Source organism: Budorcas taxicolor, chromosome 4 (genome assembly GCF_023091745.1).
Source record: "Budorcas taxicolor isolate Tak-1 chromosome 4, Takin1.1, whole genome shotgun sequence".
NCBI lineage: Eukaryota > Metazoa > Chordata > Mammalia > Artiodactyla > Bovidae > Budorcas > Budorcas taxicolor.
Window position 1 is genome coordinate 23,342,434 of NC_068913.1, and position 144,179 is coordinate 23,486,612.

Genomic DNA, 144,179 nt, shown 5'->3' on the forward strand with positions numbered 1-144,179 from the left:
AATTCACTTACAACTTCTTGTATCTTCCTGTTTGCTTGAGAGTCCTTAAGAATCTGAACAACTACTTGAGATAGTCTTACAAAAAACATACAGTAATGGTTTATATGTTATCAACTCATTAGTATTATAGTAATCAACTCTTTAACATATATTCTATTTTGACTTTCAGTTACCTACACATTTTTTCCCAGTATTGATCTTTATAAATTATTTTAAAGCTCACCTAGCATTTATTCCTTAATCCATATGTTATTTTTGTAACTCTGGCCAAGAACACATTTAGCTCACAATTTCAGAGTATTCTAGAAGATTATCCATACTGCTGGTGGGGCTGCCAGGTTTTATTTTAGCACTGGTGAAAGAATGTTCTTTTAGTCCAATAGATATTTGATTGTTTAGTCCCCATAAATAAAATGCTCTCCAAACAGTATACTTTAAGTTCACCATCACATAAAATTTGAAATATTCATTGGCATTTACATATCAATTAGACATATTATTCTATACACTAAACCTCTCTGGATCTATTATGTTCTTCATATAAAGTTTTGATATCCAGGAGGTAAGTTATGAAAACAACTTTTATAGTATATCAGTTGCAGGGAGGAGTAAGGTCTAAGGGAACTATTCAACTGAGAACTGTAATTATCACATCAGCAACCTCTTTCATAATCTTGAGAAGATTAGTTGCAGAATAAGACTTGTTTGGGCTTTTGCTTGCTGACCATATCTCTAGAATGCTTCTAAGTACTATATATAGTTAGTCACTTAGTCATGTCTGACTCTTTGAGCATTCATGGACTGTAGCCCACTATGCTCCTCTATCCATGGCATTGCCCAGGCAAGAATACTGCAGTGGGTTTGCCATTTCCTTCTTCAAGGGATCTTCCTGACCCAGAGATAGAACCTGGGTCTCCTGCATTGCAGGCACACTCTTTACGGACTGAGCCACCGGGGAAGGTACTACTTTTATTAATTCAGTCAACCCTCCAACCCTCCTATGAAGGAGTCAATATTATTCACATTAAAAGGAAATAAAACACTAAGGCATTAATTTACTTGTCAAAGTTTCAAAACTAGAGAAAGCACCATAGGAGGACTTTTGGACCCACTGGCTCACCTTTAGAGTCGTCTCAGGATCACACAGTGGCGTCGTTCTCAGAAGTTGCCTAGCAGACCAACTGCACGTCTGTGCTTGAAAGTCTTGAGCACTTTTAACCACTCTGCTCTATTGCCTCTCAAGTGGGAAAGGCTGGCCTGTATTTTTCCAGGAGAAAATCACAACATATCTTTGTATTTGTAACTATACAAGAATGTCACTTGAATTGTACCAAAAAGTCCTCAACACGAACTCTACAAAAATAGAAAGCAATCGTCTCAGTATGTACTTTTCTAACTGCAACCAGGTTAAATGTTCGGGGAACAAGAGAATTTTTGTGACCTATGGGATAGTGGGTAATCTTGCAGTGATTATGCCCTCAAAGCATGAAATGTCATACAGCAATAGATCACTGAACTAAAATAGAATCATCTTTTTAGATGCTGCTCTCTAACCATCTTAAAATAGAAAATGCACACAGAACTGTACCTTCTGGATAATGACTTCTGGGCTTTCATAGCCAGGTGCAGGGCCAGGTGCTGGTTTGGTCCTAGCTAGACAGGTCATGTTATTAGCCAATATGAATGTGCTGAGTGATGCACTCAGCCCCTCCCAGAGCAAAGCAGGTTGGTCCTGTTACTGCTTTGCAAAATTGACCTCATGGAAGACTAGAAAAAAATCCGCGTACATAGTAAATCTATTTTCAAAACATATGCCTTGATGTGATTTGAGCTGATGGTCTATAATTAGTAAGATAAATCTTAGTTTTAATGAAACATTAAAAAGTCGTACTTCTTAATGAACCTGTATTGGTTTCTACTTTGTACCTACATCAAACTGTGGAAAAGGATTATATTTTTATTCCTAGATTAATTTTGTCAAGCCAATAAAAGCAGAGATAAGCTCAATTTTATATCTTAAAAGGTCTTTAAAATTTTATCTACAAGGACATTTTTAGTTCAACATTTTAATTAAAAGTTTTACAATTTTATTATATAGACAGTTTTTCAGGTTTACTGTTGCAGAATATCCATGATTAGTATAACTCTATGGAAAAAATAATCTTTTCTTTTTGTTTTTTGCACACACTCATTTTATTGCAGGTATTGAAATAGAATACAGGAAAGGTGTTAATTACCTCAACGGCTCAAAAACATCTGTCTTTAAAGAATATTTTTTTTGTTTTAGTTGAATTTATTATTGAAAGTATAAAAAAGAATCATATGTGAATGTGCAGGTTCCTTCAATAGTATTTCTGAATATGCTAATCCTCACATTTGCATTTCTTTTTCTCTCCATTGGAATCCTTTGCAATTGCTTTTCTCCCTACTGGAAAGTTCTTTGCTCTTACAGTCTCATGTGTCACTCCACGTGTTCTCCTCTCCCAAGATTATGTTAAGGTCAACTTTTCAGGAAGGCTTTCTCTGACCTTACTCACTGAAAATTAGGGTGCCACCCTCTCCTTCATTTGTTGTTGCCTCAGCTTTATTTTTATCTGTAACACGATCATTTGACAGACTAGTCCGCACTGAATAGAATGGAATACTGTTCAGCTTCAGCTGAAGAACAATACTTATTGTACATCCTACATTCTTGATAAATATCTGTTCATTTTAAAAGTTCATAACTTTTAATTTTTTTAACTTAGTGCTGTATCTTGAGACCTTTCCAAAATTCTAGTGTTTTAGAAAATATATTTTAATATCTGAGTTCAGAATATATATATATCATAACTTTTTAACATACTCCCTCATTTTTGGACATTTAGTTTGAGTTTTCCCCTAATATAAATTCTATGGCAATGAACATTCTCACTGACTATGGTTTGGATGCCAAATTAGTATGTTGACGTCCCAGTGCCCAAAGTGATGGTATTAGGAAGTGGGGTCTTGGGAGATGCTTTGGTCACATGGGTGGAGCCATCATGAATGAGATTAGTGTCCTCATAGGAGGCCTGGGAATACCCCTCCCATTCCGTGCCACATGATGATACAATACAGGAAAATTCTTGAACCCAAAAGACCGCCTTCATCCCACCATGCTGACACCCTGGTCTTGGAGATCCACTATCTAAAACTGTGAGAAATAGATTAGTTTGTAAGTTACCCAATCTGTGATATTTTGTTGGAGCAGCCTGGACTAAGACATTATTCAATTACATGTTTCTCTCTTATAACTTTCTTAAAATAAATGTAAAGAAGTGACATTGCTACTTTAAAGCATATGGACATTTTTAATATATTGCCTATTGCAGTCAGAAATGTTTTATTAGTTTAAACAGCCTCAGGAATATAAAACATTTTATTTTCAAACACCCTCACTAATACTTCGCATTTGGATTTTTTAAATGTCTTATAATTTCATAAATAAAAATACATTTTACTGATGTTTCAACATGTACGTTAACATTAATATCCATGCCATTGGAGATTGCTGGAGAGAGTACAGAGGATCTGTGAGCTCTATTACCTCATATAGTTGTGAGGTGCATGCATGCTCAGTCTAACTCTTTGTAACCCCATGGATTGCAGCCCACCAGGCTCTTCCATCCATGGAGCTTTCCAGGCAAGAAAGACTGGAGTGGGTTGCTGTTGCCTCCTCCAGGGGAATCTTCCCAACCCTGGGACTGAACCTGCGTCTTGTATGTTGGCAGGCAGATTCTTATACCACTGAGCCACTTGGAAAGCCTAGAGATTCCCCATTTTTATTTGTGCTGCTTTTAACAGGCCTGACTATACTGAACACAAAGCCACCAGGACCAGAAAAACAGAACCAAACAGTAACTACAGCTACTGAAGAAGGTCTTGTCAGTCAGGAGTTACATTTATGACTGTTTTCTCTTTCCAAAAAGAAGCCTTTTAGATGTACTATTTTAGATGACAAAGTTGACACACAAATACTTTTTATGCCCACAAATGTTGTACATTTTCCTTTAAAAAAAGAGCACTTAAAAGTAATGTCTTGAAATGGAAGAAGTGGCATTAACATATATACACTATCAAGTGTAAAACTGGTCGCTAGTGAGAAGTTGCCATATACCACAGGGAGCCCAGCCTGGCACTCTGTGATGATCTAGAGGGATAGGATGCGAGGAGGGGTAGGAGGCTCCAAGGTGGGTAGTATATGTATAATTATGACTGATTCATGTTGTTTTGTGGCAGAAAGCAACACATTGTAAAGCAATGACCCAGCAATCCCACTGCTGGGCATACACACCGAGGAAACCAGAACTGAAAGGGATACATGTACCCCAATGTTCATCGCAGCACTGTTTATAATGGCCAGGACATGGAAACAACCTAGATGTCCATCAGCAGATGAATGGATAAGAAAGCTGTGGTACATATGCACAATGGAGTATTACTCAGCCGTTAAGAAGAATACATTTGAATCAGTTCTGATGAGATGGATGAAACTGGAGCCGATTATACAGAGTGAAGTAAGCCAGAAAGAAAAACACCAATACAGTATACTAACACATATATATGCAATTTAGAAAGATGGCAATGACGACCCTGTATGCAAAACAGCAAAAAAGACACAGATGTGTATAACGGACTTTTGGACTCAGAGGGAGAGGGAGAGGGTGGGATGATTTGGGAGAATGGAATTGTTAACATGTATACTATCATGTAAGAATCGAATCGCCAGTCTATGTCCGACGCAGGATACAGCATGCTTGGGGCTGGTGCATGGTGATGACCCAGAGAGATGTTATGGGGAGGGAGGTGGGAGGGGGGTTCATGTTTGGGAACACATGTACACCCATGGGGATTCATGTCAATGTATGGCAAAACCATACAGTATTGTAAAGTAAAATAAAGTAAAAATAAAAGACAAAAAAAAAATAAATAGATGCAAAGTAATGCCTTGAGTACCAAGATATTTTGGCCCATAATGATTGTTTTATAATTAAATATTTTGAAAAATATTTTATCTAGTAGGACTCTCATGTTTTAAAGCATGGAAAACAAGATCATATGATATTTTGTATTTTTGTGAGCAATAGGCTTCTCTGGTGGCTCAGATGTGAAAGAATATGCCTGCAATGCAGGAGAGCCAGATTCCATACCTGGGTTGGGAAATACCCTAGAGAAAGGAATGGTAACCCATTCCAATATGCTTACCTGGAGAATTCCATGCACAGAGGAGCCTGGTGGGTGATAGCCCATGGAGTCGCAAAGAGTCAGACATGACTGAGCCACTAACGGAGACAAGCAATACCATTTGGTCAAAGACCTTGCATTATATACGTGTTTCCCTTTTTGGCTGCTGCTTCCCCATGTTGGAGTAATTTCCCCTTCTGTGTGCCTTGGCAAGTAGCTGGGCTCAGCACTCATTGCAGAAGCCCAGAAGCCCAGATACTCCCTTTCCCCACAGCTTCAATGATATCAGAGTGTAGGCATGTTTTCCAAGTCCAATTTTGACCTTCTATATTAGTCAACTTGTAGGGCCATAACAACAGAAAAGACTGGGTGGCTGAAACAACAGAAATTTATTTTCTCACAGTTTTGGAGTTTAGAAGTCAAAGATAAAGGTGCCATAACATTGATTTCTGGGGAGACATTCTTCCTGATTTTTGCAGAAAATCATTTTATTAAAGGTTATCAAAATAGTCTTCTCACTGTGTCCTCACATGGCCTCTTCTCTATACTTTTGCAAAAGTGAGTGAAGGGTCTCTGGTGTCTTTTACCTCTTCTTACAGGAATACCAGGCCTATTAGATTAGGGCCACACCCTCATGACCTCAATTAACCTTAAGTGCCTCCATTCAGTTCAGTTCTGTCGCTCAGTCATGTCCAACTCTTTGCAACCCCATGAATCGCAGCACGCCAGGCCTCCCTGTCCATCACCATCTCCCGGAGTTCACTCAGACTCACATCCATCGAGTCAGTGATGCCATCCAGCCATCTCATCCTCTGTCATCCCCTTCTCCTCCTGCCCCCAATCCCTCCCAGCACCAGAGTCTTTTCCAATGAGTCAACTCTTCACATGAGGTGGCCAAAGTACTGGAGTTTCAGCTTTAGCATCATTCCTTCCAAAGAAATCCCAGGGCTGATCTCAATCAGAATGGACTGGTTGGATCTCCTTGCAGTTCAAGGGACTCTCAATAAGAAAGACACCCCTTTTCCCTAGGCAATATAATTCTCCTAAAAGAAAAGGGGGGAATGAGAGAGTCATTTCCTAGGCAGGTTGATAAGAAGTCTAGGGGTTCCCAAGGAGAGAGGGGACTGGAATTCTCAAGGAGGAGGAAAAGACAAACTTTTTTCCTTCTCAGAAGAACTGTACAAAAAAGATCTTCAGGACCCTGATAATCACGATGGTGTGATCACTCATCTAGAGCCAGACATCCTGGAATGTGAAGTCCAGTGGGCCTTAGAAAGCATCATTACGAACAAAGCTAGTGGAGGTGATGGAATTCCAGTTGAGCTATTTCAAATCCTGAAAGATGATGCTGTCAAAGTGCTGCACTCAGTATGCCAACAAATTTGGAAAACTCAGCAGTGGCCACAGGACTGGAAAAGGTCAGTTTTCATTCCATTCCTCAAGAAAGGCAACACCAAAGAATGCTCAAACTACCGCACAATTGCACTCATCTCACATGCTAGTAAAGTAATGCTCAAAATTCTCCAAGCCCAGGCTTTAGCAATATGTGAACCGTGAACTTCCATATGTTCAAGCTGGTTTTAGAAAAGGCAGAGGAACCGGAGATCAAATTGCGAACATCCAAACTCCAGTACTTTGGCTACCTCATGCGAAGAGTTGACTCACTGGAAAAGACTCTGATGCTGGGAGGGATTGGGGGCAGGAGGAGAAGGGGACGACCGAGGATGAGATGGCTGGAAGGCATCACTGATTCGATGGATGTGAGTCTGAGTGAACTCCGGGAGTTGGTGATGGACAGGGAGGCCTGGCATGCTGCGATTCATGGGATTGCAAAGAGACACGACTGAACAACTGTACTGAACTGAACATTCCTTAGGATTATATAACAACAATGTATTCTGCCTGAGGACAGTCTCTGGATTAAGCCATCTGGCTAATACTGTTATCTTAAAATGTAAATTATGGGAGTAGGTCTGGTGAGGTCTTTACAACCTCCAGACGTTCGTCGGATTCATTGGAGAGTATATAACTTCATTGCTAACACTAAGAAGCAGGTACTCTTTCTGCCCCCTTCTGATGCTTATGTCAGAAGCTTTCCCTATCTCCTTTATACTTTAATAAAATTTTATTACACGCACACACACACACACACACACACACACACACACACACAAAGAGTCTTCTCCAACACCACAGTTCAAAAGCATCAACTCTTCGGCACTCAGCCTTCTTCACAGTCCAACTCTCACATCCATACATAACCACTGGGAAAACCATAGCCTTGACTAGACGGACCTTAGTCAGCAAAGTAATGTCTCTGATTTTGAATATGCTATCTAGGTTGCGCATAATTTTTCTTCCAAGGAATAAGTTCTTTTAATTTCATGGCTGCAGTGACCATCTGCAGTGATTTTGGAGCCCCCAAAAATAAAGTCTCACACTGTTTCCCCATTTATTTCCCATGAAGTCATGGGACCAGATGCCATGATCTTCATTTTCTGAATGTTGAGCTTTAAGCCACTTTTTCACTCTCCTCTAGAAAAGGCAGAGGAACCAGAGATCAAATTGCCAACATCTGCGGGATCATTGAAAAAGCAATAGAGTTCCAGAAAAACATCTATTTCTGCATTATTGACTATGCCAAAGCCTTTGACTGTGTGGATCACAATCAACTGTGGAAAATTCTGAAAGAGATGGGAATACTAGACCACCTGACCTGCCTCTTGAGAAATCTGTATGCAGGTCAGAAAGCAACAGTTAGAACGGGACATGGAACAACAGACTGGTTCCAAATAGGAAAAGGAGTACTTCAAGGGGGTATACTGTCACCCTGCTTATTTAACTTCAATGCAGAGTACATCATGAGAAACGCTGGACTGGAAGAAGCACAAGCTGGAATCAAGATTGCGGGAGAAATATCAATAACCTCAGATATGCAGATGACACCACCCTTATGGCAGAAGGTGAAGAGGAGCTAAAAAGCCTCTTGATGAAAGTGGAAGAGGAGAGTGAAAAAGTTGGCTTAAAGCTCAACATTCAGAAAATGAAGATCATGGCATCTGGTCCCATCACTTCATGGGAAATAGATGGGGAAATAGTGGAAACAGTGTCAGACTTTATTTTGGGGGGCTCCAAAATCACTGCAGATGGTGACTGCAGCCATGAAATTAAAAGACGCTTACTCCTTGGAAGAAAAGTTATGACCAACCTAGATAGTACATTCAAAAGCAGAGACATTACTTTGCCGACTAAGGTCCGTCTAGTCAAGGCTATGGTTTTCCCAGTGGTCATGAATGGGTGTGAGAGTTGGACTGTGAAGAAGGCTGAGCGCCGAAGAATTGATGCTTTTGAACTGTGGTGCTGGAGAAGACTCTTGAGGGTCCCTTGGACTGCAAGGAGATCCAACCAGTCCATTCTGAAGGAGATCAGCCCTGGGATTTCTTTGGAAGGAATGATGCTAAAGCTGAAACTCCAGTATATGGCCACCTCGTGCAAAGAGTTGACTCACTGGAAAAGACTCTGATGCTGGGAGGGATTGGGGGCAGGAGGAGAATGGGACGACCGAGGATGAGATGGCTGGAAGGCATCACTGATTCGATGGATGTGAGTCTGAGTGAACTCTGGGAGTTGGTGATGGACAGGGAGGCCTGGCGTGCTATGATTCATGGGGTTGCAAAGAGTCGGACACGACTGAGCAACTGAACTGAACTGAACTATCACTTTCATCAAGAGACTTTTTAGTTCCTCTTCACTTTCTGCCATAAGGGTGGTGTCATCTGCATATCTGAGATTATTGGTATTTCTCCTGCAATCTTGATTCCAGCTTGTGTTTCTTCCAGTCCAGCGTTTCTCATGATGTACTCTGCATTGAAGTTAAATAAGCAGAGTGACAGTATACCCCCTTGAAGTACTCTTTTTCCTATTTGGAACCAGTCTATTGTTCCATGTCCAGTTCTAACTGTTGCTTTCTGACCTGCATACAGGTTTCTCAAGAAGCAGGTCAGGTGGTCTGGTATTCCCATCTCTTTCAGAATTTTCCACAGTTGATTATGATCCACACAGTCAAAGGCTTTGGCATAGTCAATAATGCAGAAATAGATGTTTTTCTGGAACTCTCTTGCTTTTTGCATGATCCAGCTGATGTTGGCAATTTGATCTCTGGTTCATTTGCCTTTTCTAAAACCAGCTTGAACATATGAAAGTTCACGGTTCACGTATTGCTGAAGCCTGGCTTGGAGAATTTTGAGCATTACTTTACTAGGATGTGAGATTAGTGCAACTGTGCGGAAGTTTGAGCATTCTTTGGCATTGCCTTTCTTTGTGATTGGAATGAAAACTGACTTTTCCAGTCCTGTGGCCACTGCTGAGTTTTCCAAATGTGCTGGCATACTGAGTGCAGCACTTTGACAGCATCATCTTTCAGGATTTGAAATAGCTCAACTGGAATTCCATCATCTCCACTAGCTTTGTTCATAGTGATGCTTTCTAAGGCCCACTTGACTTCACATTCCAGGATGTCTGGCTCTAGATGAGTGATCACACCATCGTGATTATCAGGGTCGTGAAGATCTTTTTGTACAGTTCTTCTGTGTATTCTTGCCACCTCTTTTGAATATCTTCTACTTCTGTTAGGTCCATACGATTTCTGTCCTTTATTGAGCCCATCTTTGCATGAAATGTTCCCTCGGTATCTCCAATTTTCTTGAAGAGACCTCTAGTCTTTCCCATTCTGTTGTTTTCCTCTATTTCTTTGCATTGATTGCTGAGGAAGGCTTTCTTATCTCTTCTTGCTATTCTTTGGAACTCTGCATTCAGATGCTTATATCTTTCCTTTTCTCCTTTACTTTTCACTTCTCTTCTTTTCACAGCTCTTTGTAAGGCCTCCCCAGACAGCCATTTTGCTTTTTTGCATTTCTTTTCCATGAGGATGGTCTTGATCCCTGTCTCCTGTACAATGTCACGAACCTCATTCCATAGTTCATCAGGCACTCTATCTATCAGATCTAGGCCCTTAAATCTATTTCTCACTTCCACTGTATAATCATAAGGGATTTGATTTAGGTCATACCTGAATGGTCTAGTGGTTTTCCCTACTTTCTTCATTTTCAGTCTGAATTTGGTAATAAGGAGTTCATGATCTGAGCCACAGTCAGTTCCTGATCTTGTTTTTGTTGACTGTATAGAGGTTCTCCATCTTTGGCATCCCAAAGAAAAAGAAATGCAAGAAGTCAAAATAGTTGTCTGAGGAGGCCTTACAAATATCTGAGAAAAGAAGAGAAGTGAAAGCCAAAGGTGAATTGGAAAAATATGCCAACTGCATGCAGAGTTCCAAAGAATAGCAAGCAGAGATAACAAAGCCTTCTTAAGTGAACAATGCAAAGAAATACAGGAAAACAATAGAATGGGAAAGAATGGAGATCTCATCAAAAAATTAGAGATACCAATGGAACATTTCATGCAAATATAGGTACAATAAAGGACAGAAATAGCAAGGACCTAACAGATGCAGAAGAGGTAAGCAGATTGAGAAGATGTAACAAGAATACACAGAGGAGCTATCCAAAAATGGTCTTAATGACCAAGATAACCATGATGGTGTGGGCACTGATCTAGAGCCAGACATCCTGGAGTGTGAAGTCAAATGGGCCTTAGGAAGTATTAGTATTAACAAAGCAAATGGAGGTGATGGAATTCCAGTTGAGCTATTTCAAATCCTAAACCATGATGCTGGGAAAGTGCTGCCAGCAAAGTTGGAAAACTCAGCAGTTGCCACAAGACTGGAAAAGGTGAGTTTTCATTCCAATCCCAAAGAAAGGCCATGCCAAAGAATGTTCAAACTACCGCACAATTGTATTCATTTCACATGTTAACAAAGTAATGCTCAAAATCCTTCAAGCTAGGCTTCAACAGTATGTGAACTGAGAACTTCCAGATGTTCAAGCTAGATTTAGAAAAGGCAGAGGAACTAGATATGAAATTGCCAACATCTACTGAATCATCGAAAAAGCAAGAGAATTCCAGAAAAGCATATACTTCTTTTGCTTCATTGACTATGTTAAAGCCTTTGACTGTGTGGATCACAACAAAGTGTGGGAAATACTTAAAGAGGTGGAAATACCAGACCACTTTACCTGCCTCCTGAGAAACCTGTATGCAGCTCAAGAAGCTACAGCTGGACCTAGATATGGAACAACCAACTGGTTCCAAATTGGGAAAGGAGTATGTCAAGGCTGTATACTGTCACCTTGCTTATTTAACTTCCATGAAATGTACATCATGAGAAATGCCAGGCTGGATAAACACAAGTTGGAATCAAGATTGCTGGGAGAAATATCAATAACCTCAGATAAAGAAATGATACCCCTTTAATGGCAGAAAGTGAAGCATAACTAAAGAGCCTCTTGATGAGAGAGAGGAGTGTGAAAAAGCTGGCTTAAAATTCAACATTCAAAAGCTAAAATCATAGCATCTGGTCTTATCATTTCATGACAAACAGAAGAGGAAACAATGGAAACAGGGACAGTCTTTATTTTCTTCGGCTCCAAAATCACTGCAGATGGTCCTGCAGATGAAGTCAAAAGACATTTACTCCTAGAAGAAAAGCTATGACAAACCTGGACAGCACAGGAAAAAGCAGAGACATCACTTTGCTACCAAATATCCATATAGTCAAAGCTATGTTTTTTCCATTAGTCCTGTATGGATGTGAGAGTTGGACCATAAAGCTGAGCACTGAAGAGCTGATGCTTTCAAACTGTGGTGCTGGAGAAGACTTGAGAGTCCCTTGGACAGCAAGGAAATCAAAGCAGTCAGTTTTAAAGGAAATCAACCCTATATTCATTGGAAGGACTGATGCTGAAGCTGAAGCTCCAATACTTTGTCCACCTAATGTGAAGAACTGACTCATTGGAAAAGACCCTGATGCTGGGAAAGATTGAGGGCAGTAGGAAAAGAGGGTGATAGAAGAGGAGATGGTTGTATGGCATCACTGACTCAGTGGACATGAGTTTGAGCAAACTCCAGGAGATAGTGAAGAACAGGGAAGCCTGGCGTGCTGCAGTCCATGGGGTCACTAAGAGTTGGACATGACTTAGCAACTGAACACACACAAGCCTACCTTAAAGCTCTGTCAAATACAGTCACAATGAGTATTAAGCCTTCAACATATGAATTGGGAGAACAGGGGGGGATTCAATCCATAATAGCTTCCACATAGAATCTGAATCTATGGTGGGCAATGACATAGTAAAAGGTTCCTCTTGGTTATAGTGATAGAGTTAGCAAGACTATCTCATTCTCAGTGGTGACATGACAACTTAACCATTCCGTTACTGAGATGTAGGTTACAGTTTAGTTCTGACTGCCTAGCTCTTCAGGTCACAGGCCAAAAAGTCAAGTCTCTTTCCCTAGATATTTCTAAGTTGTTCTAGAAGCTACCTCATAGTCTTCCAATAATTTCCCTTATGAATTTAATTACCCTGAGTCAGTTTCTATTGCAGCTGCTAATAACCCTTGATGGAAACAGAATTTTTAACCTAAAATTAAAATATCACTGCAAATATAATAAGATGATTGAGATCTGTGTCTCTGATGAGCGTTTCCATCTAATACAAGGTTAATTGCCAAAAGAGAGCTCTGATAAGTAGGGTGGTGAAAATAGGGTATCATATTAAAAAGATTAATTAAAATGATGGTTGACGGTTGTAACTAAAATGACTAAGGATTTGTAGTTTGAATAATAGAAGTAATTTTGAAACCTTGACAGGCATTTTACTCTCATTTATGTGTGTATATGTGGGAGACTGGAGGTGGAAATTTTCACATCACTTTTTCTACAAAACATGTTTTTACTTGTTCACCAAGAGTTTACAGTCTTCATTAATAATACTCTGTATTAATACAGTCACTTTCTCATACCAATAATACATTGGTATGATACAACAAAATTTGTATATTGACAATATATTTCTATTTGGCATATTACAAATTTCTATAGTGTTTAATATTTCTTATTTTATCTAAAATATGAACTTTAGTAGTGTATCTATTTTGCCTGTTTTAGATAGGTATATTTTGTTGCAGTCTTTCCAACCAAAATTTTATCTCTCCCTTCTCTTTCTCTGCTTCAGGGAAGTTATTTCAATATCATTCTTTTTGTTGAGGTGACATTGATCTTCAAATATTTCTCCTCTCTAGAGAATAAATTAGCATGGACTTACCTATGTAGACCCCTACATTGGGATTTCCAAGCCAGAGCTCTGCAAAGGGAAAGATTTTCATAGAGATTCCTTTGCATCCTGTGAGAAAGCCTGCATTACCACAGAAGTGTTACTTATAGCAGCCTAAGAGAGAAGTTTCCTTGACTTTTTTGACTGATACAATCTTCAGTTGGTCAAAGCATCCATTTGCAACTGCAGGAGAGCAATTCCTGCTGATAGATAGAAAGTTCTCATTAGAACAGATCTTATGATATCTGTTACAAATGATATTTTAATGGCTACCCACTCTAGTATTCTTGCCTGGAGAAGTCCATGGACAGAGGAGCCTGGCGGGCTACAGTCCACGGGGTAGCAAAGAGTTGGACACGACTGAATGATTAACACTGCTTTACGATTTTTTAAATAGGAAGTTTTCACCAGATTAGCTCCTACTAAATTTATTTTTTGGTTCCCTTTCTATAATATCTTAATAAAAGTTAATATTTTAAACTTGCTTATTTTCTATCAGGTGCTATTCTAAACTTCATATATATAACATTTAATTCTTTAAAAATCTATGCAATATACAATATCATGATCATTTGAAGATAAAAAAGTTGAAATTAAAGAAACTGACCAAGGTTTAAAATTTTGCCTTAAGCATTATGTTACATTGTTTTCTTTCAAGTAATCAGTGAAGTTCATCTGAAAATTTCAGTTTATGGGGAAAATCAAGATTGTATATTGGTAAAATCAGACATTGCTGTGGATATTTAACATAAGACACATTGTGAATAGGATAGCCAGCATTATGGCTGTGATTTGTCAACTACCCTACACATCACTATGAAATACATCTTACATGTCACTTTAGCCATTTTCTTCCCATGTTCAAAAGATTGCATTATCTGTTGAATGAAGTTTAGTCTCCTAAGCTGTATATCTAAAGCTATTCAAGTTTGATTCCTATCTTTTTTTAAGCACTTTTTATCCAATATATGCCCTGTATTCCAGGCCTCCCAGGTGGCACTGGTGGTAAAGAATTCTCCTGCCAGTACAGGAGACACAAGAGATGTAGTTTTGATCCCTGGGTTAGGAAAAGCCCCTGGAAGGAAATGCATTCCCACTCCAGTATTCTTGCCTGATAAATTCCATGGACAGAGGAGCCTGCGGGCTGTGGAGAGTCAGACACAACTGAGAAACACCCCTTGCCACAGACACACAAACCCTATATTCCAGCCAAAATAGATTACTTATTCTTTCTCAAAATGGTATCTGTAACTTGCGCAACAAAAAGCATACCTAAAATGTACAATGAAATCTTTAATATCTTCCCAGGTGGAACTGACTGCTTCCTCCTCAAAATGTTATTATATTCTTTTGGCCATCATTATCGTCAATACTAAACTTAGCTATTTCCACATTTTCTTCTCTCTCATAGTAAATTTTATACTAAGTTTATCATTTTATGTCTTGCATTTTCCCTGGGTTATAATGTGAATATCTTATGAGGCTATCTTCAAACTGATGACCAGTTGACCAATATTGAAAGTTAGTACTAAACAAAGGAATGCAAGTCCATGGAGGCCAAGGCAACAAGAATTACTTTTCTAGCATTCTTTATGAAAAAAAAAAATATATATATATATATATATATATATAATTATGCAATAGTAATTACATCAAATGTCAATTTTCACGATTTTTACATGTTTTTATATATCAGAAGAGGAATATGAGGTCAACAAAAATTTTATCCCAAAAAATCCCCCAAATTTTCTTTTTTCTTTCATTGCATTTCCCGACCTACACAGTCTTTCTATCCTTGGAGGACAGAAAACTCTTCTGTCCTTAGCTCATCCATGACTTTCTTCCCCCTCCCCGTCTTCCTGATTCTGTCCTGTAAAACCCAAAGGAACTATCTGGAAACAGCATAAACCTATTAAAGGATGAGAAGGGAAAAAAATTGGCAGTATCAAATCAGAATCTCCTTTAGGAGATTTAAGAGCACCTTAAAAGCTTTCTTATATTAATAAATGTGGTTCTGCCTAGTAAATATCAAGAAACTCACAGAACATTTAATTATCCCTTTAAATGAAGAAAAAAATGCTCAATGAACAAAAGGACACATATCATTGGTGATTATAGAGAAATAAAAATAATAAAATATGCTAACACTATGGAATTATAACAGCTCCACTAATGGCTTTTATGTTCTTTGAAACCAATTCTCAAGTTTTTAATATAAGATCAATGCTAACATATTTAAATTTGCAACTTGTACCTCCTTGTCACCCCCACCTCCCCATCCCACCCCTCTAGGTCATCACAGAGCACCAAGCTGAACTTTCTGTTCTATATAGCAGCTTCCCACTAGCTATTTTATTTATATATTTATTTATTTACATGGATATATTCTGTAAATTAGCTTATGTAAAATCAATTTTTCACTGTTCTTGGACTCCCCCTGGAGCAATTATATGAGGATGAAATACATCTTCATATTTTATAACTGCATGTTTCAAACTAAAAACCCAACTATGAGCCCTATGACCTTTGCTAAGTTGCTTAACATACTTGTAACTTTGTTTCTGCATCTAAGTACTAAGTAAAAATACTATTATTAGAAGAAAATGGGTAAGATACTACAATATATCTATAAAATATATTTGGCAACCAGTTTAAAAAAAAACTAAGATCATGGCATCCAGCCTCATTGCTGCATGACAAATAGAATGGGAAAGGGTGGAAGTAGTGACAGATTTCCTCTTCTTGGGCTCCAGAATCACTGTGGACGGTGACTGTAGCCATGAAATCAGGAGATGATTGCTTCTTGGCAGGAAAGCTATGACAAACCTAGACAGTGTGTTGAAAAGCAGAGACATTATTCTGCCAACAAAAGTCTGTGTAGTCAAGGCTATAGTCTTCCCAGTGAAAGTGAAAGTGAAGTCGCTCAGTCGTGTCCAACTCTTTGCGACCCCGTGGACTGTAGCCCACCAGGCTCCTCCATCCATGGATTCTCCAGGCAAGAATACTGGAGTGGGTTGCCATTTCGTTCTCCAGGGGATCTTCCTGACCCAGGGATCGAACCCAGGGATCAAACTCAGGTCCCCCACATTGCGAGCAGATGCTTTAACCTTGTGAGAGCTGGGCCATATAAAGAAGGTAGATCACCAAAGAATTGATGTCTTCAAACTGTGGTGCTGGAGAAGACTCCTGAAAGTCCTTTGGAAAGCAAGGAGATCGATCAAAACAGTCAATCTTAAGGGAGATCAGCCCTGAATATTCTCTGGAAGGACTGATGGTGCTTCATCCACAGCAATGTCAGATTTTACCAACATACAGTATTTTGGTCATCTGATGTGAACAGATGACTCATTGGAAAAGTCCATGATGCTGGAGAAGATCAAGTGCAGAAGGAGCAGAGGGCATCAGAGATAGCTCGACAGCATTACCAATGCAATGAACATGAACTTGGGCAAACTCCGGGAGACTGTAAGAGACAGGGAGGCCTGGGGTGCTGCAGTCCAGTGGGTCGCAAAGAGTTGGACATGACTGGAAGACTGAGCAAAAACAGCAACAAAAATTGTTTGAATGGAAGTCTTTAAAATCAATCTCATGTTAGAAAATGAAACCAAATAATTAATTTTAACTTGGACATATTTTCATTGATACTGATGAGACTGTTCTTGTTAAAATGCTGGTCATCTTGACTTTGAGGAAAGAGCTTCCTTAAAAACAACAACAGCAACAACAACAAAAAAAAATGAAAACCAAAAAATAAAACGACACAGTTGTTAGCACTGAAGTAAACAAAGATACCTAAATAGCTAGAATCATTCTTTTGGACACATATTTTATACATTCTTCCCTATGTTTAATTCATTGGTAAATATCACATTCACCTGTCAACAGCTGGAATCGATTTACAGAGGTGAAACCAATTCATCTTCTGTTGACAGCAAGTATTTATCTAATGCTCAGAGAGTTTAACCCAGGAAAAATCATTTACCTTCTTTTTGTTTCAGCTACCTATATGTAAAGCAGGACAAATGGTGGTCATTCTCTACCTAATTTCAGAACTGTCATTAAGATAAGTTATAAAAAAAAATCCATGACAAATGTGACACATTTTGAGGGAAAAATGGATTTACCAGTTTATATTTTGCTTTTCCACACTTCTTTCTCATTCCTCTTTCCCTGCTGTTTTTTTTTTATTATTAAAATGATTGATGGATAGACAATAAGCTTCTGTTGTATAGCACAGGGAACTATAGTCAATATCCTGTGCTAAACTATAATGGAAAAGAATATAAAAAAGGATATATATATATATATATATAAAGTATATGTATAACTGAGTCACTGCCATACAGCAGAGATTAGGACAACAATGGAAATCAATTATATGTCAATAAAATTTTTTTAAAATAACTTTAGTTTTCTTGTTCACTATTTAGCTTTGGGTTTTTTTTTTTTTTTTTTTTTTTTTGGTGTGTGTGTATTTATAATGGTTTTCCTTTGGTTTGTAAAATGCATCACTGACATAAGTATAGTCCTCCTATTAGAGATAATGATGTTACAACTTCAAGCAAAATATAGAAAACTTGCACTTTAACAAAAATTGATCTCCCATCTCTGTATTTTTGTTGTACTTGTTATACATAATGGGGCTCCCCAGGTGGCTCAGATATAAAAAGATTTGCCTGCAAAAGCTAGAGACGCCATTTTGATCCGTAGGTTTGGAAGACGCCCTGGAGAAGGAAATGGCAGCCCACTCCAAGATTCTTGCTGGAGAATCTCACGGGCAGAGGAGCCTGGTGGGCTGCAGTCCACGGGGGTCACAGAGTCAGACATGACTGAGCGGCTCACTGCACACACATACAAAATATATCCCCAAAAGTTGTAATTCTCACAATAGGATGGTTTCCTTTTAAAGTTTTATAAAATTTATAAAGAAATTTAAATTTGAAAAGACAAAAATAGTTTCTTAAATCTGTCCAGATATTTACCATTTCCAATGTTCGTCATTGTTTTCTGAGGATCTAAATTTCCATCAACTGTCATTTCCTCTGAGCCTGAACAACTTCCTTAAGTGTTCTTACATTACAGGTCTCTGGCAATAAGATCTCTTTGTTTTCTTCTATCTGAAAATGTGATTTTTGTCTTCGTTTTGAGATGATATGTTTTCTGAATAAAGAATTTTAAGTCTACAAACTCCCATCTTTCAGCAGTTTAAGATGTTTTGCTACTGTTTTATCGTACCCATGGTTTCTGGAGGTTTTGTCCTTCTAACTGCATGTTTATTTGACTACTCAATATCATCTAATATGTGCTTGAGGCTCTATTCATTAAAAAAAAATTTTTTTACAGTGTTTCCCACTTTGGATTTCTATTGATTTGTTTTCAAGTTTATTTACTCTTCTTTCTTGTCTATTTGGCTAAATCATCCAGTTAATTTTTCACTTCCCTGAGAAATTATTTTTTTAGTTCTAGAATTTCTTTCTCCTGAGGCTTTCCATGTATCTGCTGAAATTTTTCATGCATTAAAAAAATGTTTTACTTCATTGACGATTATTTAAAACACACTTAAAAATATTTTGTCTGTTAGTTTCAACATCTGTTTCCTTTCAAGGTCAGACTTGGTTGATATCTTTACTCTCAAAAAATATTTTCCATTTTCTTGGTAGCTTGTCAAATAACTTTTTGTATAGCATGTTAAACTGTAGAAATTCTGAATTTATTATTTTTCTGTGATGAGTATTGCTTTCTTTATCAGGTAGTTTTCTTTAGAGGATTGAACTAAAACATCTGTTTTTTGTGCTCTATATCTTGTTCAGAACTTTGGCCCCAAGCAAGGGTACCCTCAGAGTCTGTGCATGAGTAACTCAGCATTCAGCAAGAGATGGGGCTACACAGCATAAGAGAGCTTTCTCTGACTCCTGACATTCTCTTTAGTGTTCACGGTCTTTTGGCTTAAAAAATTTTTTTTCTTATTAGCTGGATCATATGATGAGTATGTTTACTTTTATAAGAGGCTGACAAATCAGCTTCCACAGTAACTGTATCATTTTGCATCCTCACCAGCAATGAATGAGTGTTTCTATTGTTCTACATCCTCCCAAGCATTTAGTGGTGTTAGTATTTTGGATTTTAACCATTCTGATAATTGTGTATACGTATCTTACTTTTGTTTTAATTTTCAGGTCTACCATAATATATGATATGGACTGTATTTTATATGCGTATTTCAGTTCAGTTCAGTTCAGTCACTCAGTCATGTCTGACACTCTGCAATCCCATGAATCACAGCACGCCAGGCCCCCCTGTCCATCACCAGCTCCTGGAGTTCACTCAGATTCACGTCATCAAGTAAGTGATGCCATCCAGCCATCTCATCCTCTGTCATCCCCTTCTTCTTCCGCCCCCAATCCGTCCCAGCATCAGAGTCTTTTCCAAGGATTCAACTCTTCGCATGAGGTGGCCAAAGTACTGGAGTTTCAGCTCTAACATCATTCCTTCAAAGAAATGCCAGGACTGATCTCCTTTAGAATGGACTGGTTGGATCTCCTTGCAGTCCAAGAGACTCTCAAGAGTCTTCTCCAACACCACAGTTCAAAAGCATCAATTCTTGGGTGCTCAGCTTTCTTCAAGTCCAACTCTCACATCCATACATGACCACAGGAAAAACCATAGCCTTGACTAGATGGACCTTAGTTGGCAAAGTAATGTCTCTGTTTTTCAATATGATATCTAGGTTTGTCATAAATTTTCTTCCAAGTAGTAAGTGTCTTTTAATTTCATGGCTGCAGTCACCATGTGCAGTGATTTTGGAGCCCCCCAAAATAAAGTCTCACACTGCTTCCACTGTTTCCCCATCTATTTCCCATGAAGTGATGGGACCAGATACCATGATCTTCATTTTCTGAATGTTGAACTTTAAGCCAACTTTTTGACTCTTCTCTTTCACTTTCATCAAGAGGGTTTTTAGTTCCTCTTCACTTTCTGCCATAAGGGTGGTGTCATTTGCATGTCTGAGGTTATTGATATTTCTCCAGGCAATGTTGATTCCAGCTTGTGTTTCTTCCAGCCCAGCATTTCCCATGATGTACTCTGCATATAAGTTAAATAAGCAAGGTGACAATATATAGCCTTGACATACTCCTTTTCCTATTTGGAACCAGTCTGTTGTTCCATGTACAGGTCTAACTGTTGCTTCCTGACCTGCATATAGGTTTCTCAAGAGGCAGGTCATGTTGTCTGGTATTCCCGTCTCTTTCAGAATTTCCCACAGTTTATTGTGATCCACACAGTCAAAGGCTTTGGCATAGTCAATAAAGCAGAAATAGATGTTTTTCTGGAACTCTCTTGCTTTTTCCATGATCCAGTGGATGTTTGCAATTTGATATCTGGTTCCTCTGACTTTTCTAAAACCAGCTTGAACATATGGAAGTTCACGGTTCACGTATTGCTGAAGCCTGGGCTTGGAGAATTTTGAGCATTGCTTTACTAGCGTGTGAGATGAGTGCAATTGTGCAGTAGTTTGAGCATTCTTTGGTATTGCCTTTCTTTGGGATTGGAATGAAAACGGACCTTTTCCAGTCCTGTGGCTACTGCTGAGTTTTCCAAATTTGCTGGCATATTGAGTGCAGCACTTTGACAGCATCATCTTTCAGGATTTGAAATAGCTCAACTGGAATTCCATCACCTCCACTAGCTTTGTTCATAGGGCTGCTTTCTAAGGCCCACTGGACTTCACATTCCAGGATGTCTGGCTCTAGATGAGTGATCACACCATTGTGATTATCATGGTCATGAATATCTTTTTTGTACAGTTCTGTGTATTCTTGCCACCTCTTCCTAATATTTTCTGCTTCTGTTAGGTCCATACCATTTTGTCCTTTATCGAGCCCATCTTTGCATGAAATGTTCCCTTGATACCTCTAATTTTCTTGAAGAGATCTCTAGTCTTTCCCATTCTGTTGTTTTCCTCTATTTCTTTGCATTGATTGCTGAGGAAGGCTTTCTTATCTCTTCCTGCTGTTCTTTGGAACTCTGCATTCAGATGCTTATATCTTTCCTTTTCTCCTTTGCTTTTCACTTCTCTTCTTTTCACAGCTATTTGTAAGGCCTCCCCAGACAGCCATTTTGCTTTTTTGCATTTCTTTTCCATGGGGATGGTCTTGATCCCTGTCTCCTATACAGTGTCATGAACCTCATTCCATATTTCATCAGGCACTCTATCAGATCTAGTCCCTTAAATCTATTTCTCACTTCCACTGTATAATCATAAGGGATTTGATTTAGGTCATACCTGAATGGTCTAGTGGTTTTCCCTACTTTCTTCAATTTCAGTCTGAATTTGGTAATGAGGAGTTCATGATCTGAGCCACAGTCAGCTTCTGGTCTTGTTTTTGCTGACTGTATAGAGCTTCTCCATCTTTGGCTGCAAAGAATATAATCAATCTGATTTCGGTGTTGACCATCTGGTTTTGTCCATGTGTAGAGTCTTCTCTTGTGTTGTTGGAAGAGGGTGTTTGCTATGACCAGTGTGTGCTCTTGGTAAAACTCTATTTAGCCTTTGCCCTGCTTCATTCAGTATTCCAAGGCCAAATTTGCCTGTCACTCCAAGTGTTTCTTGACCTCCTACTTTTGCGTTCCAGTGCCCTATAATGAGGAGGACATCTTTTTTGGGTGTTAGTTCTAAAAGGTCTTGTAGGTCTTCATAGAACCCTTCAACTTCAGCTTCTTCAGTGTTGCTGGTTGGGGCATAGACTTGGATTACTGTGACATTGAATGGTTTGCCTTGAAAACAAACAGAGATCATTCTGTTGTTTTAGAGATTGCATACAAGTACTGCATTTTGGACTCTTTTGTTGGTCATGATGGCTACTCCATTTCTTCTAAGGGATTCCTGCCCACAGTAGTAGGTATAATGGTCATCTGAGTTAAATACACCCATTCCAGTCCATTTTAGTTCACTGATTCCTAGAATGTCGACGTTCACTCTTGCCACCTCCTATGCTTATTTGCTTGTCTGTATGTTTTCTTTGAGCTATCTATTCAGGCATTTTGCCCATTTTAAAATCAAATTGTTCATTTTTTAAGTTGTTGAGTTTTAAGAATCCTTTGTACATTTTAAACAGTACTCCTTTATCTAATGTATCTTTTGCAAGTATTTCCTTGTAGCCTCTGGCTTGTCTACTTATTCTCCTGACTGTCATTTATAGAGCAGAAAATTTTTAATTTTAGTGAAATTTGGCTTACCAATTCTTTCATTGAATCCTGCCCTTGGTATTGTACCTGAAAGTCTGTGCCATAGCAAGATTATCTAGATTTTGTCCTACATTATCTTCTAGGAATTTTACGTTTTTCATTTAGACCTGTGAGCCACTCTGATTCATTTTGAGTTAATTTTTTGGAAAGGTATAAGTCCTGTGTCTAGATTCATCTTTTGCTGTGGATTTCTGTTTGTCCCAGTAACCATGGTGGTCCAAAATCCAAAACAGAAACGTATTAAAAGAAGTTTTGAGTTTATAAGTGTCTGTCAAATATTGAAAGCATGGTAAATGCTACTGCTGCTGCTAAGTCACTTCAGTTGTGTCCGACTCTGTGCAACCCCATACACGGCAGCCCACCAGGCTCCCCCGTCCCTGGGATTCTGCAGGCAAGAACACTGGAGTGGGTTGCCATTTCCTTCTCCAATGCATGAAAGTGAAAAGTGAAAGTGAAGTCACTCAGTCATGTCCAACTCCTAGCGACCCCATGGACTGCAGCCTACCAGGGTTCTCCGTCCAAGGGATTTTCCAGGCAAGAGTACTGGAGTGGATTGCCATTGCCTTCTCCAGGTAAATGCTACTAGGATTGTGTAAATGTTATCAAAATATGTATTCTTTTTTCTAAATTGAGCAAAAAAATAACTTTTTTTTAGATTGTACCTTTGTTCAGGCATTATGGCTGGCAATGTACTAACAGCTTAATGCAAAAGTAAGATTAGGCACTACCACACATTTGCACTCATCTCACATGCTAGCATGGAGAAGGCAATGGCACCCCACTCCAGTACTCTTGCCTGGAAAATCCCATGGATGGAGGAGCCTGGTAAGCAGCAGTCCATGGGGTCACTAAGAATCAGACATGACTGAGCAACTTCACTTTCACTTTTCACTTTCATGCATTGGAGAAGAAAATGGCAGCCCACTCCAGTGTTCTTGCCTGGAGAATCCCAGGGATGGCAGAGCCTGGTTGGCTGCCCTATGGGGTCGCACAGAATCGGACATGACTGAATTGACTTAGCAGCAGCACGCCTAGCAAAGTGATGCTCAAAATTATCCAAGTCAGGCTTCAACAGCAAGTGAACTGTGAACATCCAGATGTTCAAGCTGGATTTAGAAAAGGCAGAAGAACCAGAGATCAAATTTCCAGCATCTGTTGTATCATTGAAAAAGCAAGAGAGTTCCAGAAAAACATCTAATTCTGCTTTATTGACTATGCCAAAGACTTTCACTGTGTGGATCACAACAAACTGTGGAAAATTCTTGAAGGTATGGGAATACCAGACCACCTGACCTGCCTCTTGAGAAATATGTATGCAGGTCAAGAAGCAACAGTTAGAACTGTACATGGACCAACAGACTGGTTCCAAATACGGAAAGGACTACATCAAGGCTATATATTCTCACCCTGTTTATTTAACTTAAATGCAGTGTATGTCATGAAAAACCCTGGGCTAGATGAAACACAAGCTGGAATTGAGATTGCTGGGAAAAATATCAATAACCTCAGATATGCAGATGACACCACCCTTATGGCAGAAAGTGAAAAATTAGACAGCCTCTTGATGAAAGTGAATGAGGAGAGTGAAAAATTTGGCTTAAAACTCAACATTCAGAAAACGAAGATCATGGCATCTGATCCCATCACATCATGGGAAATAGATGGGGAAACAGTGGAAACAGTGACAGAATTTATTTTGGGGGGTTCCAAATTCACTGCAGATGGTGCCTGCAGCCATGAAATGAAAAGATGCTTCCTCTTTGGAAGAAAAGCTATGACCAATCTAGATACCATATTAAAAAGCAGAGACATTACTTTGCCAACAAATGTCCATCTAGTCGAAGCTATGGTTTTTCCAGTAATCGTGTATGGATGTGAGAGCTGGCCTATAAAAAAAGCTGAGTGACAAAGAATTGATGCTTTTGAACTGTGGTGTTGGAGAAGACTCTTGAGAGTCCCTTGGACTGCAAGGAGATGCAACCAGTCAAACCTAAAGGAAATTAGTCCGGAATATTCATTGGAAGGATTGATGCTGAAGCTGAAACTCCAATACTTTGGCCACCTGATGCAAATAACTGACTCATTTGAAAAGACCCTGATGCTGGGAAAGATTGATGGAAGAAGAAGGGGATGGCAGAGAATGAGATGGTTGGATGACATCACCAACTCATTGGACATGAGTTTGAGTATACTCCGGGAGTTGGTGTTGGAAAGGGAGGCCTGGCATGCAGTCAGTCCATGAGGTCAGGAAGAGTTGGACATGACTGAGCGACTGAACTGAACTTAACTGAACACTGGGCCACAAACTTTTAATATAGTAAATCCTATACAGATCATTTTCCTCAGAAAACACTTTTTGTCCCTTCAGAGAAAGAGAATTTAATTCATTGTTTGCCCATGAGCCCAGAAATACAACACTGAAGCATGCACCTTTACCCAGCTTTGTGTAATAAAAGAATCACCCAAGAAAAGCCCTAAATCTAGAAACTCATAAAAAGACTGGGTCAATGGGGGGGAAGGGAGCAGGGGCGATGATCAAACATGAGGCTCTGCAAAGAAGCTAAGGAGATTAGCCACAGTGGAATGGCTCCAGATTTCAGGGCAAACATGGAACTTCATGAGTAACACATCTTACTGAGCTCCTGGATTTTAATTTTGTAGCTAATAAGGAAATGTCCCACCAGAAGAAGAAGAATCAAAATAAAAAATGTTCATGTTGTTGCTCAGTCACTCAGTCATGTCCAACTCTTTGCAACCCCATGGACTGCATTAGGCCATGCTTCCCTGTTCTTTACCATCTCCTGGAGCTTGCTCAAACTCATGTCCATTGAGTCAGTGATATCATCCAACCATCTTATTCTCTCTCTTCCCTTCTCCTCCTGCCGTCAATCATTGCCAGCATCAGGGTCTTTTCCAGTGAGTCAACTCTTTGCATCAGGTGGCCAAAGTATTGGAGCTTCAGCTTCAGCATTAGTCTTTGCAATGAATATTCAGGGTCAATTTCCTTTAGGATTGACTGGTATGATTTCCTTGCTGTCCAAGGAACTCTCAGGAGTCTTTCCCATCAGCACAGTTCAAAAGCATAAGTTCTTTGGTGCTCAGCCTGCTTTATGGCCTGACTCTCACATCTGTAAACAACTACTGGAAAAACTATAGCTTTGACTATCTGGACCCTTTACATGAGAAATTATAGAAATAGAAAAATCTGAAAGACTCAGCCCTCAGAACCTTAATTTCTGTACTTTTGTCTTTTGGTGAATAAAAGAAATGGGTAATTTATTAGTATCAAAAGATTTGAGCAATAACTTTTTTTCCAGCTTCCCTTATAGATCAGGTTAAGAAAAGCAAATTGAATGAATTAAAGCTTTCATAAGAAAATAATTTTTAATGTTGCTCTATTTTAGAGGTCAACAGATTTTGTTGTAACTTCTATATACACATCCATTTGTATTTGCACAACATTTGTATGTGGTTCACTAGTTTATATGAGTTTAAATAACTACTGTAGAATTTTTATATATTTAGCTATGGAAGAATTATATATTAGATTATAGGCATAATAATTCTACAGTATTATATTTATTTTTACTCTCCAAGTTTGCATATTGTTTTGCTTTTTAAATTACCAACAGCATGGTACAAGCTATAAAGCTTTTTGCCCCATCGCTTCATAATTGCATATCCTTAAGGATCCTGGGCATATAATTTGATGCAAAAAATGAGTCTTCAATCCATATTAAGCATATTAATACATATGAAGACAATTTACACTATATACTATCAATATATCAATTCATATATTGCTACATTATAAACACTTTTTTTGGAAATATTAACTTCCTTTATGGCTACATTTTCACAAACATGAACTCAGGGCTCATATTATGTGTGTGCCCTGAATAAATGTATATTTAATGGATATGTTTATTCTTCTAAATATTTTTCCAAGTGCATTCCTTTATGGTTACCCTTTCCCAAATATTCTTACAGCCATCCCTGCGCTTGGGAGATTTTTAGGAATGATAATCGAAGACCAAAATTAATCAAAATGAGGTTAACATTTTCTGCTATAATTATATGTTAAATAGAGACATCTAAATTCTTTCCTCCTAGTTAGCCACACTTACTATTATTTTCTACATTTCTCCTAAGCTTCTCTATACTTAAAAGCCAACTCATGTCTTAGAAAAATTAATTTTAATTTTGTTTCTCAAGGAAACAGTTAAGAGACTAGACTATAATCCCTGAGTTTTCACTGGAGGCTTAGAAGTTCACTACTGAGTTCTGTCTTGAATACAAAGCTATATCCGTATCCCTTCAAGTAGGTTGCAACGCTCTTCTGTAGTTAATTTTGCTTTAGTTAAACTGTGCTTTTGAGGAAGGTTAGTAAGGTACCCTTATTTGAAGAGAATGTGAGTCCCTTTGCCTGAATTCTGAAGTAGTAAATGGAGTCCTAGAAGAAACACTTGTGTTCTCATGTGGCATTCTCCTGGTTAACCCCTTCCAAATTTGTATTTCCCTGCTTTATGAAATAACAGTAATATTGTTCATTCATTTAGTACTTTAATCTTATAATGCATTGTCTCATGTATCTCTTATTAAGGTCAATCTGAGAGAAAGGTATTTTTATTTTCATTGTTTATATGATTAAATTGAATGGTAGAGAGATCATTTGATTCGCTTGAGGCAATGAGGGTAACTAGTGAGTAGTTAAGTAAAAGTTGGATGCAGGAGCCTTCATTAGATTTTCTGTAGGACTAGTTAGCTTTGGGCATTTCCAGGTGGCTCAGCGGTAAAGAATCTGCCTGCAATGCAGAAGACGCTGGTTCAATCCCTGGGCCAGGAAGATCCCCTGGAGTAGAAACTGGCAACCCACTCCAGTATTCTTGCCTGGAAAATCCCATGGATAGAGGAGTCTGGTGGGCTCACAAAATCACGAAGGAGTTGGACATGACTTAGTGACTAAACAACAACAACAGTTAGCCTTGTGTTAATGGATTATCCTTTACGGGGACTATGTCTTTCTCATCCACATTGATTTGACATTTTCCTTTTTTGCAAAAGTCAGTTGAATGCATGCAAAGAAGGGCAGTAATCAACCCTAAATTCAAATTACACATGTATATGTTCATTAGTTTAAGAAAATATGCAGCTTATTTATAAATAAGGAGTAACAAATCTTTACAGAGAGCCATGATAGTAGAAAATGTATAATCTGTAAAAAATATTTGAAGATGGAAGAAGGCATTTCATCATAAACTCATGGCTGAAACCTTGTCATTTAACTTATTTTCTCTGTGTTAGCCTGTCAAATTGTCAAAGACCTATCAACATCTACAGCCTCAAAAAGCATAAGAAATTGTGCAATAATTTGTCAGCAGGGAAAAGAAAGAAAGCAAGTAAGCAAAATGGTAAGTAGACCTTGCCTCTTTAATGTAAAAGTCTTCAGTATTTATTATTTAAATTTAGTATTATATTCAAGTAAATATTTGTTTATCACTGAAGTGGCTCTATTCTAAAAATTCAGTATACAGGAAGGAAATATTACTTAACATACATATTAAGAATAGTTAATGTCCTCATACAATCCTCTGAAACTGTCCATCAAGAATCTTTACTTTCCTCTATAATGTGGTACCAATATCTCTTGAACCGTTTGTATTGATTTCTACGTTAAATGGTCATCTATGTACATATCGTGTGTGTGTGGCAAGTTACTTCAGTTGTGTCTGACTCTTTGCAACCCCATGGACTATAGCCTGCCGGGCTTCCCTGTCCATGGGATTCTCCAGGCAAGAATACTGGAGTGGGTTGTCATGCCCTCCCTTCAGGGGATCTTCCTGACATATTACGCACTGTGAAATCATGAAACACATTCTTGCCAAACACACTCCTTAAAAATGTATATATCAAAGTCATTTTCCCACAGGAAAAAAAAAAAAAAGAAAAGGCAAGGTTAAGGTGTTTCAGCCCCACGGAGAAGCATTCGTCTATACCACTGTGTCTTGTATTGTCTTCACAGAATGAAAGCTCTGCCTGTTTAGATGGTAGAAAGGAAAAGAGTGAAATACAGAAGGTGGAGAAGCTTGGAAGCAGGTGGCATCATCACTCTTACAAGTTTTTTGGCACTGGGTGCCATGACTAGGTAGATTTTTTAGCAGCCAGTAAATTATAAGAGGGTAACCTTACAGTTAATGTCATACAGATAAAAGCCTGCATCTCATAGGCACAATGCTGGAAGGCAGATAATCGACATCAATAAGGAGAGAGGTCCTGATGGGCTCTTACTCACTAATGACTAGTCTCACCATTGTCCCGTTGGTGATGTCTGTGTTGTGCCTCAGCCTTGGTGCTCAGCCTAAATCACATTTTCTAGGCTGGCAGTGTCTTGTGATTCCTCCTCCCTAAATTCCCTCAACTGACTAGGTCACCAATCTTGGGAATTCCTGTGGCCTTATGTACATCCGCTAGGGGGAGCCCACAGCCGGGGACATGAAATATTGCGGATGGGAAAACATTTGTGGTGTGCTTTCCATCCACAGTTCCCTATGGGAACAGGATGAAATCAGACTTGCTCAGTTGTTTCCCCTACTCCATCCAGCTTTGCTCACTTCCTTACAGGTTTGCCCTGAGAGCGCTCCCTTCATCAGCAATTCCTTGCATAAACATCCTTGATTGCTTATGCTGTTTTAGGCATTGTTCTGGCTTCTTGGTAGGTAGTCATTGAACACTCATAGCAACTTTAGGTTGATAGAATGATTACCACAGTTTTATAAATTGGAGTAATAAAATAATACGTGAAATCCAAAGTTAAAAAATTAGGCTGTTTGAGTCACATAGCTTAGTAGTGGAGCTGGAATCCAGTAACAGTCAGTGCAATTCTAGAGAAGATTCTTACGACTCAAGTGTTACACTATCCATGCAGATTCTTCGCTGGACCTTGATCTAATAGTAACACAGTCTTATCTTGTCTTATAATGGTCCTATCCAATATGTGGTCTGAAGCCACCATGCTGCTGCTCAGAGACACGGTGTCTTAGCTTGCTCAGACTGCTGTAACAGAACACCATAGATCAAGTGGTTAAAACAACTGATGTGTATTTTGCCTAGTTCTTGAGGCTGGAAGTCCAAGATTGGGGTGCTGGCAGATTCAGTGTCTGGTGAGAACCTGCTTCCTGGCTTATAGATGGCTGTGTTCTCTCTTTCCTCACGGGACAGAAAGAGAGAGGAAGCTCTCTGGGGCCTCAGTTTATAAGGACACTAATCTCATCATGCAGAGAAGGCGATGGCACCCCACTCCAGTAGTCTTGCCTGGAGAACCCCATGGATGGAGGAGCCTGATAGGCTGCAGTCCATGGGGTCGCTAAGAGTCGGACATGACTGAGCGACAACACTTTCACTTTTCACTTGCATGCATTGGAGAAGGAAATGGCAACCCACTCCAGTGTTCTTGCCTGGAGAATCCCAGTGACAGAGAAGCCTGGTGGGCTGCCGTGTATGGGGTTGCACAGTCTGACACGGCTGACGTGACTTAGCAGCAGCAGCAGCAGCAGTCTCTTCATGAGGGTTTACCCCCATGACCTAACCATATCTCCGAACACCATCACACTGTGGATTTGATTTCAGCATATGAATTTTGGTGCTAAGGGCTAACACAAATATTCAGCCTACAGCATTCAGCAAGTGCAGAGATTTCAAGTAGGCTGCGAAAAGCATCTATAGCCATTTTGTGTCGTCTTAGCATTCTTGTACATAATCAGTGACTTCATCCACTGAACAGTGCATGGACCAGTCCAAGTGTTCTTGAACTCAAGTAGCATGTCATGTATATAGGGACCTGCATAGTTTCATGCACTGCAGGATCATGGTAAAGTCTGGGGAGGATAGAAACAGAATGAAACCAAAAACAGATGGAAAAAAAAAAAGAAAAAAAAAAAAACCTTAAAAGGAAATGTTCTCAATGCATTTTCTTTCACTCGAATTTTCTCGTCACAGTTCCCATTACCTACCTCCAAATTGAAGCTCAACTAAAATCTGTTTAGAACATTATAGAGCAGACTTAGATTTGACTAAGAGTAGGGAAATCAGCATTAGTCCTTTTCACAAGGGCAAGTTTATATAAAGGCAGCTAGGACAAAATGTCACTCAGTGTAAAATAGGCCCCAGTGAATGCCTGGATCTCATGACATCCCAAAGCGAGCAGTGGAACCAGGGCGACAGTGCCCGTGCCGCATTTTCTGTGTCTCCCGAATTTCCCTCAGGAAAAGGTACCCACAGGGTGGGCATGCCTGTGTACCTGCCTATGGCAAGAAGAGATAAGGTTCTTTGCTATTGTTGATGCTCAAGGAGGTAGCTTGTGTCTGACTCTTAGTGACCCCACGGACTGTAGCACGCAAGGCTCCTCTGTCCTCCACGATCTCCTGGAGTTAGTTCAAATTCATACCCTTTGAGTCGGTGATGCTATCTTACCACCTCCTTCTCTGCCACCCTCTTCTCCTTTTGCCTTCGATCATAACCTTGTTCTTTTTTTTTTACATAAAACACATTTAGAGAATTTTGAGAAAATTGTCTAGAGAATTGTTCAGTAGTTTATATCACGTTCTTGTAATCCTGAAATATTCCTGCCCACTTCTTTTAAGGTTTATTATTATTATTATTTAAGGTTTTTTAATTATTCTTTTTAGTTACATTTATTTTATTTATTTTTGTGATAATATAATTGTCACAGCAACAGATGTTATTTAGCATGGAGGAGGAAGAGTGATTTATCAGGTCAAAATTGTACCTGCACTGTAGAGAGTTTAATGTGTCACTTAAATAGTATTTAACTAACTATTTAGTTTTTTATAAATAGGTTTATAAATAGGCTGAGGTTATTTTCTCCTAGATAAAACTGCCACCTGATACTAAACATAAATAACACACACACACACACACACACACACACACACACACACACACACACACTGGTGAGAGAAGCCAGGAAAGAGATAAGCAAGTATCTTGAGGAAAAGTTCCCCAATGTAATACAAGGGTGCCAAGAGTTTAGATTGGGGGACATGTGGAAAAAATTATTCTGAACCTATGTTTGTGAAAACATAGAACTTAGTTGTATTATGGGTGTACTTTAAGGTGCCTGTTTAGATAAATGGATATAATTTAAAAAACCAAAGTCCTCTGGAGGAATTCAGTGTTTGAAGAAAAAAAAATGTAGAAATAGACTGGCAGCGTATTGTTTGGGAGCTTTTCAAGACTTAATTTCTACCATTTTTTCACCACAAATTTGGGCAATATTACCTATTTTCTTTAGAATTGAAATAATAGATAGCGGGCCAGCGTGTGAGTTGTCTCCTTGGAAAAGGTCTTCACCTCACTTGGGAGTGGTCCATATCCTCCAACTTCTAGGGAGAAGACCCCTCCCTACCACTACCATCTCTGTTTCTTTATGCTTCTTGCCTGACTTCCAGAAATGACCTGCTACATCTTACACTCTATCCAAGTGTAGCAGGAAGTGTAGGTAAGATATAACACAACCTTCCTCTGTGTGACTCCTCTCTGCATAGTGCTTTAGCAGGAGCAGAAGGCTGACTGGGACCCCTGCTCAAGGGGAAGGGACTCTGATTGAAGTCACACTGCTGAGTCATTTGCCCCCTCCTCAAAACACCTGCCCTGCAGCTTCCCTCAGGCAAAATTCATCTTTAAGCTTCAGTCACTGAAGGAAAGAGAATATGATTTAGATTGAATTATGCATGGAGATATTCTGGCCCCTGCAGCATTTTGAAAGGCTGAGAAATGACATTCACTGAATTAGTTCCCTTCATTGCAAAGACATGCAAAAATAGCCCTGAAAGAGAGAGGACAGAGCATATTCTTATAGAGATGAGGTTCAGGGAAATTAAATAATTGCTTTGGACACTGGAGTCAGTGAATGGCGAAAGAGTCCATTTCTACAGAATCCTAGTCCTTTGCAATAGTTGTTTCATTGCAAAAAGATAGTAATTATGGGTGACAGTATGTTCTGCCCCTCTTTCTTAGGTATAATGAGATGTAACTGGTAGAGAAGGGATTATGCATTCCATGGGCTTCACAACACATCAAGACTGTGAGGTACTTCAAGTAGCCCATTCCTGAATTGGGGCTTCCCTGGTGGCTCAGAAGGTAAAGAATCTGCCTGCAATGCAGGAGACCTGAGTTCAGTCCCTGGGTTGGGAAGATCCCCTGGAGAAGGGAATGGCAACCTAATCTAGTATTCTTGCCTGGAGAATCCTATGGACAGAGGAGCCAGGTGGGCTACCAGCCATATGTCCACGGGGTCACAAAGATTTGGACATGCCTGTGCAACTAACATAACATAACATAATGTAACATAACACAGAAAAACACAGCTTTACACAACATAACATAACATATTCCTGAATTACAATTCCTATATTCCACTACATTTTCACTTCATGGTATGACCAGCATGGAAATGCTATTAGTCACTTCTCAGTTACATTCACACCTCTCATCCGGTCATTTCCCCTTGGATAGGACTGGAGTAAAGCAGCTCCCACAGTGTATAAAAGACAAAGATTCCTTGGTCACTTAGCACACCCTTATTAATGAAGATTAATGACTCAATCAATCAATCAATTTGCCATGAATCAAGGCAAATTGGAAGTGGTCAAACAGGAGATTACAAGAGTGAGCATTGATATTCTAGGAATCAGTGAACTAAGATGGACTGGAATGGGTGAATTTAACTCATATGACCATTATATCTACTACTGCAGGCAGGAATCCCTTAGAAAAAATGGAGTAGCCATAAGAGTCAACAAGAGTCCAAAATGCAGTACTTGGATGCAATCTCAGAAATGACAGAATGACCTCTGTTCATTTCCAAGGCAAACCATTCAAATTCACGGTAATCCAAGTCTATGCCCAGGCCAGTAATGCTGAAGAAGCTGAAGTTGAATAGTTCTATGAAGACCTACAAGACCTTCTACAACTAACACCCCCAAAAATGTCCTTTTCATTACAGGGGACTGGAATGCAAAAGTAGGAAGTCAAGAAACACCTGGAGTAACAGGCAAATTTGGCCTTGGAATGCGGAATGAAGCAGGGCAAAGGCTAATAGAGTTTTGCCAGGAGAACGCACTGGTCATAGCAAACACCCTCTTCCAACAACACAAGAGAAGACTCTACACATGGACATCACCAGAGGGTCAATACCGAAATCAGACTGAATATATTCTTTACAGCCAAAGATGGAGAAACTCTATACAGTCAGCAAAAACAAGACTGGGAGCTGACTGTGGCTCAGATCATGAACTCCACATTGCAAAATTTAGACTGAAATTGAAGAAAGTGGAGAAAACCACTAGACCATTCAGGTATGACCTAAATCAAATCCCTTATGACTATACAGTGGAAGTAAGAAATAGATTTAAGGGACTAGATCTGATAGACAGAGTGCCTGATAAACTATGGATGGTGGTTCATGACATTGTATAGGGGATAGGTTTCAAGACCATCCTCAAGAAAAAGAAATGCAAAAAAGCAAAATGGCTGTCTGAGGAGGCCTTACAAATAGCTGTGAAAAGAAGGGAAGTGAAAAGCAAAGGAGACAGGGAAGATATACCCACTTGATTGCATAGTTCCAAAGCAAGGAGAGATAAGAAAGACTTCCTCAGCAATCACTGCAAAGAAGTAGAGGAAAACAACACAATGGGAAAGACTAGAGATCTCTTTAAGAAAATTAGAGATATCAAGGGAACATTTCCTGCAAAGATGGGCTCGATAAAGGACAGAAATGGTATGGACCTAACAGAAGCAGAAGATATTAAGAAGAGGTGGCAAGAATACACGGAAGAACTGTACAAAACATAGCTTCATGACCCAGTTAATCATGATAATGTGATCACTCATCTAGAGCCAGACATCCTGGAATGTGAAGTCAAGTGGGCCTTAGAAAGCATCACTATGAACAAAGCTAGTGGAAGTGATGGAATTCCAGTTGAGCTGTTTCAAATTCTGAAAGATGATGCTGCAAAAGTGCTGCACTCAGTACGCCAGCAAATTTGGAAAACTCAGCAGTGGCCACAGGACTGGAAAAGTTCAGTTTTCATTCCAATCCCAAAGAAAGGCAATGCCAAAGAATGCTCAAACTACCACATAATTGCACTCATCTCACATGCTAATAAAGTAATGCTTAAAATTCTTCAAGCCAGGCTTTAGCAATATGTGAACCATGAACTTCCAGATGTTCAAGCTGGTTTTAGAAAAGGCAGAGGAACTAGAGATCAAATTGCCAACCTCCACTGGATCATGGAAAAAGCAAGAGAGTTCCAGAAAAACATCTATTTCTGCTTTATTGACTATGCCAAAGTCTTTGACTGTGTCAATCACAATAAACTGTGGAAAATTCTGAAAGAGATGGGAATATCAGACCACCTGACATGCCTCTTGAGAAACCTGTAGCAGGTCAGGAAACAACAGTTAGACCAGGACATGGAACAACAGACTGGTTCCAAATAGGAAAAGGAGTACTTCAAGGCTGTATGTGATCACCCTGCTTATTTAACTTATATGCAGAGTACATCATGAGAAATGCTGGTCTAGAAGAAGCACAAGCTGGAATCAAGATTGCTGGGAGAAATATCAATAACCTCAGATATGCAGATGACACCACGTTTATGGCAGAAAGTGAAGAGGAACTAAACAGCGTCTTGATGAAAGTGGAAGAGGAAAGCGAAAAAGTTGGCTTAAAGCTCAACATTCAGAAAACTAAGATCATGGCATCTGGTTCCATCACTTCATGGCAAATAGACGGGGAAACTGTAGAAACAGTGGCTGACTTTATTTTTCTGGGTTCCCAAATCACTGCAGATGGTAAATGCAGCCATGAAATGAAAAGACGTTTACTCCTTTAAGGAAAGTTATGACCCACATCAGTTCAGTTCAGTTCAGTCGCTCAGTCGTGTCCGACTCTTTGCAACCCCATGAATCGCAGCACGCCAAGCCTCCCTGTCCATCACCAACTCCCGGAGTTCACTCAGACTCACGTCCATCGAGTCAGTGATGCCATCCAGCCATCTCATCCTCAGTCATCTCCTTCTTCTCCTGCCCCCAATCCCTCCCAGCATCAGAGTCTTTTCCAATGAGTCAACTCTTTGCATGAGGTGGCCAAAGTACTGGAGTTTCAGCTTTAGCATCATTCCTTCCAAAGAACTCCCAGGACTGATCTTCAGAATGGACTGGTTGGATCTCCTTGCCATCCAAGGGACTCTCAAGAGTCTTCTCCAACACTACCTAGATATGCTACCTAGGTTGGTCATAGATAGCATATTCAAAAGCAGAGACATTACTTTGCCAACAAAGGTCCATCTAGTCAAGGTATGGTTTTTCCTGTGGTCATGTATGGATGTGAGAGTTGGACTGTGATGAAAGCTGAGCACTGACGAATTGATGCTTTTGAACCGTGGTGTTGGAGAAGACTCTTGAGAGTCCCTTGGACTGCAAGGAGATCCAACCAGTCTATCCTAAAGGAGATCAGTCCTGGGTGTTCATTGGAAGGACTGATGCTGAAGCTGAAACTCCAATACTTGGCCACTTGATGCAAAGAGCAGACTCATTGGAAAAGACCCTGATGTTGGGAATGATTGAGGGCAGGAGGAGAAGGGGACGACAGAAGATGAGGTGGTTGGATGGCATCACTGACTCAATGGAAATGGGCTTGAGTGAACTCCGGGAGTTGGTGATGGACAGGGAGGCCTGGTGTGCTGTGGTTCATGGGGTTGCAAAGTGTTGGTCAGGACTGAGTGAGTGATCTGAACTGAACTGAAAGCAGCTCCCACAGTGTATAAAAGACAAACATGCCTTGCTCACTTAGCACACCCTTATTAACAAAGTAGCTGATGGGTAGTAGATGAGAAGCTGATGAGAGGAGTGCTGTGGAGGAAGATAAAGATGTGTCTTTATTCAGTTATTTCTGGTTTCTAGTAACAGTTACCATAGCAGATGCTGAAGCCTCTCTCTTATAGAGCTATACTGCCTCCTGGTGGTCAAGGGAAAACAAACTTAAAAATAATTTTTGAGTAAGCAGGTCTAAAAATTGGAAGTTTGTCTCATGTATTTGATGCTTTGAACCAAAATACAGTTTTGTCTTAAATAAAAGACCAGATAAACACAAACCTGGAAGCACAGATTATGTTCACTTTTTTCCCCAATTATTTTCTGTCTTTGTACTTTACAGTTTTCAATTGCAGAGATCCTTGAAATTCAACAGTGAATGGCACAGACAAGGACCCCCGCCTTTTTTATTCATGCTTACCAGGGTTGCATTTTAGAGTAAAGACAACAATGCGGTAAAAGTTTTATAGCAAGAACTTGCACAAGAAAACCAAAACAGTACAGAGGGAAAGATATTGGGGAAGGCTTTTTGAAGAAGAGACAATTTAACTGGAAATTAAATCCTAATAAGGAAGGTACCACTGGGTAACATCTGGAAGAAAAACTTCCCAGGAGAGGGAGAGATGTAGAGAGTTCAGGACTGAGCTCTGGATAGTCAGACAGTTAGAAATTGAGCACAGGAAGGAGCCCAGGAGAAACACTGGGAAGGAATAGTCCGCTTATCCAGGGGAAAAAGGAAAATGTCACAGGAATCATAGGGAGGAAATAAAGAGACCTTTTATTTTTGAGAAGGGAAAAGAAGGCCATTTTTGTAGTAGGCTGGAACGGAGGCTTCATGACCGTGGAAGGCAGAGAGAGAGGGAGGTGGGGAAGAGGACACAGTGACTGCAAACAGATAGGAGTGCAAGCTGCCGGGGACTCAGAGAGATGAGAACATAGGCATGTGGAAAATCCAGTAGGAAGAGAGAAGGAATAATAACGAGAACTGACTCTTGGGATGACGTGAGGAATAGAGATATGCGGCATGAGAAAAATGCTTGCAGTTTTCTTATTTAACTTTTTTATGTTACACTGGAGTGTAGCCGATTAACCACGTTGTGATAATTTCAGGTGGACAGCATAGGGACTCAGCCATACACACACGTGTATCCATTCTCCCCTAGACTGCCCCAGACTCCCCTCCCACCCAGGCTGCCACACGCTATGCTAGACAGTAGGAATTTGTTGGTTATCTGTTTTAAATATAAAATGCTTGCAGTTTTTGAGAGAATAGGAATATTGCTTTTTTAAGAGGAAGGCTATAGCTATAGGAAAGATGGTAGATTGAGGACAGAAGAATGTGAAAACCACTTTGGACTACTTCGGTTTTCTCAATGAAGTCCACAAAGCAAGCCATTGGCATAGAACAGGTGAAGGCAGAATGGGTAGAAGGGTGAGTGCAACATTTGAGAAGAAAAGAATGTAAAACTGCCATTTTTGTGAGGTGAGGAACAGAAAACTCCAGGAAACTTCGCTGGGCAGTGTTTGGGGACCATGTAGCAACTGCCGTTGTTAACAATGCTCTTTTTCCCCTTGTTTCAGCTTCAATTTCAGCTTAGCTGAGTGCAGAATGAAGTCAAAACTATTCTTTTCATATTGCTTTAAATGATTTTTTAAAACTTCCTCTTTCTCTCTAGGCTTCTAATGAGAAATCTTATGTGAATTGTATCTTTGTTCATTTGTAACTTGTCTCCACTTCTTAACTTCACTCCTCTGCAGCTATTAACAGTTTCTCCATGCTTTCACAGTGATCTCTCTAGCTGTGAATTTATTACTAATATTCATCTTTGTAGGCATCCAGTTTGACTGAAGACATATGTGTTTTCAGCACTAGGGAATTAAAAAAATATATATTTCTAACTTTCTATTTTATTTCTTAGCTCCTTCTGGACCCTTTACTAGAAGGATGCTAAAAAATGATGAAGCCATACTCCAGTCTATCCTCCAAATGGTTGTCTGAGGAGGCCTTACAAATAGCTGAGAAAAGAAGAGAAGCTGAAGGAGAAAAGGAAAGATATACCCATGTGAATGCAGAGTTCCAAAGAATAGCAAGGAGAGATAAGAAAGCCTTCCTCAGTGATCAATGCAAAGAAATAGAGGGAAAAAAATAGAATGGGAAAAACTAGAGATCTCTTCAAGAAAATTAGAGATACCAAGGGAACATTTCATGCAAAGATGGCTACAATAAAGGACAGAAATGGTATGGACCTAACAGAAGCAGAAGATATTAAGAAGAGATGGCTGGAATATATAAGAGAACTATATAAAAGGCATCTTCATGACCCAGATAATGACGATGGTGTGATTACTCACTTAGAGCCAGACACCCTGGAATGTGAAGTCAAGTGGGCCATAGGAAGCTTCACTACAAACAAAGCTAGTAGAGGTGATGGGATTCCAGCTGAGCTATTTCAAATCCTAAAAGATGGTGCTGTTAAAATGCTGCACTTAGTATGCCAGCAAATTGGGAAAACTCAGCAATGGCCATAGGACTGGAAAAGGTCAGTTTTCATTCCAACCCTAAAGAAAGGCAATGCCAAAGAATGTTTAAACTGCTGCACAATTGCACTCATCTCACACACTAGCAAATACCGCTCAAAATTCTCCAAGTCAGGCTTCGACACTACGTGAACCGTGAAACTTCTAGATGTTCAAGCTGGATTTAGAAAAGGCAGAGGAACCAGTGATCAAATTGCCAACATCCATTGGAGCATAGAAAAAGCAAGAGAGTTCCAGAAAAACACCTTCAGTTCAGTTCAGTTAATTTCAGTTCACTCACTCAGTTGTGTCTGACTCTTTGCGACCCCATGGACTGCAGCAAGCCAGGCTTCCCTGTCTATCACCAACTCCTGGAGCTTGCTCAAACTCATGTCCTTCTAGTCAGTGATGCCATCCAACCATCTCATCCTCTGTCATCCCCTTCTCCTCCTGCCTTCAATCTTTCCCAGCATCAGGGTCTTTTCCAATGAGTCAGTTCTTTGTATCAGGTGGCCAAAGCATTGGAGTTTCAGCTCCAGCATCAGTCCTTCCAATGAATATTCAGGACTGATTTCCTTTAGGATTGACTGGTTGGATCTCCTTGCTGTCCAAAGGACTCTCAAGAGTCTTCTCCAACACCACAGTTCAAAAGCATCAATTCTTTGGTGCTCAGCTTTCTTTATAGATCAATTCTCACATCCATACCTGACTCCTAGAAAAACCATAGCTTTGACTAGATGGGCCTTTGTTGGCAAAGTAATGTCTCTGCTTTTTAATATGGTGTCCAATTTGGTAATAGCTTTTGTTCCAAGGAGCAAGTGTCTTTTAATTTCATGGCTGCAGTCACCATCTGCAGTAATGTTGAAGCCCCCCCACCCCCCGCAAAAAAAAAAAAAAACAAAAAACAAAAAAACAAACTGTTGAGAATTCCATGAACAGAAAAACATTCTACTTCTGCTTTATTGACTATGCCAAAGCCTTTGTGTGGATCACAACAAACTGTGGAACACTTTTAAAGAGATGGAAATACCAGACCACCTGAGCTGCCTTCTGAGAAGTCTGTATGCAGATCAAGTAACAGAACTGGACATCAAACAATAGATTAGTTCCAAATCCAGAAAGGAGTACATCAAGGCTGTATATTGTCACTCTGCTTATTTAACTTATATGCAGAGTACATCATGTGAAACGCTGGGCTGGATGAAACACAGCTGGAATCAAGACTGCCGGGAGAAATATCAATAACCTCAGATATGCAGATGACAGCACCCTTATGGTAAAAAGCAAAGAACTAAAGAGCCTCTTGATGAAAGTGAAAGGGGAGAGTGGAAAAGTTGGCTAAAATCTCAACATTCAGAAAACTAAGATCATGGCATCTGGTCCCATCACTTCATGGCAAAAAATATGAGTAAACAATGGAAACAGTGACAGACTTTATTCTCTGGGGCTCCAAAATCACTGCAAATTTTGACTGCAGCCATGAAATTAAAAGATGTTTGCTCCTTGGAAGAAAAGCTATGACCAACCTAGACATTATATTAAAAAGCAGAGACATTACTTTGTCAACAAAGATTCGTCTAATTAAGGCTGTGGTTTTTCCAGGAGTCAGATATGGATGTTGGATTTGGACTATAAAGAAAGCTGAGCACTGAATAACCGATAATTTTGAACTGTGGTGTTGGAAAGACTCTTGAGAGTCCCTTGGACTGCAAGGAGATCCAACCAGTCCATCCTAAAGGAAATCAGTCCTGAATATTCATTGGAAGGACTGATGCTGAAGCTGAAACTCCAATACTTTGGCCACCTGATGCAAAGAACTGACTCATTGGAAAAGACTCTGATGCTGGGAAAAATTGAAGGTGGGAGAAGAAGCGGATGACAGAGGATGGTTGGGTGGCACCACTGACTTGACAGACATGAGTTTGAACAAGCTCCAGGAGTTGGTGATGGACAGGGAAGCTTGGTGTGCTACAGTCCTTGGGTTCAGAAAGAGTCGGACATGACTGAGCAACTGAACTGAATTGATCGTCTAAGCAGCCTCATGGTTTTCTGTCACTTTTCCTCTTTTGGGAAAATTCCTTGACTCATACTTTTAGCATGCTACTGAATTTAACCTATTTACTTTTGTCAGTTAACAAATTCTAAGTGCTTTAACCTGTGGGCAAACACCGTATTAGCCTTTCCTCAGGACCAATGAAATCAGGAGAAAGGGCTCCAGAGTTCAACTGATACAGTTGCACTCCTCTACTTAACATCCTGATGGTTCCTTAAAGATCTCCTATTCCTTACAACTACTGATTCTGTGCTTGGAAATTTTGCAAGGTCATACTCATCTCTGTAGCCATCTTCTTCCCTGCATATTTTACCGTGGTTTCTTCTGTCTCTCTCTCTCTCATTTGCTTCTGGTTTTAGGAATGCCTCAGAATTTCTGGTTTGCCTTCTGATGGCACTTTTTCTACTCTTTCTTTAAGTCATCTCTGTTATTTCATGGAATTGTGGAACAATGGAAAGTAGCACATGGCAAGTGGAAAGTAACTCCTGGACTGCTCTCTTGACCCTGTATCTTCCTTTGGATTATAATTATTCACTACCTTATTTCCTAAACAATCAAAGCTCCATCATATCCATGAATTTATCTAGTTTATAAGTGTAAGTACTGCATACCTTTTGCTAATATAATGCCTGAGTTTGAAACAGTATGCCGTATAATAATATATGGTTGTTGTCATCATATAATGTATGAATATAAATCATCAAAATGTTATCAAATAATGTCTGCCTTAAGATTTCAAAAATGTTTGTGAAATTTAATTGCATTTAGGTGTCCTCAATCCTGAATGGGGATTGCATTCAGGTATCCTGAATTGGAGCTTCCCTGGTGGCTCAGATAATAAAGAATTTGCCCTCAATGCAGAAGACCCAGATTCAATCCCTGGGTCAGGAAGATCCCCTGGTGAAGGAAATGGCTACCCACCCCAGAATTCTTGCCTGGAGAACACCATGGACAGAGGAGCCTGTCTCCTCTGTCCATGGGTCTGAAAGAGTCGGACATCGCTGAGCAACTAACGCTTTCATTTTACATGCCGATAGGTTCATGATAAGAGTAGTTTTTCACTTTGCCCAGTTATGTTTTTATCTGATGGGTGCTTTTTAATCTCTTGATTTCTTGATGCATATAATTATATCCTTTGGGAAGGGCACCCATCAGATAAATACACCCACACTAGAGGTCTGTCTTTGGACAATGGCAGCATGTGACTATCCGACCTGCCTCCATCACAGCAGTGCCCAAGTTTGAGGCCAATGAACTGAGATAGTCACCAAATGTTACCCTACCAGGCCTTTTTGGGGTAGGGGGGTTCTTTTCTCTAGTAAATGTGGCTGGGCCGTATGCATGTTCCACACTGGTCAGGCAGGGCCTTAAGCCTCTCTGAAGTGTGAATACTGGGGGAGTTGTTTATGTCACCCTTTGTTTAGAAATAATCTAGGATGCAATATGTAAATGCATGAAAAGAGCATAACTTGTAAAGAGTCGAAGAAAGAAGAACAAAAGCAAGAACTAAAAATGCTAAGACATACAGCAGACCCAAGAAATAGGCTTATATTAAAAGTGGTCATAAAAAAAATAAAAAAAAAAAATAAGAGTGGTCTTGTAGTATGTACACCTACTGGAAGCATGCCGCTTATCACTCTAAGCAAAACAGCAAGTATTTCAAACCAGAAATCCATTCCATTATGCAATCCAAAGGATCCATAAATTTATAGTCAGCCAAAATTATTCACATCAGTGGTAGAGAGTCTGAATACCAAAAAATTAGCTATCCCAGAGGAACCAGAAGCTCGAAGCAAATACATTTTCTCTTTTTCCCTGGTGTTGGCATTTCATTGGCTTCATAGACTCTACCTAACAATCCCCTCAAAAATGTCCCCTGGTGATATCCAGGAATTCTCAAGTTGTGCTTGAACATTTTCATATTTCCATCATTGTTCTGATTGTTGTCTTGTTGCCTCTGAGGGTTACTTTTCTCTAAATTATAATTGGTCCTGACCCCCCCGGTTAGCTTCCTACTGACCACACTTCTTGGTGGCTCTGTCTTGTGGCCCTGACTTACTAGTGTTGGAGGCAGTTTCCATGGGCCAGAGATCTCATCTCATGTGTCTTCCACTCATTTCAGTGGCTTCTCCAAATGAGCAAATAGTCTGCTCATCCGCTCACATGGATATCGGGGCCGCCTGCTCCTCTTCAAAAGAGCCCCCTCCTTTAAATGAAAGGATCTTTTTATTTTCATCAGTAACTGGCGTGCTAATATGTAAATTACTTTTAATAGTCCAATGTTTTATGATGGTTTAGTTACTAACATGCCAACTAATAATGGCTTGTTTTATTTAAAATGTATTTATAAGGAATCTCTGGGCTTCCCTGGTGGCTTAGCGGTAAAGAATCTGCCAATACAGGAGACACAGGAGATGGGAGTTTGATCCCTTTGTCGAGACGATCTCCTGGAGAAGGAAATGCAACCCACTCCAGCATTCTTGCCTGGAGAATCCCGTGGACAGAGGAGCCTGGCTGGCTGCAGTCCATGGGGCCACAAAGTGAGTGACTAAGTGACTAAACAAAAACAATAAGGAATCTTTGGATGAAACTTGGGGGGAAAAAAGTTAATCCTCTGAATCAAAATTGCTTCTCACTCTCTTACAAATGCACTTATGTTCATTGGAGAAAAAGTAGTAACAAGAGCACAAAACACTTCGATGTTCAAAACATGAAGCTCTCCAATTGAATAGCTTCTGGCTCAGTTTCATCTAATAGTCAAGCTGCAAAGTGCATTAGGAGTTTTGAAGTCTTTCCCCTCCTTAAAGGGACATGGAAAGTGATGCCTGGACTGGTTGAGGAACTTGCTCACTGTCATACAATTATTTGCATACTAATTAGACCTTCAATCTAAGCTTTCTAGACTGAAGTCAAAAGTTAGTTTATATTTATTACTATTTTACACATAAATTAACGAAGAAGCCAGGCTCCCTAGTTCTAAAATCACATCACTTCCCTGAAGAAGTTAATTATTTAATTAGAATTTTATTAAATAGATATTATTATACATTTTAATATATTATTTCATAAATAAATAAAAGTGCTTATCCTACACATTCCTCCAAAAGTGCTCTAATTCTGGTAGCATATCACTTCAAATATGACAATATAAATATAGTATTTTCTTACTGTGGGAAGAAAATAAGAAGTTAAGAAAAATATACTATATTCTTCCTGTTAAGAAGAGTGAATGACGTTTTTAAGGATTTAAAATCAAGCCAATTTCTACATTTTCTAGAGACAGAATAATTTTTATCCCAGGGAAATTTCATAACTATAAATTATTTGAGAAATCATGTACATAAACCATCTAGAAAATTTCTTCTGTTATCTACTCTTTACGCAGTCTGGATATTGACATTTCTTTATTTGCTTACTAATTTATCAAATATATTACTCTTCTCTGTCTCAACTCAATTCTCACATGTGCAAAGGAAAATAACTATGGAATAGAAAAAATACATGTTCAATTTCTTACCCATAAAATATTTTTATTCATGAAGAGCACTTTCAACTTCGGACTTGGTGCAATTAATTTATCAATGTATGCACAAGTTTATATCTTTAGGTTTTTGAAATGTTCCAAAATAGAGATTAACTATTTGAGATTTAAAATAGAGATTAGCTATGCATGTTTAACCTTTTAAGCCATGTTTCTAGTCTGTAACAGTTAAGTGGCAGGATCTTTTTTCTTTAGTTTCACAATATTTCTATTGATGTGTAATTGCTATAAATATTATGTAAGTTACAGGTGTACAATATAGTGATATACAATTTTTAAAGGTTATACTCCATTTATAGTTACTATAAAATATTAGCTCTATTCTGTGTGTTGTGCAGTGGAGAAGGCAATGGCAACCCACTCCAGTACTCTTGCCTGGAAAATCCCATGGACGGGGGAGCCTGGTGGGCTGTAGTCCATGGTGTCGCTAGGAGTCAGACACGACTGAGCGACTTCACTTTCCCTTTTCACTTTCATGCATTGGAGAAGGAAATGGCAACCCACTCCAGCGTTCTTGCCTGGAGAATCCCAGGGACGGGGAGCCTGGTGGGCTGCCGTCTATGGGGTCGCACAGAGTCGGACACGACTGAAGCGACTTAGCAGCAGCAGCAGCAGTGTGTTGTGCAGTATAAACTTGTAGCTTATTTTGTACCTAATAGTTTGTCCCTCCTGGTCCCTTACCCTTTATTGCCCCTCCCCTCCTCTCTCCCCCCACTGGTAATCATAGTCTGTTCTCTATATCTTTGAGTCTGCCTCTTTTTTGTTATATTCACTACTTTGTTGTACTTTTTTAGAGGCAGAAATTTCTCTCAATTAAATATTTTATTTTGAGAGAATCACAGATTCACATGAGAACCACAGACTCACAGATTCACATGAGAAATGATACAGGAAAATTCCAAGTACTCTTTATGCAGCTTCTCCAGTAGTAACGTCTTACTAAACTATGGTAGAAAATGACAACCAGGATGTTAATTTTGATATGATCCCTTAGTTGTTTGCAGATTTGCTCCATTTTTTACTTGTATTTGCGTGTACATATCATGTTTCATATGATTTTATCACACGTGCAGGTTCTCACATCAACCACTATAGTCAAGATTACAGAGCAGTTCCATCCCGACCATAATCCCTCACTGCCCTTTCATTCCACCCCCAGCTCTCTTCCCCGACACTCCCACCTTTTCTAATCCTCTGTGTGTGGGAGTTCAGTCGCTTGGTTGTATTCAATGTTTTGTAGCCCCATGGGTTGTAGCCCGCCAGGCTTCTCTGTCCATGAGATTTTTCAGCAAGGATACTTGAGTGGGTTGACATTTTCCTAATCCAGGGGACCACCACGAATGTGTTGGTTGTCCCATTCTATAATTTTCGTATTTCAAAATCTTATACAAATAGAAGCATACAGTACATGACATTTTGGATCCGTTTTCTTCAGAGTAATTTCCTAGAGATTCATCCAGTTTGTTGTGCATATAACTACTTGTTATAAATTGTTTTCTATGGTAGGGACGTGTCAGTCTATGTAACCAGTCTCCTGCCGGGACTCTTCCAGTTCAGCTATGATGAAGAAAGTTGCCAAGAACATCCATATAGTGAGCGCTAAGTCACTGCAGTCATGTCCATCTCTTTGCAACTCCATGGACTGCCGCCCTCCAGGCTCCTCAGTCATTGAGATTCTCCACGCAAGAATACTGGTGTGCGTTGCCATTTCCTCCTCCAGGAGCTATGAACATATGTGGACAGATTATTTCTGTGAGCATATGTTTATGTTATTTGAGCTAAATGTGTAAGATTGCAACTGCATGGTTGTATGGTAGTTGGAAGTTTGGGTTGTTCAGAAATCACCAAACTGTTTTCTATAATGGCCCTGCAATTTTCCATCTCCCCTGGCAATGGATGAATGCTCTGGTCTCCCCAGTCCACACCAATATTTGTGCTGTCAATCCTTTTTTATTTTAACCACTCTGGTACATATGTATATCGTATCTCACTGAGGTTTTAATTTACATTTCCCTTAGTGACTAATAATGCTGAACACATTTTCATGTGTTTCTTTGTCATTTCTTTGTCTCAATCAGTGTAATGTCTATTCATGTCTTTTGCTCATTTTCTTTGCATATTTTGACTTTTATACCACTGAGTTTTAGATTCCTTGCTATATTCTATAGCAGTCCTTTGTCAGATTTATGGTTTGAAACTATTGTCTCCCAGCCTCTATGTAACTTAGTTTTTCACTCTCTTAATAGGATAAAACCTTCTCTGTCTTCCAAAAAAGCAAAAATTTTTAAAAAGTTGGGTTATATTTAAATTATGATGAGGTCTAATTTGTAGGATCATGCTTTTGGAGTCAGGTCTAATAACTCTTAGTCCTAAACCACAATGATTATCTCCTCTGTTTTCCTCCTAAAAATTGTTCAGTTTATGTTTTATATCTAAGTCTGTGATCTTTTTTGAGGCCTTTTTTGTTTCTGTGTGTGAGGCTTAAGGCAAGTCCCTTTTTTTTTTTTTTTTCTGCCTGTGAATGTCTAGTTGCTCCAACCTCATTACTTAAGATTATCTTTCTGCCACTGAATTCTTCAGCACCTTTTAAAAAAGCACACAACCAAATATGTTTAGATTTTTTGAATTGTCTTAATTCAGAGAAAAAGCAGAAAAAGTAACAGACTTTGTTTTCTTGGGCTCTGAAATCACTGCAGATGGAGACTGTAGCCATGAAATTAAAAGACAGTTACTCCTTGGAAGAAAAGTTATGACAAACCTAGACAGTGTAATAAAAAGCAGAGACATCACTTTGCCAACAAACGTCCATATAGTCAAAGCTAGGGTTTTTCCAGTAGTCATGTATGGATGTGAGAGTTGGACCATAAAGAAAGGTGAGCGCCGAAGAATTGATGCGCCGAAGAACTGTAGTGCTGGAGATTCTTTGAGTCCCTTGGACAGCAAGGAAATCAAACTTGTCTCTCTTAAAGAAAATCAACCCTGAATATTCATTGGGAGGACTGATGCAGAAGCTCCAATACTTTGGCTATCTGATGGGAAGAGTCAACTAACTCATTGGAGAAGGCCCTTATGCTGAGAAAGATTAAGGGCAGGAAAAGAAAGGGGTGATAGAGGATGAGATGGTTGGATGGCATCACCAACTGGAAGGACATGAGTTTGAGGAAGCTCTGGGTATTGGTGATGGACACGGAAGCCTGGCATGCTGCAGTCCATGGGGGTCACAAACAGCCAGACAAGACTTAGTGACTGAACAGCAATATAAGAATAACTGAGAAAACGAAGATCATGGCATCTGGTCCCATCACTTCATGGGAAATAGATGGGGAAACAGTGGAAACAGTGTCAGACTTTATTTTTTTTTGGCTCCAAAATCACTGCAGATGGTGATTGCAGCCATGAAATTAAAAGACGCTTACTCCTTGGAAGAAAAGTTATGACCAACCTAGATAGTATATTAAAAAGCAGAGACATTACTTTGCCGACTAAGGTCCGTCTAATCAAGGCTATGGTTTTTCCAGTGGTCATGTATGGATGTGAGATTTGGACTGTGAAGAAAGCTGAGTGCCGAAGAATTGATGCTTTTGAATTGCGGTGTTGGAGAAGACTCTTGGGAGTCTCTTGGACTGCAAGGAGATCCAACCAGTCCATTCTGAAGGAGATCAACCCTGGGATTTCTTTGGAAGGAATGATGCTAAAGCTGAAACTCCAGTACTTTGGGCACCTCATGCAAAGAGTTGACTCATTGGAAAAGACTTTGATGCTGGGAGGGATTGGGGGCAGGAGGAGAAGGAGACGACCGAGGATGAGATGGCTGGATGGCATCACGGACTCGATGGACGTGAGTCTGAGTGAACTCCGGGAGTTGCTGATGGACAGGGAGGCCTGACCTGCTGCGATTCATGGGGTCGCAGAGTTGGACACAACTGAGCGACTGAACTGAACTGAACTGAACTGTAGTTTTAATCTTCTGAATTCCATTTCTCACATGTAGCCACTAGGTGGCAACATTGGATTTCATAATTACATTACTAGCACCAGGTCCTTGAAATTTTCAGTATGTTCTTGGTGAAATTATTTTATACCCAGTGTCTCTAATTTATTATATTTATAAAAAAGAAATGGACCAAAGAGTTTTAAATATTTGACTATGAAAAAATAACATTTGTATATTTTGGAAAGTTAGAAATCCCATTCAGTTTAAATGATGAAACAATAACATGATACAAATATTAAATATTAACATGAGAGTCTTTATAAGTCAAATTTCAAGAATTGCATTCTTTTAATTCCACTAATTAAAAAGAAAAACTTCATGGATATTTTTATGGAATAAACCATAAGTCATTTCTTACAATTGCATATCCATATTTATATATTGCAGTCCTGGTTTCCAGAGAATCTCTCTTTCAATTACAGAAGAATGTTTTTGGCTTTAAATAATTACAAACAGATGAATGGGCAAGTTTTGTCCCAGTAAAAGAAGTGCAAAAGAAACATCTGCATTTTGAAATAGCTCTGTTAAATGTCTACAATTGTTAAATAAAATATTTTCATTCTCTTCATTAGTGTCAAATTGTTATTAACAACAATTATATCAGTAAACTGAAGACATGGATTATCATGTTCTTTCAGTTTGTCATTCTCCAAAAGAGAAGTGTTAAGGCTGATAATTACCTGAGGACTTTGAAGAAAAATCTGCTTAACTTGAAAAAATTCCATACATATTTTCAATAGCTTAGTACACTGTCTCATATATCTGGTAAATATTGACTACCATTTTTACTTTTCATAATGATGAAAATATTTATTGAACATGGAAACTTACCCAGAGTGGTATTGAGAGATAAACTATTTTCTGACACACTTTGAAATACCCTAGAGAAATGTGTGATGTATTACATGATTACATATACATGTGTATATACATGTATAAAACTAATACAGTTGTTATAATTTTTATTGAGATATAACTGAAACATTATAACTTTTAAATTTAGAGTTTTTTTCAGCTTAAAAAGAATAAATATTTATTCAGTTGTTAAAGTTATTTCATTTTTCTCCTCATTGTTTAACTTTTAAAGACTTCAAGTTATTAAGTCAACAATAGCTATAAGCACTGTCTCTGCTCAGCTTAGTTTTATCATGAAGCCTTTAGAATATCAGAGTCTAGTCATGTGACACAGTGGAAACTCCGGGTAGAAAACAGATTCAATACCTGGGTCTACTTAACTTACTCTGCAATGAATGTGTTTGTTTTGACACTCTTGTATGACACAGGCACTTTTTAATGTGTATCTTGCCTTGTGTACATAATAACTCTAAGTGAAGTGAAGTGAAAGTTGCTCAGTCATGTCTGATTCTTTGCGACCCCATGGACTGTACAGTCCATGGAATTCTCCAGGCCAGAATATTGGAGTGGGTAGCTTTTTCTTTCTCCAGGGGATCTTCCCAATCCAGGGATCCAACCCAGGTCTCCTGCATTGCAGGCAGATTCTTTACCAGCTGAGCCACCAGGGAAGCCAAAGAATACTGTAGTGTGTAGCCTATTCCTTCTCCAGCAGATCTTCCTGACCCAGGAATTGAACCAAGGTCTCCATTGCAGACAGATTCTTTAACAGCTGAGCTACCAGGGAAGCCGAAATAACTATACTCTGCAGGTAATATTGGGTCTCCCCAGGTGGCGTAAGGGGTAAAGAACCAGCCTGCCCATGCAGGAGACATTAGAGACGTGGGTTTGATCCCTGGGTTGGGAAGATCCCCTGGAGGAGGGCATGGCAACCCAGTCCAGTATTCTTGCCTGGAGAACTCCATGGACAGAATCCTGGCAGGCTACCGTCTATAGTGTAGCAAAGAGTCGGATACAACTGAAGCAACTTAGCATGATGGTAATATTACTCCTATTTTATAAAACAAGAGACTGTAATTCAGTACGTTTAAGTCACCTGCCTGGGATAACAGTTTGTAAGTGGCAGATGTATGTATTTGAAATATCTTAGAAGGCTATGGCGCCCTACTCCAGTACTCTTGCCTGGAAAATCCCATGGATGGAGGAGCCTGGTGGGCTGCAGTCCATGGGGTCGTGAAGAGTCGGACACGACTGAGCGACTTCACTTTCACTATTCACTTTCATGCATTGGAGAAGGAAATGGCAACCCACTCCAGGGTTCTTGCCTGGAGAATCCCAGGGATGGGGGAGCCTGGTGGGCTGCCGTCTATGGGGTCGCACAGAGTCGGACACGGCTGAAGCAACTTAGCAGCAGCAGCAGCAGCAGCAGCAGCAGCAGCAGCAGCAGCAGCAGCAGTCTGAAGCCCACTGTTTCTCAGATTCATCCTTTAGTTCCTCTGTACCAGCTCCATCTTTTTGTCAATGGGCAGAGTAGACAATATGAATTCTGACCTCCTCTGATTCCGAGACTTTCCCCTGTTGTGTTAGAAGGGAATTTTTTCAGTTCTTGCTGAGTCTGCTGGAGTTCAGTGAAGAATATTTACTTTCTCACAGCAACACTTACCAAGTGAGCAGGGGAAATCCTTCAGGCATTTCCAGATAAATATAATAGGCATTTATATTTGTGTGAAAATAGCAATACCCTCTTCAAATCTGTAGCGCTGTTAAATATTCCTACGGATAAAGGTGAAGCTTTTTTCCTTCATCTTCTGGGATGAAAACTACTCTAGAATGTGTCGATTAGTAGATCATAAGGAGAGCCACTTGGTCTTCCCAGGTGACCCTAGTGGTAAAGAATCCACCTGCCAATGCAGGAGACAGACGTGGATTTGATCCTTGGATGGGGAAGATACCCTGGAGGAGGGCATGGCAATCTACTCTAGTGTTTTCGCCTGGAAAATTCCATGGACAAAGCAGCACGGCAGGCTACAGTCCAAAGTCATACACGAATGAACAACTGGGCACGCAAGTACAAGGAGAACTCAACCAGCAAAATGAAATGAAAAGAAACATTTTATTAGCATTGCTGCAGAGAAAAGAATTAGGTGCTGTTGGTTGTAATGTGGATCCAGATAGAAAGTGTCATATCCAATAAACAGTTCAATAGTTGATCGAAACTATAAGCAATAACTCAGATTCCAAGAAGTATCTTTTATAATCCGGGAAAAATATCCTGTTACCTGATACATTTTCACAATAAAAATAAACATTTACTAACAATTATATGTTACACTTACACATTATGCTGCTTTATACACTTTTCAGAACCCCCTTTATATACACTATTTTCATTCTTTCTTATTTCACCAGGGAGTTAAAGACCTGTTCCTCTCACTAACATGTTAAAGTTCCCAACTTTATATAAAATTAATAAGACAGGTCCTGGTCCTTTCTACCGAAATAGCGTAGAAGGCAGGGAAAAATCTCAAACATAATGTATATGTGATTCATTAACTTTTAAAAGATAAACATGCGGTGAATCAGTAATAATGAGATAGACTCATATTGTAAACTTTGCAACCACTAGATGGAGAACTTGCTTTGTTAAATTTTAAGTATGCAGCAACCAAGCCAACTTAGCTTTGCTGTCTGGGTGAAATTTGCTAATTTGAGTCATATATTAGACTTCTCTGTTTTAGTGGTCAACGTGGTTCAATTTTAAGCTAGGGCATAATTTGCACAATAGCTAAAGTTGAAATTAATACTTAGAAACAAACCATACTCTATTTAGAACTAAAATCCATTAAGTTGTCTGCCTTAGAGGAAGAAGCTGACCAATGTAGAGAAAGCCAATTTGTTATATTGAAATAGCTGAACTGGTGGAAAAAAAAATTAATATAGCATGCAGCAATCGAAGGATAGGATTGAACTCCAGTGAGGTCACTTTGGTTTAATTGTAACTCTTAAGAGTATAATTCAACCTGTTCCTTGGGGCTGGGTTAACACTATCATGGATTCTTTGTGACCTTGCAAACTTGAAAGACTGATTTTAAATTTCTTAATTCTCAGTGTTTGAACAAATTCACCTATACTTTTAAATTAATAATCTCTATGGATGTTAGCATCCCTGTGTTACATTTGTTTGCTCACCTGTAAGCTAGTCAAAAACAGGTAGTATTACAATGACAGATGTATTAGAAATTACATGAAATTATGTCACAAATGCCAAGCAATGGATACATCAAAATAGAACACTTTCAAGATCTGATTTTGGCCCTCTTGCTCAAGTGTTTATCTTGAGAGTCCATATTGGCAACTCATTTAAAAAGAAAAAAATGGTTAAAAATAAAGAATCTCTATGAATAGATGGGCAAAGTGATTGAGTTTTGATGCCAGGGGCGATGTTGCAAGTTTTGGGCAGTTTTTCCAGTGTTATTGTCCAAGAAAGGAGAATAACTCTTGCCAAGATAATTTAACATTTTGCAAACACAACACCATATGTATATGCCAGAGTCAAAGTAGCTTAAGAGTCTCCAGTGTATCATATAGCCCTGTGTTGATTCCTAGGATTATTTTGTAAATGCCACTGAAAACCTCTACATTAAAAAATAACTGGTATGTTAAAAAATATAGGCTTAAAATTTTGATTGCTTAGGATAATTATTTTAATTTATATGAATTTTATATTATGAATGAAACAAAATGGAAAGAAACATTTTATTAGCACAGATGCAGAGAATTAGGTGCTGTTGGTTATAATATGGATCCAGGTAGAAAGTGTCATATCCCATGAACAATTTAATAGTTGATCAGAACTATAACCAAGAACTCAGATTCCAAGAGGCATCTTTTATAATCCAGGGAAAATACCCTGTTACCTGATCCAATTTCATAATAAAAATAAACATTTACTAACAATTATATGTTACACTTACATGTTATGTTGCTTTATACTTTTCAGAACCTGCTTTATATACAATATTTTCATTCTTTCTTACTTTACCAGGCAGTTAAAGAACTGTTCCTCTCATTAACATGTGAAAGTTATGGGAACTTTAACTTCCATTGCAGCTAACTGACCACGCTGCAACATTTGCCAGGTGTCGTAAATATAGGAGACAAAAATCTGAGTAAATTAGGCAAAATATTTTCCAAATGCCAAATTTCAGTAAAAGGATAATATTATTTTTTTTTCTGTTGTTGGACAGGAGAAAGATTTTGTGATAAGTAAATTATCAGCCATCTGAAACAATTTTTTTCTTCTTTGTTTTTCTTACAGAACCTTAGAGATGGTGACTTACTGTGTCCAGGGAGTTTCTCAGGATGTTCAGGCTGGGAAACTCTACAGTAGGCCACAGGCTTCTTCAGATCAAGGACTGGCATTGGTCTGCCACTGAGCCCCTGTGCCTAATTCAGGGCATGGCCCAAAGTGGAAACTTTGTAAATAGGTGTTGAATGAGTGGATGAATAGAGATTGCATTCTAACAGCAAGTGATGTTGAATTAATTGTTTGAATACTTAGGGTCCTTATTCTTCACTATCTCACTATGGGATCTCCAGTATCTGGTAGATGACCACCCATACAGAAGAGGTTAATGATGATTTGTTTAATGAAAAAATAAACATTTTTCTTTTTATTTTTTAATTGGAGGAAAAGCACTTTACAATGTCATGTTGGTTTGTGCTATACAACAACATGAATCAGTCATAATTATATACATATCCCCTCCCTCTTGAGTCTTCCTCCCCTCCCCCCCAACCTACCCCTTTAGGTCATCACAGAGCACCAGCCTGGGCTCCCTGTGTTATATAGCAACTTAAAATGCCTCAAAATGCCAATGTTCATCGGAGAATAGGAACTTAGACCCTGTAAAATCTGTAATCAAGCTTTATTTATTCAAAGTGTCAGGTGTTCCCATTCATAGGGATCTTTTTCAGCAACCTGAGCTCTCTTCCTCCTAACAGACTTATCCTCACCCAGATTTCCTATAAGAGCATCCTATTTTCAGCTGCAGGAACTGGACAGGCTTTAAATCCCATGGACGGAGGAGCCTGGTTGACTGCAGTCCATGGGGTCGCTGAGAGTTGGACACGACTCGGTGACTTCACTTTCACTTTTCACTTTCATGCATTGGAGAAGGAAATGGCAACCCACTCCAGTGTTCTTGCCTGGAGAATCCCAGGGATGGCGGAGCCTGGTGGGCTGCCGTCTATGGGGTCACACAGAGTCGGACAGGACTGAAGCGACTTAGCAGCAGCAGCAGCAGTGAGTGAGTGAAGCCACTTAGGTGTGTCCGACTCTTTGCGACCCCATGGACTATACAGGCCAAAGAATTCTCCAGGCTAGAATACTAAAGTGGATAGCCTTTCCCTTCTCCAGGAGATCTTCCCAACCCAGGGACCATACCAGGTCTCCCACTGTGAAGGTGCATTCTTTACCATCTGAGCCACCAGGGAAGCTCCATACCAAAATACTGATTAGATAATCACCATCATAAAATTGGATTGCAGTCTTTTAATTTTTAATTGTCTTACTCTTACTTCATGTTACATATGATGTGCTAAAATAAAATAGTATAATACCTTATTATATTTGTTTGAGGCAGAAAAATGGGATGTTTTAAATTTTTTTCACTCATACATTCTTGGCTGTTACTTGATTAGAAATGTTGATGTCAGCAATATAGGGAAGCTGGGATTCAGATATGGATTGTTTCATGATTGTGGGCCAAACACTTCATGGCTCCAAATATGTTTTTTTGATGCATGATATCATTTTCTATTTTGTTATTCAGAATTAAACTCAGGAGTAAACAAACTTACCTGCCTCACCAACAAATGAATCTTTGTTCTGTTTGAAGTGACATCCACTGACAATGTGTATGAAAGTTTGTTTTATGTTATATAATTACATGATATAAGTACATAATAACACATAATACAGAGAGCCATTACATAGTATAATTACATTGTCCAAATGTAGTTTTGTTTCCTTTGAAAGCAATTAAGAAGTTCTGAAGTCCTGCTGTGAAAGTATACACTAAGTTTTTAAAGACTGGTTATGAAAGCTTCTTTGAGATCTAGGAAACTTAAAAATAAATACTGTCCCATTCGTACTTGTAAAATAACTGCTCAGGAAAGGGATGGCTAGTGTGGAACAGTTATATCTGGAAGGGATCTGCTGCTGGAGTGACATATATTTTGGAGCCAAATTTCAAAGGTGGAAAAACTAGGAATCACAAGGAATAATATTGAAAAGTCCATAAGAAAGTATTGGAAAAAATCTGGGACCCTCCCTCCTTGATTTTTAGTGGATGCAGTGAAGGTTTTGTTGGATAATCATTCTAAAGCTTCAGGAAGATTGGAGTCTCATTCACAGTATTCAGTCCCGCTGGTCCTTATCATAAAGGTCTCTGTCTTTATCTTCAGGCTTATATTCCTCAACGTCCTGCCTCATAACTTATTTTCTAGTATGACTGACCTCCTTCTAATTCTCTAAAAGCACACAGATGCACACACCACTGTGTACTTTGCTTAAACCATACATTTTATCCCAATGATCCTTCACCCAGACCTTTAATTTACCTACCCATTCTTTTTTTTCTAAATTTTATTTTATTTTTAATTGTAGGATAATTACTTTACAATATAGTGTTGGTTTCTGCCATAAATCAGCATGAGTCAGTCACAGGTATACATATGTCTCCTCTCTGTTAAACCTCCCTCCCACCTCCCTTCCCATCCCGCCCCTCTAGGTTGTCACAGAGTACCAGCTTTGGGTTCCCTGTGTCACATAGCAAATTCCCACTGGCTATCTGTTTTACACGTGATAATGGTTGTGTTTTAATGCCACTCTCTCAAATCACCCCATCTTCTCCCTCCCCCACTAACGGAGATGCTGACACAGACCAACACATTCCTTAAAGCTCTGTGCATGTGAAACCTTTAGTGTTTCCTTAACTCACCCTGATTGAGTTACAATGCTCACCCCTGTGTTCCATTAGCTTCCTAAGCATATTTATTCAACAGTGGTTCTCAACATTGGTCATCCACTGGAATCATGTAAGGAGCTTTGGCCCCATACCCAAAGATTTTTCTGTTAAAGGGTCTGGGTTGCTGGCTGGGGACTGGACATTTTAAAAGAATTCTGGGTATTGCTAATAAACAGTCAAAGTTGACAACCACCTTGCCATGATTTTATATCATTACTTTGAAACCTTCTGCTTGTGTGTCTGGACTTTCCCTATAGTCACAGATTATGCTATTCATTTTTTTTTTCCTCAGGGTCCAGCACAGAATTACTGTCAAATAAGTTTTTACATGCTCAAAAAGAGTTGATTACATAAACTGCATTCACTGAGGAAAGCCTAGAAAGAGCCTAATTCAAGAAAGTCTTGAGAATTTTCTGAGAGACTGAATGAGAAAAAGAGAAAATTAGCAGGTGAGGACTGTTTGGTAAAGATAGATTGTTCCTTGAATTATAACATGGTCTGTGTATTTCTATGCAGAAAGCAAGTGTGAGAGAAAGCAGTAGAAATTGAAAGCTTCCTGGAAGAATGTAGTTATTTTAGTAGACGAGAGGAAGAGAAAAATCTGGACTCAGAAGCATGTGAACTCATAAAGGAAGCTGAAACATGGCCCAGTTAAAGCTTTTTGAAATTTGAAAGATCAAGTTACCAGTCACACCACTAACCCAAAGCAGAGCAGTATCTCTTGCAGCGGTCCCCAGCCTTTTTTACACGGACCAGTTTTATTGATGACAATTTTTCCATGGACCAAGGATGGTTTCAGATGGTTTGAGCACATTACATTTATTGTGGGCTTTATTTCTTTTATTATTATATCAGCTCCACCTCAGATCATCAGGCATTAGATCCCGGAGGTTGGGGGCCCTGGGGAAGGAGCTTTTCCACCACTGACTCTTCCCAGGACAAGCAAATCCAGTGAAGTGTAAAAAATTGATTATGATACTTATAAAACTGAAAGGTCAACAAGTGTGAACTGAAAACTTAGGGAATGAAATCCCTAAAAAGCAATACACGTACAGCATCTCTACTTCATAAAGAATTTTATTCTCCGTTCCAGCATTTCATTTGCTGTTTCTCCTATATTCTGATTCTCTCCTCCCCCACCACCCCCAGCCCTTCTTTGTTTTTCTTTAAAAAAGCAGTCCTCTGAGACATTTAATTTGCAGAGCACTGGAGCAAAGATTTCACTGAAAATTGAAGTCAACTGAAATTTAAGCAGTGACCTTCCCTTCCTTAAGACATACACACATGTAACAGATTTATATGCCTTGTTGTAAACATTCTGCTACAACTTTCCTCCACCTGCTATGAGGAATTAGAGAATCTGGTTTTAACAAGAAAAATAAATGCACCAAATGTCACTGAGCCTCAGGGGGATCAGAGATGGTAAAACAAGTGGTTTAATGTTCTGATTTCCTTTTTTCTAATGTGTGGACTGCAGTATATTTTCCACCCAATCTCTGAAACCACACAGCTGAATCTAGCCTCTGCGTGGGCTAAGGAACATTTGCACGGATGAATCAAGCAGATAAATAATCACCCTCTCATTCGTAGGTATGCGAGTGCTTTGGAAGGAATGATGTCAATAGATGAAGATGCAATTTAATTATACTGAGTAAGGACTATGCGCAGCGTAACAAAGATATTTATGTTGAACTTTAACTATTTCTAAGCCGGTTTCTTTTAAGCCCTCATTAATTTGATCAGTGGTGTTTTTCATACCTGACCCTCCACATAATAGAACAGGCTATTAATAAGCACTAATAAGCTTCAAGCTACTGTGGTTAATGTACATTCAAGGATCTCACAACTTACTGTCATAGATGGATATGAAATTTATTTGAAATAAAGGCCGATTGTAGCAGTTACGGATGTTGAATCTGATAAGAGGAAGAGAACAAAAAGCTCCACAAGAAAGAATTAAAGTCAGAAATCCACAGATCAAGCTAGGAAAATAGAAAGGAAGAAAGAAGGGGAGAGGGGAGGAAGGAAAGACAAAGACACAAGAAAGAAGAAAGGAAGGAGGGAGGCAGCAAGCTACAAGATGGAGGATAATTTTGTTGAAGAATGGTGGGGTTAAATTTCCTTTGAAACTGGAAGATTGTAGCAACATTTTTCCAGGTGGAGAGAAGTAATGATCACTGATACAAAGGTGATTCACTTCAGGAAAGATCAAAATTGCGGTTGTCAGTAATGTGCATTCTTGTGATCTGATTGCTGGCATTGACACTTTGGGCATTAACAGGAAAGGGGGACACCTAGGGGATAAGCTTGACACTGTTAACAGGAAAGGGGGACACCTAGGGGATAAGCTTGACACCCAGGGATAAGAATGTGCTTCTAAAAACTCAAGTTCAAAGTGATATTATCTTGATTATCATGTCTGAATACCTAGGCTAAGATGACACTACTTTCAGTTTTATTCTTTATACAACTAGAGGTTTTTGAACTGTATTTAAAGAAAATACTTCTGACAGCTACTTGATGAATAGATTAGAGAAGAATTAGATATAAAAGCATATCAAGAGAATGCTATAATACACCATGAAAATGTTAAAAAGGACAGAATACACTTTCCTTTATCTACCATTTGAACTTTCTCAAAGAGGAAAGTTCTAAGCAAAATAATTATAGCTAAGTTTCATAAGTAGACTCCTTTGATCTTATAGTAAACTAAGTATATTTAGAATATATTTAATATATTGCAACATGTTGCATTATGCTCAACTAGGGTATATGTGTGTGTCAATATTCTTGGTAAATGTGTAAAATATTTAAGGGTCGAATATGGACCATATCAGGCAAGCAAACTTAGTAATAATTTCAAATCAACTCATCCTCACTATTGATTTAGCATTTAAATGTTTGTCTCTCCATATATTAAAATATTTCAACATATCCTGATTTCTACTCTCTGACTCATTTACCTAAATCATGCCATCATCACTTTGTTTGGCTACCCTTAATATCACCTCACTTAACTTTCCAGTATATCCATATTCCATAGCTCAACATTCTAGATTCTTCTTAGCTTTATATTAACCTCTACGATTGTCTTCCTCCTGTAATTTTCCAATGCAAACTTTCTGGCAAAGTAAATATAAAGCATTCAGTACTTTCAGAGCATTGCACTTTGCTTTCTTGCTTAGCCTGTGCCAGAGTTCATAGAGTTCTCTGTGCCAGAAACCCTTACTCCTATTCTTCTTGGTCTTTTGCAATTTTACCTTGTTGTCCATCCACAAGTAAAATGACTCTTCTTGCATGATAACTTCCTGACCATCACAGACCATTCTTCATATTCAGTGCTCTTGTTAGAAAAGCCAGAAATGATAGGTTAATATTAATCTATATAAGGTGGCACAGTGCTAAAGAATCTGCCTGCCAAAACAGAAGACTCAGAAGACACAGATTTGATCCCTGGGTTGGGAAGATCTCCTGGAGCAGGAAAAGGCAACCAACTCTAGTATTCTTGCCTGGTAAATCCCATGAATAGAGGAGGCTAGTGGGCTACAGTTATGGGTGCAAATAGGCATGACCGGGCATGCATTCTTATCATTGTTTTGTCATTAAGTCATGTCCCACTCTTTTGCGACCTCATGGACTATAGAATGCCAGGTTCCTCTGTCCATGAGATTTCCCAGGCAAGAATACTGGAGTGGGTTGCCATTTCCTTCTCCATATGTGATAGTGGCAGATCTTATTATAGAACAATAACTAAATGTTTGAACAATGAAGAAAATGAAGTTTGGTTATACCACAAAACCCTAGCTTTTATAATTTGTGAATATATTTAGGAGTTTCTTTTATGGATGACATTAAGCCTAGAACAACATGTTGTTTGTGTGTATGTGCGTTTAACTCCATCTATTAAACAAGTATGTTCCACTGTTAAAATTTGAAATTAAGTTCCCAGTTCACAACATCATTGAGCATCATGGGCCGAAGATAAGTACCTTGAGATTGTCTAGCCTGCTGTTTTTAAAATATGCGTAGTTATTATTATCACTTCTCTTACTTTCCAGAATCAGCTGAAGGCATAAGTGTTCAAAGTAGTCATGTACCTGGCCTTACCCCTCTGGATTTCAGAACTCTCAAGAGTTAAGGGTTCTGCCTGGCTGTTGGATCCATGCCCTACTGCCCTGGCATGCAAACTCTGGCTTCCCTGAATGCAGAAGTAGCTAAAAGCAGTTGTCAGTACTCTGTTACTGAAGTTCACAAGGTTTCTTTTCTCAGTAGTCCTCTGAGAGTGGATTTTCTGATAGCAGTGAATAAGATACAAAATTATTAGAAAACATTGCAAAGGTGAGATTCCTGTCTGTTTAATAATCAGTTCAGTTTTGGTGAAAACAGGATAGATCTGTGCATAATCACTGAAAAAATAATATTCTGTTGAATTAGTGATATTCTCATTTTTCTCCATGAATCATAAAGCTTCAATAATCCTCCTCAAAACCATCTCCTTTAAAATATGAGCTACTTCTCCTTTCATAGTACAAATGCTAACTGAGTAGCTGTTTTGACCTTCTAGTGTTGGACACTAGAGATATTAACACAATGGAGTATTACTCAGCCATTAAAAAGAATACATTTGAATCAGTTCTAATGAGATGGATGAAACTGGAGCCGATTATGCAGAGTGAAGTAAGCCAGAAAGAAAAACACCAATACAGTATACTGACACATATATACGGAATTTAGAAAGATGGTAATGATGACCCTGGATGCGAGACAGCAAAAGAGACACAGATGTATAGAACGGACTTTTGGACTCTGAGGGAGAGGGAGAGGGTGGGATGATTTGGGAGAATGGCATTGAAACATGTATACTATCATGTAAGAAACGAAGTGCCAGTCTATGTTCGATACAGGATACAGGATGCTTAGGGCTGGTGCATGGGGATGATCCAGAGAGATGATATGGGGTGGGAGGTGGGAGGGGGATTCAGGATTGGGAACTCATGTACACCTGTGGCGGATTCATGTCAATGTATGGCAAAACCAATACAGTATTGTAAAGTAAAATAAAGTTAAAAAAATTAAAAAAAAATAAAATAAATTTTAAAAAAGTGAAAAAAAATTTAAAAAAAAACATAAAATGAGAAAATCTATTTGCACTGCCCTGAATTTTCAGCCACTTCATTTCAGAATTATAGGTGTATTTGTATTTTCTCTGACTGCTGCCAAATTATTGGGTAACTGCAGGCAGGAATCTTGTCTCATTCATATTTTCTGAGACTCTCTTTTTATGATATCTAACACCTGAAAAATTTTTGATGTATATCTGTTGAATTGAATTGAGTGGATGCAATGTCATTTTAAAAGGGGGCTTAAAATGTTTACACTGGTATCCACCGAAATGTGTGTCAGCTACTAACTGGGTCAACTTTTTACATCTCTGTTAGTACATTCTTAGCCTAGTGCTATCTAGATGGCAGAATTTAATTTTAATCTCCATATTATAACAAATTCTGGTGAATGTTTTTATTTTGTGCTGAATAATATTTTTACTCCTCTTAAAAATATTAGCTGCTAATATTTGACCAAGTCTTTGATCTGCTTTATTGAAATTTACTCTAAGCTATGTATGCCTGCATTTATTATATAGCAGTCACAAATAGAACACATTTCCTGGCTCACTAGAGATGCCTGGGGCAACATGTACATTCGTTAAAGTGTTTCTTAGGACACGATATGTATGTTTCAAATCAGTTTCCAGCTGTTTTATTGTTTTCTTGTTAATGGCCACATAAGGGAAAGTGAATGATACTGAACCAATTATGAAATCATGTGTCATTCTACTAGTGATGAAAAATGGGCTAGACACAAAATGTCATCAACTCTACTAAGAAGAGACATTTCATCAACCTTAGGAACTGAGTAAGTATTTCTAGGCGGCCAGACCAGCTTAATGGCTGTCAGGTGTGCACTGAAAGTTTGGTCCTCCCCGAGGAGATTGGTGATAATCTATCAAGACTTAAACCGGTGTACCTTTCAACAGGCAGAGGTCACTTAGCAACATCCTCAGACCGGTGCACTCTCAGTTGGATGTTCCCTGAATTACAGTGATTGAGCAAGGCTTTCCTTCTGGACCACAGGCCATAGAGGGACTTGTAGGGTTTTCACACTCACCAAATTTCTTCGTAGTGGAACAGCTAAAAGAGTAAGCACATGGTTAGAGGAGGACCAGAATGAAATCATACTCTCATGGGAAGAAGCCTATAGACATTTAAAATAAACACAACACTGAAAAGCTTCCTGCCCAAGCGGGAAGAAGCAGTCTTTGGAAATAGCCATCTGTACTATCTAAACTTTAAGCTGCATTGTAACATTCATATGTGTCTTGAGAATCCAGGTTGCCTACATTTTTCCGTTTATGATTAGGGGAAGAAAAATGGAGGGTTTGAGATCAACCTGGGTAGAGATAATGGGAAAGGAATTTTAGATTCTGTAAATCATATGGTTATGCTTATTTTATACACATAGAGAAAAAAAAACCAATGTTTAGAAAAAGGCTTATTCTCAAGTGAATGTACAAAATAAATATTTGTTGGAAAGCTTAAGGCAAAATTTGAATCCTACGTTTGTTTTATCTAATCAGCCAGTTCTGCAGTTCTTTCAGGACAATTCAGATGTAATCCAAAAATGTAAAACTAAGTGGAAAAAGAATTATCTTTATGACAGACCTTCAGAAACATAATTGGTCATGATCAAATCAGTAATATTAATAACATAAAATATTTGAATATATATCCCTATGTTTCTGGTTCTCTAATATGTGTCATTATATTTTACATAATTAATTTTCAGAACACTATATGGAATAGGTACTATCTTTGTCCCTGTATTTTATAGATAAGCAAACTGAGGTTCAGAGAATGTAAGTAATTAGCCTAAGTAATACAGCTAACTATGTAAAGATGGGATTTAAATCCAGGAAATGCAGTTCCAGAAGTTGTGCCTTTTCTTCTAAATATAGATCATCTTTTGTTATTACCCATTGAGCTAATTCTATTCTTACATTCATGTGGAGACCCAAGTGAAAAAAGTGCAAGCATTAGTCACTTAGTCAAGTCCGACTGTTTGCAACCCTATGGACTATAGCCCACTGGGCTCCTTTTCCCATTTGATTTCCCAGACGGCAATACTGGAGTGGGTAGCCATGCCCTTCTCCTCATTCATCCACAAGGAAAGGGACTATTCTTTCATGATGACTTTCTGACTGTCCCATAGCATCTTTTATATTCGGCATTCTGTTAGAAAAGCCAGAAATTATAGGTTAATTTTAATCTATTTAAGGTGGCACAGTGGTGAAGAATCCACCTGCCGGTGCAGGAGATGCAGGAGAATGGGTTTGATCCCTGGGTCAGGAAGATCCCCTGGAGGAGGAAACGGCAACCCACTCCAGTATTCTTGCCTGGGAAATCCCATGGACAGAGGAGCCAGGTGGGCTACATTCCATGGGATCGCAAAGAATGAGTGCCTGAGCACATGTTGTTTAGTCACTAAGTCATGTCTGACTCTTATTGATTTAAAAAATAGTTATTGGGTGTCAGGCAATCTAACAGGTACTAGAGAAACACTGCTGAAATATATATAATTCAACTTTCACAGAGTCTCTTGCAGAAGGCAGATATAAGTACAAATTTAACAAAGGTCTTTGAGAGAGTGTACCACTTTTGCAAATTCAGTGTAAAGCTCTGCAGGAAAGGCCTCTCTATCGAGGCTGCATTTAAGTTGTTGTCCAAAGGACAGGTTGAAGTTAGCCAGGAGTATTGGTACTTACATGATCAAAAGGAAGAAGAGAGTCACTGCAAAGCACAATGCTGCTTCAATCAATGGCTGTATCATCCTGGAGTTTCCCTGACTTCAGCATTTATCATCCTTGACCATTTCCACCCTTGTCACCTTTCCACCCTGCTCTCTGGTCACCTTCTCAGTTTCCTTTGTAAATACTTTTCTTTATCACCACATTTTAAATATTGATATTCCTCAGAATTATGGCTTGGGCTCCTTTCTCCTCTGATTCTGTTTTCTCTAGGCAAGTCCATCTATTCCTATATCTTCAGTTAATATTGCTACAGTGATGATACCCACATCTAATACATGCTCCCTATCTTAACGCAACTCTGTAACTTAATCAGACATCTGAGCATCGCCCTTGACCTCTATTTCTCCCTCACCCATTTCTAATTAGTCACCAAGTTCTAAGCATTAGTACCTTTATTTACATAAATTTTGTAACTTTTATTCCTGCCTACCATTACCTATCGTCTTGTGTCTAGACCACAACACAGCATCAAATGGTTCTTTTTTGTTTAGTCTTTCTCACCTGATCATTACTTTCCAAAGAATGCTGCAGAGTATTCTTTTATTTATTTTTTTTAAATTTAATTTATTTATTTTTTATTTATTTTTTTAAATTTAAGTTTATTTATTTTAATTGGAGGCTAATTACTTTACAATATTGTATTGGTTTTGCCATACATCAACAAGAATCCGCCACGGGTGTACACTTGTTCCCAATCCTGAACCCCAAGCACAAGTCTTTTGATGTTACAGTTTGCCTACAACCCTCCAGACATTTTCTCTGGTCTCTTTTTTTAAAAAAATTAACATGGCTATAGTAATGAGAAATATTTCAGTTATAGGTTATAGAAGCCAGCTCAAATTAGTTTCAGTGGGGAAGGAGAATTTGTTGGCTATCATAACATATAAATTCCAGGGTGATTTTCAGGCATTATTGAATTTCCATGTTCAGTCAATTAAATTGGGTTTTTCTAATATCTGTTTACTCTGTGCTGGCTTTGTTGTCAAGAAGGTCTTTCTCAAAAGAAGACAGGATTTACATGAAAATCTGATGGTTTTAGTCAACCAGTTTCAAATATAGAGTATAAATACTCTCTTTCCCCATTGTTTCATAGAAGTCTAGCTTAACTCATGCACACTTTATTAAGCTAGGATAAGGACCCACTCCAAAAACTTGGTAATGAGGATGAACTCACTTGAATCTATGAACTGAAATTAAGAAAAGATGGTCCATTGAAAATAAAGTACTGCTTCTAATACAGGGGTATGGACATTCAGCAGTGACATTGCCAGATATCCACCTCAAAGACCTGCCAAAGTCTTTATGATCCAGTGCCAGCTCACCTGTCCAGCCCACCTCTTATTGACACTAGTATCCCTTCCTCTCCTCTTTCATCTGTAATGAAACTATTTGCTGTTCCCCAAACATGCCTCTTATATGCACATATTCACAGACACATTTATATTTGCCAGAGACAATTTTTTCTCATTCCCGCAAACTCCTACACTTCCTCTGTGCACCTGTTTTGACATCACCTCCTCCCAGAAGTCTCCCTGGCCCTTTCTTTATGGATTAGCTCCTACTCTCCTGCTTTTCATCCTTTCATAGACATTAAGGTCAAGACTAGTTTCAACCCCATCTCTGCATCCTTCACACTCAGCACAAAAGATCTGGACTAAAAAAAGTCTGGATAAATAATCTTGGAGAAATTACTAAACATTCCAGAGTTTCTTGTTCTATAACTTCACTATAACAATAATGCGTTACTAACAAGGTTGTTTGTATTCTTAAATAGAAAACATTCATAAAACCTTTAAGGCAGTATTTTACATCACTACAAGATATGTAACTGTTTCCTTTCTCCTTCCCTTTAAGATTGAAATAATTTTGTTAATTCAACCATGAAGCCAATACCCATTTCATATTATAATGTTGTCACTGCTCTTGTACAGCAGGGCTCTACGAACTGTAGGCAGACGTGTAAACCAAACTGAGGCTGCTGCCTACTTTTAGGTTTACATTTATTAAATGGTTATATTTTAAAGGGGCTCCCCAGTGGCTCAGATGGTAAAGAAGCTGCAGTGCTGGGTTGTATCCCTGGGTTGGGAAGATCCCATGGAAAAGAAAATGGCTACCCAATCCAGTATTTTTGCCTGGAGAATTCCATGGACAGAGGAGCCTGGCGGTCTACAGTTGCAGAGTTGCAAAGAGTTGGACACGATTGAGTGACGAACTCTTTCTATGTTTTAAATTATCTATGTCATGTTCTTCATGTGGTCTCTAGGCTCCCAAAGCCTGAGAGGTTTCCTAGGTGGTCCTTTAAGAAAGTTTGCTGACATGGTCCTACAGTAGTCTATAATTCGGAGAACGCAATGGCACCCCACTCCAGTACTCTTGCCTGGAAAATCTCACGGACGGAGGAGCCTGGTAGACTGCAGTCCATGGGGTCACTAAGAGTTGGACATGACTGAGCGACTTCACTGTCACTTTTCACTTACATGCATTTGAGAAAGAAATGGCAACCCACTCTAGTGTTCTTGCCTGGAGAATCCTAGGGACGGGGGAGCCTGGTGGGCTGCCGTCTATGGGGTCGCACAGAGTCAGACACAACTGAAGTGATTTAGCAGCAGCAACGGTCTATAATTAGTTTACTTGTGGTTGAGATTTAGATTTCAGCAACCAGAGGGTTGGATGTGAAGACTGTGGAAGTCCTTTTAATTTTTAAATTCATCTTAACTTGTATTGAAAGACTTATAAACCAAATTATTAAAATGCTAAAAAAAATTAATCATTATGCTCTGAAACTGATTCTCAACATTCTGCCTCATGGACTTTTTGAAAATCTGAAATTTCTCTTCAGATAAGTGCATATATACAAATACATTGCAATTTTCAAAGATTTCCAACAGAATCTCATCTCTCTGCTTCTTATCTGTGGGTTATGTAAAGATTCAGGAACCATGAATTTAGGGTTTCTACTCGGTTGCCAAAAATGTAGTTGTTTATTAGGAGTGATAATAAATGCAAAATTCATAGAGACAGAATTTTTCTGTTTGCATTATCTGTCCATTTTCCTTTTAGGGAGAGGAAGTAAGCTAGCCACAGTAAGAAATTGGCTGATAGACATTAGTGACTCTAGAGTTGATTTTAGTTGCTGTTCTTCCTTCAGCGGCAAGATATTTTAAAAAATAAATTATAAATATGGGGGATATAGGAAGCTATATTCTCCAATTGGATTGCCATCTCTCATCTTTCATTTGAATATCAGGGAAGCAAAATATTCATGTCAAAGTAAACTCTTGATAAAGCTTTCAGGATTTTACTTAATGCAGTCCAACCTCATAGGTTTGGCTCCATTCTCTGAAGCTGAAAATAGCTAACAAATGGCTTTTCAGTGCTGCCTGAGTTTTATTGTATTTCTGTTCAGTTTGTAGGCGTCTATGATATAAAGAGATGATATCATAGTTATTAAATCTTTCTCTCATTAAGAAACATTTTAAGTTTTTCTTAGTTGAGGATACTTTTGCTTCATCTTATCCACACTCTGGATATTGTAGGAAGAAAATACAAACTAAAAATTCCTTCAAAAATGAAGTTAGCAAAGGCAAAATATCTGGAAAAGTGTTTGGAGTCTGATAGATGCACTTATCAAATTTTGGGAACATGTCTATGTATGTCTGTACATATCCTAGTATGCATATGCTGGTACATATGTGTATGCTTCCCAGTATTAGAGTTTGTTTTATATCTCCTTGAAGAAACTACAGGAATTCCAGAGGAATGTTCTTAACATAATTTACATTGACTTCTCACTGTCCCATGGGAGAACTCAGGAAAAGGGATTTTAATTTTCTAAAAATATTTATTTATGTATTTTGATTGACTGATTTAGTTGTACTGGGTCTTAATTGTGGCATGTGGGATCTAGTTCCCTGACCGGGGATTGAACCTGGGCCCCCTGCTTTGGGAGCACAGTTTTAGCCACTGGATCACCAGAGAAGTCCCAGGAAGAGAGATTTTAGATGAAACAATCTTTCTAGATATAAGAGGAGATCTTTGTTTTGTACATAACTTGGATGAGTAGAAATTTTGGGGAACAGAATTTCTGTGAGCCACAGGAAGGCTGATTAACCTCACTCCTGGCTGCATGGTGAAATGGGAGACTTCCAGAGAGAACAAGATTGTGTCCCTGTGGAGGTGGTCACTCATTCCTAGTCTGAACACATTTTAAAATTGTTGTGCAGTTTTTGAAATTCAACACACATTCATTTGAGGAAACATCAGTGAAGTACCATGGAAGGTACCCAGGAGGCATAAAGATAAAGAAGTAAGAAAGCCTTTGTCCTCAAGGTGCTAATGATGTAGAAGGTGAGAGAGTGGATGGAAGTGAATCATTCTAATAGAAAGCATGATAAAATTTCTGAAATTAAATGTGGAAATCTGCCTTAAATAATTGTAGCAAATGTGCCCCAAAATGTAAGAAAGAACTCCTCCAGAAGAATTAAAAAAATTTTTTATTGAAGGTAATTGCTTTACAATATTGTGTTGGTTTCTGCCATACATCAACATGAATCAACCACAGGTATACATGTGTCCCGTCCTTCCCAAACCTCCCTCCCGTCTCCCACCCCATGACACCCCTCTAGGTTGTCACAAAGCACTGGGCTGAGGTCCCTGTGTCATACAGCAAATTCCCACTTGCTATCTATTTTACACACCAGAAAAATGAACAACCCAATCAGAAAGTGAGCAAAAGACCTAAACTGATGTTTCTCCAAAGAAGACATACAGATGGCTAAAACACACATGAAAAGATGCTCAGCGTCATGCATTAAAGAGAAAGGCAAATCAAAACCACTGAGGTACCATTTCACACTGGTCAGAATGGCCATCATCAATAAGTCTACAAACAATAACTGCAGGAGAGGGTTTGGAGAAAAGGGAACCCCCCCTTATGCTGTTGGTGGGAATGCAAACTGGTACAACCACTGCGGAGAACAGTGTGGAAATTCCTTTAAAAACTGGAACTAGAACTGGACATATATTCTGAGGAAACCAGAGTTGAAAGGGACACGCATACCCCAATGTCCATTGCCGCACTCTTTGCAATAGTTAGGACATGGAAGCAACCTAGATGTCCATCGGCAGATGAATGGATAAGGAAGTTGTGGTACGTATACACAGTGGAATATTATTCAGCTATAAAAAGCAACACCTTTGAGTCAGTTCTAATGAGGTGGATGAACCTGGAGCCTCTTGTACAGAATGAAGTAAGTCAGAAAGAGAAGGCCAAACACTGTATATCAATGCATATAAATGAAATTTAGGAAGATGGTACCGATGATCCGACATGCAGGGCAGCAAAGGAGACGTAGGTATGAACAACAGGCTTTTGGACTCAGAGGGAGGAGGAGAGCGGGGGTGGTTTGAGGCAATAGCCTTGAAACATGTACATTACCATATGCAAAATAGATGACCAGGGCAAGTTAAATTCATGAAGCAGGGCACCCAAAGTGGGTAACCTGGGACAACCCAGAGGGCTAGGTGGGGAGGGAAGCGGGAGGGGTGTTTGGAGGGGGCAACACATGTATACCTGTGGCTGATTCATGTTGATGTATGACAAAGACCATCACTATACTGTAAATTAATTATTCTCCAATTAATATAAGTTAATTAACTTTAAAAGTGTATATATTTCCATGCTGTTCTATCAGTTTGTCCCACCCTCTCCTTCCCCAGCAGTGACCAAAGAGCTTATTATATAAAGTGAAGTAAGTCAGAAAACAGAGAAGGCAATGGCACCCCACTCCAACACTCTTACCTGGAAAATCCCATGGACAGAGGATCCTGGTGGGCTGCAGTCCATGGGGTCGCTAAGGGTCAGACACGACTGAATGACTTCACTTGCACTTTTCACTTTCATGTATTGGAGAAGGAAATGGCAACCCACTCCAGTGTTCTTGCCTGGAGAATCCCAGGGACGGGGGGAGCCTGGTGGGCTGCCGTCTATGGGGTCACACAGAGTCGGACACGACTGAAGCAACTTAGCAGCAGCAGCAGTAAGTCAGAAAAAGACAAATATTCTGTACTAACACATACATATGGAATCTAGGAAGAAGGTACTAATGAACCTATTTACAGGGCAGCAATGGAGTTCCAAAAGAGTTTTCATTGCACTCTGACCTTAGTGACTTCTTAAGAACTGTATGGTTTAGCCATTATATTTAAGATTGCTCATTTTTATCTCCAACGATATCCAAATTAAAGTCAGATTTTCGGTGTTTTAATTCTCTTGTGTATAACGCCAATTTAGAATCCATGACCCAAAAGGTAATTACTTACTTTGTGAGTTTTCAATCAGGGACCAGTTCGAAGTTATTTATAATAACTTAGTTCCTGTTCTCTTGCTTCAAAATAGAAAGAATTCAAGAAAACTGAAATCTGTTTGATTGGCCCAGTGCAAACAAATTGTCATATAGTATCCTGAAATAATGAGTGAAAATACAGCAACTGAAAATAGAGACAGACTATATTACTAACTCCTTTTAATAGATGATTAAGATAATTTTCATTATCATAAATATGTTGAGATAGGTAAATATCTGATATGCTTTTGAAAGATATCAAAATTTAATTAAAAACATTTTGGAACTGGAAAAGGAAAATTTTTGTGGTCTGGAAATTGCATGATCCAGAACACTTTATAATTTATATGCGTTATACAAGGACAGTTAGCATGCTTAAAAACACACACACACATTAGAAAGCAGAATTAAAACTAATAATCACACCTTGATAGGTTATTTAATGTAATCAGGTAGATAACTTGGTTTTCCTGATGTAATTACTCTTGAAACCGAAAAGAAATGTTAGTATTATCTTAAAATCCGGGCCCTGTTCAGTACCATTTTAAAACACACACACAAACAAGCAAACCAATAAAAAAGAACAATGAATCTTCATCTCTGAACTTCAGTGCCTTTAATATAAACAGTAAGTGGTTGTGTTACTGACCTATATTCTACTTTCAAGGAGAAGAACTGTTTTTATATTTATTTGAGAAACTTATGTTGAAAAGTGAAGTAGCCTTTTTGAGAATCGAAGAGCACTGTGTGAAGAGACATGTTCCAAACTTTGGTTTTCTTTATTCTCTTAGCAAAAAGCATTTTATCACTTTTGGCTTTTACTAAATGTATACATTTGCCTGTACCAGGGTAGTTGAGTTTAGGCTGGAATAAGCTTAATTTCTTCCCACTGTCATTGCAGTTGTCACTTTTATATTTTGTGACTGTGATCAATAAGTAGATAGAATATTTATTTCATAATGTTAAAGAGTTAAATAATATCGAATAAATAAATGTATATTCCGATAAACACGTCACTTTTTTTGTTTCAGAATTTACAATATTTAGATGACACTGAAATTTAGTGAAGATCCTATCCAAACAAATTTTCATATATTTTAAAAAGCATTTTGCAGTCACATATCTCTTAAAACAGAATCTCTTCCACTGATTTCTGTATTTATTCTGTGATGAATGTGTGTTTAGAAGGATACATGATAAACTCTCAGTTCAGTTCAGTTGCTCAGTCGTGTCCAACTCTTTGTGACCCCATGAACTGCAGCACGCCAGGCCTCCCTGTCCATCACCATCTCCCGGAGTTCACTCAAACTCATGTCCATCGAGTCGGTGATGCCATCCAGCCATTTCATCCTCTGTCGTCCCCTTTCCCTCTTGCCCCCAATCCCTCCCAGCATCAGAGTCTTTTCCAGTGAGTCAACTCTTCACATGAGGTGGCCAAAGTACTGGAGTTTCAGCTTTAGCATCAGTCCTTCCAAAGAAATCCCAGGGCTGATCTCCTTTAGAATGGACTGGTTGGATCTCCTTGCAGTCCAAGGGACTCTCAGGAGTCTTCTCCAACACCACAGTTCAAAAGCATCAATTCTTCAGTGTTCAGCTTTCTTCACAGTCCAACTCTCACATCCATACATGACCACTGGAAAAACCATAGCCTTGACTAGAGCGACCTTTGCTGGCAAAGTAATGTCTCTGCTTTTGAATATACTATCTAGGTTTGTCATAACTTTTCTTCCAAGGAGTAAGCGTCTTTCAATTTCATGGCTGCAGTCACCATCTGCAGTGATTTTGGAGCCCAAAAAAATAAAGTCTGACACTGTTTCCACTGTTTCCCCATCTATTTCCCATGAAGTGATGGGACCAGATGCCATGATCTTCGTTTTCTGAATGTTGAGCTTTAAGCCAACTTTTTGACTCTTCTCTTTCACCTTCATCAAGAGGCTTTTTAGTTCCTCTTCACTTTCTGCCAAAAGGGTGGTGTCATCTCCATGTCTGAGGTTATTGATATTTTTCCCGGCAATCTTGATTCCAGCTTGTGCTTCCTCCAGTCCAGCATTTCTCATGATGTACTCTGCATATAAGTTAAATAAGCAGGGTGACAATATACAGCCTTGATGTACTCCTTTTCCTATTTGGAACCAGTCTGTTGTTCCACGTCCAGTTCTAACTGTTGCTTCCTGACCTGCATATAGGTTTCTCAAGAGGCAGGTCAGGTGGTCTAGGTAGGCACAAAATATACACCAAAATTATTTACTATTTGAATATATCCAGTGAATGTATCGGAGAAGGCAATGGTATCCCACTCCAACACTCTTGCCTGGAAAATCCCATGGACGGAGGAGCCTTGTGGGCTGCAGTCTGTGGGTCGCTAAGAGTCGGACACGACTGAGCAACTTCACTTTCACTTTTCATGTTCATGCACTGGAGAAGGAAATGGCAACCCACTCCAGTGTTCTTGCCTGGAGAATTCCAGGGACGGCGGAGCCTGGTGGGCTGCCGTCTGTGGGGTCGCACAGAGTCGGACATAACTGAAGCGACTTAGCAGCAGCAGCAGCAGCAGTGCATGTATATATTTTTGGTGGGGATATGTTTGAATAATCTCAGTGGTAAACAATAAATAGTTTTGTATGAGAGCTAGCATATGTTTCAAAACTTTTTACCTGCCTTGGGTACTTATATCTACCACCATACCCCTCAGATCCCCTTTCATTCTCAGCAGATAATCTTTTCTACAAAATAGTTCAGCAGTTTAGTATATAATAAAGACAAACATGTACTTACATTTCTAACCCAGCAATCCCACTCCTGGATTTTACCAGGGGTATAAAATTGCATTTATGGTAAACTTATGTTCATACAATAAAGTGTGCATGAGTGTTCATTGAAGATTTATTTGTAATAACCAATACCTGGAAACAGCCTATATGTTCTTCAGTGGGTGAATAAATAAGCAAATTTTGGTTCCTTCATACGGTAAACTATTACTAGGGAGAAAAGGGGACAAATTATTGATAAGTTACTTGAATTTATCACAAGGACATTGTGTTGAATGAAAAACATAAAGAATCTCATGCTTCTGTTTATATGTTTTTTTGATAAGACCCAATTATAGTCATGGAGATGAGATCATGGCTTGCCAGGGGTTAGGATGAGGAGTGTAATTTGTGACTATGAAAGAATCACCTGTGGGGATTTCTTTGGGGTGATGGCTGGATTTTGTTTTCTGATTTGTGGTGGTATTTATGTTAATCTATACGTGTGTAAAATTTGAATGAACCATCCAGCTGTTGAAATCTAAACAAGCCTGTAGTTAGTAGTAATGAGCCAATGCCAATTTCCTGGTTTTAATAATCATACTTTGATTATGTATGATGTTATCAATTGGGAAAATCTGGGTGAATTATACACAAGAATTCTTTACTACATTTTTCTGCAACTGCTATGTAAATCTACAATTATTAAAAAAATGTTTTAATTAGAAAAGTTCACATATCACTCTCTCTGTGTCTTAGTTAAGTTGCTCAGTTGTGTCCGACTCTTTGCAACCCCATGGAATGTAGCCCACCAGGCTCCTCCATCCATGGGATTCTCCAGGCAAGAATCCTGGAGTGGATTGCCATTTCCTTCTTCAGGGGATCTTCCCGACTCAGGGATCGAACCCAGGTCTCCTGCTTTAGAGGCAGACGCTTTAACCTCTGAGCCACCAGGGAAGCCCCTCTGTGTCTTACTACAGGCATCATACAAATCTTCTGACACCTGCAAATGAGCTATTTTCCTTCTGTCTTGTTAGGATAGGTAGCACTCTTCTTTCCATCTAAGAGCCAACTCTTCAAATGGGCTTTACATCCCATTTCTGTACAACTTGTCAGCAACATTACCCTCTCTATTATTATATATTCATTTTGTTCTCTGCTGGATCCTTTCAGTGAATTTGTTAAAGTTGCACAGAATGTCTACCCTTAAAAAGTATTTCTTTCATTTGACCTTATATCTCTTTCCACTTGCATACTTTCAGTTTTCTCCCCCTTTTTGAAGTCATGAGGTTTTGGATTGTTGTGTTGTTGTTGTCATTTGTATATATCATATATATATATATAAATTTCCTCATTGATTTCTTCAGTGATACTTTGGTTGTTTAGTAACATCTTATTTAGCCTCCAAGTGTTTGTGTTTTTTACAGTTGTTTTCCTTTTTCCTATAATTGATTTCTAAACTCATAATGTTGTGGTTGGAAAAAATGCTTGATATGATTTCTGTTTTCTTACATTTACTGAGGCTTGATTTGTGGCCCAAGATGTGATCTATACTGGAGAATGTTCCATGTGAACTTGAGAAGAAAGTGTATTCTTCCGCTTTTGAGTGGAATGTCCTATAAATATCATTTAAGTCTATCTGGTCTATTGTGTTATTTAAGGCCTGTGTTTCCTATTGATTTTCTGGCTAAATGATTGGTCCACTGATGAGAGTGAGGTGTTAAAGTCCCTCACTATTATTGTGTCACTGTCAATTTCTCCTTTTATGGCTGTTAACATTTGCTTTAAATATTGAGATGCTCCAATGTTGGGTGCATATATATTTACAATTCCTATATATTCTTCTTGGATTGATCCCTTGATCATTCTATAGTGTCCTTCTTTGTCTCTTGTAACAGTCTTGTTTTAAAGTCTGTTTTGTCTGATACGAGTATTGCTACTGTTGCTTTCTTTTGATTTCTATTTGCATGAAATATATTTTTCCAGACCCACACTTTCAACTTGTGTGTGTCCCTAGGTCTGAAGTGGGTCTCTTGTAGATAACATATACATGGGTCTTGTTTTTGTATCCATTTGGCTGCACTGTGTCTTTTGCATTTCATATATTTATATTTAAGGTAGTTATCAATATCTATGCCATTATTGTCATTTTTGTTGTTTTGGATTTGTTTTTGCAGGTCTTTTTGCTTCCCTTCCACTTTTGTTTAATTCTTTGTGATCTGATGACTATCTTTAGTGTGGTGTTTTTTTCCTTTTTGTGTGTGTATCTACTGTAGATTTTTGGTTTGCAGTTCTCATGAGGTTTCAACTTGGCCATCTATATTATACACACATACATACATATACACACACACACAATTATTTTGAGTTGCTTGTCTCTAATGTTACACCTGGAGAAGGCAATGGCAACCCACTCCAGTGCTCTTGCCTGGAGAATCCCAGGGACGGGGGAGCCTGGTGGGCTGCTGTCTATGGGGCTGCACAGAGTCAGACAGCACAGCGGCTTAGCAGCAGCAGCAGCATCAACAACGTTACACTTTAAGGAACTAGAGAAAGAAAAACAAAAAAGCCAAACCTCCCAAATATGTGTAAATATGTATAGGCTCACATGACCTAATTTGTCATCCACCTGTTTTACTTTAATTTACACTAATTCTTATGGGAGTAAGTTCAATGATAGTGAGAGGAGGGACTTTAAAGGGTGATTATCAATAACATTGATAACCAATAAGTCCAATGGACTTCCTCACACTCTTAGCATAGGTATCATTTTATACTTCTTCATGTGATTATTTGATTGATGTCTATCTTGTCACTAGACCGACACCAGAGATTATCTTTTATTTTATCATAACAGTACTCTTGAACATGGTAGATAGCCAATTGTCTAAGCCTAAAATTAGCAACTATATATGATCAGGCAAAAATGTTCTCTAGCTCAGAGGAAATTTTTACTCTAATGACATATATATATACACACACACATATATATATACACTATCTAATTGAAATAGCCACTTGACAATGTCAAGTGTACTTCAAGACATGTGTGAAAACTGAACTTGGTATATTTTCCCTAAAATGTACTCATGATCAGTATTTCCTCCCTTTTAAGGAATAGCACCACCGTGCATCCAATTACACAAGCCTGAAATGTAGGCGTGGTTCCTGCATTTTTGAACCATAATATCCAACATGTCTTTAAGTCTTGCACACTTTATTTCCTAAATATGAATTAAATGCAGCTTTCCTTTTCTTGAAATGCTAATGTATTTTTTCACCTATCATTTTTTATTCAACTGGCAAGTTCTTTCCACTTCCACACATTAGTATATATATTAATACATATTATATTGTGTATATACTATTATCATCATCATTTAGTCACTAAGTCATGTCTGACTCTTGCCACCCCATGGACTGTGGCCTGCCTGGCTCCTCTTTCCATGGGATTCTCCAGGCAGAATACTGGAATGGATTGCCATTTCCTTCTCCAGGATACCATTATCATATGTGATATATTATGATATGTATTATACAATGGCAGTGTAATTTAATATTATTATAATTTTAAAATAGTAATATATATTTCACCTACTGTGTGTGTGTATGCTAAGTTGCTTCAGTCATTTACGACTCTGTGCAACCCTATGGACTGTAGTCTACCAGGTTCCTCTGTCCATGGGATTCTCCAGTCAAGAATATTTCAGTGGGTTGCCATGCCCTCCTCATTTCATTTATTATATATACTAAAATGATACTAAAATATTATCTATAGTGCATATAAAATTTTAATGATATTATATGCCATACATAATATAACATATTATATAGATATATATATTTACTAATATGTATTGAGGGCAGGAGAAGAAGGGGACGACAGAGGATGAGATGGTTGGATGGCATCACGACTCAATGGACATGGGTTTGGGTGGACTCAGGGAGTTGGCGATGGACAAGGAGGCCTGGTGTGCTGCAATTCATGGGGTCGTAAAGAGTCGGACATGACTGAGCGACTGAACTGAGCTCATGGAAAAATAAGTTATTATTTATAAATATATTTATATCTGGGTGCTCACCCGAATCAGTGCTGAATTCACTTGGGCTCTGTATACCCAGCAAACAATGACTGAGTGCCTCTGTGTCAGACACTGTCTGAGATATTTGAAACATCCGAAGTGTCTGTGATAAGTTTTCTGTCCTTAAGGCCCTCAGTCCTAAATTGTGCTGTAGATTGTCTGATTGACCTTGCAAGGAATCTTGTCAGTTAACTTATCACTTTCCTTTGTCCCTGATAATTGTGATATTTCTTTATTATTGGGGAGAATTGAATGAGTCCCCCTGAAATTCATATTTTGACGTTCTAACCTCCAATACTTCAGAATGTGACTGTATTTGGACTTCAGGTCTTTATAGAGGGTAATTTAGTTAAAATGAGGATGGCCCCTAATCTAGCAGAAACCATCCCTGTCATCACCTTGATCTTGGACTTTCAGAATCTAGAACAACAAGGAAATGTGTTTGGTCCTTTAAGCTACCAAGTCTTTGGTACCTTGTAGGGCTACCCTGGTAACTGGGGACATTGGTGCCCTCTCTCTAGGTCCTTATTGTTAATATCTCAACGTGCTTTGCAACAAGACAGCATTAAGAATTTTAATAACAATAACCAAAGTTTGCTATCAGTTTCAACATTTAAATGATTGTGTATACTACACCTTAATCAATCTTCACACCAACCTGAGGAGGCCAGTGCTTGATATTCTTTGTTCACCAATTATATTTTCCTAAAGTCTCTCAGTTAGCAAGTGATGGAGCCTGGATTAAAATCCAAGGTGTTTGAGTCTCAAGTTTATGAGTGTTTAAACAATTGCCTCAATATTACTCAAACTGTACAGTGAGCAATGTAGAATTAGCTGTAATTGGCTTTCTTCACAAAAAGTGGTTAACACAATAGGCTTCTTGTATTCTCATCAAGGAGTTCAGATGTGCGTGTGTGGGGCTGTGTGTGAGTATGTAGCCTCTGGTGACTAACTGAAACATTCACAATCAATCGGAATCAAACACCTTGCAACAGTATTCTTCAAATGATGTTCATTAACTGAAGCTTTTCTTCTCTCACAGCCTAAAATAATCTCGTTTTGCAGAAATAAACAAGAACAGTGGCCTGGGGATATTCAGGCAAGATTCCACCACAGAAAATAGAATGTAGAAGTTGTTAGCCTTTTTTGCCTGTATGAGCTGTTATGATAACTTGTGCTTAAAAATCAGAGTCTGGCAAAATTAGCTTACCAGTAGCCTACATACTGAATTCAATATTCTGATACTCTCCCACTATGATGCTATTAGAAACTATGTAACTATGACTTGAAATTGACAAACACCCTATTTGTCACTGATGCATTCTGTCTATTCCAAGCAGCACTTATGTTTGGGATCTACCACAGTAAAAATTATACTTCTAAGGCATGTTTAGAGGAGACTATAGTTCTGTGTTTATTAATAAAAGGCATTCTTTCCAAAGGGATATTTTTCTTTCCAGTTTCACATGTTAATCTGGTTTTGAAAAAAATATTTAATTGTGAAAATTTTTCAAAGACTCAGAATAAAGATCATTGTATAGATCAGTGACTTTAATTGCGGTTTTATCATTGAAATATCCAGTGCTTGCTTTTTCTCATATTTAGGAATATTATAAATGATAGTCAATAAGCTCATTTTATCATTCATCAATATTTTCCATCAAGTTTTTTGGGATCTTACCGTATCTGTTGGTTTGCTGTGAAGTAAAGAATGAAGCAGTTCAGAAAAAGGCATACAGTCAATTTGTAGAAACAGTACATACATAAAGCAGTTATTGAGTACATGACTATATGTAGGTGTATCAGATTAGGTATTAAAGCATGATATTTTAAAAACTAAACTTAATAACTCAAGATTTAGGAGTTCAGAAAATGATACAGTCAGCATTTGTCTGGCTTATAAATTATTTAATTTAAAGAAAGTCTTTCAATATATTGCTACCCTTTGACCTTTTTTTAAATGATAAACCTAGATTTTTTCTGCAGTTTTATAGGTCTTTGTTTACAATGTCATTAAATATTACCAAGTATTAGGCTGGTTTATTAGCTCAGCCAAAAAAATCCTTAATATGTGACCTTCCTATATGGAAATCCTGTCATTATACATTGATGATTTAGCCCAAAGGCTTTTCAAACAATGTCTCCAAATTCTCACTCAAGGAAGCACTGCATGCTTAACAAAGAAAAACCAGAAGCCATACATAGAGAGTTTTGTCCCTCATAGCTCAGTTGGTAAAGAATCTGCCTGCAATGCAGGAGACCCTAGTTTGATTCCTGGGTTGAGAAGATCAAGTGGAGGAGGGATAGGCTACCCACTCCAGTATTCTTGGGCTTCCCTTGTGGCTCAGCTGGTAAAGAATCCGCCTGCAATGTGGGGGGCCTGAATTTGATCCCTGGTTTGGGAAGATCCCCTGGAGAGGGGAAAGGCTGCCCACTCCAGTATTCTGGCCTGGAGAATTCCATGGACTGTATAGTCCATGGGGTCACAAAGAGCAGGACACGACTGAGCCATTTTCACCTTCATTTTCAAATTTATTTATTCTATTATAAGCCATTAATATATATGTCTGGGTAAATAGGAGTATGGAATAATGGATGGATGGTTAGATAAATTTGATGATAGAGAGATAGAGAGGAAAAGAGAGGTGGATACATAGTTAGATAGATAAACGATAGGGCTTCCCTGGTGGCTCAGTGGTAAAAATCCATCTGCCAAGCAGAAGATGCTGGTTCGATCACTGGGTCAGGAAACTTACCCGGAGAAGGGAATAGCAACCCATTCCAGTATTCTTGCCTGGGAAATCCATGGATAGAGGAGGCTGGTAGGTTACAAACCATGGGGTCACAAAAAGAAACATGACTTAGTGACTGAATGAGAGAGAGAGAAAGAGATTTACTAATCAAGGCACTATCACTTAGAGAAGTTTGGAGTCTGGTCATTGCCTGGCTTAGCTTTGCTCCTAGTAATGCTTTCTAAGGCCCACCTGACTTCCCATTCCAGGATGTCAGGCTCTAGGTTCATGACAATGCCATCATGGTTTTCGGGGTCATTAAGACGTTTTTGTACAGTTTTTCTGTGTATTCTTGCCATCTCTTCTTAATCACTTCTTTTTCTGTTAGATCCTTATTGTTTCTCTCCTATTTTGTGCCCATCGTTGGATGAAATGTTCCCTTGGTATCTCCAGTTTTCTTGATGATATCCCTAGTCTTTCCCATTCTGCTTTTCTCTATTTCTTTGCATGCTTCACTTAAGAAGGCTTTTTTGTCTCTCCTTGCTGATCTTTGGAACTCTACATTCACTTGGCTGTATCTTTCCCTTTGTTCTTTACCTTTTGTGTCTCTTCTTTTCTCAGCTATTTTTAAGGCCTCCTCAGACAACCATTTTGCCCTCTTGCATTTCTTTTTCTTCCTTATTGTTTTGGTCACCACCTCCTGTGCAATTTTACTAACCTCCTTTCATAATTCTGCAGGCATTCCGTCTATAAGAGCTAATCCCGTGAATCTGTTTGTCACTTCCACTGTATAATCATAAGGGGTTTGATTTGGGTCATACCTGAATGGCCTAGTGGTTTTTCCTACATTCTTCAAGTATGAATTTTGCAATAAGGATCTGATGATCTGAGCCAGTCAGCTTCCATTCTTGGTTTTGCTGACTGTATAGGGCTTCTCCATCTTTGGCTACAAAGAATATAATCAATCTGATTTCAGTATTGACCATCTGGTGATCCCCATGTGTAGAGTTCGCTCTTGTCTTATTGGCAGAGGCTGTTGGCTATGACCAATACGTTCTCTGGGCAAATCTCTTTTAGCCTTTGCCCTGCTTAATTTTGTATTCCAAGGCCAAATTTGTCTATTACTCCAGGTATCTCTTGACTTCCTACTTTTTGAATCCCTTATGATGAAAAGGACTTTTTTTTTTTTTTTTTTTTGGTTTTAGTTCTAGAAGTTCTCGTAGGTCTTCACAGAACCATTCAGCTTCAGCTTCTTCAGCACTAGTGGTTGGGCAATAGACTTGGGTTATTGTGATTTTGAATGGTTTGCCTTGGAAACAAACAGAGATCATTCTGTCATTTTTGAGACTGCACCCAAGATCTGCATTTTGGACTCCTATTGACTATGAGGGCTACTCCTTTTCTTCTAAGGGATTCTTGCCCACAGTAGTAGATATCATGGTCATCTGAATTAAATTTGTCTGTTCCCCCTTTTTTAGTTTGCTGATTCCTAAAATGTTGGTGTTCGCTCTTGTCATTTTCTGGTTGGTGGTAAAGAATTGTCACTTTATGTCACTAGAACATGGATTAAAAAACCAGGTAGAATATATTCTTAATCTGTATTCCAGGTTAGAGTTGGGATCTAAAATTCCATCTCTAAAAATGTGTTTATGGATCCTACTTCTTCATCTCAAAATGTTTCCATTTATTTAATTGTAATTGTTCATGTCTACCTACCCGTCCTTAAATTGTGTAGTATTTCAGAAGAAAAGTGGGGTTGAGATAAGCAGACATTATCTGAAAGTGTATTTTAGTTGAGGGGAAAAGCACCAGAAGCAGTAATATGGAAAATGGTCGGAAAAAGTAATGAAGCTCTCTTTCTAGTGGAAGCCCAGTTTCAGGGGCAAAGGCCTTTGCAAGAACACTGGATGTAAAATAGTTGTATCAATATTTGACATTTCATTTGAAAGAATTGGTTTACTTTCATGTGTGTGTGTGTGTGTGTGTGTGTGTGTGTGTGTGTGTATCATTCAGTTGTGTCCTTGTGCCCCATTGGACAGTAGCTTGCCAGGCTCCTCTGTCCAAAGGATTTCCCAGGCAAGAATTCTGGAATGGGTTGCCATTCTCTTCTCCAGGGGATCTTCCCAATCCAGGGATCATACCCAGGTCTCCCACACTGCAGGCAGATTCTTTACTGTCTGAGTCACCAAGGAAGTCTTTTACCTACATATTCTTTCCTCAAGGTAATAAAATTCAAAATGACGGGCAAATCGAGTAATTTTATCAGTGTTATAATATGAACAGGAAAATGAACAAATATGCCTCAATATTATGAATTGTTAATTGATTTTTCTGATGTGAAATGAAGTTGAATAATACTGTACAAATAATACCACATGATGAATGTTGAAGGAATATCAGCGTAAAATAGAGTAATTTTGAAATCCAAATATGTAAAAACTATTTCAACTTGGCATATGCCTTCCTTCAAAATCTGCACTTCTTTAATCAAAATGATAAATATGAAAATCTATAGAGTAAATGTACTAATATTTAAGATAAAAGTGATTCTATTTAATATTGCTGCTATTTCCATTTGCCATCAATCATTACCATGTAACTTCATCTTTGTGAATCTTTGCAGACCTTTACAAGTGAAGCACTTGCTGCTTTGGGGCTGATTATTTTGTAATCTGATTATTCACAGCTTGCTAATTTGTAATTGGGTTTTTACAACTAGAAAACCTCCAGATTTAAGAAAAAACTAATTTATTTTTTTCTTGGGTTAATTGTAGTGTTCACACAAAACAGTGGAGTGAGATGACTTCTAGTGGGCTTTGTGCAGTGTTCTGGAACCAATAAAATATATTATTAATTGCCTAATGAAAAGCACCACGTTCATACAAATTTACTGTGTCTGGGCAGGGGTACAACTGCTACTTTTATTCTGTGTAGGGAATCACCTGCCATTTTACCAAGGTCTATTGCTACATATCAAGAGGGACTTAAATTAGGTTGAGGTTACCTACAGGGCACTTTGTAAGGTGCCCTTATCCCTTTCCTTTCCTGCAGAGCTACCCACTGATTCTAATTTAGCCAAAGATCATCAAAATTAATTATGATTGAGTGGTATTATAATGGAAACAAAGTACAAGTCAAGCACCTTTGACTGTCTTCAAATTATGGAATAGAATTATATATTGCACTATTGAAGACAAGCAAACTGACTCTTCTCTAGGCAGATTGGATTTGGTGATTCAAAAATGAGAATTTTAAATAGAATATTGAGAAGATATTTCAAAGAGAGATAGGACTGTCAAAATCAAATTAAAATTATTATAAAATAAAAATATTCTCTTTATTAAAAATTTTGAGCAATGATCTCAAATTTTGGGCAATATTGAGTTGTTACAGTTGGGAGAATAAAAGCAACATATGAGATTTTTGTCATCTTCCACAAATACACAGTCTACTAGCTTTTGTGTGACACTAGGTATAGTCATGTAAGAATGTTAAGTAGTATTTGTATCAGTCAGAAAATGTAGATTATTCTATTGTAACAAACTATGGTGTTAAACAATAATGATTTATTGCTCCCCTATGCTACACATCTGTCGGCTCAGTCTACCTATAATGCAGGGGATGCGGATTCGATCCCTGGGTCAGGAAGATCCCCCAAAGAAAGGCATGGCAACCCACTCCAGTATTCCCATGCACGTGGACAGAGGAGCCTGTCTTTATCCCGTGGACAGAGGAGCCTGGTGAGCTGCATACAGTCCATACAGCATAGAGCTGGACGCGACTGAAGCAACTGAGCATGTACACACACGCTACACAGCTAATGACGCTTGGTAGAAAGCACCGCTCATCATAGTTAATCCAGAACCCAGGCTATGTGAGAAAGAAAGCGAGTTCCAAAAGGTATCATACTCACAGTTAAATACTCCTGTGCAGAAGTGGCTCCCATCTCTTCTCCTACATTACTGCATGTTCCTTTCACAGGGACTGTGCCATACATGGGGAAAATAATGAATAGTTATTGAAGAATATTAATGACTGCCAGAGTACTTAAGGATTAGAGTGGGACAAACCAGTTGCTATCTAGCTAGGAAAAGACACAATTGAAACATTAAACTTTTTGTCATTCTTCAACCAAAAACCGTTGATTGACATTTACATCGCCCTTGACATTGCCTTCATATCCGTCAGTTGAATAAGAAGATGCATAAAATTATCAAACTATGTCTCACTTATACAAACTGAAAACATTTAGCATACTAGACTGCTTTTACCTAGGCCAGTTCAAAATTCCTGCTGAAAGTAAAATGGCCTTATCATATTAAACTGCACTGAGGCTTTCATGGACAATGTCGCTCATTGTTCTGGCTTGTACTACCAAGAGCACATCTCCCCATGCTCTAGATTTTGGAAAGGACAGAATAGAGCTTTCTCCAGCTCCACGCCTATCATGAGAGACATTCAAAGGGTACATGTGGGAGAGAGAAAGTCAAGAATAATGTTTCCAGAGAATAGTTAAATTTGTGAATTAACCTCTATGATAGTACTGTAGACAGCACAAACCCGAGTGATATTTTCAGAGAACAGCCTAAGATCACATCATAAACCACTATAATTGCTTTACAAGTGATAGTTATACATGTGGATTGATTTGTATGTTTGTGTGTTGGCTTGCTTGGTTTAAGCAAATAAATGTTATTTTCATCCAGGATATAGTTTCTCTTCTTTCATCTCCCACTGTCTGGTATTCCAATCAGGGTTTCTCTCTATCTATAATCACTACAATGTATGAGTCTTTGAGTACATAGTTACTGAAGAATGATTTGGTTAGATCTTAAACATGCATATTGATTTACTCTTGTGTATCCTGAGTGGTTCTTCAAAGTAGGTTATGTGAAGGAGCAGGAGGAGGTCTTGAGAGCTGTTAGGATTTAGGGAAAGATAACTTTGTGGAAGGCGAAGAAGTGAGGATTTAAAATGGAATGTGTTGGAATAATAGAAAAATTGAACTGTTAGAAAGAGTTTATTTCTTGCTTTCCTTCTCCGTTTTCCTGCACCTATGTTGTGATTGCTTAGTAGCATGACAGAACACTCTAGATCAAATAAGATTAAAAAGAACTCTGTAATGTGAGAGGGTTCCAGTACTCCCTGACAGAAGGGAAAAAAGGATATTCTATATCACAGTGTTGTAGAAGAAATTTCTGTGGGTAACTGGCAAGGGTTATGAATGCACTGGGATGAATTGTATCCCCACCCCAAAATCATGTCTTCCCAGAATCTCAGAATATGACCTTAATTGGGAACACGTCTTTGCATATATAATTAGTTAAGTTAGGATGAGGCCATACTAGATTAGAGTGGGCCCTACATTCAGTATGATTAGTCTCTTTATGAGAAGAAGAGAAAATTGAGCCAGACAGAGGCACACGAAATGATGGAGGCCAAGCTTGAAGGTATGCTGTCACAAGCCAAGGAACTCCTGAAGTCACCAACAGTCTGGAATAGGCAAGGAAGGATTTTTTTCCTAGAGTCTTTGGAGGGAGCATTGTCCTGCCGACATCTTGATTTCAGACTTCTAGTCTTCAGGACTGTAAGAGAATAAATATCTCTTCTTTTAAAACACCCAGTTTGTCAAACTTTGTCATGGACACCCTAGGAAAGTAATACAAGTAGATATTTCTGGATAAGTAGTTTGGGTACTTCTAATTACCTGACCTGCCTCTTGAGAAACCTATATGCAGGTCAGGAAGCAACAGTTAGAACTGGACATGGAACAACCGACTGGTTCCAAATAGGAAAAGGAGTACGTCAAGGGTGTATATTGTCACCCTGCTTATTTAACTTATATGCAGAGTACATCATGAGAAATGCTGGGCTAGAAGAAACACAAGCTGGAATCAAGATTGCCAGAAGACCTGGCAGTAACCTCAGATATGCAGATGACACCACCCTTATGGCAGAAAGTGAAGAGAAACTAAAAAGCCTCTTGATGAAAGTGAAAGTGGAGAGTGAAAAAGTTGGCTTAAAGCTCAACATTCAGAAAATGAAGATCATGGCATCCAGTCCCATCATTTCATGGGAAATAGATGGGGAAACAGTGGAAACAGTGTCAGACTTTATTTTTCTGGGCTCCAAAATCACTGCAGATGGTGATTGCAGCCATGAAATTAAAAGATGCTTACTCCTTGGAAGAAAGTTATGACAAACCTAGATAGTATATTCAAAAGCAGACACATTACTTTGTCAACTAAGGTCCATCTAGTCAAGGCTATGGTTTTTCCTGTGGTCATGTATGGATGTGAGAGTTGGACTGTGAAGAAAGCTGAGTGCCGAAGAATTGATGCTTTTGAACTGTGGTGTTGGAGAAGACTCTTGAGAGTCCCTTGAACTGCAAGGAGATCCAACCAGTCCGTTCTGAAGGAGATCAGCCCTGGGTGTTCTTTGGAAGGAATGATGCTAAAGCTGAAACTCCAGCACTTTGGCCACCTCATGCGAAGAGTTGACTCATTGGAAAAGACCCTGATGCTGGGAGGGATTAGGGGCAGGAGGAGAAGGGGACGACCGAGAATGAGATGGCTTGATGGCATCACTGACTCGATGGAGGTTGAGTTTGAGTGAACTCCGGGAGTTGGTGATGGACAGGGAGGCCTGGCGTGCTGCGATTCATGGGGTTGCAAAGAGTTGGACATGACTGAGCAACTGAACTGAACTGAACTGAATTAAGTAAATAATGGCTAGTTCCTTTTTCAAAAAATAATCTTTTCTGGTTGTCTAACTTCTTTGCTAACTTTTCATGATATTTCGGTCCATTTTCTGCTTCATATAGTAAATAGACTACTACTATAGTTGTGAATTGCCAATGCATTTTTGAAAGACAATGTATAAATGTGATTAGTATACCTAATTGGTGTCTTTTTATGTATCATTCGATAATGAGTCTGTGAATGAACAAATGAACATTATGAAAACAAAGATTTAGTATCTTTACAGTAAAACAGGATAGCATAAGAGGAGTATTTGAGAAAGAGTGGAAAGACTGGGGTTCCATTGTTGCCACTACCATTTATATCTGTGTGGCTCTAGACAAACTACTACATTTTTTCCACGTCTGTAACCAGATAATAGAAATTTCAGGCTTTCTTTCAAATAAGAAATTAATAAAGGAGCACCTTTAAAAAACTTTATTATAATAATATGAATTATATTGCATTTATTAGAAAATTGTTTAAGAAAAGTCTCAAGTACTATGTGTAGATACCACATTTGTAAATATTTTCTGGTATGAGAGCAAATCTCTGTTCAACCCAGTGCCCATCTTAATGACTTAGAGAGGAGTTTATTGGAAGCAAAATTTATTTTAATAATTCAGGGTGTCATTTTCACAAAGTCATCTGGAACCATTTTGCAGACCTGAGAGCAAGGGGATGAGTGGCATCTGGCCTGTAATTTGTAGCCGATTGGCTTCACAGGCCATAACATTTGCAAGTCTCTGCACACATCGTAGAAAAATCTCTCCAAAGTTCTGTATCAGTAATGAGAGTTTGTCTTTCCAATCTGTTTCTTAGGAAAAATGGAGGTAGTGTTGTTGTTATACAGGCATTTTCTAGGAGAATGGATGAGCTGACAGCCTGGTCTTCTGGCTGTTCTGTTGATCACAGAGAGCAGTTCTCGTCGTTCATTTTTAGACTTTTATACAACTCCATGGACAACATGATAAAAGAGAGAAAGGCAAGTGATATCTGTATGCATGCAGAATTAACAAAATTTGGGAATATTGATACTCTTCAAAAGATAATTTGTCTGCATTTCCATCATTTTGTGGGTCCCACTGGCATCTTGACACCTGCAGATTTTGGCTGCGCCTGTGTTGAGCAGATGCACCCTCCAGTACACTGGGTGTGGTTGTCAGGCTCTGTGCTTCCCTTCACAAGTGGGACTCCTGCCCCCAACCCCCGCGCAGGAAAGAGCTGAATATTGCATTTATCCTGTGTATTTCTTTCCATTTATGCTCTGCATGTCATTTCTGTTCATTAATATGATAATTAGAACATTTATCCTCTCTACCCCACCCTTTAAAAATCTAGGATTCAGTATCATTTACTACCCCCCATCCAGCCCAATTATTCCCTCTTATTGTCCATTGATGGGGAATTGTAAAAGTGAGTAAGAAACAGATGAAATATCTCACTGGTCAAAATCTCAGTGTTGGCTCTTTAATATTTTTAATAACATAGGGAAAATTAAGTGCCACTTAGTGTCAACTGATTTTTATTTAAAATATAATTCTTTATGTTTTTCAAAACTTGATTTCAACTTTATAGATACTATTTGCTTAGTGCAGTATGAATTTTAAATATGTACTTACAACTAACAATTAGTCATTAAAATATAGAAATATTGATACTATTAGCTAAACTTGAGTATCCACTAGGAGGAGCTGAGTACTTTATCAAGAATATAGAAGATTTATGTCTTAAAATAATTAATAAAATATTATCAGTATGTTGGGATTAATACTGATAAAAGTAAAATTAAGTTGCAATAAGTTGGATGTCATTATGATTGTATAATAACTTGGGAACTAGAAGTACAGAATGAACACCATTGTATGTTTCAGCTAACTAAATTACTAAAAGTTTTGAAGAAATTAAAATGAAACAGTATAGTTTTGATTTTGCACATCAAAGACTCACATGAATTTGTCTTGTTTCTTGAAAATGAAGCTAATTTATAGCCAGTATGGTAAAAATAGATCTAAAGTAGGATATAGAGAAAAACAAAGCAGACTTTTGGAATAAGAAACATAGTATATATCTAAAATCAGGCATACAGACCCATGGAACAAGATGGAAAGCCCAGAAACAAACCCATGCACTTATGGGTACCTTATTTTTGACAAAGGAGGCAAGAATATTCAATGAGGCAAAGACAGCCTCTTCAATAAATGGTGCTGCGAAAACTGGACAGCTATGTTAAAGAATGAAATGAGAACACTTCCTAATACCATACACAAGTGAAGTCACTCGGTTGTGACTGACTCTTTGCGATCTCATGGACTGTAGCCTACCAAGCTCCTCTGTCCATGGGATTTTCCAGGCAATAGTACTGGAGTGGATTGCCATTTCCTTCTCCAGGGGATCTTCCCAACCCAGGGCTTGAACCCAGGTCTCCCGAATTGTAGACAGACGCTTTACCGTCTGAGCCACCACAAAGGTAAACTCAAAATGCATTAAAGACCTAAATGTAAGACTGGAAACTATAAAACTGTTAGAGGAAAACATAGGCAGAGCACTCAATGACATAAATCAAAGAAAGATCCTTTATGACCCACCTCCTAGAGTAATGGAAATAAAAACAAAAATAAGTGGGACCTGATTAAACTTAAAAGTTTTTTCACAGCAAAGGAAACTATAAGCAAGGTGAAAACACAGCCCTCAGAATGGGAGAAAATAATACCAAATGAAACAACTCACAAAGGGTTAGTTTCCAAAATTTACAAGCAGCTCATACAACTCAATACCAGGAAAGCAAACAACCCAATCAAAAAATGGGAACAAGACCTAAACAGACGTTTCTCCAAAGAAGACATACAGATGGCTAACAAACACATGAAAAGATGCTCAGTATTGCTCATTATTAGAGAATTGTAAATCAAAACAACAATGAAATATTACCTCATACTTGTGAGAATGGCCATCCTCAAAACGTCTACAAACAATAAATGCTGGAGAAGGTGTGGAGAAAAGGGAATGCTCTTGCACTGTTGGTGGGAATGTAAATTGATACAGACACTAAGGAAGCTGGTATGGAGATTCCTTAAAAAACTAGAAATAAAACCACCATATGACCCAGCAATCCCATGCCTAGGCATATAACCTGAGGAAACCAAAATTGAAAAAGACACATACATTCCATTGTTCATTGCAGCACAATTTATTGTAGCTAAAACATGGACGCAACCTAGATGCCCAATCGACAGATGAATGGATAAAGAAGTTGTGCATATTCACAATGGAATATTATTCAGCTATAAAAAGGAACACATTTGAGTCAGTTCTACTGAGGTGGATGAACCTAGAACCTATTATGCAGAGTGAAGTAAGTCAGAAAGAGAAAGATAAATATTGCATTCTAATGTATATATATGGAATCTAGAAAAAATGGTACTGAAGAATTTATTTACAGGGCAGCAATGGAGAAACAGACATAGAGTATAGACTTACGAACATGGGGAGAGGGGAGGAGAAGATAAGATGTATGGAGAGAGTAACATGGAAATTTACTTTACCATATGTAAAATAGATGGCCAAAGGGAATTTGCTGTATAGCTCAGGAAACTCAAACAGGGGCCCTGTATCAACCTAGAGGGGTTGGATGGGGAGGGATATGGAGAGAGGTTCTAAAAGGAAGGGAAATATGTGTACTTATGGCAGATTTATTATAAGGTATGGCAGAAAACAACAAAATTCTATAAAGCGATTATCCTTCAATTAAAATAAATAAATTTTTTAAAAATTAAAAAATAAAATATAGTATATATCTAAGAAACCATATAGGTATGATGATATGAAGACATGATCAAGAATGAATTTTATCTGGGATGGTGGAAATATGTAAAAATGCCTGATTTGGTTATTTCCTATGTAAGTTTCAAAAACTGTGGCATGATACATGTGACAGTCAATCATGATCACTATGAATGAATTATATTTTAAACAAAAATGTAATTTGCAATAACTGCTTATATTCAAGGGCAGCCTTGGAGATGTAAGCTTATTGGCCAATTTTTTAATTCCTCAGGAATTCTGGTTATGGGTTTGATTCAAAATGTGCCTGGCATCATTAACAGGGTCTCTTTTTGAGTGTTCTGGATTCTGAAATTCTTTCTTAGCATAGGAGTGGTACAGAAAGTACAGATGGTACAAAATTTGACAGCATACTCGGATTTAAATGTTTGTCCATGTATAGGACAGCCTGGGGGTGCCTCAGCGGTAAAGAATCTGCCTGCCAATGCAGGAGATTCAGGTTCAATCCAATCCCTGGGGCAGGAAGATGCCCTGGAGGAGGAAATGGTAACCGATTTTAATATTCTTGCCTGGAGAATTCAATGGATGGAGGTGCCTGGCAGGTTCAAGGTGTTGCAAAAGAATTGGATAGAATTTAGCGACTAAACAACAGCAACAACAGCAGGATAAGCTCAGGCAGCAAGGCTGAATGATTGAAAGGGCTAAGTCTGCAGTCCGATGGGCTGACAATCACATGCTTGTTCTACTTATCACCTGGGTGACCTTAAGCAGTTTATTAACCTGTCTACACTGTTTATTAAGGAAATATTTGTCCTTAATAAGCAGTATTACTATCTTAAATGCGAGAGTTTATAATAAACATTTGTAGACACATGATGCCAAGTAACAGCAAAACAATAATAGGAAAAGACAGTATTTGTTGAGGATTTTCTATATGCTAACAACTGCAGATGGTGACTGCAACCATGAAATTAAAAGACACTTACTCCTTGGAAGAAACGTTATGACCAACCTAGACAGCATATTGAAAAGCAGAGACATTACTTTGCCAACCAAGGTCTGTCTAGTCAAGGCTATGGTTTTCCCAGTGGTCATGTATGGATGTGAGAGTTGGACTGTGAAGAAAGCTGAGCGCTGAAAAATTGATGCTTTTGAACTGTGGTGTTGGAGAAGACTCTTGAGAGTCTCTTGGACTGCAAGGAGATCCAACCAGTCCATTCTGAAGGAGATCAGCCCTGGGTGTTCTTTGGAAGGAATGATGCTAAAGCTGAAACTCCTGTACTCTGGCCACCTCATGCAAAGAGTTGACTCATTGGAAAAGACTCTGATGCTGGGAGGGATTGGGGGCAGGAGGAGAAGGGGACGACAGAGGAAGAGATGGCTGGATGGCATCACTGACTCAATGGATGTGAGTCTGAGTGAACTCCGGGAGTTGGTGATGGACAGGGAGGCCTGGCGTGCTGCGATTCATGGGGTCGCAAAGAGTCGGACCCGACTGAGTGACTGAATTGAACTGAAGCTAAGCATTTAATTTCTGCAACAACCTTATGATACAGATTGTTTCTTGTTAGTATTTAGAAGTACAGTTGATTTTTATAATGAACTTGTATTCTGTGACCTTTCTGAATACATTTATCAATTCCTTTAGATTTTTAAAATTCCTTAAAATTTTCAGAATATAGGATTATATTGTTTACAAATTGAGACATTTTTATTTCTTCCACTTCCTACTAGGTGCCTGTTATTTCTTTTTCTTACCCAATTGTATTAATTAGAACTTCCAATGTATTGTTGAATAAAAGAGGCAAGAGTAGACACTGCTGTCTTCTTGCTCATCTTAATGAGAGTGACTTTACTCTTCCAGCATTAAACAGAATGTTAGTTGCAGGTTTTTCATAGATGCCCATGGTCAAAATTTCCTTTTATTCCTACTTTATTGACAGATCTTTTTTTTTTAAATCAAGAATGGGTGATGGGTTTGTTAAAATTATTTTTCTCTGTTTATTGAGATGAGCCTGAGGTTTGTCCTTTAACAAAGGAATATTATATTGCATTAACTAATTTTTGAACATTAAACTAACCTGTATTCTTACAATAATTTTCATTTGGTTATGGTGTATACTTTTATATGTTTTGCTCATTTGTGATTGCTGTTTTTTTTGGATCAGCATTCACAAGAAACATTGATATTCGTGTCCTTCTATTGTGACATCCTTATCTGGCTTCCCTGGTGGCTCAGAGATTAAAGCATCTGCCTCCAATGCAGGAGACCCAGGTTCGATCCCTGGGTTGGGAAGATCCCCTGCAGAAGGAAATGGTAACCCACTCCAGTATTCTTGCCTGGAGAATCCCATGGACGGAGAAGCCTGGTAGGCTGCAGTTCACGGGGTCGCCAAGAGTCGGACACGACTGAATGACTTCACTTTCACTTTATCTGGCTTTAGCACTGGGCCAAAAATAGCAGCATAGAATGAATTAAGAAATGTTCTAGGCTTTGAATTTTGTTAAGAGTCTGTGAATGACTTACATCTCTTTTTAGATATTTGCTAGAATTTATCTGTAAAATGATCTGTGCCTGGATTTTTCTTAGGAACATTTTAAGTATCAACTTAATTCTTTTACTTGCTATGGATCTATTTCTATTTTTTAATTTCTTTTATCTATCAATTTAGATAGTTTTTTCCTTTTAGGACTTAGTCTGTTTAATTCAGGTTGTCCACTTTTTCAGGATAAAGTTTTTCTTATTTCTTTATAGTCCTTTTAATTTATGTAAGACTCATAATGATATGCCCTCTTTCATTTCTGGTTTTAATAATTTGTGTCTCTCTTTTTCTCTTGACCAGTCTAGATAAAGCTTGTCACATTTTTAAATTTTTCTAAAGAACTAGGTTTTCATTTCAGTGATTTTCTCCATTTATTTTTTGTTTCTCTATTTTACCAAATTCTTTTCTGATACTTATTTACTTGTTTCATTATTTCTTTGTAGTTTTCTCTTCTTGTACTATCTTCTTCAGGTAGAAATGTATTGATATGAGATTACCTTTCCTAATATAGACATTTAAAGATAAATTTTTTCCTCTAAATACACTTTTACTACAGTACAAAAAATGTTATTTGTTGTAATTCCACTTTCAGTCAGTTCAAAGTATTTCTTAATTTTCCTTTGAGCCATCTTTGAGCCATCAGTTATATTGGAACTTTGTAATTTATTTTTCAAAGCTTGGAATTCCCCTGACTTCCTCTGTTGTCACTTTCTAATTTAATTTCTTTGTGTTTGAAAACATTTTATCTCCTTCAAAATTACTGATTTCTGTGTTATCACCTAGCTATGATTTATTATGGAAAAATTTTCATATGCTCTCTGTTATTGTTTAGTCATTAAATTTTGTGTTAGACTCTTTTTGTGACCCCATGGACTGTAGCCCACCAGGCTCCTCTGTCCATGGGATTTCCCACAGTGGGTTCCTGTTTCTTTCTCCAGGCTTCTTCCTTCTCCAGGGATCATACCTGCATCTCCTGCAGTGTAGGTGATTTCTTTACCACTGAGCCACTGGGAAAGCCCCCATATGCTCTTTAAGGGAATATATATTCTATTGCTATCGAATGCATGATTTCATAAATCTAAGTTACATATAGATTTTTCTTTGGCTATATGGGAACTGTTTATATTTTTTTGTTTTTGAAGCATAGTTTTGCTGGTCGTAGAATTGTTGACTGACTGTCTTCAGATATTTAAATATGTCATCTCACTGAATTTTGGCCCCCATAAACTCCAACGAGAAGTCAGTTGTAAATTTTACTATGATTTTCCTTTATGTACTGAGATTATTTCCTTTAATCTCATTGCTTTGAGGACTCTCTTTTTGCCTTTGGCTTTCACCAGTTTAACTATGAAGTGGCTATACGTAAATCTCTTTGTATTCTATGTAGACTTAGATCAACTTAATAGGTATAAATATGAATGTGTTTGAGTGTGTGTGTTATCACTCAATATTTTCCAACTCTTTGTGACCCCATGGACTGTAGCCCACCAGGCTCCTCTTTCCATGGAATTCTCCAGTCAAGAATACCAGAGTGGGTAGCCATTCCCTTCTCCAGGGGATTTCCTAGCAATGGAACGTGGGTTTCCTGAAAGCAGGCAGATTCGTCAACCATCTGAGCCACTAAGGAAGCCCATGTATATGACTATTTTTCATCAGATGAGACATTTTTGGGTCGTTAGTTCTTCAAAAAATTGTTTTTGCCTCTTTCTCTCTTCTTCTTCTATGTAAGAGCATAGAGCATTAAGCAACTAACTCTGCCACAGGCAATCAAGAAAGATTTCATTTAGATGGCGACTACAATGTGTATTAAGCCAAACTATGGTATATTAGATACTTAGAAGTACTTATTAAGAAAGAGTGGTGAAACTTAATTTTAGAAAGTTAATAATTTATTCAGAAAAAGAAGTAAATGATATACATTTTACAAATAAAATCCAAGAGAAACAACACACTGAATAAACATACACAAGATAAATAGAAGAAATATTTAATGAGCAGATGTTTAGTAGGGATGCCAATAAAATATGATAATCTATCTATTAAATCTACAGCATAAAATGAATTTCAAACTTATTAAGTGCTAGCAAATATATATTTATTCATATTCATAAAATGCTTAACTAATACACAGGTTTTTTTTTAATGTTAACTTTGATGATAAATGTATAAACCAAACACTGCTTGAAGAATTTCCATATTATTATCCTTTCCCATTTTAGATTAGAATACATCATAACCTAGCAGGGCAAAAGCTAATAGAGTTTTGCCAGGAGAACGCACTGGTCATAGCACACACCCTCTTCCAACAGCACAAGAGAAGACTACACATGGACATCACCAGATGGTCAACACCAAAATCAGACTGATTATATTCTTTGCAGCCAAAAATGGAGAAGCTCTATACAGTCAGCAAAAACAAGACCAGGAGCTGACTATGGGTCAGATCATCAATTCTTTATTGCCAAAACTAGACTTAAATTGAAGAAAGTAGGGAAAACCACTAGACCATTCAGGTATGACCTAAATCAAATCCCTTATGATTATACAGTGGAAGTGAGAAATAGATTTAAGGGACTAGATCTGATAGACACAGTGCCTGATGAACTATGGAATGAGGTTTGTGACATTGTACAGGAGACAGGGATCAGGACCATCCCCAAGAAAAAGAAATTCAGAAAAGCAAAATGGCTTTCTGAGGAGGACTTACAAATAGCTGTGAAAAGAAGAGAAGAGAAAAGCAAAGGAGAAAAGGAAAGATATAAGCATATGAATGCAGAGTTCCAAAGAATAGCAAGAAGAGATAAGAAAGCCTTCCTCAGTGATCAATGCAAAGAAATAGAGGAAAACAACAAAATGGGAAACACTAGAGATCTCTTCAAGAAAATTAGAGATACCAAGGGAACATTTCATGCAAAGATGGGCTTGATGAAGGCCAGAAATGGTATGGACCTAACAGAAGCAGAAGATATTAAGAAGAGATGGCAAGAACACACAGAAGAACTGTACAAAAAAGAGCTTCACAACCCAGGTGGTCATGATGATGTGATCATGAAGTGTCATCACACACAGGTGTGATCACTCACCAAGAGCCAGACATCCTGGAATGTGAAGTCAAGTAGGCCTTAGGAAGCATCACTATGAACAAAGCTAGTGAGGTGATGGAATTCCAGTTGAACTATTTCAAATCCTGAAAGATGATGCTGTGAAAGTGCTGCACTCAATATGCTAGCAAACTTGGAAAACTCAGCAGTGGCCATAGGACTGGAAAAGTCAGTTTTCATTCCAATCCCAAAGAAAAGCAATGCCAAAGAATGCTCAAAATACCTCACAATTGCACTCATCTCACACGGTAGTAAAGAAATGCTCAAAATTCTCCAAGCCAGGCTTCAGCAATATGTGAACCGTGAACTTCCTGATGTTCAAGCTGGTTTTAGAAAGGGCAGAGGAACCAGAGATCAAATTGCCAGCATCAGCTGGATTTTCGAAAAAGCAAAAGAGTTCCAGAAAAACATCTATTTCTGCTTTATTGACTATGCCAAAGTCTTTAACTATGTGGATCACAATAAACTATGGAAAGTTCTGAAAGAGATGGGAATACCAGACCACCTGACCTGCCTCTTGAGAATCTGTATGCAGGTCAGGAAAAAACAGTTAGAACTGGACATGGAACAACAAACTGGTTCCAAATAGGAAAAGGAGTACATCAAGGCTGCATATTGTCACCCTGCTTATTTAACTTGTATACAGAGTACATCATGAGAAATGCTGGGCTGGAAGAAGCACAAGCTGGAATCAAGATTGCCGGGAGAAATATCAATAACCTCAGATATGCAGATGACACCACCCTTATGGCGGAAAGTGAAGAGGAACTAAAGACCCTCTTGATGAAAGTGAAAGAGGAGAGTGAAAAAGTTGGCTTAAAGCTTAACATTCAGAAAACTAACATCATGACATCTGGTCCCATCACTTCATGGGAAATAGATGGGGAAACAGTGGAAACAGTGTCAGACTATCTTTTTGGGATCCAAAATCATTGCAGATGGTGACTGCAGCCATGAAATTAACAGACACTTACTCCTTGGAAGAAAAGTTATGACCAACCTAGATAGCATATTCAAAAGCAGAGACATTACTTTGCCAACAAAGGTCCATCTAGTCAAGGCTATGGTTTTTCCAGTGGTCATGTATGGATGTGAGAGTTGGACTGTGAAGAAAGCTGAGTGCTGAAAAATTGATGCTTTTGAACTGTGGTGTTGGAGAAGACTCTTGTGATTCCCTCGGACTGCAAGGAGATCCAACCAGTCCAGTCTAAGGGAGATTAGTCCTGGGTGTTCATTGGGAGGACTGATGCTAAAGCTGAAACTCCAGTACTTTGGCCACCTCATGTGAAGAGTTGACTCATTGGAAAAGACCCTGATGCTGGGAGGGACTGGGGGCAGGAGGAGAAGGGGACGACAGAGGATGAGATGGCTGTATGGCATCACCAACTTGACGTGAGTTTGGGTAAACTCCGGGAGTGTTGGACAGGGAGGTCTGGTGTTCTGTGATTCATGGAGTGGCAAAGACTCGGACATGACTGGGTGACTGAACTGAACTGAACTAAAATATTCAGTTACATACTTATTTTTTATTTTTCTATAAAATTATATTAAAAAATTTTATATAAAAAGAGCTGCCATATTTCCTAGTATACAGATTTCTTAGATCCTTACTATGAGGAGGGTTAAAATATTCCTAGGGCCTATGAAAAATTTGGGAGAAAATTTTTTTGCATACATTAACTGTTTTTTGGACAATTATTTATTATAACCAGATTCTTAATGTAAATTTAATTTATCAGAACATTCTTCTCATTTTTCAGTTAGCTTGAAATCGATTTGACCATTGATTATTTGAGAAATTAGTTTTTTCCCCTTCTGACATAGAGCAGAAGTAGTAAGCCTTTCCATTCTCTCCCCATTTACTTGCCACACTGCCCTGTATAATTTTTTTCCAAGAATATAAAATCTTTCAAAAGGAAGGTATTGCCTAAAATCTACAAATTAACTTTTTAAATGGTGCTATTATCAAACATAGACTTCAAGTTTTATAAAATAATTATCTCCATTTAAAATCTTCCCTTATTTTAAAAAATGAAATGAAAATTCTCTGACCTATATAACATCTTTCTGTAATATATAAACATGTTGATTTAAAAAAAAATGAAAATTCTTATTGAAGTTGATTGTTATATAGTCCACTGTAAAGTTCAGAATGATTGGACTCACCTTTGATGAATAAATCCAACAAACATATTTTGGTTATTCTCAATTTCAAGACAATAGTGCTGATAATAAAAAAAATTAAATCTTAATAAAATAAACACAGAAAGGGAGGCAGTTTCAGGTGCATGATCTGACTTAAATGTGAATCTATTTGACTAAACAGAAATGGAAGTTGGCTCCAAACGTTCTAGAGTGTTGGAGATTGCGAGTGAAATGACACAAAGACAAGACACACACAAGAGACAGACACCACTCCAGCCAGAGGAAAAAGAACTGCGCAAGCAAGCAAGCTTGTGGTTTACTTTTATATCGCCCCCCTGGGCAGAATTCCAGACTGTATGAGTAAGCCTTTTCAGTATAGCGCATGTGCATAAATGTTATCGTACAGCAAAAGGGAGTGAAATTTCTGCTTACTGCAGAGTCTGTCCAGAACCCTTTCTTTCTTCTTATCACAAGAAGGGAATGTTCCCTCGTTTGCAAGGGACCATTAAACTCAAGGCTGTGTCCAGACTCCTTGGCAGAACGCCTCATTTGCAAGCACGTTCAGCCTGAGCAGAGAGCCATGTTCACAGGCACATCTCCACTTTCCCTATTGTGGCTGCATTAACCCTTCATAGAGAAACACTGTTCAATTTTTTATTGAAAATCAACATGATAATACTTGGTTCTGAGGCAAATAGATCCTCTGAATAGGAAGACCCATCAGTTCCACTGGGCAGGTTGTTTAGAGGTTTATGGATGTAACAATCCAGTCTTTCACAATACATTTTAAAGAGAAGTTTAGAGAAGGTATTGAGAAGATATTTCCATATCTTTAGTTTGCCATAAAAATTCCAATACTTTGGAAGTGTTCCACAGCCAGTGGTATTGAAAACTGCATATAGTAGACATCATATACTTAATAAAATTGATCATCTCATCATCAAAATTCTGCTACATAATTAATGGCCAATATGCATAAGATCTTTATGAAGTCAAATAATTTATTATAAACAATATATAAGTCATGAGCTTGAATATTAATTAAATCAAATAATTTTACAGAGCTTTCTTTTAAAAAAATATGCTAGACTCAGTGATGAGAGCGGTTTACTATCGGTACTCAATGATTTTTAATGGTTCAGTTCAGTTCAGTCACTTTTATTCTTTCAGCCAACCATAAGTTAAATTCTTTAAAAATAGCAGCACAAAGCTGTTACTGGAGATTTACAGGAATTCAGCTAGAATTACATCATTCATTCATTCAACAAAAATGTAATATCTACCAAGTACCAAATATTTTTTCATATGTGTGAAAATAAATTACATTTCTCTCCTCGAGTTGTTTGGTTAGCCTATTTATGATCATAGTTTAGATCAAACCTGAATTATGTATTTCCTGAGGACAATGTGATTTGTAAGATCAATTTTTAAATTTTCTTCTGATTCCAGTTAGTAATTTAGCTAAAGTCATCCAATATTGTGTACTGCTGCTGCTGCTGCTGCTGCTGCTGCTGCTGCTGCGTCACTTCAGTCGTGTCCGACTCTGTGCGACCCCATAGACGGCAGCCCACCAGGCTCTGCCATCCCTGGGATTCTCCAGGCAAGAACACTGGAATGGGTTTCCATTTCCTTCTCCAATGCATCAAAGTCAAAAGTGAAATTTGATGAGTAACTTTGAAACAAATAATCATGTCAAGTAAACGACAGTATCTCAAAGTCAGAGAAGCCATAGAGAGGTTACATATGGCCACTGAGGAAGTGCTTTTCAGGAACAAAATATGAATAGTAAGTTGGCTAGGGTTTCAATCAAATAATCTTTTTAGCTACAGGTTAACATTTAATATAGAAAAATTCAATCAATTGAAATAAAAAAGTTGTATATCCACTCTGTACAGAGCATTTTTCTATGAACTATGATAGATATATGTTGTATCTTGCAAAGCCCTGAGTATCTGTTAATGTCAGCATTTAATAAAATCTATCATTTTCTGCAAATGAAGCTGTATTTCAGGAACTTTTCTAGGGCCTATGCATTTACTCTCTCTGAAACCACATGATAATCCTAAAAAGCTAGATGTTTTCATCCTTCATTTGCTGATGGAAAAATAGCATTCACTCGTTAAAACTTAGATCCAGATTGACTTCAACGCTTATCCACCCAAACCTCATATAGTGGTCAAAAGCATTCTATATATTACAAACATGATATATAAGAAGAAAAGAATAGCAACAACAGAAAAAAAAAATCCTATAATGTAACAAAGAACAAGTAATAAAATGAGGAGTAATAATTGCAATTGGAAAAATCTGTAAGGACTGGAATGATCAGATGAGTCTTTAAGAAAGAATATATGGAGAAATGTTAATAAATTATATATAAGTGGATAGAATGTCAGTAAAATCAAATAAACATGGATTGTTCAGGATACAGTCTAGAACAACTTTTTTAAGTTCAAAAGATGTTTATATATTTTTGAACAGTTTTGCATAATGGATTTATTCTAATAACTAAATGGAACCAGAGAAGATTATTAAAGACAACTTATATAGTTTTAAAGGATTAATTGGACACTGTTATTCAAGCTGAGAAAACACAAGCCAGACAGACCAGTTAGAAGACAATCACAACACTCTAGGCATGCAGTTGTGTGGTCAGGCTGAGTGCAAATTGATTAAAGGGGAAGAAATATGTCTATAGAAGGATCATTGTTACCTGGGGACCGGAGGTGAGATGGGAGGAGTGTGATTAGTTCAGAATCCATTCATTCATTGTGTCTGTGAGTCCCGAATATTTCAAAAGGATATTCTAAGCTTTCCCCCCTAACTGGCTATGACATTCTGCCAGCTGCTCCCTTGCTAGACAGGAAATCTGCCAAAATTCTTCTGAAGCAGCAGCTATGAATTTGTCCCAGGTGTTTGGGGAGTGTGATAGAGTGGGAGTAGGGCTTCAGAGAATGCAATCTAGGATACTCAGACTTAGTGCAAAGGTCTCCTGTGGTTTTGCTGTGAGAGGATGGTTTGCTTTGACTGAAGGTGGAGTGAAATAAGCGGAGATGGGCTTGTTGTGACATTAGATGAATACAGGCCAAATGAATGTATGTCAAGATTGGTAAAATAGTATTAATATCTAGAATCACATCTACTTATAGATTATATTGCTCAGATGAATAGGAATAAAACCAACTGTGACTAAATTGCGTTTTCTTTTGTATGATATTGTCCAGATATGCAGTGTGATTGATGGCTACGTTGGGAAGATTTGCTATTGGGAACTATACACACTGCTTGTTTGAGTTAGACCTCAGGATGCAATTATAATTTCCCTTTTCTCCAATCATGATATAATAATCTTAGATTTTTGCTCTAATTTTGAACTGCATTTGTCTCTGGGTTGTGGGTATGGCATAAGCCCTCTCGGAGGAGGTCACCATTAACCCCACCATGGAGCTGCCAGAACTTACATAGGACTGGGAAATAAGCTCTCGGAGGGCATGACAGGACCTAGGAGAAAGGAAAGGTGACCCCACAGGAGACTGTCTGGATTTGCCTGTGGGTGTCCGGGAGTCTCTGGCAAAGGCATGGGTTGGTGGTGGCCTCCTGCAGGATTGGGGGCATGGACTGCAGCAGTTCATGCATGAGATCTGTTGAGGGAGGTCACCATTACCTTCATTAACTCCACCATAGTTCAGCTTAGTTCAGTTGCTCAGTGCTGTTCTTCATTGAGCAACAGCAATTTTCAGAAGCATTCATAGCCAATCTCAGCATTCAAGGTAATTGACTAACTCCTAATCAAACACAGGGAACCCTGGTCTTAATGATTGCTATCAATTTCCTGGTTCCAGTGTGATGGGTGTATGCTGAATTGATGGACTACATAAAACATGCACCTTATCTTTCTGGATTCAACTGTACTAAGACTTGAATGGTGTGTGTGTGTGTGTGTGTGTGTGTGTGTAGAGACTTCAGTTTAGTTCAGTTCAGTTGCTCAGTCGTGTTTGACTCTTTGTGACCGCATGAACTGTAGCCTACCAGGCTCCACCATCCATGGGATTTTCCAGGCAAGAATACTTGAGTGGCTTGCCATTTCCTTCTCCAGGAGATCGTCCCGACCCAGGGATTGAACCCGGGTCTCCTGCACTGTAGGCAGACACTTTACCATCTGAGCCACCAGGGAAGTCCCTGCTGTTTACCTGGGACCAAGCTATGGAGTATCTGCATGGTGCTGGAGCAGCAAGCTCGGCTGCGCAGTGTTGAAGCGGTAAGTAGCAGAGAGGAGATACTCCACGTCCAAGATCAGAAAAACCACAGTAAGATGGTAGGCATTGGAGCAGCTGCTAGGAGATATCCCGTGTCCAAGGGCAAAGGAGAAGCCCCAGCAAGATGGTTCAGTTCAGTTCAGTTCAGTCGCTCAGTCGTGTCCGACTCTCTGCGACCCCATGAATCGCAGCACACCAGCCTCCCTGTCCATCACCAACTCCCGGCGTTCACTCAGACTCATGTCCGTCAAGTCGGTGATGCCATCCAGCCATCTCATCCTGGGTCGTCCCCTTCTCCTCCTGCCCCCAATCCCTCCCAGCATCAGAGTCTTTTCCAATGAGTCAACTCTTTGCATGAGGTGGCCAAAGTACTGGAGTTTCAGCTTCAGCATCATTCCCTCCAAAGAAATCTCAGGTTTGATCTCCTTCAGAATAGACTGCTTGGATCTCCTTGCAGTTCAAGGGACTCTCAAGAGTCTTCTCCAACAACACAGTTCAAAACCATCAATTCTTCAGTGCTCAGCCTTCTTCACAGTCCAACTCTCACATCCATTAATGACCACTGGAAAAACCATAGCCTTGACTAGATGGACCTTAGTCAGCAAAGTAATGTCTCTGCTTTTGAATATACTATCTAGGTTGGTCATAACTTTCCTTCCAAGGAGTAAGTGTCTTTTAATTTCATGGCTGCAGTCACCATCTGCGGTGATTTTGGAGCACAAAAAAATAAAGTCTGACACTGTTTCCACTGTTTCCCTGTCTATTTCCCATGAAGTGATGGGACCGGATGCCATGATCTTCGTTTTCTGAATGTTGAGCTTTAAACCAACTTTTTCACTCTCCTCTTTCACTTTCATCAAGAGGCTTTTTAGCTCCTCTTCACTTTCTGCCATAAGGGTGGTGTCATCTGCATATCTGAAGTGATTGATATTTCTCTCAGCAGTCTTGATTCCAGCTTGTGATTCTTCCAGTCCAGCGTTTCTCATGATGTACTCTGCATAGAAGTTAAATAAGCAGGGTGACAATATACAGTCTTGACGTACACCTTTTCCTATTTGGAACCAGTCTGTTGTTCCATGTCCAGTTCTAACTGTTGCTTCCTGACCTGCATACCGATTTCTCAAGAGGCAGGTCAGGTGGTCTGGTAGTCCCATCTCTTTCAGAATTTCCCACAGTTGATTGTGATCCACACAGTCAAAGGCTTTGGCATAGTCAATAAAGCAGAAATAGATGTTTTTCTGGAACTCTTTTGCTTTTTCCATGATCCAGCGGATGTTCACAATTTGATCTCTGGTTCCTCTGCCTTTTCTAAAACCAGCTTGAACATCAGGAAGCTCACGGTTCACATATTGCTGAAGCCTGGCTTGGAGAATTTTGAGCATTACTTTACTAGCATGTGAGATGAGTGCAATAGTGCGGTAGTTTGAGCATTCTTTGGCATTGCCTTTCTTTGGGATTGGAATGAAAATGGACCTTTTCCAGTCCTGTGGCCACTGCTGAGTTTTCCAAATTTGCTGGCATATTGAGTGCAGCACTTTCACAGCATCATCTTTCAGGATTTGAAATAGCTCAACTGGAATTCCATCACCTCCACTAGCTTTGTTCGTAGTGATGCTTTCTAAGGCCCACTTGACTTCATATTCCAGGATGTCTGGCTCTATATGAGTGATCACATCATCATGATTATCTGGGTCGTGAAGATCTTTTTTGTACAGTTCTTCCGTGTATTCTTGCCACCTCTTTTGAATATCTTCTGCTTCTGTTAGGTCCATGCAAGATGGTAGGAGGGGCAAAATCGTGTTTATAATCAAACCCCATTCTGGCCAGAGACCATTAGAGGGCTCAAACAAATCTTGTGTGCACCAGGACCCAGGGGCCCCACAGAGAGTGAGACAGAACTGTTTGAGCATCTGCTGTGGAGGTACAGTTTGGCAGTGGTCTGCCGCAGGGACAGGGGCTCTGGCTGTAGGTATGGCATAAGTCCTCTTGAAGGTGGTGGCCATTAACCCAACTATAGAGCTACCAGAACTTACATAGGACTGGGAAATAGACTCATGGAGGGTGTGACAGAACCTTGTGCACCAGGACCCAGGAGAAAGGAACAGTGACCCCACAGGAGACTTGCTTTGGGTGTCCAAGAGTCTCTGCTGAAAGCGTGGGTTGGTGGTAGCTTTCTGCTGGGTTTTTTTGGGAGCATGAACTGTAGCAGTACATGCCTGGGATCTTTTGAGGGAGGTAGGTCACCGCTGTCTTCATTACCTCCACCATAGTTTCAGTTCAGTTCAGTTCAGTCACTTAGTCTTTTACGACTCTTTGTGACCCCATGAATCGCAGCACACCAGGCCTCCCTGTCCATCGCCATCTCCCGGAGTTCACTCACATTCATGCCCATCGAGTCAATGATGCCATCCAGCCATTTCATCCTCTGTCATCCCCTTCTCCTCCTGCCCCCAATCCCTCCCAGCATCAGAGTCTTCTCCAATGAGTCAACCTTTCACATGAGGTGGCCCAAGTACTGGAGTTTCAGCTTTAGCATCATTCCTTCCAAAGAACACCCAGGGCTGATCTCCTTCAGAATGGACTGGTTGGATCTCTTGGCAGTCCAAGGGACTCTCAAGAGTCTTCTTCAACACCACAGATCAGAAGCATCAATGCTTCGGCATCCAGCTTTCTTCACAGTCCAACTCTCACATCCATACATGACCACCAGAAAAACCATAGCCTTGACTAGACGGACCTTTGTTGGCAAAGTAATGTCTCTGCTTTTCAATATGCTATCTAGGTTGGTCATAACTTTTCTTCCAAGGAGTAAGCGTCTTTTAATTTCATGGCTGCAGTCACCATCTACAGTGATTTAGGAGCCCCCAAAAATAAAGTCTGACACTGTTTCCACTGTTTCCCCATCTATTTCCCATGAAGTGATGGGACCAGATGCCATGATCTTAATTTTCTGAATGTTGAGCTTTAGGCCAACTTTTTCACTCTCCTCTTTTACTTTCATCAAGAGGCTTTTAAGTTCCTCTTCACTTTCTGCCATAAGGGTTGTGTCATCTGCATATTTGAGGTTATTGATATTTCTCCAGGCAATCTTGATTCCAGCTTGTGTTTCTTCTAGCCCAGTTTCTCATGATGTACTCTGCATATAAGTTAAACAAGCAGGGTGACAATATACAGCCTTGAGGTACACAATAGTTTGGCCTCAGGTAAATAGCAGGGAGGGAACACAGCTCCACCCATCAACAGAAATTGGATTCAAGATTTACTGAGCATGGCCCCACCCATGGGAACAAGACCCAGTATCCCAGTTCAGTCAGTCTATCCCATCAGGAAGACTTCATAAGCCTCTTATCCTTCTTCATCAGAGGGCAGACAGACTGAAAATCATCCTCAAAGAAAACTAACCAATCTAATCACATGGACCACAGCCTTGTCTAACTCAATGAAACTGTGAGCCAAGATGGAGGGGTCATGGTGGAGATTTCAGACAAAATGCAGTCCACTGGAGAAGGGAATGGCAAACCACTTCAGTATTCATGCCTTGAGAACCCCATGAACAGTATGAAAAGGCAAAAAGATAGGACACTGAAAGATGAATTCCCCAGGTTGGTAGGTGCCCAATATGCTACTGGAGATCAGTGGAGCAATAACTCCAGAAAGAATGAAGAGACAAAGCCAAAGCAAAAACAGCACACAATGGTGGATGTGACTGGTGACAGAAGCAATATCTGATTCTGTAAAGAGCAATATTGCAAAGAAACCTGAAATGTTAGGTTTATGAATCAAGGCAAATTGGAAGTGATCAAACAGGAGATGGCAAGAGTGAATGTTGACATTTTAGGAATTAGTGAACTAAAATGGACTGGAATGGGTGAATTTAACTCAGATGACCATTACATCTACTATTGTGGGCAAGAATCCCTTAGAAGAAATGGAGTAGCCATCATGGTCAACAAAAGAGTCTGAAATGCAGTACTTGGATGCAATCTCAAAAACGACAGAATGATCTCTATTTGTTTCCAAGACAAACCATTCGATATCACGGTAATCCAAATCTATGCCCCAACCAGTAATGCTGAAGAAGCTGAAGTTGAATGGTTCTATGAAGACCCACGAGACCTTCTAGAATTAACACCCCAAAAAGATGTCCTTTTCATTACAGGGGACTGGAATGCAAAAGCAGGAAGTCAAGAAACACCTGGAGTCACAGGCGAATTGGCCTTGGAGTACAGAATGAAGCAGGGCAAAGGCTAATAGGCTTCTGCAAAGAGAATGCACTGGTCGTAGCAAACACCCTCTTCCAACAACACAAGAGAAGACTCTACGCATGGACATCACCAGATCGTCAACACCAAATCAGATTGATTATATCCTCTGTAGCCAAAGACGGAGAAGCTCTATACAGTCAGCAAAAACAAGACTGGAAGCTGACTGTGGCTCAGATCATGAACTCCTTATTGACAAATATAGACTTAAATTGAAGAAAGTAGGGAAAACCACTAGACCACTATTTCCTTCAGGTATGACCTAAATCAAATCCCTAAGGATTATACAGTGGAAGTGACAAGTAGATTTAAAGGACTAGATCTGATAGACACAGTGCCTGATGAACTATGGGCAGAGGTTCATGACATTGTACAGGAGACAGGGATCAAGATCATCCCCATGGAAAAGAAATGCAAAAAAAGCAAAATGGCTGTCTGAGGAGGCCTTACAAATAGCTGTGGAAGAATAGAAGGAAAAAGCAAAGGAGAAAAGGAAAGATATACCCATCTGAATGCAGAATTCCAAGGACTAGCAAGGAGAGATACGAAAGCCTTTCTCAGAGATCTGTGCAAAGAAATAAGAGGAAAACAATAGAATGGGAAAGACTAGAGATCTCTTCAAGAAAATTAGAGATACCAAGGGAATATTTCATGCAAAGATGGGCTCGATAAAGGACATAAATGGTATGGACCTAACAGAAGCAGAAGATATTAAGAAGAGGTGGCAAGAATACATAGAAGAACTGTATAAAAAAGATTTCATGACCCAAATAATCACGATGGTGTGATCACTCACCGAGAGACAGACATCCTGGAATGTGAAGTCAAGTAGGCCTTAGGAAGCATCACTATGAACAAAGCTAGTGGAGGTGATGCAATTCCAGTTGAGCTATTTCACATCCTGAAAGATGATGCTGTGAAAGTGCTGCACTCAATATGCCAGCAAACTTGGAAAACTCAGCAGTGGCCATTGGACTGGAAATGATCAGTTTTTATTCTAATCCTTAAGAAAGGCAATGCTAAAGAATGCTCAAACTACCTCACAATTGCACTCATCTCACACCCTAGCAAAGTAACGTTCAAAATTCTCCAAGCCAGGCTTCAACAGTAAGTGCACCGTGAACTTCCTGATGTTCAAGCTGGTTTTAGAAAAGGCAGAGGAACCAGAGATGAAATTGCCAACATCTGCTGGATCATCAAAAAAGCAAGAGAGTTCCAGAAAAACATCTATTTCTGCTTTATTGACTATACCAAAGCCTTTGACTGTGTGGATTACAACAAACTCTGGAAAATTCTGAAAGAGATAGGGATACCAGACAACCTGACCTGCCTCCTGAGAAATCTGTATTCAGGTCAGGAAGCAACAGTTAGAACTGGACATGGGACAACAGACTGCTTCCAAATAGGAAAGGAGTATATATGTAGGAAAAGGCTGTACATTGTCACCCTGCTTATTTAACTTATATGCAGAGTACATTGTGAGAAATCCTGGGCTAGATGAAGCACAAGCTGGAATCAAGATTGCCAGAAGAAATATCAATAACCTCTGATATGCAGATGACACCACCCTTATGGCAGAAAGTGAAGAAGAACTAAAGAGTCTCTTGATGAAAGTAAAAGAGGAAAGTGAAAAAGTTGGCTTAAAGCTCAACATTCAGAAAACTAACATCATGGCATCTGGTCCCATCACTTCATGGCTAATAGATGGGGGAAACAGTGGAAACAGTGTCAGACTTTATTTTTTGGGCTCCAAAGTCACTGCAGATGGTGACTGCAGCCATGAAATTAAAAGATGCTTACTCCTTAAAATTATGACCAACCTAGACAGCATATTAAAAAGCAGAGACATTACTTTGCTGACAAAGGTCAACTAATCAAGTCTATGGTTTTTCCACTAATCATGTATAGATGCGGGCTGTGGCCTCTAAAGAAAGCTGAGTGCTGAAGAATTTATGCTTTTGAACTGTGGTGTTAGAGAAGAGTCTTGAGAGTCCCTTGGACTTCAAGGAGTCCAACCAGTCCATCCTAAAGGAGATCAGTCCTGAGTGTTCATTGGAAGGACTGATGTTGAAGCTGAAACTCCAATACTTTGGCCACCTGATGCGAAGAGCTGGCTCATTTGAAAAGACCCTGATGCTGGGAAAGATGAAGGCAGGAGAAAAAGGGGACAACAGAGGATGAGCTGGTTGGATGGCATCACTGACTCAATGGACATGAATTTGAGTTTAGTCCAGGAGTTGCTGGTGGACAGGAAGGCCTGATGTGCTGCTTTCTATGGGGTTGCAAAGAGTTGGACATGACTGAGTGACTGAACTGAACTGAACTGAACTGAAGTCTCTCTACACACACACACACACACACACACCATATAAGTCAGTACAGTTGAATCCAGAAAAATAAGGTTCATTTTCTATGTAGTCCATCAACTCAGCACCCACCCATCACACTGGAACCAGATTATTGATAGCAATCATTAAGACCAGGATTCCCTATTTTTGATTAGGTGTTAGTCAATAACCTTGGATGCTTTGATTGGCTATGACAGCTTCTGAAAATTGCTGTTGCTCAATTAAGAATGACACACCTCAAGTCATCTACACTCTTGCCTTCAAAAGTTCTTCTTTGAAATCATCACATCGGATGTAGAATTTCAGGCCCCATCACTGAACCACCGAATCCTAACTTGCATTTGGCAAGGCCCCTGGTGACTCGTGTGTATGTTACAAAGTGAGAAGCATGGCTTTTCTTGTCGCTCTGGTCATCCCTGTTTTCAGCTTAAACTTTCAACAGTGCTCATTGATAGAAATACTAATTTAGTTCACTTCTCAGTTGCCAGGATACTTAGAGGCAATGTAGACACTTAGGGCAACTGCTACAACGCCATTACTTGTGTTCACTTTACGCAATCAAGAAAAGAAAATTGATTGCTTTTCTTCATCCTCTCTTCAAATCACTAAGAAGAGAAGAGAAATAAGCACATATTTCATATGACTTTCAGAAACTTTATTTGCAAATCTAGTTTGTTGTTTTTTTTTTAACACAGCATGGTTTTATGGCTGATAAAAGTAGAAATTTATTTGACATAACTGCTGGTTTCAGTGAAGTCAGCCCAAGATATTTTTCAGCAATGTGTTTCAAAGGTGAGCCATTTGATCTAAAAATATTTATGGGAAATTTATATTCTTGTGGGGCTAGATGGATATCGATTGTGACTAAATTAAGTCTCTGTTAACTACTGGAGGAAAAATACTTAAACATTTCTTGTGACATCATATTAACAATGAATAATTCAGCTGGATCCAATGTAAAAAAAAGATGTTTAATTTGAAGCTTTTGCCACATGAAATAAAAATATTTGTCAAGGAAGTCACTCTGAAATAGCAAGCATCAAAAATTATCTTTCCCCTAATAAAACCAGTGGAATTATAAGACAGTAGGGTGCAACCTTAAAATACATCAAATATTTCATTAGACATATTGATTATATGTATTGTTCCTATTCATCTGTGAAAACATCAAGAACGCAGAATCAGTGTGCAAAGAAATTTGTAGAACACTGAGTGACCAAAGGTAGAGCAAGATTCCACATCATTAAAGCCCACATTTGAAAACCAGCTGCTGATAATTTGACTCGTTTATATTTCTTTGGCATCAGCAGCAGCTCTGCTAAGGCAAAGTAAATGTCATAAAATGTTTTGTTTTCCAGCAGCCATTGGCAAATAATTGGCATCTGTTTTCTGTTGTCTAGCTGCAGTTGTGTTTTCTGAAACAGAAGCTTCCATCCTTCATCTAATAACGTGTTGATTTAGGATCCTCTGGGGACTAAAAAAACTTATTTGAGGGGAAAAAAAAAGAATTGTGGAAACATGTGGGCTTCAGAAACATAGATTGATTCATAAGGCATTCCATCATAAGAGTGTTTGGACTCATCTGTCTCCAAAAATAAATAAGAACAGGAAATAAGTAACTCTCTTTTGGTAAACGTACAGCAATGAAGCTTCTATATTGCAAAGCTGAAAAGAGACAAAAGTCCTTTAAAAAAATACTTTTCTTCTCTTTCATCTCAGACTACTTTATGACAACAGTCAAATGCATTAGTTGTTAGACATAAGAAGAAGGGGGTAAAATCTCCAGAGTAAAGAAACGGGGCTTGCCTTGAATTTAAACATTTTTAAAAGCTCAGTTAAGTGGGGGATGTGATTACTTGTAGAGCAGGAAAGGCACTTAAAAATGCAACTGTAGGAGCCTCTCTGTTTTTAATGTTTAAGAGCAGATAAAACACCACTTTCACTGACTTCAGGCATTCTTCTGGCTGAGGACTAGGCCATTAATAGTCATTAGCACTCTTTCAAATGTATTGCCAGAGTGGTAATGAAATCAACACCTTCTAATTTTTATACTGAAGCTCTGCCAAAGCGCATTTGGTCTTGTCACTACATTGCGATGTGCGATATGCTTGCTACTTAAGATATCAACATCAACGCTGAATAAAAACATAAATCTTTTATGATGTTGTAACGTGTTACTATTTTACTGTAAATCAATATAGGTCAATTATTCTAACCTAGCCGCAGTGTTTACTGAATAAAGGGAGGGCAAGCCAGTGTCAAGGGGTCAATTGTTCTGAGTTGACCGTCAACTTAGGTTTTTCAAATTACTAGCTGGAAACTATCCTTAGAAATCGATTCCCTGCCAGCTTCCCACTATTTGTCATTTAGGAAAATGTCTCACATAATCAGTTAATCTGGTGAGCACCTTCTTTTTGTTTCATAAAGTAATACCTAACCTAATCATAAGAGTTGATGGTCTAAAGTTTAAACTAAATGGACAGACTTATCAGCTGATTTCAAACCCCACCCTTCTTTATAATTGATGTAAATTTGTCATATTTTTCCTGACAGAAGAGAAAAATATAGTGACAAGTGGACAGAAAGGAGGGGAGGAACCAAGGAGGGAAGGAAGGGAGAGAAGAAGAGAAAGAAAAAGATTCTAAATGAATATGAAATTCATTTAGAATTGTATATTCTTTCTTCTTCTTCTTGACCTTTCTCCAATATTTGGAGAGTGAAAAATATTTGAAACATTTGGAAGATGAAACTACCCTTTTCTTCCCAAAGTACCCAATCAAATTGTGACTCATGGAGAAAAGAAAAACAAGTTAGCATGGCAGATGGCCACACCTGTGTCCACCCCTTCCTAACACAGACCGCAGATGCTTGTTCACTGAGCATCTTTGCCCACCTTAATCTTATTCTTTTTTGACCTTGTCTTCTTCTTCTTCTAGTAGTGACACTGGTCTACCTTCTTCTAATAACGAATGTCTAAGAGACTATACATCTCTAGATGTATTTTATTTCTAACCTTTGTGTTTTCAACAACTAATCATTATGACTCACCAAGGCATTATGATTTTCCATAGAGTATGTAAGTATAAAATAGAAGGGATTGAGGAACATAAAATAAATATTTTACCCTCTTCTATTACTCATTATAGATACAAGCAATGGCATCAAGAGAATTGTCTGCTCATTTTATAAGCCAGTAAGATTAGGAAGCTCTATGTATTCATTTTGTTTTGCTTTTGCTAGAGAACTGTGTATTTATTCATATATTCACTCAGCATAATATATAATAATTCAGTTGTTCCTGAATTTCAAGCAATATAATACACCCCGATTATACTAATATTAACAGGATTAATCTCTTTCTCCTGAGATTTCCACATTCTGTTGAAAATGGATAATATGATCATAACCAATAGATTGAGCTTCCTTGGTAGCTCTGTTGGTAAAGAATCTGCCTGTAGTGCAGGAGATCCAGGTTCGATTCCTGGGTTGGGAAGATCCCCTGGAGAAGGAAGTGGCAACCCACTCCAGTTTTCTTGTCTGTAAAATCCTATGGACAGAGTAGCCTGGTAGGCTACAGTCCATGGGGTTGTAAGAGTTGGACACGACTTAGCATCTAAACCACCAACCAATAGATTATAATACTTTGAAATTAAGTAATATGGTATGCGATGTGAGTAAAAGAGCTGTAAGAGAGTGGTAATTGGCATCCTTTTACCAAAAGACATTTAACTATTCTTCTACTGCCATTATATAGATCAATGCTTACATTGGCAGGAAGAATGTAGGTAGAGGGCAGTCAGATTTATAAACAAAGAAAACTGGTAAGTTGGAGAACTATAACTAACATTTTGAGACATGTCATTGAGTCTTCAGAGAACCCTGAAAAACCCTTGAAAATATATGTAAAGACTTTGCTCCATGAAGTCAACAATTGAGTCAAAGAAGGGCTAGAACTGAGAATCCAGAAAGCAGAGGTTTTGAATCATCACCATCTCTTCCATACAAAACTGGAGATAAGTATTAACACTCACTTGATATCCTTATTTTATGGAGAGTCTGCACTTGTTACTATATACTGGTTGTCTTTTGGATTTTCAATTTGGAAACTGAAAGCGATTAAACTTTAAAAGTGTTTCAGAAGCTATACTAAAATGAACTGATCTATTTTCAGATGGATTGCATAAATAACCATAACATTAATTGCTATTAATTTTAACTGAGAATTAGTTACTGTTGCTGGTCAACAATGTTTGAAGATCTCATAGAAAAGATGGTATATTTAATAATTTTCAAAGTTGATGTCCTTCTCCCATAAATAATAATAATTTTTGTATATTTTATAATTGTCATTTTCATGTGAAGCATTCACATTTTCAGAAACTTCTAGCTTGTAATACTAAAATATCTTCCAGCTTACTCTTAAACTTTACCAAAGGAAGACTTCCCTCACCCTAATTTTGACTAGTTTTATATAGAAATAATTCGTTAAGTTCTGTTTTGATTGTCAAAGGGAAAAGGGGGTAATATTAAGAAAATACCCTATGAAAAGTATGTTAGTGGTATGACATGAAAATTATAAGAAATATGAAGCAAAACTAATATTTCACTATGTTATAGAATTTTTATTGTCTTCTTGTTAAATAAAATCGATTTTACCTAATGCGTCCTCCCCGCAGACATTTCTCCTGACTCCTCTTACCTTTGATTTCAAGTGTGCGCACTCTACTTTGGAGTTCTTCCTTTTCTTGAGCTGCCTAAGTGAACAAATTTCAAAGAAAAGAGTCCTTCAGCATAATCATAGAGGATATCTACTTAAGTATGAAAAAGATAATACAGTAACTCTAATATAGTTCCTGTAATTATTAATAAATGACTGCAAACTCGAGGACTGGCGTAAAGATGCTCTTTCCCCAGTTACCATATTCTTGCATGAATATGTGGTGTATTGTATATTGAAGTGTATCTTAGACAGATGTTTTTGGCAAGGGTGCACGTGCATGATTAAAATCAGTTATGCATATGTCTGTTTTTCTAAGGCGTTGATTTACGGGTACATTTTAAACTTTATTTTCATCAAAAACTATATTTTAATTTCATAAGCATATTCATCTTTGAGCTTGTAATCATATTACAGGAGTTAGTTTCATTTAAAACATTCATTTTCCAATGTTTATTATTCAAGGAATGGTACATTTGGAAAATACATTTGAATTTTTAATAATTCTCTGCGAAACATATTAAGTGTTAAGACTTATCTAAACATGCCAATTGTATATCAGAATTTAACAATGCATTAAATATAGTAGGACATAGAAAATAGCTATTTTTCTACAGTGTAACTATCAAGATTATCCCAAGATGTGTGCTTTGGAGGATATCTGCCTTCATTTTTTTCAATTGTATATATATATATTTTCTGCCTTCAGTTTATAAAGCTGACGACAGTAAGAACTAGGGAAGGCTATGGAATTCCCATGACTACAAAGCTGATTAACCAAGTAGCAGGAATAAACCATGGCTTAACTGTATTCTTTCTACAGTTACCAACTTCTGAAAAAGGAAGAAATCCATCTAAAACTACCCACTTGATAATTTACTTAGTACATTAAAGTATTCAGGTTATTTGCCATTTTCATGTGAAATTATTTTTAGTAGTCATTAGTGATATTATAAAAAATATGAGAACTAGGTTGAGAATGATATATATTTATAACATGTATCAAGAAAATATATAAAGCCAAGCAATTAGATATACTTTAATTTTTATAATGTCCTTTGATTTTTAAAGATCATCTAACATTAAAAATCCTCAATCTTTATGGATTTCTTGAAGTTGAATTTAATTTTTGGTGCTGTTCAGTTATTTTTTCCTCATAAAGTACAAGCAGATATGTTATTTAATAAATTTAAATAAAATTTAGAGTATAATGTTAATAATGCCCAGCAAAGAAAAACTGATGATACGTATTAAATTTTGGTTCAAGAAACAAAATGCAAAATTGTATTTTATGAACAATTCCACTATTCCCATCGAGGTTCTAAGAATCCTACCTGTAAGATAAAGCCAGGCACTTTGTCAGAAAAATATTTTAAATCTACTCATTAATATTCATGTTCACAAAAATTAAAAAGTAAGCCAGGAACTGGCAGAATATTTGTCTTACACATATCTGACTAAAGACTTATCTAGAATATAAAAAGAACTACTATGTTAGTAATAACAGCAACAGAAATAATAATAAATAACTCAATAAAAGCTGAGCAGAGGACATGAAAGAAAGATGTAAGAATGGCCAAAAATATATACAAATGCTCAACAGTATCAATCAACAATAACCAGGAAAAAGTCAATTAAAACTGCTATGTGATAACAGTTTATTCACTGGAAGAGCTAAAGAGCAAACAAAAAGAACAACATTATGAAGTGTTGGTGAGAACGCAGAGAAACTGAAACTCATATGTATCTGCTGAGAAAGTAACATGGCACAACCACTTCACAAGAAAGGGTTGATACTTTTTATACACTGAAACATACACCTACCAAGAGACTCGGCAATTCCATTCAAAAGAGAAGAGTAAACACACACACATATATAAAGACTTACTTATACACAGATGTTCACAGCAGTTTTATTCATAACAGTTACAACTGAAAGCAACCTATATGCCCATAAATGAGTAAATGGATAAACAATGGGATCCTCATCAGCAACACAAAGAAATGGAGATATACGACAGTATAGAGGAATCTCAAATTGACTGTTTGCATTAAAGAGTAGTGCACGCAAAGAGTAGTAGACAAGAACCCACACTGTATGATTTAACTTTTATGAACTTTGTAAGCAGACTAATAAACTGTGTGATGGAAACCAATGCCATGGTTGCCTGGGGCTGGGAATGAGAATTGTGCCACAGACTAGAAAAGGGAACAAGGAAATTTCTTGGGATCATGGAGATGTCTATATTTTCATTATAAGAGTATAATTATTTGTGCTTAAAATATCCCTATTTTATTGTGCATAAATTAGCCACAATACACAAAAAAAAAAAGGAAAGAAAAATAACGAAAGAATACTACATGAAAAAAGGTAAACCCAGGGTATAACTTCGGATAACTGTTTTCACTGTGTGTTGATTAGATTTTACAATAGCCAATGTACATCTTCAAAATGATTTCTGTATCTCATTTATAGATGTTCCAGTAAAATGGCAAATAGCATTCTTGACACTTGAGAGAGTAATTTCAATCTAATTAGAATTGTATCATTGTTATTATTCCTATGGACATAAGAAAATTTTTACCTTTCACCTACTTTCATTTGTGTGTGTGTCTTCTTGTTCTGTAGAGATTATCATAAGGAAGGAAAGAATTTGCCTTCTATACTTCTAGGTCCTTTGCTGCTGCTAAGTCACTTCAGTCGTGTCTGACTCTGTGCGACCCCAGAGATGGCAGCCCTCCAGGCTCCCCCATCCCTGGGATTCTCCAGGCAAGAACACTGGAGTGGGTTGCCATTTCCTTCTCCAATGCATGAAAGTGAAAAGTAAAAGTGAAGTCGCTCAGTCATGTCCGACTCTTAGCGACCCCATGGACTGCAACCTACCAGGCTCCTCCGTCCATGGGATTTTCCAGGCAAGAGTACCAGAGAGGGGTGCCATTGCCTTCTCCGTCTAGGTCCTTTAGCAAGTTTAATAATTAAATGGACACAACACAGGTCAACAGAATAAAATGAATGAATTTAACTTCTTACATACAGGAGGCCCATAAAAATAGGAGATTCAAAGGCAGTTAGGCTAGTAATGCTTACGTACCAATCAGAGCTAAGGAAAGGGGTATAGGTTTTAGACTTCAAAGGAGAGAAGACAGTTAGTTGACAGGAAGATGAAGAGAACCGATGTATTTGGTAAAGATGAAGATGTATTTGGTAAACAAATGTTTGCCGTGCTCTGCAGGTAAATCTCTCAGATGAAGTTACCTCTGTTTCTAACTCTCTTCCTTGTACAGGCCCCCTTCTGAAGTTCTTTCAGGCAGCTAAGAGGAAGGCAAAAAGCTTTTCTGAGTTTACTGGATCTTGATTGCCTTCAACTGAAAATAATGTATGTTTGCAGAAGGTGGGAATGGCGTGTTCTCCTCCCTTTCATTATGTAAAAATCACTGAGGAGAACAAAATACCAATTTTTTCTTTCAAATTGGCTCATTCCTTCCTCTCTTTATACAGTGTATGTTAGTCACTCAGTCGTGTCCAACTCTTTCCAACCCTGTGGACTGTAGCCCTCCAGGCTCCTCTGTCCATGGAATTCTCCAGGCAAAAATACTGAAGTGGGTTGTCATTTCCTTCTCCAGGGGATCTTCAGGACCTAGGAATTGAACCCAGGTCTCCTGAATTGCAGGCAGATTCTTTACCATCTGAGCCACCAGGGAAGCCCTAGGCACTAAGTATTTAATCATACAGGGTCTTCCCAACCCAGGGCTCGAACCCAGGTCTCCTGCACTGCAGGCAGATCCTTTACCGACTGAACTACAAGGGAAGCCCATTCTCTAGAGTAAGACACCCATATTCTCTTCAACAGGGTTGCATAGTTAGTGAGGCAAACAAGAAAACAGAAAATAATAATAGAGCAAGTGATGTGATTATATCAAATAAAAGATGATATGGTGAGTGAAGGGTTTAAAGACAATGCTAGACGTTTTAGGGTCACCTACCATGCCATTACTTTGTCGACAAAGGTCTGTCTCGTCAAGGCTATGGTTTTTCCAGTAGTCATGTATGGATGTGAGAATTGAACTATAATGAAAGCTGAGCACTGAAGAATTGATGCTTTTGAACTGTGGTGTTGGAGAAGACTCTTGAGAGTCCCTTGGACTGCAAAGAGATCCAACCAGTCCATCCTAAAGGAGATCAGTCCTGAGTGTTCATTGGAAGGACTGATGTTGAAGCTGAAACTCCAATACTTTGGCCACCTGATGCGAAGAACTGATTCATTTGAAAAGACCCTGATGCTGGGAAAGATGAAGGCAGGAGGAGAAGGGGACGACAGAGGATAAGATGGTTGGATTGCATCACCGACTCAATGGACATGAGTTTGAGTAAAGTCTGGGAATTGTTGATGGACAGGGAGGCCTGGCATGCTGTGTCCATGGGGTTGTGAAGAGTCAGACATGACTGAGCGAATTAACTGAGCTGAACCATGCCATAGTGATGCCTGTGGGTTTCTCCTGAGGTCTTTGGCAAACTGTTGATTGCGAAGGTGATTTGGTGTGTGTTTAGATAGATTTGGCTGTCAGTTTGTTGAAAGGGAATTGACTGAATTACAACCTCAAACTTACAGTGAATATATGAGTCCAGGCAGCTCTCTAGGCATAGAGAGCAGTGGCCTGCAACGAGGGGAGCAGGCAGGGTGGGCAGAAAAGAAGAAAGATTTAATGACTGCTATAATATAACTTTTGTATATCTCAAATACTTCATTTGAAAAAGAGGATGCAGATACTATTATTAGGGTTTTTGGGGATTGGAGGTGACGAAGTGTTGTTACTGTATAGACTTAGTTTCTAGAAACTTCCATTGATCTTGTCTTTTTTTTTCCTTTTAATTTCATTGTTAATTCAAGTTTGCACACCAAAATCGAAGGCCAAGGATTTTGTATAGAAGCAATCCAGACTGTGAAAGGTGAACACTAGCTTAAGATTTTTATATCTGATATTTCAGTTTCATATTTTGATTTAATATAATAAACTCAAAGCCTTGGTAGACACTTTATAAGTTTTAGGGGGAAAACTTGTGATCATTGGAAACATTGCCTCTGAGAAAAAGTAAAATATTATTGCTTTGCTATACAAGAAATTTTTAAGGTAGTGTTCTTAATATTTCAGGAGTGTATGTTTTCAAGTACAGTCTAGAAGTTACCTAATTCTGTGTTTTGGAAGATTTTTTCAGAGAGAACTTCCATTATGTTTCATATTTTGAAGGTTTCTTCCAGATGTGATGTTTCAGTTTTTCTTTTATTTTACTTCAATATTGTATTTTCCAATATGTTTTCAAAATTTATGGAACTGAAGATTCATGACCTATTCTTGAATAGTAACTGAGTAGGTTTCATACCTGTTGTGACTCTGGAAATACTGCAAGAGAAACATAAGCTGGATATGATGCTTTCTTAGGATTTTTTTTCTTACATAAGAAATTTGGTGTTTTGTTTTAGTTATTTATTTACTAGACTTTACCTTATATGAATACTTTAAAGTAATTAACCTCCAATTAAAATAAATAAATGTATATTAAAAAAACAAAAGAAAATACATCCTGCAAGAAAAACTCAACTCAAATAGTTTTATAAGACAATTTCCATATATATATATATATATATAAAGAGAGAATTATTTCTTATTTTCTCTTTGATTACATATAATTCATGTCTTTGATGGAAAGAAAACTTATTTACCTATTATTTTGCTTGTTAATTCAACTGCTTAGACATCTACTATTGTCAGGCACTGAAATAGGCACTCAATGTATAGTGCTGAGTAAAATAATACTCCTGCTTTTAGGCAGCTTACATTCTTATCTGTCACATTACTGAAATCTTTCATTGTTTCAACAAATATTTATTGAATGCCTTCTATGTATGAAGATATTGTAGGCATATTGACTACATCAGTAAAGGACATCTCAAGATATTTTCTCTTATGGAGCTTACAATCTAGCAGGAGGAGATGGTAAATAAACAATGAACATAATAAACATATAAATTATAATAAATTAGATGGTGATAAGTGCTGTGAAACTCCAGTACTTTGGCCACCTCATGCGAAAAGTTGACTCATTGGAAAAGACTCTGATGCTGGGAGGGATTGGGGGCAGGAGGAAAAGGGGATGACAGAGGATGAGATGGCTGGATGGCATCACTGACTTGATGGATGTGAGTCTGAGTGAACTCCGGGAGTTGGTGATGGACAGGGAGGCCTGGCGTGCTGCGATTCATAGGGTCGCAGAGAGTCGGACATAACTGAGCGACTGAACTGAACTGAACTGAAGTGCTGTGAAATAAAGAAAAGGTAGAATATGTTTTTGAAGACCTGAGCATACTTGGGAGTCGGGCAGGAAGAGAGATGACTGGGGTCAGCCTCACTAGGGAGATATTTGAGCAAATACTTTAAAGACTTAAGAGAGTGGGGAAGTAGTTTTCTGAGGGAAGAACATTCTGGGCAGAGGAAATAGCCAGTGCAGAGGCCCTAATGCATAAATATGTGGCATGTTAGAGCTCAGCAAAGTAATCAGTTTGCCTAGAGGAGAACAAACAAGAGAACAGTAGAAAAAGAGCCTGCCAGCAAGGTAAAATGTTACAGACAGATGTGTATCTGCTTCCCCTCTAGAATTTTCCAAGATGTCTTGATATCTGTGTTTTCTGGATGTGGTCTGCAAAGATTCTATGTCTTATGCTGTGAGTGTCTTCCTTTATCTTCAGTACACTGTACACAACTCCTCTCTTTAAAAATAACTTGCTTGAATGAATTTCCAAACTTTGGTGTATCATGGAACATGAGTACATAAAGTCACCCTTTTAATAATGCATATCTTCTGGCTAAATCAGCAATAATTAGTAGGAAGGAAATTAAATCCACCTGATTCATTTTTATTAGCCCACTAAGGGCAAAATAGGTGCTGGGCCTCAGGCTGAATCTGCTATTTTTGTTGCACTTTTGTAAAAGTACCATGTTCTGGAGAAATGCTTGCCACAAAGACCAGTGGCTTTCAATTAGTTACAAGACAAGACAAATATTTGCTTTATGGAGCCAATGGCTTTAGAGCCTTGCTTTCAGTTTGAGCCAGCAATAAGAAAAAGTGTATAAAAGATATGGTCTGGAAAACTTGGTAACTTATTTTTTGGGTTGGACTTGAAAGAAATTTTTCAATTGATCATTTTTGAGAGTAATCACTGAGGGTATATACCCTACTTAATACAGTATCAATTTCTCTGTAACTACCAGAAGGAGACCTTCTAGCAATATGCTCATGGACCAAAATTTTAAGTATTAATGCATAACTCATTCCATCCTATATTTAGCAAAGCAGAATATCACACTGGAGGAAATCAAACTGACCTTCACCGCAGACTGAGTCTGGCTCCGATTGTCATCAGTTTATGCCTAAGGGTTGACCCATGTTTGTTTTTAACTCTGACTTCCTCATGAGCTTTTGAACCCCCTGACTCCCTCCTTCTCAGCATCCTGAAGCTCCCTCCCAAGTCCCTGACATTTCCAGTGAGGGTCACTGTATTTATTCAGTGCTGATCACTGAGGAATAAATTCTTACATGTTGGGTAGGATCTTGACTATTGTTTTGCAAATTAACCAACTGAAACAAAATAGTGATAATGTGTTATTATGGTTAAGGTTAATAAGCTGCTGATTACCTCTAGAGGATACAATTGCAGACACATTATTTAAAAGGCCTATTTTGTTGAACTAACTAGTAAATGAGCAAACATTTACATGTGTGTATATTAACATGAACATAGAGTTTTGAGCCTGGTAGAGACAGTTCAATTTGTTTTTCTCCATTCTTTCTACTTCCTCCCCAGTGTCAGCATCATTCTGAGGTCTGGTCTCTGGATTGTTGTGAGCTATCTGTCATTTATAATCCATGAGATGTCCAGCAAGTTACTTTATCTCTTGAGCCATGGTCAACTTAGTTGCCCAGTTTCTTAATGTCCACCTGTCCATTGTTCCCAGGAGAGATTGTTATTTATAACATTAAAAAGTGGGCAGAAGACCTGAATAGATATTTCTCCAAAGAGAACATACAGATAACCAACAGGCACATGAAAATGTTCAACATCCTTAGTTATTAGAGAAAAGCACACCAAAACTACAAGAGATATCACCTCACTTTGGTCAGAATAGCTATCATCAAAAAACCCACAAACAAGAAATGCTGGAGAAAGTGTGGCGAGAAGGGAATCCGCCTACATTCTGGAAGGAATGTAAATTGGTATAGTCACTATGGAGAACAGTATGGAGGTTCCTTTAGAAACTAAAAATAGAGTTACCATATGGCCCTGCAATTGCACTTCTGGGCATACATCCTGAGCAAAATGTGATCCCAAAGGATGGGTGCACCCCAGTGTTCATTGCAGCACTGTTTCAATAGCCAAAATTTGGAAACAAACTAAATGTCCAACAACAGAAGACCAGATAAGAAGTTTTCTGTCGATGTGGTGAATATACACAATGGGATATTATTCGGCCATTAAAAAGAATGAAATAATGCCCTTGCAGCAACATGGGTGGGCCTACAGGGTGTCATACTGTGTGAAGTCAGACAGAGAAGGAGAAATATCATGTCACATCCCTTGAATGTGGAATTTAAAAAGAAATGATACAAATGAATTTACTTACAAAACAGAAAGAGATTCACAGACTTAGAAAATGAACTTGTGGTTGCCAGGGGAGGAGGAGGGCAGGAACAGTTAAGGAGTTTGGGAAGGTCATATACATACTGCTGTATTCAAAATGGATAACCAACAAGGACCTATTGCACAGCACATGGACCTCTATTCAGTATTATGTGCCAGCCTAAATGGGAGGGGTGTTTGCAGGAGAATGGATGCATGTGTATGTATGGCTAAGCCCTTTTGCTGTTCACCTGAAACTACCACAACATTGTTAATCAGCTATACCCCAACATAAAATAAAAAGTTTGAAGTTTGGGGAAAAAAAAAAAATACACAAACTTGTTCTCCATCTGGGATCATATTTGTTAATTTCCCCACTTTCTCTTGTGTCAATTGTGAAAGATAAATTTAATACATTTATTACTACAAAAATAGGATTTATTAGTCTTAACCAAAATTATACCAAATTTGGAATACTTTCTCTTAGATGTAGTCAAGGCGTTACTTATCCAGCTATCCTGGACATCCTTGGAATGAAGGCCACTCACTGGTGTATTTCGTGAGAATGCAATACTGTAGTGGATAGATGCCCAGTCTCTATCAGGTAAAGAATGAATACTTCAAGTCCCCTCCCCACCAAATAATGACTTTATGTATCTTGTAAATCTCATTTTATAGCTACTGAAAATCTGGCTGGACATTTCCTCATTCAAAATTGCCAGTGACCCTCAATAACTGGCTATTTTGATATGGCATTGATTACCACCAGGCTTGGCCAGACAGAATTTTTAAAAAAAGTATCCAGTGGGTTAAAGGTAGATGTAAGTGTTAATTTGGGCTCCCCCTTTTATGAGAGATGATGGAAGAAATTGTTGTAACTATGACTACTTGAGTTCCTCCCTTTCTTTGCTTTTGAGAACAGATCATTTCTTTGGATGTTGAATTCCTATACAGGATGCATTCTACCCCTCCCTCTTTTCTAACAGCATCTAGGTTTCCCTCCAGGCTTTCATCTTCCTCAGGCAACCTCTATATTTCCGGAGGTGGGCTTGATTCCTTCAACCAGTCAACCCATCTCATTCCCCAGGACAGTCATTGGCATAGGACCTGATCCCAATAAGATGATTCTTGCCTATTATCACGAGCCAGAAAATGGCCTTTCTATCAGCAGCCAAAAGAAAGAACGTAAAGCTCTAATCACTCCTGAAAGAGAGCATAAAGTAACGCAGACAGCAAACCTTAGTAATAAGCAAATATGGGGTCATGTGAACAAGATATTAGAACTGAAACTGAGTCTCCTAAAGCTTTCCTGAGCCTCTGGGAAAGCCCACTTTGAAGTACACTAGAGTTCTGGAATTCCAGCTAGAAGTTCAAATTTCAAAATATAAGTTGCCTGATATCTCTGGGTACCTATCCATGGTTTAGGGGAAATCAGTATGGAACAATGACAGTGATTCATTGAAAACTTAAGTATTTACTGGATTGGTAATCACATATTATGCTTCTCCTGGAATTTTCCACTTGAAGAGGAAAAATGACCACTGGCAAATTAGACAGAATTTTTCCGTTCACTAAAGGGATGCTATTTATTCAATGATCATTTAATTTTGATGAACATATTACCATATGACATCAGTATTTATAGTCTTCATTGAAATTCTTATAAAAATAAATGATGGCTTTGTGGCCACACTTTCAAGTTGACCTGTGGCTCCTAACACAGCTGACATGTCTTCATTCATAAGGTTTTACTGTTTTTTAATAACAGTGGCAACATCTGGTTTGAGGCTTGACCTGGCTTTGACACCCTCTGTCTGTATAAAGATATAAGGATAATAAGATTTAGACAGTAATTTTAGCATAATAATGACCAGTTTTGGAAAGCCTCCAGTGACTTCTCAATAAGTCATTTTCTTCTAACATTTGTTATTATAGAATCCTGTACAACTATTTCCTAGCCTATGTTTTGTATAATTGTGAGAATAATTGGTTAATGCCTATTTTATTAACTATTTTCTTATTCCCAAAAGGCAGACATGATTGTCTAGAAACACTATTAACTTTCTAAATCCTAGCACAATGCGTGACATTTAGTAGGCTCAATACACATATGTACTGGATGAACTGGGGTGGGGAAAGCTTATAATAGAGTTAGGAGATAGTCACATGTCAAATAATGCCAAAAGGCAGGAGTCAAGTAATAGCCCCATACCCCAAAATGTGAGACACTTTTGTTTAGTGATCATTCCAACAGCCTGGAGTGTAAGGGAATAAGTTTTATTCACAATCTATGTATAACATGGAGGCGTTAGATATATTGTTAATCTAGTTTAAAAAAATTAAGAGCATAATTTCATGTGGAGTCTTTCTTTTTCTATTTCATGTGTAAGTCACTTCAAATACTAGCTCCAGATGGTGCAGTCTCAAAGGTTTCACATTTACACATAGTTCAATATTTTTTTCCAAATTAAATGTGAAAGCAGCATTTCATACAAATACTAGTCTTGAAACTGAGCAAAGGTAAGATGGTCTTCAAACCTACAAACTACAGTTCTTTCAGGAGGCAAAAGCCTTCTGTTGTTCAATTGCTCAGTCGTGTCCAACTCTGTGACCCCATGGACTACAGCATGCCAGGCTTCCCTGTCCTTCATCATCTCCCAGAGTTTGTTCACACTTATGTCCATTGAGTCCATAATGCCATCCAATCATCTCATCCTCTGTCATCCCCTTCTCCTCCTGCTTTCAATCTTTTCCACCATCAGGGTCTTTTCCACCATCAGGGTCTTTTCCAGTGATTTGGCTGTTCACATCAGAGGGCCAAAGTTTTGGAGCTTCAGATTTAGTATCAGTCCTTCCAGTGAATATTCAGGATTGATTTCCGTTAAGATTGATTGGTTTGATCTCCTTGTAATCCAAGGGACTCTCAAGAGTCTTCTCCAACACCACAGTTCAAAAGCATTAATTCTTTGATGCTCACCCATCTTTACAGTCCAACTCTCACATCCATACTTGACAATGGAAAAAAACACAGCTTTGACTATTCAGACCTTTGTCGTATGATTTCACTGAAACAATGGAAATAGTGACAGACTTTATTTACTTGGACTCCAAAATCACTGCAGATTTTGACTACAGGCATGAAATTAAAAGATGCTTGCTTTTTGGAAGAAAAGCTATGACAAACCTAGACAGCATATTAAAAAGCAGAGACATTACTTTGCTGACAAACATCCGTATAGTCAAAGCTAAAAAGCCCCCTAATCCTGTGAATATTTGATCCACCTAGGACAGTGTTGAGATATTCTCCTTGCCCCCCTCTTTCTGTCTCCTCCTCTCCCTCTCTTTCTTTTCCTGTCTCCCCAGCAACAGTCAAAACTAGATAATGGATTAATTGGGAAATGTTTTCTTATGTTAGTCTGTTTTTTTTTTTTTTAAACCATCATTACCTTGATCTATACACACATTCAAAGAGAGGGAAAAGAGAGGAGAAACATGTGAAATGCATTTTGAAACATGAAGTGAAAGTGTCAGTCGCTCATTTGTGTCTGACTCCTTGCAATCATATGAACTACAGCCCACCAGGCTCCTCTGTCCATAGAATTCTCCAGGCAAGAATACTGGAGTGGGTTGCCATTTCTTTCTCCAGGGGATGTTCCCAACCAAGGGATTGAACCCAGAGTTAGAAGTAATTGTAAACTGTTTCATTTCTCTTTGAATTAAACTTTCTCATTACTTCTTTTTGATATGTTTAGAAATATTTTGCTCATATTGATAACTATTTTGTGTGTATATGTGTGTTTGTTGTTGTTCAATCACTAAGCCTTGTCTGACTTTCTGAGAACCCATGAACTGCAGAACACCAGGCATCCTTTTCCTTCATTTTCTCCTGAAGTTTACTCAAACTCATGTCCATTGAGTCACTGATGCCATCCAAACATCTCATCCTCTGTCACTCCCGTCTCCTCCTGCCCTCAATCTTTCCCAGCATCAAGGTCTTTTATAATGAGTTGACTCTTTGCATCAGGTAGCCAAATTATTGGAGCTTCAGCTTCAGCATCAGTCCTTCCAGTGGATATTCAGAGTTAATTTCTTTTTGGATTGACTGATTTGATCTCCATGCTCTCCAAGGGATTCTCGAGAGTCTTCTCCAGTACCACAATTCAAAAGCATCACAAGAGACAACTTGTATGCTCAAGAAAACCAATGACTACTTAGTGTGTTATTGAACCCAAGTTCATATGTCCCTGATGCACGGTGAAGTCAAACTGAAACACTGGTGTTTGGAGCCGAGAAAGATTTGCTGCAAGGACTAAGCAAGGAGAGAAGGCAGTTCATGCTCAAATGGTCTGAACTACTTGGATGGCTTTCAGGCAAGGGTTTTTAAGGACAATGTTAGGGGAGAAAGTCTCAGGATATATGATCAGCTCACGGCCCTTCTGGTTGGTTGGTGGTGAAATAACAGGGTGACATTTCTGGAATCTCAACCTTCTGATTCCAACCAGTCTGGGGTCAGCATGCTCGTGGTCAGCATGCAGTCACCATCCTCCACCTGAATGGGGGGTCTTGGTTTCTGTAGAACAACTCAAAGATATTCATTAGATTATTATCTATATTCATACAGGAGGAACTAAGAGTCTTGTACTCTGTTTCCCTAAGCACTAACTGCAAGTCTATTCTTTGGAAGGCTTTGAGGAGACCTAGGAGCCTAAACCTCCCTTTTTTCCCCTTACAAACAAAACACAGGAGACAAAGAGCAGTTTTTGTACCCTGGAGGGCCCTGCAGGATCCTGCTTGGTTTCACATGTACCCAACAACCATTCTCTGCTAGGACCAGCTTCTTTGGGGGCTTCCTTCATGGCTCAACTGGTAAAGAACCCCCTTGCTAATGCAGGAGTTGCAAGAGAAGTGGGTTTAATCCCCGGGCCAGGAAGACCCCCTAGAAGAGGAAATGGCAACCCACTCCCATATTCTTGCCTGGGAAATTCCATGGACAGAGGAACCTGGCAGGCTACAGTCCATGTGGTCACAAAAAGTCAGACATGCCTGAGCCTGCATGAAAACAACAACAGGGAAGAGAAATTTGATCTTTGATTTAGGGCAGTAGCTACTATTTTGCAGCACCTTCTCATGTGTGATTCTGCTTCTTAACCATATAAGAGTCCACTGATTTTGCTCAAAAGAGTTATTGTCAATTCCTTATATCTTTATGCCATACTCTCTTCCTCTTACTGCCTGTCTCTCAATGCTGATTTTGGCACTATACATTATTGGAAGCTGTATGCGAGACAGCAAAAGAGACATAGATGTTTAGAACGGACTTTTGGACTCTGTGGGAGAGGGAGAGGGTGGGATGATTTGGGAGAATGGCATTGAAACATGTATACTATCATGTAAGAAACGAATCGCCAGTCTATGTTCGATACAGGATACGGGATGCTTGGGGCTGGTGCACGGGGATGATCCAGAGAGATGATATGGGGAGGGAGGTGGGAGGGGGGTTCAGGATTGGGAACTCATGTACACCCGTGGCTGATTCATGTCAATGTATGGCAAAACCAATACAGTATTGGAAAGCAAAATAAAGTAAAAATAAAAATAAAACGTTGTGTGGGTCCACAGTTCACCTAACACAGTTAATTCATTACTAACAGTGCATAAGGACTCAACTCAGTTTAGTTTTGGGGAACTATTACCTCTGATTCAAGTGGTTAACCCACTTCCATTTATTAATATAATGTGTCAGTCTTCTCTTTACTCAGATATATTTATTTCCATTTTTATAATTCCTTTTCTGTTTTTAATGTTTATGTATTTATTTATTTTTGATTGCACTGGCCTTCATTGCTGTGTGCAGGCTTTCTCTAGTTGCGGCAAGTGGGTGATACTCTTTGCGGCAGTGCCCAGGCGTCTCCCTGCAGCGGCTCCTCTTGTTGCAGAGCACGGGCTCAGTAGTTGTGCTATACGAGGTTAGTTGCCCCATGGCATGTGGAATCTTCCTGGACCGGGGATCAAACCCATGTCCCCTGCATTGGCAGGCAGATTCCTAACCACTGGACCACCAGGGAAGTTCATTTTTCGAATTCCTTGTTGCAGTTTTTACATTTTATTTTAATTTAGATTGAATGAGACAGAGATTTATTTTCTTCAAATAATGGAGAAACTTTATTAACACTAGATAAAGAAATCTAGTTACCGAAACCCAAGAACTATAATATGGAAGGAGCTTACAGATGGTCATTCAGCATTTAAGGCAATTCTCAGATTTTAGAAGTGTGACTCTTCACTTTAGGGTTCCAAAACCTATACAATTAAATAAAAAGGGATTTCCAGCCTTAACCTATCATACCTTCATAATAATCTCTTTAGATACAAGTTTTGCTACTTCTATTTCTACTGGTGTTATAGGGCTAACGCTTTCCTGAAATAAGCATTCTGATTGACTTAGGCAGTCACTATTCTCAGGTTTTTAGTTATTGTTTGTTTGCTGCAGACTTCAGCACGGTTAGTGAGCTTGCCTGTGGGTTGACTTCTTTTGTGCCAGGTACTCACTCCTCATCCAAACCGCATGGGAAGGTCAGGGTCAAATGAGTAAGCTGATCTCGGAGAGAAGACTGTGGAAAGGGCTGTTTGTCCTGTTTCTCTTGAAGTGAACTTTCTTATGACTGACTGACATATCTAATATAGTGCTCCTTGTATTCTTATACATCCTTATATTCTTGTATTCTTGTGTCCAACTGCCATATGGAATAATCCAATTAAATGAAATATCACAAAGGGTATATAACTACTCTGATTTGCTTAGGTTATAGTTTCAGCAGCTGCAATTCCAACTGTTAGTGGCTTTAAAACATGAGAGCTTATATCCTTATTTAAGCCTAATTTGCTACTGTGTCTCTTCCTTTATCTTACCACTCCATTTTCTCTTTCTTTTACTGTAAAGTCTGTTCCTTCATAATAGACAAAAAATGAAAATACTGTGTTGGGAATATGATATTCAGTTAAGCCTAGGAATGACAGTGTTGGCAGGGGCATGATTAAAAAAAAAATAGAAGAAGAAGAAGAAGAAAAAGTCAAATCCATAATAATTGCTTATGACTGGTGAAGTTGCTCAGTCGTGTCCGACTCTTTGCGGCCCCGTGGACTGTAGCCTACCAGGTTTCTCCAAGCGAGAATACTGGAGTGGGTTGCCGTTTCCTTCTCCAGGAGATCTTCCCGACCCAGGGATTGAACCCTGGTCTCCCACATTGTAGGCAGACGCTTTACCGTCTGAGCCACCAGGGAAATCGTAAAGCAGGACCTGTTGTACCAGAAATGGGGTTTGAACCCACGAGAACATAAATCCACTGGATCTCAAGTCCAATGCCTTAACCACTCGGCTGTTACAATTCCTGCTTCCCTTGAGTACCATACCGGGACGGCTGCTGCTGCTGCTGTCGTGTAAGTTGTGTGTGACCCCATAGACTGCACCCCAACAGGCTCCCCCATCCCTGGGATTCTCCAGGCAAGAATACTGGAGTGGGTTGCCATTTCCTTCTCCAGTGCATGAAAGTGAAAATTGAAAGTGAAGTCGCTCCATTGTGTCCGACTCTTCAAATGTCTGAATAAAAATTTAAAAACAAAAATTTCAGGAATTCAGACATTTGAACATCCACATTTTGTTTTTAATTCTGGTAGTGTTTTCCTTTACACTTAAAAAATGTATTCGATGTTATATTTCTATAATTATCAATATCATGAGTAATTTTATATTTATTGATTCTCTCTCATTCAAAAGAAGGAAATTAGTGCTCTTTTACTCCCCCCTCTCTTACCACGTTCTAGATTTTGTTGGTATTGTGGTCTTCTGGATTCATAATATTACAAATACACATTTATGATGTGTCTTCTAAGATGTATTAAAAAGAGAAGAAGGATTCTGGAAATACGGCAGCCTGTTTTGAATGTGTTTTCTGTTCTCCCTTATCTGATTGTCTACCACTACTCAACTAGGCGGACCTAGTCAACCTGAAATGCATGATCATCCTAGAAATCAATGGTGTTGGATATGGAGGATTGGGGTTTTTTTCACTTTATAGAGAAAAGTCTAGAGACCATGGTCTATGAGAAGTCCCAGTGTGTGTGTGTGCTAAGTCATTTCAGTCACGTTCAGCTCTGTGCGACACTATGAACCGTATCCTGCCAGGCTCCTCTGTCCGTGGGATTCTCTGAGGCAAGAATACTAGATGGGTTGCCATGCCCTCCTCCAGGAGATCGTCCCAATCCAGGGACTGAACCCGTGTCTCTTATATATCCTGCATTGGCAGGCAGGTTCTTTACCCCTAGCATGACCCAGGAAGTCTGAGAAGCTCCAGTATTAGGATCTAAATATATTAATAGAGCAAGTAGATGCTGAAAGGTTTGAGGACACCAAATCCAAAAAAAACCTCTGTCTCACACACAACACACAGCTTGGATGTATATCGGCCCTGCATGAAAAAGTCTAGGTTCTCCGTTGTCAAGACTGGATAGTGGAAGGAACGTAGGGACCGGGCAGGTAGGTCTCTAGCTGGGGTAGACTAGGGATCAAGGACCGTAGGCAACTGCTAAAGGGACATGGTACCCATGTCCTTTCATCTTTTGAGAGATATCCCATACAGGCTGTTCCCACTTAGTATTACTCCGTTTCTCAGAAGCCAAGAGCAGTGACAACATCAAAAGCAACAAAAAATAACAACACAAATAAGGAACTTGGTAGCTTGAGAAGAAATTCAGCTTTCACAGAGAGCCAACTGGAAGAGACACAGGACAACTTGGATAGACAATTAATGAACTTAAGGGCCAAAGAAAACATGAAATCATCATTTTGGACCTTAATACTGTACTTATAGAATTTTTAATAGTAAACAAATTAAAGTAAAAGACAGCAACTGAAGACAGTGGAGTGAATTTAGTGGTGAGGAGAGGTGTGGGTAGAAAAAAATATCTCAGAGCCTGTAGAGCATTTAGACATTGCTTTTGGTGGAAATCAGTAATAGAAAAGCATGACACTAATAGAGGTATACAAAAGGACCCAGTGCGTTTGTTTCCTTACAAATAAAATGAGGATAATAATAGTATATCATGGAATTATTATAAAGATTTAAAGGAGTTAATATTTGTAATCACTGCAGATGGTGACTACAGCCATGAAATTAAAATACACTTGTTCCTTGGGAAAAAAGCTATGAGAAACCTAGACAACATATTAAAAAGTAGAGACCTCACTTTGCCAACTAAGATCCACATAGTCAAAGCTATGGCTTTACCAGCAATCATGTACAGATGATCAGAGTTGGACCCTAAAGAAGGCTGAACCCCGAAGAACTGATGCTTTCAAACTGTGTGCTGCAGGAGACTCTTGAGAGTCCCTTGGACTGCAAGGAGATCAAACCAGTCAATCCTAAAAGAAACCAACCCTGACCATTCATTGGAAGGACTGATGCTGAAGCTGAAGCTCCAATAATTCGGCCATCTGATGAAAAGAGCTGACTCATTGGAAAAGATCCTGATGCTGGGAAAGATTGAGGGCAGGAGGAGAAGGGGGCAACAGAGGATGAGATGGTAGGATGGCACCACTGACTTGATGGATATGAGTTTGAGCAAACTCTGGGAAATATTAAAAGACTGGAAAATCTGTCATGCTGTAGTTCATGGGGTCGCAGAGAGTTGGACAGGACTGTGACTGAACAATATTGGTAAGGTGCTTAAAGCAGTTCTTAGTGCAGAATAAATGCTATGTGTTTGCTAAGTCAATAAATAAAACAGAAATAATGACTAAATTCAAAGACTGGTATTTGAAAAGATGAACGAAATAAACACTTCTTGAGAATGGTTTTAAACAAAGAGAGAGATGAAAAACAAGAACTTTGGAATGTAAGAGCAAACACTTCTAATACAGAAGAACGTTAAAGAATTATGTTTGAATATTACCTGCAAACCCTTGGCAATTTGAAAATCATGAGAAATATCTGGTTTTCCATTTAAATGCAAATGTTCAATATTGACCTAACAAGAATCTGAAATGATTCTATTACAACAATTCTATTAGAACAACGATTCTTCTTCATTCATTCTAAAAATCTGAATGAATCTATCGCCACAATACAAATTGGTGCAGGGCACTAGGGTCAGATGAATTTCACACTCTGTTTTAATTTTGAAGGACAGTTACTTCAGGGCAGAGGAGCGTGGTGGGCTCTACTCCGTGGGCATTACAAAGAGTTGGACATGACATAGCAACTAAACAACAATGACAAATCTAGACAGCCTTCAGATTCATTTTATAAAAGTTATATAATTTCAAAATCAGATCCTCACTAAAATAAACAGAACAGAAAAATAGAGACCATATCTTTTTGAAGAGTTGTGTAACATTTTTGTTGAATTTCAAATATTATCATTTCAAAATGTATTCCACATTAGAATGATGAATAGATACATTATATCTTTTCTTCTTTTTTTGGGGGGGATTAGCTTTGAAATACAGTGTATTTCACAGTTACAGGTTATTTCAATGCAACAAGTGCAAATAGATCATGTATATAGGAGAGGTCTAAAAATTTACATTTGTAAGAGAATAACATAGCCACGTTGTCAAAACATAAATATTACAATAACTGAATCAAATATCAGGGTTTATAGCTGAATTTGTACTAGTTTGAAATGAATCAAATTTTTACAAAATCTCATCCGGTGTAATGTTGGAAAGTATCTCATTGTATAGATGGGTCACCGTTTGTGTATCCATTCACTTTTTGAAGGACGTTGGTGTTCAATCCAACATTTAATGATTATAATTACAAACATAGGAACTATAAGTATTTGCATTTGTTGCTTTTGTGAATGTAGGTTTTCATTTCTCTAGACTAAATTATCTTGGGAGACAATCTCATTTCTGACAAGAATATTCAAAATAAAATGGATAGAATCAACCAAAACATCAGGGCTAATGGGTTTTCTGTCATTATTGGCAGGGTTTTTTTTAAAATCAGCCTACTAGAGTTACATAAATATCAAGTAATTGCCTATGATTCTACAGTGAGTAACAAATAAATAAATTTTAACCATTATTTGTTGACTCATAATAATAGTAGTAGTAATAATAATACTAGTAACAGTGAGTATGATATCATGAAATAGCTAACTTGTGCTACTACTCTAGCTGTTTTATATTTTATTTCTTAGAAGTCAAAATGTTCATTTTATAATTTTCCCTTCAGATATTGTAAGAAGAAACAGTGATTGCCATATTAGAAGTGAAGGCATTTTTGAGAATAAATGTAAAATAAAATATTTGCTTTTGCTACAGATGAGTAAATGAGAAGAAAGAACAAAGACAGATTTTCAGATTTTTGGCTTTACTAAAACTACATAGGATACTCGTGATCGTCTCTCAAAAAATGATAGAGGAAGAAAATATACAGAAAAAGGCTTCCCCAAAAGTCAAGGGCTAGGCTAAAGAGAAGCAGAAGTGGCAGTATTATCCCTGTGGAAGATGAATGTAGTGGCACTTCTCATTTATTTAGTATTCAGGATTTCAACCTTAATTAGGATTCCTTTGTCACATCATTCATCAAATATACTTGACAAAATGGAAATGAACCTCAAAGTTTCTGTTGCCTCAGGCATGCTTTTAATACTTTTACTCATTTCAGTGTATTGTGAAGTACAGTGAATTGACTTGGATATGTTTTAGCCAGAATAAGAAACATCCAAATGAAGAAATCACACATTATAAGCAATTCCGGCAGGAATATCAAAAAGAAACCATGTAAATGGCTATTTACTTGCATTTCTTTTAGCCAGTGCTAAGAACAAGCCTGGTGGGCTGCTGTCTCTGGGGTCACACAGAGTTGGACACGACTCAAGCGACTTAGCAGCAGTAGCAGCAGCAAGAACAATTCCTCCCCCTCCAAATATTCTTTGCCACCCAAAGATTTGAAACGGCCCTTTAAAAAAACTACTTCAAAAAGGATTTCTGCTTATGAAATTCCACAGCATTTGTTTCGTTAGCAATATGACTGTACTTACAAAGGGATTTGAATATTTATAATTGCCAAGTCAGATATAGGAATATAATAGGATTATTAATTCCATAAGCATGTTTAGCATGTGTAGAACTATTTCGGGCACCAAGATAACGCCTTTTCAACCTCCTCTGTAGCAAAGTTCCACACATTTCTCAAAATGTTTTTCTACATCGGATGTCCTTACTTTATCCCTACCTGTATGTGACACTGCGTTCTTTGATAACTGTGCCCTAGGTAGAAAGGATTACTCTCTCCATTTGGCACTTGTAGCCCTTGGCACACACACCTTAAATGAATCACCCATTTACCCATGGACGGAGGAGCCTGGTAGGACACGACTGAGCGGCTTCACTTTCACTTTTCACTTTCATGCACTGGAGAAGGAAATGGCAACCCACTCCAGTGTTCTTGCCTGGAGAATCCCAGAGACAGGGGGAGCCTGGTGGGCTGCTGTCTATGGGGTCGCACAGAGTCAGACACTACTGAAGCGACTTAGCAGCAGCAGCAGCAGCAGCATGCTACATACATACCATGTATGTCTCCATATAGAATATAAATATTAAAGAAGCAGGGATTCTGTCATACATATTTGGATGTCCAAAAATTAGAACTTCTTGGTATTTAATATATTACTTATCTTTTTGATTTTTAAGTAAGTGAATAGACATGATTAATTAATCCTATAATTAATAATTATATAATTAACCATTAGTAATATACTTGCTTTATTGAGTAGTTGTGAGATCAAATGGTCTTTAAATATTTTTAAAGTTGAATAGAATGTGACATTTCATTGTTCATCTCATCATGGATGCTCTTAAATTTATATCCTAACAGTGTAATGTAATAGCTATATTAGAATTAAGCAATACCTAGAAAGCTAGTCTGAGCCCCTCTTTGACTATGCACATGCGGGAGTGTGCACTTGATCATGTTTTTAAACATGTATATAGTTTGTTTCCTTGTCTAAAATAAGTGAATAATAATGTTTCACATGGCTATTTGTTAAAACTAAATGAGATAAATAAGTAACTTGCCTCAAAGAATTTTAGATACATAATGAATCTTTAATAACAATTAGCTATTGTTATTATTAATATTGTTAGGCATTTTTTATAAAGACTTAGATGATTCAGCTGTGCATAGACTCCTTTTTTTCCTACCTATATTTCCTGATGCCTGAATTATAAAGGTTTTTCATACCATTTTGGAAAGCACTATGTGCTCCCCTTAAGTTCTTTACATTTTTATCCCCAAATGCTAATGTAATCACAAAGACTTCCATTAACTTCCTTGAAAGAGGTGTCTGGGATTATATGTGTGTGCATGCATGCTAAGTCACTGCATTGGTATCTGACTCTTTGTGACCCTATGAACTTGAGCCCACCAGGCTCCTCTGCCCATGGGATTCTCCAGGCAAGAATACTGGAGTGGATTGCCATCCCTTTCTCCAGGTGATTTTCCCAACTCAGGGATCTATATGGCACTTTCCAAAATAGAAGAGCTCCCTATATGTGAATATCTAGTGGGAAAAAGTTTTATAGATTTTTTAAAATCAACTTTGAGTATTGGCTCAAGAAACTCTGAGAGTATTCTCACTCCTCTGAGAATACACTCTGTGTCTTATACTTCAGAGCTGTCAGTCAGTATTTTTGATCATTAGCCATCTGTGATTATTTTAATTTTTGCCAGCAGGAGAAGGAACTCTTTTCCACCCAGGAGTTCTGTTATTACAATATCATTTATATGTAAAGAGCTCATTTCATCAGTGAGAGAAACTTTTCCACAGTTTTTTTTAAGGTTTGAAAGAAACTCATGATATTTTTTTCTTTTTTTTTTTTTTTCCCCTTTCTCCACCTCTCTACTACTATTTCTCTGTTGTTCAGTTGTGTCCAATTCTTTGTGACCCTATGGACTGCAGCTCGCCAGGCTTCCCTGTCCCTCACCATCTCCCAAAGTTTGCCCAAGTTCATGTTCATGGCGTCAGTGACGCCATACAGCCTTCTCATCCTCTGACACCCTCTTCTTCTGCCCTTAATCTTTCCCAGCATCAGGGTCTTTTCCAATGAGTCAGCTGTACGCGTCAGATGACCAAAATACCGGAGCTTCAGCTTAAACAACAGTCCTTTTGATGAGTATTCAGGGTTGGTTTCCCTTAAGATTGACTCATTTGATTTCTTTGCTGTCCAAGGGACTTTGAAGAGTCTTTTCCAGCACCACAGTTCAAAGGCATTTCTCTGTCATACTTCCCATTTATCTTAGCATCTCCCCACAAAGATATTCTCTAGTACCTAGTCAATAATTTTAAGAAAAGAATGAAGTTAAACTGATTTCTGTGAGTTTTAATATAAACCCTCATTTATTGTGGTTGCTGTTTTAAAATGTAAAGCTCATGGAAAAAAGTAGAATTTTACTTTGCAATGATGTTTAGTATTGAAGCCTCTTGTTCTGATTTCCCAGTTAAAAGTTTATTAATATGACATGATGACATTTTAGCTATAACTATCTAATAAGGGCAGGTTTTAAGGGGGGAAAAAGATTTAAAAATAAAAATGTTTTCCTTTTCTAAGTAATATCATGAGTTAGGATTTAGAGTCATGGAATCACATTCACATACTTCATCTGACTACTTCTTCTGATTTCAGTTTGACCTTCAGCAAGTCAAAAACTCCCCTCAATCACTTTACCTACAATGTGGGATAATAATGTTTAACTGACTATGGTTATTGCAAAGATTAATGAGTTATTGGTCATAAAATGTAATCCATGTATTAAAAGTCTCTGCATGAAGAGAAGATAATTCCCGGGTCATTATTGCAGAGTGGTTTTGTGAACTGAAATGAATTATTGATCAACTACACAAAATTTTAGGTCTTGAACTTTATGAAGCAAGTTTCGCATCTTAGGACAGATGCTACCAGAAATTAGTGCTTTTGGAGGCCCCATATAATTTCTCATGGAAACAGAGAATATATTATTTTCCAGGTGATAGGGCACATTATATTCTTGGTAGAGTTGACTCCTAAGGAAATTACTGATGATCTAAGGATATTCCTATGATTTTCTTCGTTCTTTTCCATTTACTTTTTCCCTCTCTCATTTCATAACTATTTCTTTGCTTCCTTGTCTCTGCTTTCTGAGAACATGAACTTGGAGTGCTTACTCACATGAGTAGAAAAAGCAAACAATCTTTGTTCCAGGAGGAAAAGTGTAGCAACAGCAATGATAACAAGATAATACTTCCTGTTTCTGGGTACTTAGATGTGGTGATGGTTGTGTGCCTGCTCAGTCATGTTTGAAACTTTGTGTCCCCATGGAGTGTAACTCACCAGGCTCATCTGTCCACCGGATTTCCTAGGCAAGAATACTGGAGTGGGTTGCCACTTCCTGTTCCAGGGCATTTTCCCAGCCCAAGGATCAAACCCACGCCGGTGAATTCTTTACTAGCCCTTAGGTAACTAGTTTTAAAATTGATTGATAAGTAACAACATTTGTTCATTTTGTTAGTTTTTACTGAAAAGGTTTGAAAAAGGCCAAAATAAATGTAAAGATTTTCTGTTATTTTTCATTTGTTTTTATCTAGGGATGAGGAAGGGGGAGGATAGTGTATACACACACACATACACACACACACACACACACACACACACACACACACACACACACACACACACACAGAGGAAAGTTTACTTCCTGAAATAGTGCTTGGCTCTTGGTAAGGAAGCAGCAGCTTCTGAGAAATAGGAGGGAATGTAGCCAAGTGCCCAAAGCACTCTGAGTCACTAGGTCCAGTCTCATTGGAAACTAACCTAATCTGTATCCAATTTAACATCTGAACTTAATTTTCTTGGCTCTAATCAACCCAGAGCATCTTCCCCCATAGAAGCCTTGATATTAGTCATGATATCCAGAAATGTCAAGAGTAATGACAAATAATTGACACATATATACCTTCATGCAACTTGCCTCTTAGAGATGGCTTCTTAATTTTAAAAAGTTTCAAAGTATGGTGCTTTTTGATGCAGACAGAATCTGCTTTTCTATGCCACTCATTTGCTTTTTAGGAACTGTAGAATGGAACTAAAAAGGGCTCTGTATCAACCTAGAGGATTTGGATGGGGAGGGAGATAGGAGGGAGGTTCAAAAGGAACGGGATATATCAATACCTATGGCTGATTCATGTTGAGGTTTGACACAAAACAACAAAATTCTGTAAAGCAATTATCCTTCAATTAAAAATAAATAAATTTAAAAAAGAACTGAAGAATGGGATCCGTGCCCTTGTAGAGATAATTTTGCCACAGTAGCAAAACTAAGAATTACTGTTTAGATTTTTTAAAAACCCGCAAAACTTTAGGTTGCACACTGTGGCTGCTGAACCAGTGAGACAGTTTTGTTCACTCTAACATGATTTCTCAGGACCCTGACCAGAGCTGGTAAAATCATGTGACTTGCATTCTCTGTGTAGCTATGTAGGCCAGGAAAAAATGTGATATATCACTGTCACTTAGCAGTTGGAAAGTAATTCCATTCACAAGCAGTGAAAATGATAAGAACAGTTATATCTGCCCTCCTAGCCAAAGGTGAGAGACAATCAGGTCAAATAACAAATAAGCTATAATTAAGCTTTGGAAAATTTAAAAAGCAAATGAGTTAATGATTTTATTTCTATGCAAATAACAAGTCTTTGGGACAGATCAAATGCAGTTTTTGCTTCCATATTGCCAAACTTTGATTTGATTGATTCTATATTTATCCCCATGTGGCAGCTGGAGCACTCACTTTAGAGGAAAACTTTCCTAATTCCAGTCTATCAAGGAAAATCTGCAAGTTAAAAACTCACTTTTATCAGCAGGCATTCGGAGAATGGCAGGTGGCAAATAAAGCTCTTAGTGGATTATTCTAATTGCATTTTCTTTTACCTTCTTAACTTAAAAAGTTGTACGGAAAGGGAGAGGACAACTTTCTATGGTTTTGACAGTGTTCTTACATTCTATAATGAACACTGTGCTTGAAGTTTTCATGGACTCTCAGTGTGAAGCTAGTTTGAGAGTGCCTGTATCTTGTACAGTGGGTATATAGAAAAAAGGACTAGGAGTGATCGGACGCATTAGATACATAAAAGTATTGACTGATGTTATTGCAAATTATATGTGAATCTTTCTCTACTTTTTTATTTTCACAATTTTCTTTACATATTTATTGCTTTATTTTGATAACAAAAGAATGAAACACAAAATAATAAATTAAAAGAAAACTAAAATGAGGTAAACTTAGGAGGTATAAATGAAACAACAGTATTGAATATTAACTTGCATGCTCAATCTCTCAGTCATGTCTGAGTCTTTGTGACTCCATGCACTGTAGCCCACCAAGATCCTCTGTCCATAGAATTTTCCAGGCAACAATATTGGCATGGGTTGCCATTTCCTATTCTAGTTGGCTTATATATTCCTTTTAAAGCAAAATAAACTTAATTATAAATAACCCCCCCCCCCCAATTCCAGCTTAAATGGTTACTTTGGGATTTTCATAATATTGATAAGAATTATAGTATAGAAAGGAATTATAATACAGAGTTGAACTGAGTTATAGATAAAAATTATAATAAAGGGATTTTCAGATATTAATTGACTAATGAGTATCTGTTCCTGAGAACACAGTTTCAATATAGGAAAATGATATTTTTATAACAGTTTCAAAATTTTTTAAACATTCAAGGCAAAGAAACTTGAAGTTTTATCTAAGAGACAAATTTTAGGCAAATATGCATGTATTGTACATTCATATATGTGAACACTTATGTAATGAAGAATTGATGCATTCAAACTGTGGTGCTGAAAATGACTCTTGAGAGTCTTTTGGACAGCAAGAAGATCAAACCAGTTAATCCTAAAGGAAATCAACCCTGAATATTCATTGGAAGGACTAATGCTGAAGCTGAAGCTCTGATATTTTGGCCACTTGATGCAAAGAGCCAACTCATTAGAAAGACCCTGATGGTGGGAAAGATTGAAGGCAAAAGGAGAAGGAGGAAGCAGAAGATGAGATGGTTTGATAGCATCACTGACTCAATGGCTATGAATCTGAGCAAAGTCCAGGAGATAGCGGAGGACAGAGGAGCCTGGGGTGTGGCAGTTCAAGGGGTCTCAAAGAGTCAGATATGAGTTAGCAACACAAGAAGTAGAACTAGAAAGAGACATGAATGAAACTATTTAGATCAAAGTAAAAACTAGAATCCCAACAAGAACATGTGCTCCTTGGTTGATTTTTCAGCATATGTCATATTGTATCATCACTTTACATATTTTGATCTCAACACGAGTACTTTAAATTTGCTTATGGTTTAAATATTTATTCTTCATCAGTAACCAAATGCCTATATTTGCAGATTTTCAAAATTTATCCTTTCCTTATAATGCTCACAGAAATTCCTCTAAAATAATACTTTTCTCAGTTACAGAGCAAATTTGCCTCAATAGTGATAAATATGGCATCACTTTATGAAGAAAATATAAAAATAAAAAAGCTCCCATATCTGACCGAATGAATTAAGAAGTTAAGAACAGGTTCAAGGAGGTTGCATTTTTGTTGACACTTGACAGTGTGTTTAAAGATTAACAGAAACCTTCAAACAAAATGTACAGAAAGATAAGTGAGTGTGATATGTTCTGGAATTGAAAGTAGTTGTTTTTAAAATCATTGGGTTTAGTTTAAATTATTCTATTTGTCTTCACTAAGTGTGTGAAACATTGCAAAACTGTTTAAGGAAGTTTATGGTTAGACGTGGTTCTGAAACGATAGCAGAAATTAGATTTGAAAAAGGCCTTGTATAATTTGTAAGGGGATTAGATTTATCTATTTTCGTTTCAATCTCTTCCCTCTATCATGCCCATTATGTTTAAAGCCAACCATATGGATAATCTCTCATTCAAATGAGTCAAAGTCTCCCTCTTTCAACAAACCTTACTTGGTTAAATAAATATCTGATTTATTGTTTTACAGTGTTTCAGTTCAATTCAGCTCAATTGCTCAGTCATGTCTGACACTTTACTACCCCACGGACTGCAGCACGCCAGGCTGCCCTGTCCATCACCAACTCCTGAAGCTTGCTCAAACTTATGTCCATAGAGTCGGTGATGCCAACCAACCATTTCAACTTCTGTCATCGCTTTCTCCTCCTGCCTTCAATCTTTCCCAGCATCAGGGTATTTTCCAGTGAGTCAGTTCTTCGCATCACATGACCAAAGTATTGGAGTTTCAGCATCAGTCCTTCCAATAAATCTTCAGGACTGCTTTCCTTTAGGATTGACTGGTTTGATCTCCTTACTGTCCAAGGGTCTCTCAAGAGTCTTCTACAACATCAATTCTATGGCAACTCAGCCTTCTTTATGGACCAAACTCTCACATCCATACATGACTACTGGAAAAACCATATCTTTGACTAGATAGACTTTGTTGGTAAAATAATGTCTCTGCTTTTTAATATGCTATCTAGGTTGATCATAGCTTTTCTTCCAAGGAGCAAGCATCTTTTAATTTCGTGCCTGCAGACACCATGTGCAGTGATTTTGGAGCCCAAGAAAATAAAGTCTGTCACTGTTTCCATTGTTTCCCCATCTATTTGCCATGAAGTGTCTGGCTTGTACTGTGTCTGGCTTGTACTGTGTCTGGCTTGCTTCATGTAATGTAGTGTTCTCTAGGTTTATCCATGTTGTTGACCAATTGGCAAGTTTTCTTCTGAATAATATTCCAGTTTTTTTGTATATCCCACATTTTATATTTGATTTTTAATGGACATTTGACTCCATTTTGCTTTGGAGAATAATGCTGCAGTGAACGTGGGGGGTAGCTATCTCTTAGGGATCCATATATTAATTTATTTGTTTTTCATAATGGCTGTAATAGTTTACATTTCTCCCAGCAAGGATAAAGTGTACTATTTTCTCTGCATTCTTACAAAAAGTTGGTATCATTTTTTGATTTTGTTTATAATATCCATCCTAATGCATATGAGATGATATCATATTGTGAATTTTTTTCTATTTGGAATTTATTTATTTTTTAATATAAATTTATTTGTTTTATTTAGAGGCCAATTACTTTACAATATTGTATTGGTTTTGCCATACATTGACATGAATCTGCCATGGGTGTACATGTGTTCCCCATCCTGAACCCCCCACCCACCTCCCTCCCCATCCCATCCTTCTGGGTCATCCCAGTGCACCAGCCCTGAGCATCCTGTATCATGCATCGAACCTGGACTGGCGATTCATTTCACATATGATAAACATCATGTTTCAATGCCATTCTCCCAAATCATCTCACCTCACCTTCTCCCAGAGTCCAAAAGACTGTTCTATACATCTGTGTCTCTTGCTGTCTCGCGTATCGTGAATTTTTAAAAAATATTTTTTCCCACATTGCGATTTTGATTTGCGTTTCCTTGATGATTGAGAATGTTGAACATGTTTTCATATACCAGCTGGCCAATTGTTTGTCTTTGGAAAAATGTCTATTGACCTCCTTTTCTCATTTTTTAAATCAGATTGTTTGGCATTTTGTTATTGAGTTTTATGAGTTTAATATATATTTTGGTTAACCCCTAATCATATATATAGCTAGAAATATACTTTTTCCATTCCATAGGTTATCCTTTCACTGTTTGGATTGTTTACTTTGCTGTGTGAAAGCTTTTTAATTTGTTTAGTCAAATTTATCTATTTTTGCTTTTGTTGCCTGTGCCATAGTATCATAGTTAAGAAATCATTACCAAGATTTTTTTTGTCAAGGAAAGTTTTTTTTTTTCCCTATGAGTTTTATGGTTTCAGTTCCTACTGATATGTTTTTACATTTAATTCAAAATTAATTATGTTGAGTTAAATCTTTGTGTAACACGTAAGATAAGGGTCCAATTTCATTCTTTTGTACATATAGTCTGTTTTCTAAACACTAGTTATTAATGAGACTATTGTTTTCCCATTTGTGCATTTTTAGTGCCCCTGTTGAAGGTTAGTTGGTCTCATATGTATGGATTTACTTGAGGGCTCTCTATTCTGTTCCACTGATCTGTGTATGATTTTATGCATCTGTTTTATGCAATTCCATACTGTTTTGATTAATATAGCTTGTGATATAGTTTGAAATCAGAAAGAGTGATGCCTTGGACTTTGTTCTTCTCTCTTAAAAGAAGATTTGTGTCATTTGTAGTTCCATTTGGATTTTAGAATAGT

At 38.4% G+C, this 144,179-nt stretch overlaps 1 non-coding gene across 1 annotated transcript; it reads left to right on the forward strand.

The window, feature by feature from the left end:
* Positions 1-93,076: 93,076 nt before the first annotated feature.
* On the forward strand, positions 93,077-93,148 carry TRNAW-CCA (transfer RNA tryptophan (anticodon CCA)). The gene has a single exon. It is a non-coding gene; the product is annotated as a tRNA-Trp (tRNA).
* The last annotated feature ends 51,031 nt before the right edge of the window (positions 93,149-144,179 follow it).